This window comes from Limanda limanda, chromosome 8 (genome assembly GCF_963576545.1).
Source record: "Limanda limanda chromosome 8, fLimLim1.1, whole genome shotgun sequence".
Lineage (NCBI taxonomy): Eukaryota > Metazoa > Chordata > Actinopteri > Pleuronectiformes > Pleuronectidae > Limanda > Limanda limanda.
The window spans coordinates 22587035-22731213 of record NC_083643.1 but is presented as its reverse complement, the minus strand read 5'-3'; the positions used below and the strand labels follow the sequence as shown (position 1 = coordinate 22731213).

At 41.4% G+C, this 144179-nt stretch overlaps 1 protein-coding gene across 1 annotated transcript; it reads left to right on the top strand.

Annotated features, from left to right (window-relative positions):
- The first annotated feature begins 32794 nt into the window (after positions 1–32794).
- LOC133009208 (unconventional myosin-IXAa-like) lies at positions 32795–140617 on the top strand. The gene is made up of 43 exons (XM_061076639.1): positions 32795–33685; positions 68683–68777; positions 68872–68934; positions 72634–72733; positions 74570–74623; positions 79848–79948; positions 80849–80975; positions 86079–86168; positions 92675–92791; positions 96381–96515; positions 108178–108299; positions 110576–110717; positions 112470–112665; positions 113801–113920; positions 116357–116432; positions 116859–117002; positions 117779–117818; positions 117935–118057; positions 118434–118514; positions 118613–118723; positions 119163–119285; positions 119384–119533; positions 121022–121323; positions 121900–123066; positions 123546–123630; positions 123851–124054; positions 124889–124986; positions 125376–125479; positions 125686–125903; positions 126375–126491; positions 126815–127003; positions 127256–127303; positions 127405–127516; positions 128926–128987; positions 129612–129804; positions 130420–130548; positions 130656–130761; positions 131569–131700; positions 133165–133288; positions 134415–134468; positions 135725–135933; positions 136210–136352; positions 140226–140617. The coding sequence occupies exons 1-43, from the start codon at positions 32795–32797 to the stop codon at positions 140615–140617; spliced, it is 7389 nt and encodes a 2462-aa protein (XP_060932622.1).
- Positions 140618–144179: the final 3562 nt, after the last annotated feature.

Below are 144179 nucleotides of genomic sequence, written 5' to 3'. Positions count from 1 at the left end.
GATTAAATAAACTGGAAATTCAGCAGGAAGAAGTGATAGAGGTTATGATGGCAGGATTTAAAGAGAAAAATCAGACCAAAACCAGTGACCATAATTGGTTATTTGTTTAAGTGATTATCTAATCAACAGAAAATGAATCGGTTAATTTGATATTAATTTGATTGTTTTATCATTTATTTAAGAAAGGATGGAGGATTATTGGATTCCATCTTCTGTGATGCTTTTTTCCTTCATAAATGGTGTAAAATGTAATATTTTTCGAGTTTTGGATTGCTAGTTTGGTTAAGATTTGTCAAGAAAAACCTATTCGGCATGTAAATTTACAGAATGTGTAGATGATGGACAAGACATGGGGGCTGGAAGCTTTCTGGTTTCCATTTCTAGATAACGTTTAATCAGGCTTTGGTTGCTCTCAGGTAAACAGTCTGTGACCAAAATGCGTCAGCTGTGGGTCAGGGGGTTAGATTAGTCAAAATGTCGTCTGGATCTATAACACCTACAAAAATGATCACTGTTTTTGTTTTGTCTGGAGAAACGGTCGACTTGTGGCACTTATTGGGATAAGACCAGACATTTTCAAAGATGTAATGATTGGTTTTGAGAATATATATACAAACATGTATATCTTTTTTAAAACAATGATCTAATGTTATCGGCAGATGATTTATTGATTTAAATATTTACTCAGCTAAGAGCTAAAAAATATCAGCAGCAAACTAGGTGGGTTTGTTAGGCAGGCTTCAGCTGGAGCCGAAATGAGGCTGTTTTCAGTCCAGCTGACGTGTTAAAACATGACCTCAGTCAGACCAGACCGGACAACCACTGCCCCTAAGGTCTCTGTCCACAAGCCGAGAAGCTTCAGGAGGACACCCACCCTCCTCCTCTTCCTCCTCCTCCTCCTCCTCCTCTTCCTCCTCCTCTGTCTCTGAAGGGCTCGTGTCGAGCAGCAGTCCCTGGCGATCTGGGGCAGAGTCAGTACAGGTGCATTATTTTGAAATGCCAAGACAGTTTCTAGGAGAGTCTTGTTGAGGTGGTCTGCAGTCCACTCATCTGACTCGGCCCCCCTTCCTGCAGCCAGTTCAGTTAGAACAGAATTCCCTTATTGCCATGTCAACTTTGCTGACATTAACATTTCATTCAGCTTATTACGTAAGTGGCAAAGCCCTTGAGAGCATGACTGAAAACATTGCTTTGACAGCTCCAGCCGCCCAGCCAATGTACCCGTGAACGCAGCGGAGCAGCTTAAAAGCCGCTCAGAAATTCCTCGCTTTTAAACATGTGACAGGTAAAGACTTCACGGCAGGAGAAGAGCCTGTGACGGCTTCTGCCCAGTCACAGTCAATACAAACATCACAACAGTGATCAAAGCTCAAAGCAACAGTGGTAGCGTCTTATCCTTTTAGTCTAGACCTCTATAGATACTTAGAGTGGACGTTTTCCTTAGCATCTAGTAGTTGCTCCTTCAACATTATGGGATGTTCATCTCATCATCTAGTTCCCGCTCTCAAGACACTTTGTGACAGGTCTGCTGTCAGCTGTTCATTCAGTATTTATGAACACAGTGAGTCAAGAGGAGAAACAAGGCTGCTTTCATGTATGAAGACTTTCCACAGATATCTGATTGGAAAATACAATTTAAAGACTTGAGAACTGGGTGTGAAAATGATTTAAATGTAATTCACTTTCAAGAAGGTTGTTTCTCGTTGCCTCATGTTGTTTCCATGACTGAGCAGATGACAGGGTGTGATACCTCATTCGTTTAAGCTTTTACCTGCAGTTTGGTGTCCTCAGTCTGGACCAATACAAAATCAACACATAGTCTGTAAATGATGAACCATAGACTGTAAATAAAGATGGACGACACATCTCCACTTCCTCCAACTATCCACAAATGTAGCAACATTTTCCCAAATAAGAATGCTGCCATCTTGTGCATTTTTTGTCTGTGCAGTAGTGATTGGGGGATGGACCCGCGGTAGCATGGTCCCTCCCTCTAATACACACGCTCGACTAGTCAGTCTCAGCTGTCAATCATGACGTTTCACCTTGTTTTAACAGCATCAAACCACTAGTTAAAACCAGACTTACTAGAAAAAAAATAAACAGTGTGAGAAGAACTATCTACAATGATAGAAACCATCTTTGATTAGAATTTATTTGACTTGTCACGATGGTCCATGTCCCATCTACTTACATGGAGGGGGTTAGATTTGTGACCTAAAATGCTGCCAGCCACTAGGTGGCGATTGAGATTGTTTGGCTTCTCTTTTGGGGAAGAGACATGTCGTCCATCTTTATGTGCAGTCTGTGTGATGAGGTGCAAAAGAGTCCTTTTATTACCTCAAAAATCAAACTGTTTCATCCTTGTCCGTTTGTTTGAAGGTTGGTTTGTCAGATTACATATAAACAAGACGATGGATTTCCATGAAACTTGGTGAAAGAATGTGGAATGGGTTAGGGAAGAACCTATTGAAGTTTGGTGGAGATGTGGATCCAGGACATTTCTTTAAAATGTCTTTAACACTGTGAGATATGGTTATTTATTTTTTTATATTTTCACAATTTCCCCAGCGAATAATTAATGGTTCTTTAAGATAACTATGAATTTGTGAAATCTGGTGCAGCTTGATTGTATGTGGGACTGTTTGGCCTAAGCGGAGGTTCACGCTGTTCATAGTGCCATTCCAGTATTGTGATATTATTGGGGTTTAGTTAGGAATAGCTAAGCTTCCTCACTTTTTAAATGATAATCTCCCGCATGTGCTGCTGCTGTTTTAATCTTTGCCCTCACAGTGACAGGCATATGGTTGCTAAGTGATCCTGCATAAATACATAGGCCGCCATAAGATAAGACAGCTCACAATCAACAGACAGATGTTTAGCTTTTGGATTCATGCTAAAATCTGGTTTTACAACATCCTGTGGTTGATCTGCTTTGTTTTCACGCCACAAATGAATGGCAGCAGAGTTCATGTGAAAGCAGAGGGGGCCTCTGCTCTGCAGTTGGGTTGTTTGAACCTCCGCAGACATGTTAGATGTGAACGCACCCTTAGTTGAAAGAGTCAGCCCTGTCTCTGAGTACCAAGTGATTTTCCAAATTACATTGTGCTGACAAATGTAATGGCAGGCTGGGTTATGTTCAGAGGCAAGTTTTTTATTCTTTCAGAGTGGCTGAAGTGCTGGGAGCTGGTTGGACAGGGAGGGATGGGAGGACTTGTACTTTCACAGACACAAGTTTCTATACTAAGAGTTTTGTAGTCTCTGTTTATCAGGTTATCTGCCTTTGTTTGTTGGTTATTTAGCAGGATTAAGCAAAAGGCATTGAATGGATTTCCACAGAACTTGGTGGAAGAACCCACACATTTTGATGTGGATCTGTTTTTTTTTGCTCTTATTGTCTTTTGCATTTTGTGGTAGAACATTTTTTTTGTCCTAGTGAATTTAAATGGCGCTTCCACAGGACACCTTCTGGCAGAGGGAATCTAGTTTAATGTGGCTGTGATGTATTTTCTGTTGCACATTCACATCAACATCATTCCTAGGGGTTGAAACAGCAGTGAATGAAACGTGTCAAGCCTGAATACACAATAATACACCTGAGGATTACTGATTTATCTGTGAATGAGAACATCAAGGACTTGTAAAACTGTACAGTATTAGCCGGCCCATATGTGACCTTGTTTCATATGAACTAGTTCTTGAAGATTTATCATGGTCCGCAGGCTGTGATGATGTTGATGTATTAGATCATGGAGATAAGCTCATCAGAAGGTTTAAGGAGGCGCTAAAGAGCCCGTCTACTGTAAACCACCGAAAATCATTAGAGTCCTCAAACCCACTGACCTGCATTTCTGTTTTGAGCTGATGGGATTTACGCCAAACGGTGTGTTGTAGGAAGCTGATCGCCACTGGAGCCCAATGTCCTTGCTTGAGCAGTCTAATCACGTTCAGACCTGCTGCTGCAGCTGAGCTCAAGGCTTCATGTAAGACAATACCAGGATGAGGTCAATGTTACCATGTCAGTGCGGCTATATGCATCTCCAAGCAGGTGTATTTATAGAGCCTTTTACAATGGTTGGTGGTAATGTGTGTGTGTGTGTGTGTGTGGGTGTCTTTGTCTTGACACAGACTAGAGGAGACTTGAGAAGATACTACAGTAAAAGTAGTCAGGTTTCCATTGTTGTCACTGGTCTTTGTTAGTGAGAAAATCTACACGAGGTTAAAGATTGACAGTAGCCCAGTTTAGCTTTATTATGTTTTATAATTTGGCAGTGCATCATGGCGTTTTGAGGCCTCTGTTAGCAGTGTACATTTCATTTCCTCGTGTGTTTTCAGTTTTAGCGACCACTCTTTGATTTTGATTGACATTAACTAATATTTTTCAGTTACAGAATTCTATTCATTTAAAGGATATGGATGATGATATTCAATATATTATTATCATCAGACAATGCATGAAAAAAGCTAAAAACCAACCTATTCCTTCCACAAACATGTATTGTCTGTTTTCAATGCCTGATCTATTATCTCTCATTCTTCTCTGGCACCTCATTCCTAATACACAAAAAAGTGTCATTTCTGAACTGGCCAACACATCCTTTCTATTCATCCTACTGCAGTAAATACTCACTGTGGAGTATACAGGACGTGTGTGTATCAATCCACAGCTGAAGATCCTCCTATTTGAGATACTCTAAAGAAATACAACAGTATCCAGCTGACTTGAGATGGCATTGAAACTTGACACTGAGAGTTACAGTTAATGAAAGTCAGAAAGAACTGGAGAATGGACTAATGCATTGTTGGTTTTGCATGGAGGGCTTGGTTCCTGCACGGGCGGACTGGATCACAATGCAGATTACGGTGCCTGAGCTACGCACTGAAATAGTTTCCCTGCTGACAGGCAACATAAACATCACCACACGTGCCTTGTTAACATTTCACTTAGCCCTGGTGGCAACAAGTAACGTTAGCCTACAGTCAGCTAGTAGCCATACCTCAAGTCCGCACAACAACAAAATGCCTCACGCTAAATGGTTGAAAGTGTGGCTGAACAGACTGAAAGAGAGGAACACAACAAAACTTAGGCAGTGGAGACGATTGAAGTTTGGAGTATTTTGTTGTATTAAGAATGGAAACTGCTATTTAGTGTTAAATTATTGTGGTTGTGTTAGGTTTGATTTATAAGGGGATTTTTGTTATCCTTAGACTTAACAATAAAAAAAAAAAAGCCTAACGTTTATCGTCAACCACTGACACACTTCTGCTGTTAATGCTGCTAGTTGAGGCCAACAGGTGAGCTGCTGACACTAAAAGTGATTTGTCACGATGTTTATGCTCTGATTGATAGATAGATAGATAGTTGGATAGATAGATAGATAGATAGATAGATAGATAGATAGATAGATAGATAGATAGATAGATAGATAGATAGATAGATAGATAGATAGATAGATAGATAGATAGATAGATAGATAGATAGATAGATAGATAAATGGACGGATAGATAGATGGATAGATTGTTTGGGACATTTTCTCACAAACACATCTCTCTTGTGCCGGTTTACATTTTCTGGAGTTAAAAACAATCGAATGTCCAAAATAAAAAATGACATGCACTGAGATATCCTACCTCTTTTTTTGCAGCTGTCTGGTTATATTTATTAAGTTCATGGTGCCAGTTGAGGCTGCCTGGTGACCCGCTGACCTTTGTGACACTCATGTGACATGACGACTGAAAGTGATTTGTCACAGATGAACAAAGCCTTTAAGTGTTTAAGTGAAGCCAACATCACTGTGGCACCTTTTCTCCTTTTTTTAAGTTGAGGTTAATCCATAAACACAATTGCCTTGTTCGGTTCTACACGCTCTTAAGAAAATGACACTCAAGGAACCTATGTCCAAAAGAAGAAAAAGACAGCCGGCGAGGAATCTTGTGCAGCTGTCTGACGATATCAACATCACGTTTTCCTCACACTTCTTTAAACGAGTCGCTGTAGTACAATATGTGTCAGTCCTGCGGATTGTTAGCGTGATAGCAGAACGTCCTTTTGATTCCAGCATGGCTTGATTCTTAGCAGCCGGCTGCTGATCAAAGCAAAGCCCTCGTTGAATTCTTGCGACCATTATCCCTCCTAACATCTCTTTGTATTATTCATTTAACTTCGTACTTTGGCTGTCACTGCTTTAGGCATTAACACCATTAAAGTTGGCTCTCCTCCTGCAGGTTTTTTTGCTGTAGTTATTTTGACGAAGAGAAATGGAGCGCTTTAGTTGTGTTCCTTGCAACAGGCAGCAGCTAGTGAGGCCCCCCCCCCCTGCCGGGCAAAGAGCAGCCAGCAGCGTCTCCTCGCTCTCCTCCGTCCTGCTCGGCTGGTTACATATTGAGAGCTGGAGAGAGAGAGAGAGTTTGACTGGGAGCAGGGAGGATTAAGAGAAGGAGTTTAGGCATTAATACATGTTGAAGGATTCCCCACAAATAGTCCAGTGTACAGTCAGACCATCTCTCTGCTCATTAGAACAATGCCTCTGGCTGTCATATGACTCTGTTGGCTTCTATGTGTTGTGTGTCCATCCAACTTTGTAGGTTTTCCCCTCCTTTCTATCAATTATGGGAGCATGATGCAGAGCAAAGTTATGATGAATATAATATACTTTTAATAAACAGTGTTTTCACATTTAGGGATGCAAAGTCGTCTCTGGCCTCATATGAATTTGTACTTCTGGGAATGGGATCTGTTGAACTCAACTCTGCTCCAACTGAACAGTTTTCTGACACATCCACTGCTGCCCTACACACAAACAATCACCATTTTGTTTTTCAAATTTTTTATGTCCATTAACTCATTTTAGATAAATTACATTTACTACTATGTAAAAATACAATACATACATAAAGCTGAATATTTGTAATTGTGTCTACAAAAATTATATAATAACTTATAATGTGATTTTATGGTGTTTGGCAGACTTTTTTAAAACTATTTTCTAAACTAATTTTTCTATTTGGTGTTCATCTTTTAAGTTGATGTTGATGCACAAACCTCTTAGCAAACAGTCTCTTCATTACACATCCAGCAGAAACATACTCTTCACTTCAGCACTATCGTGCTGAGCAGGTTGTGTTTTTTTGTCTTTTTTGTGCTTTTTGCTGAAAGCAGCTGGTGCATCTGGCAACAACACTGATTAGAGTGGTGAACCAAAACAATAAAGCTGCGGGTCGGTGAAACCAAAACAATGACCTAATCGACTCTTAAAAAACTCCCCAAAACTGACATTTGATTCCTTTTTCTCACATGACACAGATATTTGATCAATAAAATAATGATTTGAGCTGATTTGAAGTGATACTCCCTCATTGCACAGGTTAACTTTACATACACATCTAATTGAACTATCTTGATGAGTGCAATACTATCATAATGAATATGTATTATGCCCAAAATGGAGTGGAATTTGAATTTTCCTTTACGCCTTCCTGGTTTATCTCTTTTTCTGTCCAATTCTGGGTGGTGAGGTGTTCACAGAGCCCATCCACATGATCCATAATACCTCTGTCCATATTACGCCAGCAGTCAACTCCTTTAAAGGCTCTTTGATCAGTTCTCTGAATCCCTGAAAGCCTCGAGGTCACAGTGTTGCATCTGACCTTGCAGCCAGAGGCCCACACACTGGAGCAAGCCTAAAGAATGTCCCTGCAACGATCAATAAACTATCACATTAATCATTTTGTTTACCAACTCCGGATACTGCTTTTTTGTATTTAGACCATGAGTTGAGCAGCTGAGTGCTGCCAGAAGCCAAGCCGGGAGGGCTGCAGCTGGTCGTCAGTCTGAGAAACCCACAGAAATCTAGCATGAGGCTCTGAGGATGTAGTGCACGAATATTGCAACATATTCAAATTCTATTTAATCCATTGTGAAATGTTGTGTTGCTACAGTCGGTTAAAATGTGTGTTGGTTAGTGAGAAAACATGATGAAAACATTCAGTGACTATTGACAAAATGATTTAAAATCCTACTTAAGCAGTTCCAACTCTGGAGAATTTCATTTCAGGACCTTCTCCAGGGTTTTGCTTTTCACACTTTAACAACGCAGCAGGAGATTGTCTGCTTTCAAAACAACAAAATCTCCGGAGTGTTCAGCGGTGGTGATGCAGCAGGCAGGACGTAACGTTTTAATTCTGCTGCGAGGATCACATGTTTTTATTTGGCCCCTATCACCGAAAGCTTTTTTGTCATCTTAGTCGGTGTCTAAGTGTATGCCATAGCTTTTTCATCCTGAGATATTTGTATTGTTTTTTTAAATTTTTTTGTTTGTTGTGTGTTAGAAACATCATCAACATGCCCACTTGCTCGTGGTGAATTTTCCACCTGTGTTCTCACAGCGGCTCACTCAGTGGGTAGGGTTAGGGTTACTTCCAAAACTACCAAAAATTCTGGAGCCTCTCACTCGATCATTTGCGTTCTCACTTGCAGCCCCTCTGGAGAAGGTCAGGAGAGGATCTGGAGTTCACTGCATGTGTGAAAGCAGCCTGACAGTCTCTCAGTGGGTTCAGGTGCTCAGTGCAAGCTCTCGGCCTGTGTTTCATCTCTGCTGCTCATGCTGACGCTGGCATTGTTTGTCTCACTGTTAGCAGCAGACTGATGGAGCCGTTTTTCAGATTGACAGATCTGAATCAGCCAGCCACACTCGCCTGAAGCCAGCCAGCCGGTGAAAAACGCCTGAGAGTTGATCGGGCGCAAGAAAAACTCTTGCCTCCCTGCAATTAGCACCGTGTCATTTTGAGGTTCGGAGGCAGCCGATAATGTCACATCTCACTAACATCTGCGGTGCAGCTGTTTTTGACAGGGTGCCTGCAGACCCGCGAGACTGCATTATTCAGCGCTCGTGTCACTTCCCTAAGAGCTGAATTACTGTCTTTAATAAGTGCTTGTCTCATATTTGTGCCCTTTGCACTGTCAGTTAGTTTGTGAGCAGCGTCTGGTTTCTGTAAGCGTGGACTGGCTGCGGGTTGGGAGCCGTAGCCAAATGACGGCCTTCTGAGGAGCGCTGGCTGCGGAAACACACACGAGAGGAATTTGAATACCGTACATGCACAATGTGAACAGACAAGACAAGCTTGTGACCTGCTCGCTACCTACTCTTTGTTCCAATATGCTGTTGGCAGTGTTTGTGTGCGTGTGTGTGTGTGTGCGTGTGTGTGTGTACAAGTTTGTGTGTGAGAAAGAGACAGAGAGAGAGGCAGCAGTGGCCATAGCCAGAACAAAGCATGCTGCGACCAGAGGACTTGGGTGTGGCACCAAATGAAGTCTGATCCCTCTCTGTTGTCCTCCACCGCTCTAATACCTCAGCTCATTGGTCAGTGTAGGTGCGCATTAAGCCTCACTACTTTCTCTGCATCAACTAGAATGTGCTCATGGTATTAAAAGTAAGATTAAAACTGCCAAATGCATTTTGAGGTGTGGTTTAAACAAATTGTGAAAAGGGGGGTTGACACATGCAACAAAGCCCCCGGCCACAACTGAACCAAGGATTTAACAGTAATGTGCTTCTTAACCACCTGGCAACCTGACACTCCATGTTATGCAAAGTCAAGGTCAAACTAGTCAGCAACTGGCTTTTGTTTCCATTTTTCAAGCAAAACATTTAAAATGGTTTAAGATCTTGAATGTCAGAGTTTTCAGATTTATTTGGTTTTAAATTTTAGTAAATAGAATATATTTGGATTTTGCACTGCTGGTTCAAAAACCAAAAACAAGACATTTTATGTTTTCTTGTGGGGTGCATCTTTCGCTGTTCCCAGCTGATTTACAGAGCAAAGGATTCATTTAGAAAATATAATGAAAATAAAGCTTTAAGCATCAGTTCAACATATGACATATAGTACTGACATCGGCACTGCAAAATATCAGCAAGTACATTTTCTTTTCTCATTCTCTTCTCTTTGTCCTGGCTGTCCTTAATGACTATCCTGCTCTTCCTCCATGCTTCTCTTTTTTTCCTCTCTGGCCCTAAAAGCTTAGTCATTCTGCCAAGGTTGTCTCAAAGTTGCTCTGTCCTGTCGTCTGGCCTACTTTGGTGCTCAAGTCTAAACTGGGACGCCACAATACGAATATAGCAGGTACGAGACGGTGCTTCAGTGGCTCAAAGGCACATTTTCGGGCTTTGCAGATATCTTCTCTTGTCGTTTCCCTTCACTGTCTTGTGTTGTGTAAAGCACTCAGTTTACTGGTGGTTATGAGGTTGTGTCTGTGCTCCCTCAGAGGAGCCGTGCACACGTGGTTAAAACACTTAGTTTAAAATTGAGTCATGTGGCGTGTCACACAGTCATTGTTCTCTAATGCTTTCATTATCAGCTGTCTTCTCTACCGCTTGTACAGCTTCTAACAATTATGCTCATGACTGATTTCTGCATGTATTTATCTTATCTTAAGACTCACACGTGCTTGTATCTCTGTCTGCTTCTTCCTTCCGGTTATAATGATAATATTATGGAAATAAAAAAAATCTCTTTCCATCCTCTCAAATGTGAAGATTTTCAGTTTTTCTCTGACTTTGGACTGTTCAGAATATATATAAAATATATTTTCTGCGATTTATAGACTAAGGAACAAACTAAATGAATGAGTACATGCTGTAAATAACAGTTAGTATTTACAAAAACACAGAAATCAGTTTTTAAAGAATTTTAGAGCAGAAACAATCAGTTGATTAATCCAATGATTGCCAACGATGTGATATTCAATTTATTATCTAAGATATTTATCAAGCAAACATGATAGTCCTAAACCTAACCCCTTTTCTGCTTCTACAATGTGACAACTATAAATTAAATTGTCTATTTTAGGCTGATGGTCGATCAAAGACATATTAAGACTTATAAATGATTACATAATAAATGAATTTGTAAAATAGTGAAAAGATTAATTAATGTAAACAGTAATCATTAGTGTTAGCCTTAAAGCAGCTCATCAACAGTCAGCATTGTTCTAAATACTTCATTAGGGATTCTCATTAGATGCTTCCTTTGCTCCATAGACACAAACTGTAACATTAAAGATCTGCAGCCGCTGTGTGTTCAGAAAGAACGTTTAAAGCCTGGCCCTTATTACTCTTTCCTCCACTGCAGATCATACAGTCACTCATTCATTCATCCATCCATTCACTCATTCATTCCTCCTCAGCCTTCTCTTACATGCAGCAGTTGCTAGGAGCCACACTCACTCACTCACTGGCTCAGGAATAGGCAGTGAGTTAGTATCAATGAGGGTCACTGTTCCAGAAAGGTCTTTTTCCTCTGTTATTTAACTCAGCAGCAGGTAAGAAAGATTCGTCATATTTTTCTTTGCAGTAAAATGAAAACCCATATGTTTGGCTGCGGCGGTACAGTTTGCTTATAAGTTTCCTTAATAATTCAGATGTTTTTGGTCTTAATGTTTTTGGTTAATGTGGTTTTACTGATCTGTAAAGCCCAGCTGACTTTAAAAAGATGACTCTCTTGTAATATTTCAAGATGCAATATTAGTGGAGACTGTTTTTTAATCAGGTTACAATACATAGATATAATATTTGGATTGTAGTTGTACAAGACATCTTGTAACATTCTAAAGTGTCAAGATTGGGAGATTCTGAATTTATGAGCTGTCTTTACCTTTGCTTTATCAATTTATTGAGAAAATAATTGGTAACTTGTATTGTATATAAAAATGTACAATTTATTAAATAAGGGGCTTCAGTTAATGAACTGTATGTTCTGTTTTCATCATGCATCTTTCCAGCTGTGTTGATAATGAAAAGCTCTTGTTTCCTCTGAGGCAGCAGAAGCTCCTTGCTATTAGAGAGCAGAGCAGCAGCAGCAGCAATTCAGTCTCATCTGGAACAATGATGAAAGCTGCTCATGTAAAACAAGATGCAGACAGAGCACCTTCATTGGACAGAGCTGAACGAAGGGAAGTCGGCAATTGGCTTGTGGTTTCTGAGTAGCTGCGATGTGGTTGGCTGTTGTCACGGCGCTGAAAAGTCTCACCAGAGAGTGTGTACAAACGTGTGTATGTGTGTGTGTGTTTGTAAAATCTTAGGTCAAGGTGAGCACAGTGGGGTTTTAATTTAGTCTGAGCAGGGTGTGAAATGGGTGTGAATGAAGGGTATTTGAATCATCACACACACACTCTCACACACATATGGTTTACGTTTATCTATAAGCTTTAATCTGAGTGGTGATCATCACCATTCAGATATTTGTTTCCAGATCCTCTCAATCCACGTCGTCAATATTAGACAATTTGTGTGTGTGTTTGTTGTATTCAATGCAGTGTCATTACTACGTAGTGTTGACTTGTGGCAATGAGTGTCAGCCCCGGTGCAGACTTTTGTTTGTCAGTTTCTAATATCGTTCCTTTGTTGTTTTTTTTTACTTCAAGCATCATTACTTATCCACATGTGTCACTTCCTGTGAGTACCTGTGGTATTTTTAGGAAACACAAGGTCATATCAGCAAAACTTGCCCATCTTAAGCATCACCTAAACCTCATCAGGTAACATAGAGTTTAGACTAAAAACAAGGCAAACATTTCTAGATCTTTTAATCTGTCTCTGACACACCCACAAACACAAGAGCCCGAAATAAAAAGGTTACTGTTCTTCAACTCCGCTGATTACAGTTATAACCCTGGTCACACTTGAAAACTAACTCTTTAAGTTTGTACAACAAAAATGTCAGACATCAGAAATTAACTTTTGTTATATGTTTGCATAAAACGGGAATGTGATGTCTGCAGTGGAACCTTAAGTGTGATGAGGATCCTGAAATGCTTTGCTTTGATCAAGTCAGGAGACTTGGAGCTTTCAAACAATGTAAGATGTATCAAGGCGACATTTCAAGTACTGGAAAATTAAAAAACTGCTAAATGGCAAAAGACATGTATAAGTCTAGATACAATGGTTTCTAAATTGAAATTATGTCGTCACTACGCTTGTGTTTAAACTGAACGATCCAGAGAACCTGGATCTGTTCATTACTGAGGAAATCTACAACTCAGTCCTCCTCAGTCCATCTCTGCCTGACTGACAGTTGATTAGGTGGTCGAGACAGAGCAGCTGCCGCCCTAGAGAAAACAATCAGTGAGAGACACACACACACACACACGCACACACTCACACACAGACACACACACACAGGCCTCTAAGTGGATTTGGTGGCTGGATGGTGGAAAGAGGGGGGAGGGGAGACGATGTCTGCGCTACATGTCGAGATCGCCTTGTGAACTGTGTGTGTGTGTGTGTGATTAGATGTGCCTTTTGTTTTCAGAATGTGTGTCTCTGCGTGTGTGTGTGTGTGCGCGTGCGTATGTGTATGTTGCCAGTTCTGCGTACTGATCTCTTGCCAGCAATGTGTTGGACGTGTGTGCGTTTTCAGATGAAAATTTAATGATCCTTGTTGGGAAACTGAGTCGTTCAAATTAATAAGACACAGTCAAGAAATTTTAACAGAAAGATTAAACACAACTTACAATAAACAATATTAAACACAAGTGACAACATTAACTGTAGAACCTATAGATGGAACACAGCAGAACGTAGCAGCCATTGACAAGGATGGAAATGTTGGGTCATAACAAAATGATTGAATGCCAAAATAGTCAGGGAACATATTGTAGAAAGCAAAGGCAACAGAATAAAGAAAATACATGTAAAATTAGCCATCTTCTAAATCGTGATATCTGATCGTGACATGTTTAATGTGTTGTTATTGTTTTGTTTTGTTTTAACAGACTTGTTGTTTCATGCATCTTTGCCTCACAGATGTGAAGCATATATTTTTTAAGCAGTGGAAATATTAGGGACTCAATCAGACAATTGAATTATAAGCCAGTCAAAAAAATCAAATAAAAACAATCAAAATGTAATTTATGCTACTTCAACAGTACAGGGTGGATAAAGGGGGATGCACGCGTGGATGCTCATGCCATATTCCCACTAACGCTAACTCTGAACAGGATTAGGGGGGTTGGATGGATGGATGGATAGAGGGAGGGCATGGAGGGTAAAAAGGACCGAACCTTTGCTGATTCAAAGTTTCATCACATGTTTTTCTGCTGCACATTATAATGTAGACGACTCACTGTTTTCGCATGTGTGCAGCATGGTTAGAGTTTGTGGTTGATCTTTACAGGGAGTGGAGAGAGCTCCATCTCTGTTAGTCACTCAGCTCTTGGTTGGTCGAGTAGAGAAGAAATCCACTTAGCTAATGATAACTGACAAGCAGCAAATATGAAAGTTGATGCAGTTACTCGGAGTGATGCAGTAATTCAGTGCAGAAGATGTTCTCCTTCACCTTACTGTTCTATTCTCTCTGTACCTGACTGTGTATGCAGCATGTTGCACAGGAGCAGATCATGCAGTTGACTGTGAAAGCCCTGGTGGTGGCGGCCAAGTCTGCCTCTCCATTACCTTATCCCTTCTATCCATGATTTATTGATGAGGATATGCTCGTCTTTCTTGTTCCCAGCGCTCATGGCCTTTGTATTATTCATTTCTGCATCGTCATGTATGTGGCAATCCATAGAATAAAGATGTGTGTGTGTCTGTGTGAGAGCCTTCCGTAACACCCTGTTTTTTTAAATGTGCCCTGAGGCTCATCCTTGTGGGAGATGTGTTTGGCCTAATGGCTGCATTCTTGGGAGTAAATGGAGTGTACCTAATCCACGTCATTGATATCTCCACACAAGCACACACCCACACACACTCTCTCTCGTATGGAGCTCATGTCTTCCCTCGGGGCCTCTTTGTAAGACTCGGCGTGGTGGCCCATGGTACAGACGGACCCGCCGTCATTTTTGCAACTCTTCTCTCTTTTAAAATGTCACCATGAATGTGAAGCATCTAAATGTTAACGTCCCGGTCAGGAATAGCTGTCGGCCATGGAGCCTCATTACGGCATTAAATATGTATTCGAGCTACTCTGACATCATCTGGTGGGATTTGACAAACACATATGTGGAATTTGACACCACATTTTTCCTTCTCTCCCTCTATTGTTTGGCCTTTGCCAGTCATTTTTATTATTTTTCTTCCCTGACAGAAAGCAGACATTAGTTCTGGCGACAGGGTTTTAAAAACATCCTGTGAGTTGTGCGGAGGGTCAACTTCAGTATATAGAGAGTTTATATGACCATGAGTTTGTCCCTCGTCTCTGTTTCTGTGATTTAATCCTCAGAGGATTCAGCTCCTCTGTATGATGCTCATATCTAATCTGTGCAGGATTGGATTTGGAGGGCAGAGAGAGTGAGTGAGCCAGGGCTGTTGCCATGGTAACCACAGCACCAGGGATAATCATTGGGCCAGGCGTCTGGTTTCAGGAGATGCATAGTGAGATGTTTTTCAAAGGTTTATAACTTCATCCCAGTTGAGTTTCTTTAATGGTCGATCTTCACGGCTGGATATTTTGGGTTGTTTTTTTGTACTAGTGCACATTTGATGGCTACTTCAGCTGCAATTTATTTTATTCATTAATCATAATCATGTATTTCGGAGTGTTTTTCAACTTTACAAAAGAAGTTGTTCTTTTCACATGTTAAAGCAATAACTTGACATTTTGGAAAAGCTTTGGCAAGGATGTTAGATGAGAGGGTTAATTACTTATCTTTATCGAAAAAAAAGAAGCTGAAACAGTAGCCTGCAGTAATGTAAGTACTGGAAATGGTATGAACCATTCAACCCTCTTTATCTAGTAAATAATCACTGTGATTATCTCTTATGAAAAAACAGAGGTGAATTTAAGTGATTTGGAAAAACACAACTTAACCTTATAACACGCGACTGGGCCTTCAAGCATTTTAACGTTCCATTGTACGATTCCAATACACTTTGATGTCTGCCTCCAACAGGACTCCCAACATTCAGTAAATACAGTCCTACAGTAACAGTTCATTTCTGTGCATGAGATTGTTTGGGGTTGGAGTGAGTAACCGTAACCAGTGCTGCTGATCTCGTTGAGGTAAGACCTGGATTTATGACCCTATTTGGACTCATCTTTGCCAAAGAGCCTTTTGTGTTTCCGTCTTAGCCTCCAGGGTGCGAACTGATCACCAGAGCCGTCTCTTAGCGTGTCATCCATTTTTCAATGATGGGGCGCAGTGGAGCCTTCAGTGCCAGTTTAGGTCTTCATTTAATAACACAATGGCTGCAAAGAGAGATGAGAATCACTAGCAGCTCCTCGTTCTGCTGCTAGCTCCCGTGGTGTCCCTGAAATCTATAACATGTAAGTTATAGAATTAACTGGATGAATCGAGTTCAGTCAAAAATGGGAGGACATTATAACTGGGGACATTTTGACTTGTTTGTGGAGTCAGACTGTATTCAGACAGACGATAACACTGAATGAAAAACCCAGCAGGGTGGACCAATATCATTACAGTATCTTTATCCTAATTCCAGCCAAGGACCTCTGTTGCATCTTTGTACACAATGTTCTCCATCAGAATATTTGAACATGGCTTCAGCTTTTGCTGTAAAACAATTCAGCATTATCTGGCATAATGTTGCAGTTGCATTCAAATGCATGCCACCTCACATTCCTTCTTTTTTTTCCTACTGTTCACCTGATAGTCATCACTCTGAAAGATGGAGTTATTGCTGCAGTGATAACTTTCCACAGAAAATGGTTTTAGAATTTTGGGCATAAGCCTTCAAACTGCTGGATCTATTACTCAAAATGATCTTCCTGGATGGTATTTCAGTCCTGGGTCAGAGTTAGGGTCTTACACAATATGATGCACCCAAACAAACCTTTTTGTTTTTCATATAGCTGTTTGTGGTCTGATTTAGAGCTGCAATGATTAGTCAAGGAATCAGTTGGTTTGTCATGATAATTTGCTAAATATTTTGATAATCGATCAATCGTTTAAACTAATTTTGAACCATAAATTGCTGATGTTCTCTTTTTATTTCCTCAGAGAATTGAATTGCTTTGGGTTTTGTGCTGTTGGTTGTACAAAAGAAGGGCTTTGAAAACTTAAGATAGACATTTTTCTCTGTTTTCTGACATTTTGGAGAATACATCAAGTGTTTAATTGAAGAGGTGTTTTTTATCTCCGATCTCCAATCTGGCCGGGTAAACTTAAAAACAAATATAGTGAGCAGGAGTTTATTCAAATTTTGGGTGCTTCGACAGCTATGAGTAAGCTCTGATTTGTGGGCTGACCCTGGCCCATAACACCTCAGCAGACCCTCGTCTCCAACGCCTGAAGTAAAGCCTCATTTTGTCTTTCTTTCCAAAGGTTGTCTCATTTTCGATGTTACTGTAATGAAGGGTTGAACCAGCTGTGCGGCGTACGGAGCCTGGTCATTAGCTGGCGTTGCACCACTCCTCAGCCACTCCACAAATGTCTCCTCTGCTTCTGCTTTTGTCCCCTCCCCAGGCTTTCTGACAGCAATGCAGCCTGTCAACAAAGCTTGTGGGTAATTCAGACTTACAGGTTTCTCATGATTCTCTATCTGCTGTCCTGAAAGCTGAAAGTGCTACTCCTCTGCATGTCCGTGTATTGAAACTGATCTTCTCAGGAAATGATTCACATAAAAGAGGCAAACTCAACACAGAAGCTCTGTGGTTGAGAACTCTTTGGTGGAAGTGAAAGTGCTGTATTTTCCCCAGGCCTCTTTGTCATGTCACGTCACACCCCAAAAAAAGAGGACCTTGAAACATCTTCCTCTTTAGCTAATTGGAGACTCATTTCCTTTTGGATTTGAGGGTGGGATGGAGGTCCACTCATGTGGTTCAATGAAAACTGAGAACTGTGATAAACCTCTACTATCCAGAGCGAGAGAGTGAAAAAACAGGCAGCAAGATGATGTGAGTGGCTGCCAATGTACAGACGCAAAGCCCCTGTATTGTTATTGTGTCCAGCCTGGGTGAATACACACAGTCTGGTACACACAATAGGTGGGGTGAGGCAAACAATACAGGCTTTTCCTCAGAGAATGTCAAACGGACATTTCTGAGAAACTGTACTACCACTTAACCACGTACAGTCATCGCTTTCACTCTTTTTTCTTCTTCTTGCAACTGTGTTGAAAAGAGGTGCTACAGGACCTGGTCGGACAGGTTGTCGCCTTGTGCAAAGAGTCAGAGGTCAAGGCTGGAGATCTTTTCCACCTCTGCGTTGGAGTGAAGTGTTTACGAGCCTGTAAACACAGCTTGTCAGAGCTCAGACATCTGGTTGGGGCAAATTCTTCTTATATTTGGCCAGTGTTCTCCGATTTTAGCATAACCCCCCACCCGCACTCCTTTTTACTAACAGGAACTCTGCCTCAGGTTGGATTAAGGCCCAGACAACAATAATACTAAACATGGGGCTTCAGAAATTCCTATGGTCTCTCAGTGAATGTATTTGAGACAGGTCTTTCACGTAGCTTGTATGTGTTACCCAGTTTACTGTGTGTTGGTAAACAGTCACCACAATATATCTGAGAACTGATTCATAACTCTCTCCTCCCATCTGTAAAATGTATAATATCCATCTTCCATGATAAAATGTTCTTTTTGTACCAGATTTATCTAACTGAAGTCAGGGATTCACTGTGAGTGGGTCGACCTCCGTATTTGCTCTCTCCTCTGTCCGTTTGTGCTGAGGGTGAAGGACATGATGGTTCCTCTTCCTCTCACTTGAATGATGCTACTCCTCAACACCACGTTGCCATGGCTCATGAGTCATACTGACACGAGTCGACCCTGGAGCCTCTGTTCTTCTTCGTCTGTTGTTTTCTATCAAAACTGCCTTGGATTTCATTTCTGCACCTGAGCATGCCTAATCGCTTCATGTACTGTATTTCTTCACTTGTTTTAACAGAATAGATCTTGTAATTATCACTGTGATTCTGAAGGAACTAAAACTAACATTAAATATATCCTAAAAGCAACTGTTTTAAGGTGTGTGTGTAACCAGAGGCACATATAGTCATCTGAGAACTATACAAATACTGTGATCAACACAAGGAGTGTAGTTTACTGGAATGCAACGCAGCAGCGGCAGTTTTCTGATGTCTGAAAGGAGAATGATATTTTCAGGAGATGGATAGTTGACGATTCTACAAAGCCAAGGATTACTTCCAAAGCAAACACAAACATGAATACCTGCACATCGCTTACAGACTTTTTCAGTGTTGGTTTAGTCTGTCATGTTCGAGACTTGTGCCCCAGCAGGCTTCATGTCATTTCAGATTCCAGTAACTGCAGAAACTTCAAGAGCCACTGTCTAAGGCAGTGCCCCAACATTTTGGCCACAGACATGTAATTTGACATTCCCTCTGCTGATTGTCAAATACCATTACTTGTTTTAAAAGACATGGCTCTGGGAATTCTTGTGGCACACGTGTTTTTGCTTGTCTTTGCCTTTTTCTGAGGATGTAGAAGACCTCTTTATCTTAAAACCATCCAGCTCTATCCGCAGAGATGGCAACTGCTTTTAAGTATTTTCACACACACACACAAAGACATTTTGATAATTAAACCTGTCTATACTAAAACCGAAAGTCTGTGTCTCTTTGACAGCACTACTGTCACTTTTACAGTTTCAGAAAGAAAGCCGCACAGGCCAAACAAACAGCCCATTCCAAACATGCAGGTTTAGAACAGCCACTGCACCAGTACACACAAATGCATGCATTAGATGCTGACCTGTTTCGTCCATCCGCATACAAGGCGTGGCATGTTGTTGATGTGAAGCTAACGTGACAGGCCTGCAGAGAGGAAGTGGCCGGGTGTTCTGGGTAAACAGTCACTTTACCTGTCACACTCTGCTGTGTGTTATGGTTTCTCAGTCTGTTCATTACACATGGTGAAAGCCTGTACGGTTTCAGGAGGCCAGATTTAGTATCTGCATCAAAAAGAGCAGTCCCCCTGTTTGCCAGTCAAACACATGCAGGCTTCATGTAGCTTGTGACATGTTTGGTTTTTCATGGTCCAGCACACTGAGGGGCACTATAAGGGCCAGATTTGCTTCTCTTTGATCTTCCCAAAAGCCTTTGCCCTGCCATTCATTACAGTACAGAAATTGTACATGACGATCTGTCAGTCTGCAAGCATTACTCAGGCATCTGGGTAGTGCTGGAGGGTAGCGGAAGGAAACAAATATTAGTTTTAAATCAAAGGTTAAAAGAGAATTGCAACCTGTGTAGTAATTTAATTGGTCGTGACATTTTACATCTCAGACCAGGGCAGCTTATGCATTATTAAGTAAGATCTGTTGTTCTGCGTGTTCAGAAATCCTCTCACATTGTCCTCAAAATGATCTGATGATGATTCAGCCTAACCTGCCCTGTTCGCTAGACATCCAGAGCTCTGCAGTGGAAATAAACATCTGAGTTGATCCGAGCATTGATTATTTGAAAATGAAAAAATGTGGACATCTAATGCACAAAACAGAGAGGCTGATATTGATTTCAGTCCAACAGACACAAATCCCAGCACTGAAATGTGGGGCCTACGGGAAATAGAGTTGGAAACCAGAGGATCAATGAGGTTGATGGAGCTATTAGCGACACGGTGACCCTGGTGAGGTAGATGGGTTTCTGTAGCATTGTTTGGAAAGTGGGTCTGCTAATATTTGGCGTCTGTGCAGCGGCCATAGGCACAGCTGATGGTCTGTGGTTTGTCTGTTGACGTTTCAGACCCAGGTTTCCTCTCTTAAGTTGGGTCCTGTGTGTTTTGAAGCTTGTCTGTTGTTCCTGCTCGCCTTATTAAGTTCTACTCTTTCATTTTCCACAGCTCTGCGGTGTCCAGTAGTACCTCAGCAATAACTCTACTGGAAAGTGCGCAGCTGACTGTACGTCGGGAGCCAAAGCTGTGGGTAGATCCCCTCTTGTTCTGATGCAGAAGTCGAGAGCAAAGCTGTTTTAATGCAAACCCACTCAGGGGGTGTTTCTGTTGGCTTGATTCTGGTTGTGGGAGAGAATAGAGTGCGGAGCCTGTCCATTCCACTTTAATTGTTCATATCAAAAGCAAGAGGAGAGCAGGGAGAGCAGGAGGTTGTGGTATAATTGATACATAAGCTTGGTTTAAGTTTCAGGTTTTGTTGCAAAAGCACATGTTCCATTCATTTTCTGATCAGATTATATAAGGTCATGTTTTTACATTGCCACAATTGTGGTTGTGTCCTTGTCCAGCAGACACACTAATGATATGACTTTAGGAATGGCAGTTTTGTTCAGTCCATTTCTTTGGTTAAATTCTTTGATTGCAATTCTTTACACACATTAATAATGTACAGTGGATGAGGATAATTGCCGTTTGTTGGGTACCTTTAATTGCTATTTGTATGTAAAACACCCACGAATAATCAAGACACCTTATGCCTGGTGCTGCAACATTTTTTTATATTTAATAAAATCTGAAAGTGTTGGAGTGCACATAGAAGCAAACCACCCAGACACAGTATCTGTCGGTCAAACTAAACATCAGTTAAAAGGCCTGCAGTGCATACCCCACCACCCTGCGGGGGGGGTCAACATTTCCTCTCTGCTCACAGGCTTGGATCAATAATGACTCGCTGCTCATCACTTATAGAGTAAATGTGTTTCTCCTGGGGGTTTGTTAGCTGCATCCTGAGAAAGAACGAGCATAGAGCCAGATCAAACTCAGTCATTAGTATGAGTTAATAAGAGCCATTACTCTGGCTTATATTTATTTATTAAAAAAATGCTTAAAAAATGCTTTATGAATAAATACATTAGCAGTGTTTATGTTTAGCTCAACAGGGAAAACATCACTGGCCAGATAGATCTTGTAAACTTCCGCTCCAAATAACATTTTATCATCAACAAAATTACAGTAAATCGCAAAACTATGCAAATTACATTATTATTATAGAAGAATAGTCAGTCAATGAATTAGTTGTTGAATAAAATTATTTTGTTTTTTAAACACAGCAGTTAATTTGGAGAAAGTGTCGCTCAAGTCGCAACTAGCACCCTAGTCTGTTGCCCTTCTTTTCTGTCTCTTCAGCTCATTTATTTTGTTCAGTCCGTCCCCAGACAACGTACTTAAGTAAATTGAAAGAAAAACACAATAATATCACTTTAAGAGGATATGAAATAAATGGCTCAAATCAACTTCAGTCAGTCTGTAACCATGGCAATAGATGCTCAAATTATGTTTGACTGTAGTGAGGAGGGGGTTTCAATCAATACAGTGCCCAGCTGTGACAGTGATGCTCTATTAGTGTGTGTGTCTGTGGCTGTGTGGTTAAAGACATGACGCAGAACCAAATCTCCATTCTCTGTAACCTTCTCCATTTGGGGGATGACATCATCTCAACATGTACTGCTCTCTCTCACACACACACACACACACACACACACACACACACACACACACACACACACACACACACACACACACACACACACACACACACACACACACACACACACACACACACACACACACACACACACACACACACACACACACACACACACACACACTAATAGAGCATCACTGTAATGATGGAGAGATGTGACGTGAGGCCTTCATATAATTTTTACTACTTCCTGTTTTGTTGTGTTGCAGTGTCCAAGTTAAGTTCCAAAGCATGATGGGAAATATCGAAAAAAACAAAACCTGACCGCCCTGAGTGTTTTTTTTGGAGCTAGCATTTTTTCCTTTTCGTTTTCACACACGTGCTTCAGAGAGCTGCACCGAATGACTCGGCACTCTGTCTCTGTGTGCAGGCAAGTTTTTCTGACAGATTTTCTGGCAGATGTTTGTGTCTGTGTGGGCTCAGTTCCTGTGAGCTCTGCTGGCCCGCTGGAATTCAGGAATTCACACACGCACACACGCACACACGCACACACGCACACACGCACACACACACACACAGCATTCATTTTTTATTAACTTTTTTATTTTAACCGTTACGTTTCCAGGGAAAGTTTCCTGAACACATTTTTTGTAAACACTCTGCGTCACATTCACACACAAAGTAAACCTGTGTGTGTTAACTACTCCATAGAGACCTGATAAATAACCATTGACATCTTTAATGCTACTATGAATAGTAAAAGAAACCTAGTAGTTCTAATTCAAATCTGGGACTGACTTTATTTGACTCCCTGGGTGTTTTCTATGTCTTATGGCTCATGAGCTGCTTTTATGTGTTGTTCTGCGTTCTTGTGTGTAATTATTGCTCGTAAATATGGTTTCATTTCAGTGTTCTTGACAACTGGCAGGAGCTCGTTTGTTTCAGCAGCCTCTCTCTATCATCTTATCAACACTCCAATAGTGATTTTTCCAGGTAATGCTAAGTGAACTGTGAAAGAACTTAGTTAGAAAACAGTGAACAGGCCTTCATCTCCCAGTAAGACGTCAGTTTTCTTTATCCTTTCATTCTCTCTCTTGCTCTCCCCACATGGACGTCACAGTGTAATTTGAGTCCTGTATAGTAAACGCTGAAGTAGCAGATCGGTCTTAAACCAACACCTCGTCTGTAGATGGATTTATATTTGATTGAAGGGGTTAACATGACTCGTGCTGCAGTCACTCACAGTAGAGAGCTTGTTGGGGGTTGACCTCTGAAGTTAGCTGTCTCTATCACCTCCATAACATTACACCCATTTGATGTTGATGATTAGCCTGCATTGTTTTTACAAGTTGTCATCTGCTTTGTGGCACATAGCATTATTGAGCTACATGCAAAGATTCATAGAACTGGACATACTGTACGTCCAGGTCACTTACATCGTTATTTTGCAGTGTTATAGGTTTGAATTTTGTTTACCTTCTCACCTCTGCACATCTGGTCAGTTGTTGTGTGAAGTCGTGTTGCTACCACCGCCCCACGAATCGCTATACACCTTAATGAATTTCAATGGGAGCAGTTATAAAGGGCTTGTTAACTTTGCTTATGGGCACATTACTAATACATCCTTCACACACATTTTCCTCAAATTATGTGAGACACATTTCTCCCCCTGAAAATGTCAATATGAAAAGCAGGGACTTTAGCAAGATAAGAATGAAATTTTGTTTTAATTCAGCACATTCACAAATGTTTCATGAACCCAAGAAGGCCAGAAAACAATTACAGTTAAAGTTAGAGATGGACCGTTGTTATTTTTATTTTGAAAATGCAGGCATTTCTCAGTGTCTATTTTGATTATTTATGGGTGTTTTCCTGAAAGGTACCAAGGTTCATGTCTTTGTTACATTGTTTACATTTGATCAGGTTGGTTTGGGTTTCACATTGTAATTTAGAAAGCAGAATAAAAATTTGTACGACATACGTACATCCTGTCGCCATCCCCTTCACGGGCTGTACGTATACTTGACAATGATTGGTTTGTTGGCTGGCGTTAACTGACGTCGGCTTGTTGTCACTGTGGCAGCTCACAGTCTTTTTGTGTAACTGGAGAAAAGTAATGAACCAGTTAATTTCATTAATTTGGCTGCGACTGTAACATTTTTATGTTACTACCAGCATCCTCTTGTTCAAACATTTTATCGTTGAAAGCAAAGACTACAACCAATCCTGTGAGCAGCTTCCGCTTCTTTTTCTTCTAGAGTTTATTGCTGTCTCAACTTCCTGCAGTTGGTGGGTAAACACAATAATAAAATGTTAAAATAAGCTTGTAATCGTGAAATAATCACTCTTTCAACTAAATTAAACAAGCTGTAACTTAACCAGGTAGTTCATATGCTACCAATGGAGTGATCCTGGGTTTTAATTGAAGTACAAGAAGTAGAGAAAACACAACTCTTGTGCTGATGTTAAGTGAACTTGTGTGTGTTTATGTGTGTATGAGCCGTGTTGAGGAATGCTGAGGTTTGGTGTTTATTGCTCTTATACCGGTGAGAAGCGAGTGTGGGAGAGGAGGGGGTGTTGCTGTTCACCAGCCAGACTCTGTAGACCTGCGCGACCAGCTGAGCTTCTCATCTGCTTTTAATATCCTGGACACAGGCCCGTCTCAGGCACCGCTCTGCACTTTGGGATGAACTCAAACAGCTGGAACTCTTCTTCGTCTTCGTTTTTTGAAGAAAAGTAATGTACTGGAGTTTGTTTGCTGCAGTAAAATATCAGCTTTTATTCTATTTCTGTGCCAAAGATGGAGCAGTGCGAAATATGTAAACACCTACATTACGTCTCCACCCAAGTAAATAAAAGAGAAAGGCCCAGTTAAGAGTCTGTCTGTGCATCCATCCATCCTTTATACCGCTTATCCTTTGAGGGGTGTGCAGGGGCTTTAGCCAATGCCAGCTGACATTGGCCGAGGGGCGGGGTACATCCTGGACAGGGCACCAGCTTATTGCAGAGAAACATAACTGTGTTTTGTGTTTCCTTTGTATTTGTAAAGTTCAGCGATAGTTCCTTGGCCATCAACAAGACCAACATCTGGAGCTGCAACATACTTAAGCCAAGAAGGAAGATTTAATTAAAGTTATTGCCATCATTACAACTGAAGTTCTTTTTGAATTTGCCCTTGTGAACTCCTAAAACAACAGGACGGGACAACAGATCACATAAACCATCAATATTTACATGATATGAACATTTAGTGCGATGGCTATTAGGGATGGGGGAAAAAATCGATTCTGTTACAAATCGCGATTCTTGTGAATGACGATTTAAAATCGCCATGCTGCCTCCCAAATCGATTTAAAAAAATATATATATATTATTTTTTTTATTTTTTAAAAACATATTTATTGGTTTATACCGGGGGAATATATGGGGGGAGCAACATCACCCCAGAGCATGTTGACCAGCTCTTGTTTTTGCACAAGAATCCCAAGACATACCCAAGCACTAGCAAGTAAACTTTTATTCATTCTATTTAATTTACCTTTTATTTATTGTTTAAAAGTAGCCTAAGTGGCATATTATTCTTAATCTGTCAGTTTGTGTGCAGTTGACAGGGGTTATACAATAATAGGGCACATCTTATTTATTTTCTTTATTGGCTGCATGGCAGTCATTAAGTTAATGTTAATATTTGAAATAAAACTGGTAAAGCTCTAATTGAATTTGACTGTGTTGTATTTGAAGGTATGATTCAACATTTTTCCATGGTCCAGTATTTAAAAAAAAAAAATAACCAAAAGAAATCCCAGGAAATCGTAATATCGAATCGCAATACTTACAGAATCGCAATACCCACACAAATCGCAATACATATCGTATCGCCAGTATTCTGTAGTATCGTGAGGTCCCTGCTGATTCCTGTCCCTAATGGCTATAATATCTCCATAATTGTGATGAAGTTCCTTCAATAATTATGATAAACACAAAGCAGACCCTACAGCAGATAAAAAGACATCTAAAAGACAGTAAAGGCTCCATTATGCTTCTACGTATCCGTTTCTCGGAGAGGGTTGCACGGAGAGCTGAGAGTCTTTTTGATTTTTACCTCTCCGACGACTGTACGTTGAAAACAATTCACCGCCAAACCCATAGGTGGCGCAACGGAAGACGAGCTCAGAGAAGTCTACCCCATTTGGGAAGAAGAAGTCCACGTGTGTCTGTTTACCTCTGTTAGCTCGCCTCCCACACACTGAACCATGGCAACTAACAGAACTAAATAAAGTGACACCCAGCATGTCAAGATGCTGATGTAATCGTTTCTTAGCGCAGCGGTTCTCCGGTCTTGTTTCTGAACTGTGTTGCTGATTCCACAGCTTGAATCTGCTTGAGGCTACATGTAGCTAGAAGCTACACGGAAATAGCTCCCCCCCAGCTTCCACACACAGTCAGCAGGAACTCCCGACACTAACTAATACCCAGTGTTTGCTTCTAACCTGACGGTATTATAGAAACAGTGTCATGATAGAAGTGGAATTAAAGTCGTGACGGCGGGTTTTTGCACCGTTACCATCGCAGTTAGCATGGTGGCTAGCCTAGCACGCTAGCGCCGTTTTGAAAGCTCGTTATAACCGTATGTGACCGTGCACACATGCCGTCAGTGCTCTAACGAGCCACCGTCAGCCGGACAACTCCGCTGGCTTAACATACACGTCACATTAATCGTAGAATCATAGTTGTGTTTGGGTTTGTTCAGACACAGGGAAGGAAGCAGGAAGTTTGAGGTCCGGAAATGACGTCATACGGAAATGATGTCGTTCGCGGACCAATCACAGCCAAGGTCTGTCCGCTGGGTCTCCAAAATAAACACGGACAGTTAGAAAAATCAGAGGTGCACGAAAAGCTCTCCGAGGCGCTCGGAGAGGGCGTTCCACGACGGATAGGGCGGTCTTATCTATCCGTTTTAGAAAAGACGTAGAAGCATAAATTGGCCTTAAGTTGTTTCATCAGCAGAAGCCAACTTGCATCAGTTGCTTAGGAATGAGGAACATTTTAATACGTGAATATGGGCTTTACAAATACAATTTGACTGATTTGATTTAGCAGAACATAGTTCTTTTAAAATTCTCTTATGAATACTGAAGCTTTAAGGTTCTTGTCTACTTCTATTTCAAAATTTCCACATTTGAACAAATTTATTTTGGAAACGGTTTTCTGTTACTCGTGCTGAGTCACCAGATATATTAGATGCAAGAAAAATCCTAACCTTCACCTCAGTGGAAATGATAAACACATCTTACCAGTATTTGATGGATTGTTATTAACAATCAGCCTGAGTCCAAACTCAGTAAAAACTAATGCCGTTTTTTTCCATGCTTTTCTCTGAACACTCACAAAAGAAGAACGCACTTAATAACATTCCAATAAAGCAGCTAATGGACACATTAAACCTCACTGGAGACGCCATGGAGGAGAGAAGTGTTTTCTCGAGAGCTTTAGTGGATGATTGCTTTTATCTTATTACAGGAGAAAAGGCGGTTTCAAACTAAAGCTTGATGGAAATAGACAGTTTGTCCTTGTGGTCAAGGCTTGATCTTAAAATGTTTAATACATTTATTCGTTTACAATCAGATATTTTTTAATTTATATTTTGTTGTACACAGTAGATACAGTTACCCAGATCCACCCACCTCCTCTTTGTATTCTCCTGCTTAAACTGTTTGCTGGTAAATAAATTAATCAGCTTGATTTAATGTTTTTCATAGGCACCCGCATTGGTAATTTTTGCGATTTAAAAACAACATTAAATCAAATTATAACTGAGTCATATAGGAATACAACAATAAAAACACTAAACTGGTGACAGAAATTTAAGCTAAACCATTACTATTTCAATAATATAAACTAGCATTAGGTCAAATCAGGGAATGCGATGTGCTAAACATTTTTTAAAGTTTTGATTCAAAGAAATACTGTTGTTTATCCTCAGGCAAGATGCAGCCTCAGAGCTCTTATTTCAAAAGCGCTGTCCCCATTAGTCCTGAGCCGAGGATCTGGATCAGTTAAAAGTACAAGAGCGTCTCCATGTGCGAACGTATATTCAGAAAGAGCTCTGTTTTCTAACATCCGCAGTTTCTCCCCCTCCAACTGAGTGGCAGCTCTGAACGGCCATGACCCGGCACTGAACCTGTCCGCCAGTCCGATGACGGGGGAACGCTCTCATTAAGACATCCTCTCCTCTTTCGGCCTCTCTCAGTTTAAAAACACACGCTCGTTTCTCCACGTCATCAGTTTATCTCGACATAATGTCAGCGCTTCACATTCAGCCGTGTCAAAACAAGAGAGTAGAAGACGCTTAGGCTCCTCTGCTTCACCACCACCTCCTCTTAACTCTCTCTTCTTCTATCATCTCCTCTCCTCATCACTGTATCTGACTACCATCACTTTCCAGGTTCATCTGTCTTCATTGAACCTCTGTAGTTTTTTTGCAGTAAATGCTGAACATGGAGTATTAAGGTCACTTCCATCCATTGTGCTCGACATGTCTCATGGCTGCCCACTTACTTCCTGAATGGCTTCACTTCATGCAGCTGTTCAAGGAAATGCCAGATCTCCCAGAAAAGAAAAGAAAATTAGGCCAGCATCATAGCTCCAACTCATGTGATTTGCTACAGCCTCAGCTGGTATGTAACCTTGGCTCCTCACTCTGAACTTTGACCTCTCAGGATGAGCCATCAGTCCTGATCGCCTGGAGGATTCAACACAACCTTTCAGCTCTTCGTGATGCTCACTCTGGTTCTGTTTTATCAACTCTCATCAAAGCAGGCGCAGACGATCACTTTCTCCAAACTACTCTGGTTTTTTGCTGTCAGGGGATATTCTGCTCCTCTTCAAAAGAATTAATTAAAGTAGTGTAATTTAAACTCAGGGTTATAGCTTTCTAGGCAACAATGCAGCCATGGACAAATACAAGTTGCTGTATATCCATTTTGGGTTAAAAAACAAAAAACTCATTAGCAGAAGTAGGGATTTGACTTGCCATGCTATCCTATAAACTGGTAATCCGCAATATCCTTTTATTTTGGTGACATCTGTGGGGTTTTTGGATGGTTTTTACTAGACTGTACTGTATTTGTACTGTGACATCTTTTATGTTTTGCAGATACAATTTTAATAGTGTAGGTGGTGATAGGTTCTACTCAGCAGCTTGATGGATTTGTTGTTACTTTCTGACTAAAATAGATTTTCAGTAACCTTTGAGGCCTGAGCTGCTTAGAAAAGCTGCTGCTCTCGATCAATCAGGGATAAAAGGAGGGCAACAAAGGCATATATTCATAATGTATCATAGACTAGATTGGATTGTTTCCTGCTAATTCAAAACCAGCTTTTGATTTTAAAAGTCAAAGGCAGCAGTTTTGTGAACTCCACCTAGAAGGTTATTTTTTTTGTTTGTTATTTGTTCTGTTAGTTAGCAGGATCATGCAAAAACTACAGGAGGTGTCAGAGTGAAACTTGGTGGCAGGATGCGGTATAGGTCAAGGAAGACATAAAGGACAGATCAAGGGACGGATATAACATATAGATTTTTTCTCTTTCTTTATCATTGTAGGCAGGGGTTTTTTTCTCGCAGAAACAAAAAATCAGGCATGTTAAGTGTATGAGTGTGTGAAATTGGGTGCAGATCCAAATACAGATCTCAATCTAGTGAATTTAATTGTGGTTTCATAAGGGAAGAGATGTATTGTTGATCCTTGGCAGAAGTATAAACTCTGAGTTTTTATTTAATTTCTCCTCTTGAATTCCATCTATATCCTGACTATCTCCTGGTTTAGAGTGCAAATTGAGAATTACAACCAGTATATTATTTTTTATACCTCCGCCAAAGAGAAGTTGGTTTGTAAGTAAGATTACACACAAAAAAAAGAACAGATTTCCATGAAACCTGATAAAAGTATGTGGTACACGTTCTTTGATACTGTAAGATGTACGTTAGTGTTTTGAAATTTTTTTAATTTTCCCAGAGAATAATTTTGGATCTTGATGAGGAAATTCAAGCACATTTATGCAACTGATGTCTTACTGTGAAATTCGGTGCTACTTGATTGAATTAAGGGGAACTGATGGGGCCTTATTGGAGGTATGTGCTCTACTGGGTACCATTTATTCTTATCCTGTTCAGTGTCAAGTTACTTTTCTCACATTCATTCTGTAGATATCTGTATCTGTCACTCCTTCACTGCAGCTTGTCTTCTGCCCCTAGCGGCTAACGTTTGAGCAGTGACACGTCGAGGACATGTCGGTTACTGCTGTAATTCACTACTCTCCAGCCTAGTGACTCAGTGAAGTAGACTGACAGCCGAGAGCAGCAGCTACTGAGACAATCCAAGTTGAGCCTTGTATTCATTTTCTGATAGTGTAACTACATTCTGCACAATTTTCCGCAGTGTATATACATAAAATCTTTTTTTCATTTTCATTCATGCAACAAACGCCTGAAAGGGAAACCACCAGACAGTACCTATCGACCGTGAAACCTGGCTGCATTTACATTTCTACACAACAGACGTGAAACTCTGACCTTCTACTTATTTGAACAGCTCATTAGTTTCCCAATCAGTGACTGCTTCAGTAGCAGGGGAAGCGTTTTTTGGAATCTCATGTACTCTCTGTCATCTCTGTCTGTTTTTGTGCTCTGCCGTCTCTGCTCCATCTTTCATCCGGCACAGTTCACGTCTTTGTTTCTTACACACACACCCAGCTGCCTCTTCCTCTCTCTCTCTCTCTCTCTCTCTCTCTCTCTCTCTCTCTCTCTCTCTCTCTCTCTCTCTCTCTCTCTCTCTCTCTCTCTCTCCTTGGCTCTGTGTGATGCTGGTGTCCTCCTGCAGGCTGATGTGGGCCGACAGGATCGCTGCAGACAGCAGGAGGGAGAGGAGGGTCTGTCTGGGGCGCTCAAAGGACAACTGGCTGCCTCGTCCTTTTCCTTTCTCTCTCTCTTCCTCTGTCTATACAGCACATGCACTTCGGTGATGTAAAATTTGAAGACAAACAGAAAATTAGAGGGAGGCAAGATTCAAGAGCAACATGTGAAGATGTGTGTTTTCTTTAGAATCTTTTATTCTTAATGCCATGGCCTCCCTTAGCTCTATAGCTCCCCATAAACATCCATACAAACAATATTGGAATAGATTTGATCTGATGGAGTAAAAAGGAAATAGTAGAAGTGTAATGATGTGTTTGTTTATGTCTTTGTTGGCAATACATATACAGTAAGAAAGAGACAGAAACATAAAGAAGGCCTGTAAAAACCCAGCAAAAAACCCTAATTAGATGCACTGACTCAGAAGAGAAATATCAGGGAAAAGAAGTCTAGAACAGAAGGTGAAAGGTGCATCTTGCAGTTTATCCTTTATTATCGATTTTAGCTTCTGTGTTTTACATTTTGTGCGTCTTTAGCTTTTCATCCTCTCCTCTTCTGCCCTTCCACATACACACTGATATTGATTAATCTTGATTCATATTGATGCCCAAAATCCACTGTTGGTCATCATCTGGTTATTGCGTTTTGTCTTTTCATGGAGACTGGTCAGCTGCAAAACAAAACTATCAGTCTTTTACATTTTGTTGTATTTATAATTGTGGTTAATAGAGTTAAAATATATTTTTATCATAAAGTTGTAAATACTCATCATGGTTAGGGGGTTTTGTCAGGTAAATGCTGGAGAGAGAAAATTCAATAGATACAGTTTCGACAGCTTGATTTCTGTCTCAGGCATCAACATATTAAACGTTTTTTTACCACTTCACATTTGAAGCTTTGTTGTGTGTGTGTGTGAGAGACAGACAGAAATGGAGTGCTGTGTCCACTATCAACAGGGAAGTGCTGAATTACTCCATTGTACTCTCATTACAGCTACTTTTGTGTGGGAGGTGGCAGCTGTTAATCTTGGCACACTGCTGGAGTCCTTGGATTATCACATGAGTGCGCACACACACACACACACACACACAGAGGGTATGTGGCGCTGATAAGCTGTGGCCGGTAGCCTTTAAATTCATGAAGCAGCTACTGTTCCTCATTGTTTTAAATAGCTATCAGGTCATGTCTCCCTCTTTGACTCCTTCTCATGCTCCTCTATTGTGGCGATTGTGATCGTGTGATAGTGGATCCCTTTACGATCAGAAACAGGAAGACCATTGAGTCGTCCTGCTCTGTCATGGGACAGATGAAAATCGCTGTGACTCTTCTGACCCTGTTCTAACTCGATGTACTGGAAAAGCCCAGGGCTGTGGTGACATGGGCTGATGTTTGAAACCACTAATTCCTCCTTTGAACCCTTGTTGTTCTGTAGTTTTGCTTCAATGTTTAACCATTTTCTATCCTTCTTTTCCCCTTTTTCCCATCTCTCTCTCCATTTCTCTTTCTGTGCTCCTCCAGTTGAGATGTCCTGAGTCACTCCTCCAGGCTGAAAAAGGGGTTTGCTGATGGGACCGGCTGCGCCAACATGAGCTTACAAGATGGCGGCTCCAGCTACGCCATGGCCACCGCTAGTGGCAGCATGCGGCGGCGCCTGGAAGACCAGGAGTTCAGTCTTCGCGTCTACCCAGGCACCCTGGCTGAGGGCACAATCTATTGCCCCGTCAGCGCCCGCAAGAATACCACAGCTGCTGAAGCCATCGAGTGCCTCATCGAGCGGTTGCACCTGGAGCGTACCAAATGCTACGTGTTGGCTGAGGTGAAGGAGTTTGGTGGGGAGGAATGGATCCTGAATCCCTGTGACTGCCCTGTCCAGCGGATGATGTTGTGGCCACGAAGTGCACTGGAGAATCGCAGCGGTCTGGGCAGCGGCGAAGACTACCGCTTCCTCCTGCGGGAGAAGAACCTAGATGGATCTATTCACTATGGGGGCAGCCTGCAGATGTGGCTGAGGGTGACTGAGGAGCGCCGGCGCATGGTAGAAAGGGGTTTCCTCCCCCAGCCTGCAGGGAGCAACCCTCCGTCCGACCTGTGCTCTCTCCCAGAGCTAACTGAGCGCGCCATTTTGGAAAGCCTTCGTGCGCGTTTCCGGCAGGAGAAGATCTACACTTACATTGGGAGTATTCTTATTGTGATTAACCCGTTCCAGTTCCTGCCAATCTACAATCCTAAATATGTCAAATTGTACGACAACCATGCTCTGGGGAAGCTGGAACCCCACATTTACGCTGTAGCGGATGTGGCGTATCATGCAATGCTGCAGCGAAGAAAGAACCAGTGCATTGTCATTTCTGGTGAAAGTGGGTCTGGAAAGACCCAGAGCACTAACTTCCTCATTCATCACCTGACGGCCCTCAGCCAGAAGGGGTTCGCCAGCGGGGTGGAGCAGATCATCCTGGGAGCTGGGCCAGTGTTAGAGGTAACAAACTCACAGCATCTGCAGCTTGGTAAACATAATCCCGCAGTAGTATGCACACTGAGAGCCTCTCTTGTTAACTACCTGAGGTTTGTTCCAGGGAAACTTGTGTATTGATTTAGTTCCTGTTCCATAGTTTCTGCTCTGTCCTCAGTTAGAGCAAACAGAAATGCCTAATTGATAGGCAGGAAGGGAACTTAATGTTTCTGATTTACAGTATGTCCACATTTATTTTGTGAAGTGTTGTAACTTCTAGAGGCCATCTGGTTGAAAAGAGACAAAATTAACCCTCTAAACAGTACATAAACGGATTTCCTTACACAAGTTGGTATGCTTCCCATCTGGATTATTCCATATCATCAGCTACGTGGATTAGTGGTCCCTATTTTTTTTTAGGGGGGGGGGCACCATTAGTGATGTCATTGAGCCCACGGTAGTTGATGCAGCGACTTGTCTAGTCTCAATTTGGCCTTCTCAATATCTATTGGGACTGGATAATGAGACAACCTTACTTTCACACACATAGTGCCGGCCGCCAAGACAATTAATGTCATCCCAGTTGAAAAAACAGTTTTCCACTTCAATGTCCTCGGGTGGTGCAATGCCAACACAGTCTTGTCGTTTTTGTTCGAGGTCCCAAGGGGACATAGTGTTGTTAGGCTCCCCTTCTCTCCAGAAATGACCCACACATAAGTGCTCTCATTTTTCTCGTCTCGCAATCCGATCCAGGCTGCATGGAAAACCTTGCTAGCATTATTCTGTTTATATTGATGTCAGGCTGGTCAAGAATTTCTGGTCCTCCATATCCACAACAACTGCCAGGTCACCCCCCTGCCTTTGGCAATCCTCACAAGCCTTTTCCCAATAACTTGTGATGTTGGATAAAGAAAAGCAGCGTGAGGCATGCTCCTGCCAGCCTGGATTGCAACGTTGAGGAATCACTATTTCCGGTATCTTGGGTGTTAGGGAAACTGGGCTTCTGCGATTTTATCATTGCAATTATTGATTAGAAGTCTGTTCTTCTCTTCCTTTTCATTTCTTCTTCCAGTTCTGCAATTTTTGCAATGAAATTTTTTTTCAGTGAAATGTTTCGGCGTCTCATTTCTTCTTCCAGTTTTGCAGTGAAATTTTGGATTGGAGCGCTGGTCTTCTCTCCATTCGATCTGATCATTATCGACCAGTCTATCAAAGGAGCGTTCGGTTTTTGTAAAGCGGTTTGCTCATTTTTCTTGAAGATCAGAAGCCCCAGCACTATAAGAGAGAACAACCCAAGCCCGATTTGTATCAAATGCCTATGTTTAAGCTGCATCATGCCGATGTATTAGAACCAAACGGCTCAGCTATGTCTGCACAGCCAAGATCATTGGCCTATCATAAATCTTGTCTCTCTGTCTTCCTTTGCTCTTCTTCCTATCAATCAAAGGCAATTAAAAGCGCCAAATATATGCTTAAAATAAGTTTTTCCTGTGACCATTATTTTGCTTGTGAATGGTCATGCAATGATAAACTTCAAAGTAAAAAGCTTCCAGCTTACGTCTTATTACAGTACAGAACAAACGCCATCACCAGTCATTAAATCACCATAATCAATCACTATATGACATGGTCCATTTAATGGTCACTTTAAAAATAGAAGAAATCACCAGAAGAAAATAAGAGCCACCTATTTGCACAAGCACGTGCTGCTGTATATGTTTTAATCATCGGTATCGGCCAAGAATTTCCATATCTGTGCATCCCTATCACAAACTGAATGAGGCTTCCGGAGCATTACATTACATTACATTACATTTCATTTAGCTGATGCTTTTATCCAAAGCAAATTACAATAAGTGCATTCAACCCCGAGGGTACAGACCCAGAACAACAAGAATCAAGAAAGTGCCATTTAAGTGCTAAAAAATTGTACGTATTTTTTTGAATTTTTTTATTCAATCACTTGAATGTCTCTGCATTTGTTATTGCAACAAGCTCAGAGGTCTCATTTATAACCGTTGCGTACTAGTGGTGGGGGAAAAAATCGATTCTGTTCAGTATCGCGATATTTTGCGCCCGCGATACTATCGATACTGTAGCACAAAGTATTGCAATTTTAAAATTTTTTTTTTTTTTTTTTACAATTATATATGTAACAACCCCTGGCTGGCAAAGCATGACGAGGAGAGTTTCAGAGTTTAAAAGACACCTAGTGTGTATGCGGAAAGGATGTTCTCCACTGCAGGAGATATAGTAACAGCCCAGAGGAGCACTTTAACATCTGAGCATGTTGACCAACTCCTTTTTCTGAACAAAAATGACAATATTCCCAAATTAATTTAACATTCAGCCAACTGGACTGGACTCTAGTAGTACACATTTGTTTATTTTTCTCAATTTGATTGAAGCTCTAGGTTACTCTTATTTATATGATTATTCTCAGGTTTATGTTACTCTATTATGTCTGCTTTATGTTACTGTATTGTATTTAAATAATTGTAAGTTATGTGCTGGGAGCTCAGCTGTGAGAGGTCTCCTATTCAGAAAATAATTACAAAGGTCCTGTCTCCTGATGTTCAAGGACAAAGTTTTTGCACTACCCTTTCTTAGTTTTTGCACTTCAGTTAATGTGTAGAAGACAATGTTGTTCACAGAATTAAATGTGACATTTGAAGTGAGGTGAGCAGTCTTATTTTCCTAATTTTTTGTAATGCCTTTGAATAATATGGGGGACATGAATCACAATATATCGCAGAATCGAATCGCAATACTTGCAGTATCGCAACATATCGCAGAATCGAATCGCAATACTTGCAGTATCGCAATATATCGCAGAATCGCAATACTATTGAATCGTAGTCCAAATATCGCAATACTATTGAATCGTCACATTTTTGCCAATTTCCCACCCCTATTGCATACGCACAAAATGGGGCCTGAAACGTGCGTACGCCACTTCTCACGCAAACGTTGGGATTTATAAAAACAAACTTGACGGGAAAATCTGCGTACTTACACGCAAACTCTGACCCATGCGTACAAATGTTTTGGAGACGGGAAAGTGGCGACGCAGTGTTGAACCGAAGCCAGATTATTGATCCAATTCATCATTTACATTAAAACCAACAGCTTAGTTTTGCTCGTGCGACATATCTGCTCCACAGGAGCCTTTTAATTTAAAAATATATAAAACAACTTAAAGCAAATGTCTTTCAGATTCGATTTAATAGCGGAGTTACAGTGCTGAGTCATTAATAGGTTTTATTAATAATATCTTGGATAATATGGAAAGACGAGGAGGAAGCGAGGGTTCAGCAATTTCTGATCTCCTCAGCAGCAGCGGCAGAGTATCAGTGTATTTTCTTTATTAGTGACATCACTGCTGTCCCATAAAGTTGCTCTTCACCTCCACCTCAATAACAAACACCTCAATGTCATTGTCAGAAAGTTTCACTTCCTCTTCACATCGCTTGATGCCTTGACTCCGTCAGGACTCACAGTGGGAAGCCATTGGTCAGCAGCATAATTTGATATTCAAGCCGTGCTTTGCATTGACCATTTATGGTTGAAAGTGGGCGTGTGGAGGGCGGATTTAGAGGCAGATCCACGTACGAACGTTTCCAGGTGGACCGGGGATCTATAAAGTGAACATTGCGTTCAGGTGTGCGTGCGCACGGTTTTATAAATCGGAATTGTCTTTTGCTTATGCGATTTCCGATTTTTGTGCTTGCGTACACTTTTAGTAAGAATCCTACACACTGTTTTATAAATGAGACCCCTGGCCAAGCTGACTGTTATTCATATGTTGTGAATTAGACACGATGATTGTAGAAAGGAAGTGAAAAAAGCCTGATGAAATCTGAGGAGAAGTCTGCAGGTTATTTCTCAGGCGGTGGAATGTCAGTTTATGAGACAAGGCATGAAATGGATTACAGAATGTCCGTCTGAAACTGGAATGCCTCTTCATGCAGGGGAACCTATATTTAGCCCTGGATTTACCACATATGACTCTTATATATATATATTGTGATCTAGAAATGGGATTTATTTCTGTGGTGTCCAAAATCTGCATTGATGGGGGAGGAAAAAAGTAATGGAATGTTGCCTAATCCGTCCTGGATTATAAATCAATAATGGATTATGGAAATTCATTGCGAATTTCACGTCTGGTAAACCATGTCAGATGGATTCAAGGGCACAATGTTTTCCTCAGCCTGATGAATCTGTGAGCCGTATACCAAACGCTTTGTTGTTTCCTGGATGCCATTTTGTTCAGCTTCCTGTCAGGACGTATGGGAATGTCCTGTCAGCATGCAGCTGTGCATGTTGACACCATGTGGGTCTCATGTGGAGCTCTATACAGTGAAATGAGGCTGTTGTACGGACAGTTGAATATATGGTTTGTCATCTGGAAAACGTGAATCACCTTTTAGACCTCCTTGCTGTTCTGGGGATAGAAAGCTACGAGTGCAGCTGCTTTAAGGTTTTCACTCTCGTCACGTAAAGAATAAATTGCTTCGGGCCTTTGTTAAAACCTCATTTTATTCAACATTGTCAGACAAAACCTAAACTTTGGTGTTCTTCTTCTTCATATAGTGAGGAATCTGTTGCATGATAACAAACCATCGATATGTGTGTTGAAAATGACTGGTAGCTTCAGCCCAGCTGTGGTTGACCCTGACTGTCACATGGCCACAGTTGCACTTCTCTGCAGGTGATGATTTAACAGAGGTGACTGAACGAAAACCTGTCGGGACTCAGATGCCTGAGGTGACAGCGGTTTGCGAGAACTGAAAAGGTTTGTTCTTGATAACAGCACAGATAGGGGAACACTGGTCTCTGAGGAACTAGATACTGTACAGTGGTTTGTGTGTGTGTGTGTGTGGGGGGGGGGATTACTGTGTCCTGTGTTATCACTTCCCCATCAGTCACCTGTCTTACCAAGGTGTGACAAACAAACAGACTCTCTCAATTTATAAATAATTATATCCAGGCACCTGCACCTCTCCTGCTCATTAATGATCACTGTGATATTTCTTGCTTGTTTGGTCCGTACAAAAAGTCTTCATTTTTCATTCTGACAACTACAGAAGAGATCTCTCCCCTGTAAAATGGCAAATTTTTTGCATGAACTGTTTTTCTGCATACTATTCCCCGGCTCTCACCGACAGCTGAACATGACGTCCACATTAATGCCCCGTATGAATCATATGAACACCAGCTGTATTACAGGCTGCTGCGAATGCCTGACATGTTTCTGCGGGATGAAAACTCTCTGGGGCATAAAGACGTTTACCGCCGGCCAAGGCACAAGGCTGCAGAGCCGGACAAGTCAAATTCTTTGGCTCTCACAAGTTGTAATGCCAATTACAAAACCATTCCCTCTGGTCAGATGCTGCCGCTGCTGCACAGAGGCTCTGTGGCATTTGAGTGTTGGCCCTGAGGCAGAGTCGGGCTGAAAATATGAGGTCAGTGGGGCTTAGATAGATTACAAATTCATGCCAGACTGGAAGAATCATTACAATTATGGTCAATTTACTGGTTCCCCCGATTTGATTAGAAGCTGCCAGCTCCTTTTTGTCTCCCTGTATAAAACTACTATCTCTATAAGTGACTCCATCTACTCTTGTCTGCCCTCTAAATGGACGTGCTCTTTTTTTAGTTGCAGTCAGAATGTTTCATCTAAATAGTTGGGCAGGCTACTTGGATATTATTCTTTAAATTTTCAACAAATATCGCATTTTCCTTGCTAATTTTTAAAGATGGTTGTATGTCATCTGTACAGATATAAACCCCAAATTTGTGATTTTGGACAACACACTTATCTTCAGCGCCTCCATGCTTACATTAACTGAAAACATATTATGTAGTACTTCCGTTAATTTGGATATGGAAACACAAAATTTTGTTTAGATCTCCTTTTTTTTAGGTTTTTTGAAAGCTATGTGTGAAATTATCGATCCAACACAAGGATCCAAATATTATACAAAACTTTCCTGAAATGAACTGCGAAACTGAAATTCTCAATTATTTTGGTGTGGATAGGCATTAGGGCGCTGATCCAGAATTTTTGTATAACATGTACTTTTATTTTGATGGATAAAATCAAACCCATGGGAACTGATATCTATGTGCAATGTGATGCAGCTTGATTGAGACTGTTGGGCCTTGGCGGAGGTATGCGCACTGAGTGACATTCCCGTTTAATAATTTAATGGTTTCAGTCATTTCTTCATGTAAAAAGCCAAAACATGTACTTGCTCCAGCTCTTTCATTGTGATGTTTCAATCCTAAATTCTCTATTTTACATCACTCTTTATTGATTTAGGATCTGAATCTGAAATAGCGATGGGCACATTTCTTTGATATTTTGTTTATCAAACGATACATTTCTAATATAATCATGAGATCAGTCAATAATAGAAATAATCATTAATTGTTGCCATAATCTATTCTGTTGACTCAAATGGGAAAGAATATGGGCTTTTAAATCCAGATACCACAGCTGAGAAGTAAGAGATGTGAAGGAGTCTAACCTTGAAAAAAAAGTGTAAGAAATGTAAGAAAACTGTGCAAATTAAGGAATTGGGTTACTGTGTACATCAGTTAAAAACACAGACAAAATAATCATTACAATTTCAATAGGGTCTCATCTGACCTTTGAAGTCAGTGCTCGGGCCCTAATGACAAAAATAAATCATCTAGAGTTCGACTATAACTCACACACATTTACCAGCAATAGAAAGTTGGTGTTGATTAAGAGTGACAATTTATGAGCAACGTCTCGGTGGTTGGACCTTATTTTGAGGACATTTGTAAAAGAGCCTGTAGAGGAAGATAAATCATTATTTTCGGATTCACTTAAGAGGCTTACTGCCAACTGGATGAATGGGGGGGGGAGGGGAACCTGCAAGCAAGTGATTTTTTTTTTTTTTAATCTTCATAAATATTTTAAATAAGTTATTTTAAGTCTTGCGGGCACCACGTTTGACTGACAACATTTAAATGTGAACCGAGTCGGCACGCAGTGTGTTCTCTGAGTCACTCAGGCAGAAAGCTTCTCTTTTCTTTGGGGAAACCAAACACGCTCTTTATGAAGGTTTGAAGGTAAAAATAAAATGGTTTGTTTGCAGGCAGTTGGATGCAGATGCTACATGTGTTGCCATGCTCTTCTTTCCCTCCACTTCTTCACCTCTCTCCTGTTCGTGCCTGTGCGATGAATTGACCAGAGCGGTGTGGCCGTCAGCCCTGTGCTTCCAATCGGGTTAACGCCGAGCACAAGGTCAACAGCACCGCAGGCGGAGGTCATTAATTTATCCAGTGCGGACCAGTCTCACTCCTACACTGCAAGAGACATACAAATAATACCACACACATACAAGATAATACATACAACTAGCTCATGGCAGAACATGAACACGACAAACAAGCAGAGATTTACTTGCTTTAGACTATATTTTCTTGTTCTTTTTGCAAAATATCATCCTTAAACTGTCACATAACCCAACACTTGATATCCATATTAATGCTCAGCTATTATTTTCCACTGCTGGAAGCCATCTCTCAAAAATCTTTCTCTAATTGTTTCCGTTTTGCAGTTTCTACTTTGTTGTTTTAATTTTTCCATAAATTTTGAATGCGGCCTGCTCTTCGTCTCACTACATTCTAGAGCTGCACCAATATGCTCAGCTGCTTCTGGCTACAATATCACTTTATTTCTGATTAGATTAAGAGACTATTTTTATCAGCACACTCTGTAAGGGGAAACATCTTTTTTTCAACAGTTCACTGAAAACATGTGAAGAAGTATAAATGCAGGAAAGCTGTTAATAGTTAGGGCTGTTTATTATCTTAGTAACATATTTATCTTACTAAATTTTGTAATTCCAATTAAACTAATTAAAACCTGACTGAAAAAGTTATATCTGGTTTATAGTATTGTAGTATGAAGTATTTTGGGTGTAATCTTGCTGTAATATGATATCAACCAAAATAAATATTATTAGGGCTACAGGCGGTGATTATTCAAATTTTGAAATAAAAAGGCTTGAAAAGAGCACATACCTCTGCCAGAACTTACTTTATTACCATATTGCATTAACATGTATTAAGATCAGATACATAAACCATGTACACAAAACTGTTCTGCACACTGCTCACACTAAACGCGACAAAATATCCATTCTGTATACCTGAAAGGAGTATTTGTTACAGTATAGTAACTCAATAAAGATCACCCCCTAATAAAAATGTTATTCACAAACTCTGGATCATTTTCTGGACCCACAATTATTTTTGGTTGCGATATTCCTTGAGAAATTCACACACACAAAAAAAAAAAAAGGTTTGGATCAGAACCAAAGGTTAATGGGGTTTACCTAACCTAATGCATCCGTCTACCAAGTTTCGTGGTAATCTGATCAGTTGTGTTTGTGTTCTGCTAACAACAAACAAACAAACAATGCATGCAGATGATAAAATTACCTCATTCTTTTCTGTTATTTTTGTGTTGAATTTATTCAGTGTTTCATCGACAAAGTGTGAAAATGTGCAGAATTCTTCCAAGAGTCTCAGCTGATGTCTCCATGTGACTTGTAACCTGCTCAGTTTAAAGCACATTTTGAAGAAAGGAAACAAATCCTAACAACAAAGGAGCTGAAGCATACTCATCTTTAGTGTTTTTACTTGAACATGATTATCAACAATAATAATATTGTCTTCCCTTTCTTCCTGTTTTAACCATACAACCTAGTCCCACTTGCATTTTGTCATAAAGAGCATTTTGTAAATTTGCAAACCCCTTTTGCACGCACATCTACACACATTTACATGTACACAAACTGCCAGCTTATGGTCGTGACCTTTACTGCAGCAGTGGAGAAAGTGATTCTTTGCGACTCGGTGGCTCTTCTTGTAAGGACACAGTAGCGTGTGTGTGCGCATATGTGCGTGAGTACGTGTTTTTGCGTTTGTCAGTTAGCTGACTCACTGGGACTGAGCACACTCAGCTGTATTGTCTTGAGTGACAACCTTTACGGACTCGTCGGTTGCTGTTTCCATGTGACCTATTGGCAACAGTGCTGCATTTGTAGCCACTGGACCACAGTGTGCATCTTGTCAGAAATACAGCAGAACAGACCGTAAAACCTTACATCACGCTCGTATCATCATCACAGTTCTTTATAAGATGGCTCACTAGAATCATTTCTAGTCTTTAATAACGCACCGCAGATGGTCAGTAAGTGCAGCCGTGTGTAATGTGAGCTGCCATTAGAGCCAGGTGACAGGGGAGATCTGACTGTACAGCGGGACATTGCAGACGGGAAGACAGCTGGCACGCTGATGGGAAGGACGTGGCTCCTGTGGCCATTGTGTGTATTCTGGTCAGCAGTCATCGGATCTCAGATGCTTTTTTTGCAGCCAATTAGTCAATCAGTCAATGTTCATCTCTAATCATGTTGCAAATTTCATGCAAACTTGATAGCTCATCTAAATATATTTAGCTTGATCATATATCTTTTACATTTTGTTTAATAAAAGATAAATTGACTCTATAATGGTGAGATCAATCTAATCGGTTGACATAAAGGAAAGAAAGATGGGCTTGCCAGTCCAGATACCATAGCTGAGAATTTGTGAATCTATGTCTGACCACTAAAACAAACACAAATACATTTTTGTCGATTTTGCGTTTTTTTGGAATAATGTTCGATTATTAATAAAAATGAAAAATAGGTATGTTTAGGGAATGTTATGGAGGAGTGTTTACAATTCCATGCAGATCCAAATTTAAAATCGGGATCTAGTGGTCATAAATGTGGTTTCATAGGGGTGTAGGTTTTTTGTTGTTGTTGCTATTTGGTGACAAAAAGAGCTAGAAACCTGTAACTACCAGAGCAATGTTCAGCTGAGAAATGTAATGTGACCTTAGGTACGTTGTACAAGACAACCATAAGGGACATGGCCAGCCTCCTCAAGCCAATCAGAGCACAGGATCAGGTGAAGGGCGTTAAGGTGCGTGTAGCAGTGAGGTCCCCCCACTAATATTTTACACAGCATTTCTATAACCAGGGAAATACAGCAATAGCCATCTGTGTGAGGGACATGTTAACACTGTGTTCATGAATTCACCATGTCCCTACTTGTGTGTGTTAGAGGTTAGATGTAGTTGGAGGACCGGTCGGGGGGATGGTGAAAGATGGTGTATTGTGTAATCCCCCTGTGGTCAGTCAGTCATGTAGTGTGACCTCATAATGAACTTCAAGACTCCCGATCACGGAGGTCACAGTGTGAACAGTTAATCTTATAAAGCACAGCACATAAATGAGAGCAGTAAATTAAGTTATTTTAGGATATTCACAATACATCTTTAAGATCTAAACTTCTTCAGCTGGTTTCTCTTCAAGTCATCGAGGTTCAAACGTCCCTCAGCTCATCGGACTGCATGTATTTGTACAAGCTAAGAAAACACAAGATACCTGACCTGCTGTTGGATCCTCATAAATAGAGGAGGACCACTAAATTGGAATTGAGTGATGAGTCTGGAAGAAAAGAAAAGCATCTTTGACTCTCATGTAAATTGGACAGACTTCTACGCAGACTCATAAATTTGAAAGAAACGCTGGGATTTTCCAGAGAGCTCATAGTCTGCATTGGAAACAGCCGTTATTTATCTCAACATTTTGGATACATTCAGATTCAGTGGATTTAGGGTCTTGTCTCGTTCAAGGTCGTTTTTTCAAAGGTGCTGCAGCTGCTGATGGACGCATGCCAGCGACGAGGGGTCTGCAGTGCTTTCCTGTCAATAAATGTTGAAATAATCTTAAAACTATTTCTATGCTAAAAATGTTGTGTTATTGTGTAATTGATTTGTGTTTAAGTTATTGTCATTTGAAGAGTAAAGGCAGCCCATCCTTGATTTAGACGTGTCGATAGGGGAGCTTGAATCATGTATCCCTGCGTCAAATCCTCCTGAAGGTGCACTCAGGCTTTGAGACTGACCCCAGCTGTGTGGTGCCGTGTCAGGGGACTGAGGGTCCACAGGGGCCGGACTACAGCCTGTCTTTGTTCTGTTGGTGTGGCCAGAAGACCTGCCGGCTTGCCTGCTTGCTGCAGAAGTAGCTGAGAAGACCTCCCCACCCTCACCAGATGGTTCCCATCCAGATGTCCCCCCTCCTCTTAACCGGGTCCTGAGGGAGACGACCTGTCTACAGTAGCTGATAGATGGCTCCAGGTAGTGCCTCAGCCCCCCCTGGATTTAAAAGTCTGTGTGTACAAAAGCCTGGGTAATGTAAATTGTGTGTCTGGGTTTGAGAAGCTGCTCGATACCTTTTATCGGACACAACAGAGCCTGGGACTGAAGAGAGCTACTCGGTAAAGCTTTAAATTCCCTGTAGCCTGGACATACAGACACATTTACTGTACATAAGTGCCACGGCTGCCGTGGGTGAACCCACTGAACCTGACAGACCAATTGAAAAACGTAATGCCTGTGACGAGGCTAGTGGTTTGGCAGAGGAAGTACCTTTTACTTCACCTTCGCTCAAGGAAGGACTGTTTTGAAGGGGAGCTGTTTTTATCCCCACTTGAATGAGGACAACACTGTTCTGCACTACTTCCACTGCTCGATCTCTCTCTCTCTCTCTCTCTCTCTCTCTCTCTCTCTCTCTCTCTCTCTGCGTTTGTGTGTGTGCACGCCTGTCAGAACGTGTTCTCAGCCAGCTCTCCCAGCAGTAGGAGTGTGTCTTGGTGTTTAAATCACAATGAGACGTCCAAAAGCTCTCTGCAGTATTAAGATTGGTCTCTACGGAGGAAGGACACGCTGGTTTTATCACTGTGGTCCTTTGCACGACGGAGTGCCTCCTTCTAGTGAATGGCTACATTAGCTTTCATTCATCATTTGCAGATGCTGGAGTTTTAACATGACTGAGCGAGCAACCCTCTCTTGTTTTAGTAACAGGCTGTGTAGCATGTTGAGCAAAGCCCTCTGTCCTAGTTTTGGACTCTCGTGGCTCTTCTCGTGCAGACTGATTTTGTGCATTGCGTTTCCAGAGCTCGTCTAAATCCCAGCTTTTCTCCAGCAGCAGCAGAATGAGTCTTCATAACAATAGCCGCCGTCTTTACCTCAAAGGGGTCGTCTGTTTCCTAGCTATCGTGGGTGTGTATTTTCTATATCCAAGTAGCCCACCTCAGGGCCCTCCATGTTCCTGTTAGCGCTTGAATCCCTATAATGCGTATCCTCTGGGCAGCGAGCCCTCTTCGAAGCGCTCCCACACATCTGCCTGCTGGATTATCCCCATCTCCTTCTCGCTCTGTCTTTCTCTGCGGCATTCCCTCTTTACTCTGTCAGGAAGCTCAGTACATCTCAGAACAGTGTGTATTTATCCTTGCAGACAGCTGCGCACGGTGCACTCTAATGCTCTGTGGTCATATACTGTTGTTGACCTGGACCAGCTTCAACCCAACATTGGCGGCCAAGTTGTCTTTTCTTGCTCTCTGCAGCCTGGAAAATAAATTTCTGCCGTTTGCTCAGTCTTGTATCTGTGCCTGTCACTTATTTATATCTAATATTTTTACTGTGCCTTGGAGCAATATTTGAATGTCTCATGTAGAAAAATGCAGAGTCGTTACACAAACTGTCCTTGTCTCATGTTCAAGTGTAACATAATTGTTCAAATTTTTTGGTGAGACAGAGTTGAGGATTCTTTTGGATTTCAGATTTACTCAGTAACTTTGGATATGAAACTAATTATTATTTTCACTATTATTCAATCTTTTGATAATTTCTTAGAATAGTCTATAAGTCATTTGAGTTACAAAACATACAAAAATATGAAAAATACCCTTCTGAGTAAGATGTCATCCAAAACATAGATAATCTGCCGTTTACTAAAATATAACAAAATTCTAGCTTAAAGACCTAAAATCCACCACATATTTGTCATTATTTCTCTAAAAGATCACCTAAATGATAAATCAACTATCAAAACAGTAACAGTAATTAAGTGCAGCTTAAATTACTTGAAAAAGTTTCTTAAATTCTAACAAATGTCATTTTGTGTCCCAGACTTTACTGCTTATGCATCCTCTGATTATTATCCAGGTTTCTGTGTAAGTTTTTTGTAATGTCAGATTTCAATGATAGTTACTTTTCCATCTGAAGCTGACACAGTCAGAAGCTCATGTAGTTCATGGTATAATCATGTAGTGGTAGTGCCTCATCTTTTTGTGAATGCACCATGATTGTCAGCCAGTGTGGTGTCTTCCTGATCTACGTGGCAGATGTATTCTACTTTTGTAAAATATTTATTCTTAGGTAGCATAAAGCATGTTAATGTAGACTCTTCTCTTTCAAGGACCCTGACCAATTGTGGTATTATTTAAATATCACAAAAATAAATGAAATATCTCTCACTGTGAAAGAGGAAGCCATGTATCACATCTTCCTCTTGTTGCTCCTTTTTTTCCCTGTCGGACTCAACATGACTCCACCCACCAGATTTTGTGAAAGACTTGCGACAGGAAATTGATTGTCCAAATGGGCCTGATTCAATCAGAGCCTGCTTACGTGGTGTTGCAGCAATCAGAGCCAGATGAGATTACAAACATTAGGAGTCTTAGTTCGACTCGAGGCCATCTGGGCTGATGGCAGCAATTTAGCAAACTGGATCTGCGCAAGTGATCTTTTCTATTTGAATCTGTTAACTACAGTGTCATGAATCAAGCGGGGGATTTAATCTAATTAAGCGTCATTGAACAAAATTAAGGGGTGTTCTATTTTAATTTTGGATATTTCTCCTTTAAGACGATGTGAAGTTTCTGTTGCTCACTATTTCTTTCCTAGAAAGTTTTCGTGTTGTTTAAATTTGCATCTGTCTCATGTTGTGCTCCCCTCTCTAACACAAAATAACCCGTACATTACTGATTGCCTTTCCTCTGTGTATTCTGCGGTGGTGATCCACCCGTTGAGGAGTTATTTTAACTTTGCAGAGAAAACAAATCAAGCTTTTGTTTGTGAGTTTCTGGGGAAGGTTTGCCTCAGACTGTAATTGGAAGCTTTTGTGCATGACTGCAGCGTATGATGATGTACAGAGGACCAAAACTCAGAGAGAGATTTTAGAGTTGGTATAAAATAACATTTTCCACCCTGATGCATCACATGTGGAAATTTGAATCTCTGTCTGTGCTGGAAACACTTTGAAATATACAATGACAGAGTTTATAAAAGTAAGGCCAAAAATGTTTATAACTTAAAACTCAATTATTTAAACCTCTTCTATGGTAAGAGTAGATTTTCTGCTTTAATGCGATTATGTGAATAAAGCTTTACACTTTTTCACTCAGACCATTTTAGATTAACTTGAAGACACTTCAGCTTCAATCTTTAGATTTGAATGTAGTTCTAGATTAAAGTCTATGGTTTGAACATCGTTTTTTCCCCTGTTTTGGCTTCAATTTATTCGTGCTGTAGTGGAGTCCATTACCAAGGATGTTCTTTCTTGTGGCAGCTCCGGCTTTGTGGTGAGACCCCTGTTGTGTTGAACTGTGCCGCTGAAATCCTACTCGTTTATATTCACTTCTCAGCTATAGTGATTACAACTCGGAATCTGTGCACGAGCGTTGAGCTTTTTTATCCTGCCACTCCTGCTTAAGAGATAAATCTGTGTCACTTAGTAGAAGAAGGTTGTATCAACAAGTAATAAGTCATCTGACAGCTGAATTAACTTTTTTTGTGACCACGGGTGTGTTCTGATTCACGTCTGAAATCTCTGATCTGTTCACAGAAAGTTATATGAGGGATGGCGTGGCTGTAGGGTTCATCGCAGGTTCTCAGTTTTCTGATTCCACATTTTGCTATTTTTTACAGGCTACTTGACATGGGTATATGTCTGGAAATGTGTTTTAAAAATGGCAGATTTTTGCTAATTTTCTCCTATGGCAGATTTCTGTTTGTGTGCGTCTTTGTGGGTCTCTATAGCTGCTTCCAGACATGCACTGAGCTTCAGAGATTTGCCGCACTTTTCCCAGAGGAGGTGCATGTGTGAAGGCAATCCATTGAGAGCCTCGAGATTATTATTATTATTATTATTATAATATAGTATTATATATTATTAAATTATTATCTGATGACTTTATTTGCCTGGCCTCCTGGTATAAAGCCTGTAGAAAGTCAGGAGAATCACTGCAAGCGAGCTTGATGAATCTTCAAAAACTCATCAGATACAATATATATATATATGTATATATATATATGCAAAAATATATGCAAAAATATATATATATATATATACAAACATCTCCCAGTAAAAATGAGGAGTCATTCACACCGAAGACACAGATGAAGAGGTCTAGAGATTTTATGGTGAGAAGAGCCGACACTGGTGTCTGTGTGTTATAATCTTATCTGTATAGAAAATCACATGATCTCTGCTGCAGCTTTTATCTGGATTCATTATCTTTGTATCTTTGTGCATGTTAACAAAACACTTGAAGCTTCATCCATCAGGTTTCAACAGGCCTCTGAAGACACACACATATATATACACATATAAACTGGGATCCAAAGATATCTGACGCCACACACACACACACACACACACACACACACACACACACACATACCACGACCACCTCTTCTCTCCAAATATCCCAATGAAGATGAATGAATGAATGAATGATGGGATGAACGGTGCAGATGTGCCTTTTCAGCGTGTAAGTGGGTGGGTGAATGAGACTGCTGGGAGTGGCTCGTTGTAGTTAGAACATGTTCCTATAGTCTTTGTCATTGCACTGTACACTTGTGTGTGCCAGTGCTGTGTTTGATGCTCTTGTGTACAAAGCTGCACTGAACTCACTTGACAAAGCACAGAGTGTTGTATTCATGCTCTTTCTTCCTATGAATTGGTTGTTTACCGTCTCCTTTTACTTTACTTTTCCCGATCCCAGCTCTGTCTCTCTCTTCATTGGGAGGATACACATAGAAGTTAGCTGTCGTATCCACTAGCTGAACTAGTTGTATTCAATTTAATCATTATTTGATCAACCCTAAAATCCATAATAATCTTGCACTAAAATGAATTTAATCCACACTGGTCTGTTTTTTTGTATGTTGTGCTTCTTTGAAAAGTTTGGGAAAAGTTTGATATTTTGATCAGTGCCCTTTATTAATTCTGTACTCATCTATACTCTGTTGCTGCACTTAACTGACACTCCCCCACGGGAGTCATTAAAGTTTCATTTGAATCTAATAGATCATATATTAGTACAGTACATTCATCCCTGTAACTGTGATGACATAGTTTGTTCATAGTGGAGCCACCCAGTTGTGTTTCTCTGTATTTCTGAGGATCACAAGAAGAAATGTATTAAGAATCTGGAACTTTTGAAATTAATGATAGTTTTGAGTTACATTATCACGATAATCTCTATTAGGAATCTTTCTGGTAACAAGCAGAAAGTAAGGAAGCAAAGTTCAATTCAAAACACTGGGCTGAAAATATCCAATCCAATTTCAAGTGTTTTGAGTCACATTATCCAGCCCAAAAAAAAAATGTTTATATATTTTATATCATAGTATAACTGAAAATAATGTGCTTCGTAATATGTTCTAACTTCAGGGAGTGATGGGTGGGGTGCATAGTCCTGGTGTCCTTGCTCTGTTGTATCCCGGCAGATGCTCACTGTGTGTTCTCATTGATGCAACAGCCCTGCAGAGAGAAGATGAAAGCTCTCTGATGCAGCACCCAGCCTCCCAGAGCCTTTATCTTCTCTCCATCCCACCCACTCCACCACAGCCCGTGGGCTCATGGCACATGGGGGTGGGGTACCAGAGGAGGAGGAGAGCGAAGGAAAAGAGGAGATGAGAGGAGGAGGATGAAATCCTCATTTTAATAATGAAGAGTGGGAGAGTCCCTTTCAAGCGAGCAGTGCCCCAGTTTCAGGAGGTTTTACTAAAATCGAGTTGAGGCTGGTAACGCAGATTTGACTGTCCTCGAAAGCCGTTTCTGCTGATGTGTAGCCGTGCAGCACAAACACTTCCTCCAGGGGTTGAAGCAGTTATCATGCCACATCCAGTCGCCTCTCACCTCCTTAGCAGCTTGTTCACCTTGTAAACAAAAGGCATAAAGAAAGTGTGTGAGTGCCCTTGGAGCTGTGAGACCTGCAGAAGTCTTTTTAGGGAGTTAAATAGGTCAGATCTGCTGCTGTCTGGGCTGTTTATCGCTTCCTCCCATTAAACACTGAACGATCACTACCCTGGTTGACGTTGGCGGCAATCACAGGGCAGAGGTCACGGATGATGATTAGTGTAGAGTCACTGGACGTCACTCACTAAGCAGTATGTGTTCAGTGTCTGAAACTTAAACTATTGTTTCTTTTTGTTCTTGGTCTTTTTAACCACTGGGAAGAGTTTACATGTTCAATCTGTGCCTGTGTGATTTTTCCCTGGCTTCCTCCAGCTTCCTCCAAAGACATGAAGATTGGGGTTACATTAACTGGTCACTAAATTGTACGTAGGTGTGTCTGTGATTAGTTCTTTGTTTCTATGTGTCAGCCCCTTGATTCGCTGGGGACCTGTCTAGGGAGTTCCCTGCATCTCGCCCAATGTCCGAGGGGATTGGCTCCAACTCACCGGATGGATGGATGGATGGAATCATGGATGGATTGATGGACAAACTCTATTGCAAGATAGTATGTCATATATATGTCCTCTGTGACTAATTTGACCTAATGTATGTGTTTTACATTACCTGTATGTGTAACAAATAGGAGGATACTCCAGAAGCCTTTAAACAGAAACAGTACAAGGACAAAGTATTTGTATAGTAGTATTAGTACAAAAACGACTTTAAATGTTTTTGACATTTTAGACAATGTGAGCCTTCACACAGGTGTTGGATATTGATAGTGAGCTGGACTGGAACTTGCCATCGGTTCTAATAGGCAAAATGTCCACACATGTCTCCACAGCAGTTAGACAGACAGAGTGGACTGTGTGATTTCATTATGGTACATACATACTGTTCAATTTTAGTTTTAAATTCCTACTTGTTTACTGGGGATAAACATAGATGCGTTGCTGCTCCGTCATGACAGGGCTGTTAGTTTGCAGCAGTTTGGATGATCCTGTGGCAAAGCTGTTCTTTTACAGTTAACTGTGGATTGACCCTAAATGAGCACAGAGTTTGTTGTTATGATACTGAGGGTTTTGTACTCATGACTCAGAGTGTGTGTGTGTGTGTTTTGTTTGTCTGAGCATATATAGTATGTGTGTGTTTGTTTCTCAATCACATGTGGTGAGTGCTCCTGTGGCCTGTTGTAATGTTCACATCGGCACCGTGCATTTCTGCGGCATCGGTGGCTGCAGCCTGATGTAAAAATAGGCCAGGTTGCTGCTGCTGGAGCATCATTCTGAAGTCTGACACACGTCAGACTTGAAAAGGAGACACAAAGAGATGGAGAGACGGAGAGGAGAAGTGGGTGATGAAAAAGATAATAAGGCTTATAAGTAGAGACAGGAGACATGTTGAGGTTTAGGCAAAGGAAAGAAATAAATAGTTCAGCTCAGTTTCCTGAGAATTGTTCCAGCTAATTTGAAATACAAAGAGGAAAGAGCGCTGTCTCCCTCCGATGTTTCCTTCCCCGACAGACATAGATAAGGTGGGAGGAAATGCTATTCTCCTTTATTGAATTAATTTGGCAGATCCACCGGTAGTACAGAGCACTGATCTAACTTCCCCTCTTGTCCTTGCCCTGGCACTTTGGTAACACAATACCCCATCCATGAGCCCAGAGGTCGGACCATAATTCCATGTGTCCTGCCATTTTTGCTCTGGAGCTGCCTGCCGTTCACTGAGTTATGAACCGTAAGGTGACTCTCAGTTAAGGCTGGAGTTATTTCATGTGTTTTTGGACACTGTAGATATGGAAATGTCCAAACTGGAAAATGGATTCATTGGCCACAAAAAGCTGTAAATCCACCATGTTTATCTATTTGAACGCTGTGCGTTTTTTGCCTCGAGAAAGGCTCGATCTTAATATGGCAAGATGCTCAGCTAAACGCTGCCAACACTGGTATTTAGACTTTTAAGATAATGTTCTCTCTGCAGCAGCACCAAGGCAACAGATGCACAAGTTAATACTATTTCTTTATTTTTCTTGAAGTGCAAATCAGACACTGGTAGAAATAGGACAGTATATAGCCTGAAGGTTTACTCTGGTACGTAAAAATCATCCGCCATGAAGGAATTACTGTAATTAAAAGGAACAACTATTAAATTAACAAGGAAACTGCATTTATTGTGTATCGTCACATCTGGCCAATACCCTTAATGACCTGAACCTTCTGTGGATTCTAAGCCTGCATTTTCGGCATGTGATTAAAATGATGAGTTTGACGGCCGTTTGTTGCTTCAGGTTGCCTGCTTGTCAGATATGAAATATAATCAAGAATTGGGAGCCATTTTCAGCTATGAAGTCCAGAAACTGTCCTGAGTGTGCAGCAGGAGATTGTCTGCTCAGAAACGATCACAACAACAGAGAAGTCTGAGCTGTGGCGCCGCATGTAGGAGGCAGAAAGTAACGGATAGATTCCACTGCGGAGATCTCGTGTTTTTGTTTACGTCACATCATTTAAAATCATTCACATATTCTCACAGGTGCTGGCGGGAGAAACTCCACAGAATGTCCACAGCAACTGACTCAGACATTTGCATTCTCGCATACAGCCTGGAGAGTAGTGGAATTTCTGTGCATTTTTCTCCAAAGCTCAGCGAGACCGAATTTTACTTTAATGTTTTTTCTTTCATTGCAGCGATCATGAACTAAAGAGCATAACTATGGCTTTCATGGTACATAGTTCACCAGGAATGTTTACTTGCATGTGTTTGATTGCCGCTACAATGGCTTAATTAATGGATCTCATGTGAAAGGCAAAGTTTATCCTGGTGCAAGTTTTTCGCTGGCATGCTCCTTGAGTTCTCCACATTACTTCACCACTGCATTGCCTGACAGGCTTGATTCAGAGGAACGAGAGAGCTGACAAAGGGCTCAACATGTGGCAGAGGTCGTGAATTAAGATTTGCCAACATACTGTTAATGCAAAGACTGCTCTCTAAATATCAGGCAGAGTTTTCTTAAGGTCACAGTCACCTTATATCAGTCTGGGAAAAACTTGATGTAGACTGAAACTGCACTGGTTGGTGGTGGCATCCAACCACATGGCAGTACTTCTAGTTGACCTTTCAGACAAAACAAACCATGTGTTTCTTTGTACAACTTTGTAAAACAGATTTTAAGGCTGTGTCCCTCGTTTATGTTTCCTATCTTTGTAAAAGTGTTTAATCATACCTTGCATGATTTATCAGTATTTTAACACTTAGCTGAGGTCTTTGGGGCGCAGAGAGCAAGTAATCTAAGGTTTACAGTGAAATGTGATGCTGAGAGGGTCGTGATAACATTTGGAGTGGTTTGGAAAAGTCAAGCAGGGAAAGGGGAAGTAGTTAATCTTCTTTAGCGAGCACTGTTGGAGGAAACTGGGTCCTTTAGATATATATATATATATATATATATATATATATATATATATATATATATATATATATTATATATACTTACTTACAGGGTTAAAAAAGGACTAACAGGCCCATAGTGAATAAAGGTGCACAACAAGAACATTTAGTTCTACTCATGTTTGAAGTGCACGTTTGAATTCATCTTTAACTGTGTTGAATTTGTAACCCTGACAGAGATGTTGCATAAGCGCTTAAATTATCTTGTGTATCTTTTTTAAACGGGAGTATTTTAAAGAGTTTGCTGCTGATGAGGAAAGAAAGAATGGCAATGAGCTCACTGAGGCTTCTTGAAGAGTTAATGACTTTATTGGAGGAGGAAAAGAAGATGAGAGAGAGGAAACGCCTGAGGTTGTAACCAATAACCACCCCCCCCCCTCCCCCGGTAAACAAAGCTCAAGCATGTACGCACTAAAAATAAATTGTAAACATACCACAGAGCAATAGCAGACTACATAATTGGTACCAAAGCAATCCATTAAAACATGGATTTTCTGGAAGCTCCATTTATAATTAAATATATTATTCTTGTGACTCAGTTGCATTTGTTTTAGTTCTTGTTTCTTGTCCAAAAGGATGTGCAATTTACAAAAACACATACATATTTGAAGTCGAAACCAGCAAATAAATTAATCGGCATAATATGAATATATAGCCACTCTTGCATGTACAAATATACTCATGCACTTGCACTACATACTGTGAACAAACACACTTCTGTATCAGACACATACCACTCCCACATAATCCCAAATTAATCGTCTCATACTGCAGTATACACACACACACAGGGGTCCAGCACACTCCCAGTAACACACACATACACAACTTGCTTTAAGCAGGTAATGAGAAACTAGTGCTATTATGAGGTATGGCTGGCACACAAACATACACTCCTCCTGATCCAGTTGTTCAGAGCTGACTTAGTAATTAACATTTCATCTTGTGGAGTTTCAGACCTGTGTTTCTGTCGGGTTTTTATTCCAACATTTTTAAATTCAACAAGAGAAAAAATAGATGTTGCACTGTTGCATCATGCAACCGGCCCCACAAAAGAGCCCCACATAAATATAGTGTATAAAAAGTGTTAATGTACACAACCACAATGTGTTTGTTCGATTCGAGACAATGACCCTTGAGGCTCACCACTCCAGTGACAGCCTAATTGTTTCCCCATGTCTCCAGTCATAATGCTTTGCTACCAGCTGCCTGCAGCTACATATTCAGACATAAACATAGGCGTAAAATGTTCTGTTGCAAGTTGAATGCAAGTGTCTGGAGACAGGATAGTTAAGGTAGGCAGTTTGTTTAGAGTTTAATGCTCCTAGTACAGCACCCTCCCTTTTTATTTTGAAGTCATGTTGGTCCGACCAGATGGCAGTAACGTGGAGGGTGACTTGAGAGGTTGTTATTGTCGTTTGTTAGTGTAGTGTCCATTATAAACCTGTCTGTTTGGAAAGGCCTGTTTTTTTGTCATGTGGTGATGCTGGTTGCAGTTTTCTTTCTGAAACTGTAAAAGTGACCTGAAGATTTTGAGCAACGGCAAATAAAGACTGGTTTCAGGACCCGGTATGCAGAAGCCCTAACTGTACAATCAGTGCTTCAGACAGCTGGTCACTGTTGAATGTATCGCAGATCCAAATTACAACAAATTTGACACTGCCCTTACTTGGGCCCTTAACAATACACCTGTCAAATATGAAGCAGATAAGGTGAACGATTCTCGAAATATGTGTTCCACAGACAGACAGAGACTTCCTGAATTAGTAGATAGCTGAGTGCTAGATGTGTTGATGGCTTTCTTTGTTTGTGTCTATGAGACGATGTTTGTAAAGGATGCAGATGAGTTTGGAGGCCGCATGTGTGATGCTGCATGGGTTAAATTAAGCTTTTTCAGAGCACCAACAGGAGGGGGGGAGACCTACAGTGCTCTTGGTTTCGTTAATGTAGCAGTGACATGTTTATTGTCGACAAGATATTTGACGTTGTTGAGCTATTCTTACCATGAATGGAGGTGGGTCCAGTGTGGGGTTTGTTGATGTGCAAATGACACTTTCCTTATACGGAAATGTCTCTTTCTGCCTTCGCTGTCATTCTCTTCCTCATCCTCCTCCTTTCCCTTGTGTGCCACTTGTCTATCTCCTCCTCCCCTTCCCTTGTCCTCTCCCATTTCTTATACTTCCCTGATGGTACCTGTCACCCCCCCCCCCTCTCTCTCTCTTTCACCTTCCGCCTGGTGGAGGAGTCTGTTGACAGTCCTGTGCAGTGGAAGGAGGCCTTTACTGGGCCTTTGCCTTCAGCCCTGCCAGTGAGATCCAGATGTGGCCCGACACTCCACGTGCTATCTAAACGTTTCCCCAACCTGTGTACAGATGTGTGTTAGGCTGGAGTTTGCACTGTTGTTTTCTCACACAGACAACAACCACATGATCACAGGTCTGAATGCAACCAACTCTTTCCACAATGCTCTTAATCAATTCATTGATTTGCACATTTAATTTTTTTGTTGCCTTCCTTAAAGGAAGAGTTCACTGAGAAATGAAAATTCTCACATTATCTACTCATCACTATACTGATACTGCTGAGCCAGCAGCTTATGAGCTACCACAGGCTAACCACAACAAACAACACTGAAGAAACACTACAGCGTGGAGGGATGCAAGGAAGAGAATGTGTCAGTGCACATTCCTCCTAAGAACGTTACTGTTCGAGACCAGTGGTTACGCTTTATTTCTTCTGACTTGCCTTGACGCTGTGCTCAGTACGGAGTAACGTAGACATTACTCCTTACTCCGTATTGAAACTCTGTACGTTTCTCCTACATTATCCGACTGTTCTGCTCAAACTTGAACAAACATGAGGACGGTGTCACTTACCGTTCAGTCACATCCTGTTGTAACCGACTGTAAATATGTGGCTGGTCTTCTATAGCTGCAAACATAGCAACGTGACTTTCAGCTATGTTTACCAAAGTGAATGCGCCAGAATGAGACTGGTGCTAGGCCTGGTCGCGTGTCACTCAATGTGCAGTCAGCCAATCAGAGGCAGGGTTCAAGAGGCAGGCGAAAACAGCTCCAGAGAGAGGCAGAAGAGAGGACATGGAAATACATATTGCAGCAGGGTTGTTTTTTTTACGTTAAACCACTGATATATAAACAGCTACCAATACCTCAAATTAAATCCTATGAGCCCTTTAAATGTTTTGTTGACTCAAACATGTCACCCACCCTTTCATCAGCACAGTGGTGTGTGGATAAATGAGTGAATGAATTTTAATTTCTGGGTGAACTATCCCTTTAAGCACACCAGGTAAAACCAATTGGATTTTCAACAATATGAGGAAACGGTTGACATTCCTTACATGCGATGTAATACTGGGATGATGATATGACTTGAGCTAAATAAATATAAACAGTCCCTGACTACAGACGCAGAGATCACGGACAGTTCCATAGCCAGGAGAAGGCGCACAGCCTGGCCGCAGTACCACCGATTCTGGGGCAGACACCTGGGAGCCATGCACAGCTCCATTAAGTACACCTGTTACATGTTTGGACCATGAAAAGTTGTTTATTTACAGTTTTTAGCAGCTCTGTCAGTAATTTACTACTCCTCTCTTTGTCTCTATCATGCGCTGCACCAAGCCTTACGGAGCGCGCCGCCATCTCCTCCATTTTTAGACTGGCTCTCTCCATTGTACATTATAGTATCTCGTCATGTATCTCATCAAAATTCATGTTTTTCTGAGGTCACTTGTGGTGAGTCCTCGAGACAACATCCTGCTGTTTTCCCACCTGGACTCACTAGGACACTATCCAGAGTTTCCACTAGAGGGCTGGCAGGAAAAACTTGGAGAATGACCACAGCAACTCACTGCGACATTTGTGTTCTCACATACAGCAACTCCGGATAATTTTAGAATACTTATGGCATACTTTCAACGCTTTTTATCATCTGGTCTTGATACGCTTCTGTACCGAATTACGTGAAGATCGGTTAAACAGGACCATTTCCAATTACTCCAAAATACATAAATTGTTACCAGGCACACCGTGCCTGCAAAATTTGGTGAGTTTTTGTGTATGTTCAAGCCGTCAGAGATTCGATTCATTTGACTTGATAATCAAACAAAGAGCAAAAGGGCCTTGACACTGTCAGTGCTCGGTCTCTAACCAGAAAGAAAACAATTGATGACAATGTCTGCAGACTGTATACTAAAGAAAGAGTGTAAGTGTTTAAGAATGTAGAAGGATGGTGAACAGGATAATGGCTGTTATACATTTATGAAAATACATTTATGTATACACATTAAAAAAAAACTATTAAGGCAATGGTAGCACAGAACAAAATTTCACTTCATATTTGACGAAAGATATACTTTTCCCGAACTTAAGCAAAGTGGTTTTGCTGAACCCAGAACTTGGCTCAGGTATCCCAGTCGTGCCTTTCATCTCCAACACTAAAAACAAAAACTGTCCACGTAGACCAAGGGCTTGGAGCACACATTAGATTGTATGTTTGCAGTGTAGCTTGCATGGTTGCAGTGTGAATATTGAATCTGGCTCGAGACCAGCAAGATGTTTGAAAGCTAGCTTCTCTCTTTTTCCTTGCTTTTTAAATGATGTAAGACAACACCTTGAAGAACGATTATAAGCTGAATAGATCAACAGTTTAAGACAAAGTTTAGGTTTAAGGTATTTGATTAAGGCTGCAACTAGGGATTCATTATTTTCTAAATTATTCATTTGGTCTTTTTACATCAGAAAACAGGGAAATATGTTGATCAAATTTTCCTAATATCTTATTTCATCTGATCAATAAAATAATGGCTGTATTTTTTTTTGGTGAGACACTAAGTTGGGGTCAACCTCTTTTATCCACCATGTCTCAGTGTGTGTGTGTGTATGTGTGTGTGTGTGTTTGTCATGTATTATTCGGTGTCTCTTGCTTCCTGGACCATAGGAACTCGCATGACTTTCTCTTTGTAGAGTTGTGGGGGGCAAGTTCACATTTTTTTCAGCCCTATGCTTTCGTAACCGCTGTTGTGCAAGTAGAGCAGAAATGCTTGAGGATACTGTTCCATGCATTTGTGTCATATACGGCTCAGACATACCAGCTTGGATAAGGATCACTGGATGTTTTCTCATATTTGTTCTTTAACCGATCTTATGTCTTCCCTGATACACACTTACAGTCAGTGCTGTACTTCTCTCTGTAAAGTATATTAACACTTGCTTGGGTGCAACCACATACAGTATATTCATAATAAGCATTTGATATATTAACAGCTGTGTCTGTTCTACCCTTCTGTGGATGCACAGGCCAAAATCAGCTCGTTGCCCATGTTATAAACCTCCTTGTGGTTCAATTCGACAATAAACAGTGGGCATATTTCAACTGGATGATCCTCACCGAGCATGTCAAACACCAATCATTTGGCCGGGACGTTAACTGCCTGTGCTCACCACATGAAACAAACCTCCATCTCAGTGTGTCATCTAATAGCAGGGCAATATTAGCTGATAACTACAACCACATGGAGAGCCATGATGAAGCAAGCTGAAACCGAAGCCAGTCGACTACATGGTGTCTAATGTGTTAAAGTACAGTTTTACCATTGATGCCTTATTTCGAGTCAACTTTAATTGTCAATTAGGGGAAAAATGTAGTTGCATATATTTTTTAGAACAGAGATACTGTCAAAACACAGTACACTCCCTCTGCATTCACCATTATGCGTTAAAGAGCTTAATACTGTGTGAAAAAACGAATTAAGTGAATGTTTTTTAACCATAACTGCAATATGTGATATGGTATTTGTGTGTTTGCTGATTTTCTCTCCCACATAGGGCGGGGCGAAAAAATCTTGTCACCATTATATTTTTCACATCCCTCGACATCGATATATAATGCGATATAAATCATCACTCCTACACTGAGGCGCATTACTTTGCGCATGTAAACAGGTGACTCTGCTCCTCTGCTTTTTTCTAATCACTCACACTTAGAACAGATCTTTGTAAAAACTGCTGAATTCATATTTATGATCCTGTGTAAATGGAGCGTCACTCGGCTTTGAGTCCTAATCTGGAAGTGAAGAGGAACAGAGGCTCATTTAATGATCGTCTGTCCTGGTCTTGAAGCAGCGGTGGTTATAACTATGCGGTGTGGAAACCAGTGAAACGAAGAACGTAGCGGAAAACATGATTATGTTCAGTCCCTGCGTCGTCCACATCGATGCATCAGCCCAAACATCAGCAAATGTGCTGCTACTCCTACACTCGGTGCTGTGTGCGTCAACCTAACCTGACGGGGCTGTAACTCAATTCCAGCCACATGATTGGTTCGGCGATTTTCTAACTATACGTCAGCATGTCTGAGAGCCTAGGGATACCCCTTAGCTGTGATTGGTCCGCTAACGACATCATTTCCGAACAACATCATTTCCAGAATGGCCAGAACGTAGTGCGAGGGAAAAACGGGGATATTGAGAAGTTGCCACAATGCCACCTGGGAAGTTTCACCTCCAGGAAAGACTAATATATGTTACGTGCAGCACAGGTTCGTGAAATCGCAGGGGCAAGAGACGTGTTTAAACTAATATAAAATCACTTTAATATAAATCAATTACATGTAACCAAAAACACAATGAACAACACACAAAACACTAGTTAACACATGAATTAAAGGGGACAGGGCAACATGCGATACCTGGCATCTCATGTACATCAGGACAATGGAGAGAGCACCTTTATAATAAAGAAGTCACTCCCAGCATGAGGTGGTGCCCTGATGCTGACATGCTTCCCATCGAGGCTGCCAACGCAGTTTGGGAAGTTCCAGAGCCGCTAAAAGTCTGCTGCTATCGCTGTCCACTGGCTGGTTGAGGGACAGGGTAGGTAGTCTGGCTGTAGAGCTGTCCACAACGCCTTGCACTACTCGGACACAATGCCGGACACCGTGCAGGATGCCAGTTTGTAGCTCGTTGCTATACAGCCTGTTGGTTTGCACCAGAGGCTTAAAAATTCCTCTGTCAACCAAACACATCCCAACCTTTCTGCGCCTGCTGTTACTAGGAGGCCCCTCCAGTGTGTGACCTGTTAGGATTACGTAACTGCACTCATCCTCCTCTGTTCTCACCTCCTTCCCCCTCCCTTCCGTCCTCTTTTCCTAGAAAGGGGAGCTCATCCTGTGTGTCTGAAGGAAAGGAACTGAGCGAAAACCCATAGTCCGGGGAGTGAGATGTTACAGGGATGCACAGAGAGAAAGATAAATAGATGTGATGCAAAGAAAGGACATTCTGACCGACTTGACCTCATTAGCTGTCTCCACATTATGTAGAGTCCTTTTTAGAGCTTACACTCACTTTCACATGTGCATTTCTCAAATCAACTGATCTTCTCCACACGACATGAGACAAAAAGTTAGATATTTACAAACACCTTTTGAAGTGCAGATTTTCAAAACCTCCTGTTTCTGTGTGGTAAAAGTAAAACAGAGAGTAATGGGAATGATGACGTAACATTTTATTCTATTTCATGCATCCCCACTGTCGCTTTGTGTGATGACCATCTGCCAGAAACAAAAAAACAACGGCGGCTACATACAGGTTTCTCTCCATTTGGTCAGCACTGTCACAGGTTTGCAGTCAAATTAAGCGTGACTGCACCAGCTTATCGGCATTCACAGGCATCTGCCTGACCCCATAGTACTTGGACCACAGCCTTCTTCTCTGATATTTGATTGATCAAATATGTAGACTTTATTGGCGCCTGGCTGGCATGCTTGTTTGAGTGTTTGAGTGTTTGTAGTTTTCGTGTTCAGAGATATTTTGTAAGACAACGGTTGTGTGGATGGAGCTTGTGAATGTCCACCTACATGTGATAGTAGTTTACCAGTTCATTATTGAGTGTGTCTCTAAGGGATTAAGGAGGTAGGGTACCTGACGTGAATACATAAACACAAACACAAACACAAACACACACACACACACAAACACACACACACACACACACACACACACACATACACACATACACAGAGGATGTTGGCATGTCTCATATTTTATGAATGTTAAAACCTGCTGCTGTGAAGGACAGCGCTCTTCACAACCACCTGCTCTCCTGCGAGTTTGTGTTTTCGAGCCTGGCCAAGGACCAGGCAAAGAGCTGGTGTTGAAGCCACACAAACACACCCACAGTCCGCTCTGTTTTCACAGCTTGCCATGTGAGGCTATGCTGCATCTGTTAGCGAAGGAATGCAATGTGATGTCATCTTGGTGAGCTGCGAGCGCCTCTGTGAACATGGAAGTAGTAAAGCCAGACACATCTCTTGGTCTAAAAACAGACTCCGATGACCCCGAGGGAGAATCCACACAGCATGAAATCATTCTGAGAGACTGTTTTTAAGGCAGTTCTGCTGCTCCACATGCAACGAGAAACGTGAATAAAACATAGACAGACAGAGGTGATGAGTTGGACCCAATGGTACAATACAAATGGCCCTGACATCTCTTCACCCACATAGATTTTTAGGCATTCCCTGCCGTTTTTTTAGGTCAACATCATTTGTCCCTGTGATTGTGAGTCCGAGATCAACACACAATGGCTCCATGTTGCATGTTTGATTTATGATATGAACATATCTCTTTATTTTCTTTCATCATAGATCAGTAATAAAAGTTTTTAACTTCTCTGTCCGTGCTAGCTAGCTCAACACGCTGAGAAAGAAAAAGGATTGACCAGAATCAGATGTGCGATTTGGTGTTTGATGTATGTTCTCTCCACAGACTGGCACATTTTTTGTTACTCACCAGGCAGACTAAACTATTAGGTAAAATATATCATCAAATCACCTCACACTCTAGCAAGTACACAAACCCTCAGATCACAGTGCACTCACATAAACACACACACCCAACAGGTGATGCAGCTGTGAATTCGTAAAATGTTTGTGCTATGTGTATGTCACACTGTACAGCCCTGTGAGAGTATATCAGCCATGTGATTTGTATATGTAGTGTACATGCTGTACAAACTGTAATGATGACTTCCTCATCAGGACATCAATCTGTTGGTCCCCAACAACTTGCTGGTTTTGCGTAATTATATACGCTACTGCCTAGAGTGGAGTTCAGGCACCAGTGATGTCAACCAAGAATCAGGGAACAGTAAGACATAAAAAAATAGGTCTCAGTTGCACAGAGCATCTCACTTATGTAGAAAGAACAAGTCTTGAGAGAGCTGTCATCAATTCACCTTAAACTAAGCATACACTGGACCATTTAAAAAAAGGCTGTTGAATTCCAACTGATACTGTACAAGTAAATCGTCTGCGATGTAGACCGAAGTTCATGATTTATGTGCTCACACTGTACGATCTGATTGTCAGCCACAGCCTGACTGCTCACACCGTACATGTAAAATGCCAGTCCTGAAAGCTATGAGGGCCATTCAGATGACATTTGGTTGAAAAACTATTCCGTGGTATTAACGTTCCGAAATATTAACGTGTTGGACCTAGAGAACAGGTCATGCAGCGTTCACTGACTCTGATTGAGGCCACACTGTGGTGGAAACGTTTTCTATTCCTTGTGGGCCATGGCGCACCATACAAAGCATAGTTAAATGTCTAGAGTGTGACTGTGTGAAGAAGTTGAAATGATGTATCTTGAAAAGACCTCTAGTGATGTCACATGAGTCACTGTCATTTGGGGCTTAAAAAGAATCTGCCGGTGTGCAGGCAGACAGAAATGAATTTACCAGATCACTGTAACTACATCAACCACCACTCACATAACAATTTGTTGGTAATCAAGTTGCAGTATGGCTAATGTAGGCCGCAGATTTTGAGAAGGACAAATAATTTGTTGAATAATAATGATATTTCTATTTGTAGTGCATCGATTCTGAGCCGTTTTTTAAGATCTACCTGTTGTAATTGTGATGAAGTTAGAGGACAGAAAGCTAAGTTAGAGGGGTATTTATTCAAATGTCTGCCCCTGCAGCCCTCTGTCACTGAGTGTTTCTGCATTTTCATAAAATGCTTGTCGGGCAGAGAAACACTAAGGAACATACGTCTGCATTAATAATGACCCAGAGGCCTGAAAGGAGCCACCCCCAGAGTTCACTGCTGATAAGCTGTCCAGCTGTGGAGGATGTCTTTGAAAGGGGTTTAAAACCCTTATTATTTTATCTTAAAAACTATAACAAAATGAAAAAGAAGTGATTCAAAGGATTCCCTGTAGTGCTTGCCTCCAATCATATAATGTTTGACAAGGACATTCATTTTGATGGTGATAATACTATAATGCTATTTCAGTGATTGGCAAATTGACAACACACAGATGTCAGACGCACACCCTTCTACAAACCAATCAGCAGCACACGTAGGTTATTTCATGAGCTCAATTTATTACAATGTGAAACTCAAACTAACCCGATCAAATGTATACAATGTGACATAGACATGAACCTTGGCTTGGACTTTCAGGTGTGAAAAACACCTAAGCTGTTACCCAGGTCCCCCACATAATGTCAGCTTCCTCTGACCTGGATATTCAGGCAAGCAAAAATATAATAAAAAAAAATAAAAAACTCCTGAAACAAGCCGTGTCCATCAGCTGGCTATCAGCGCTCTGCAGCCACCATCAATAATTTTAACCACTCAGCAGCCCATGAAACAAAAAAATGAGCTAATGGAAGAGAGCCAAGCAGTCGTTTTGGCACGGCTACACTTGTTTTTTATAAACTAGGTCAACTGACAGTTTCTGAGTGTGTTTAGGGAAATGCTGCAGCTGTACTGGGGAGAAAGTGGAGGAAAGTGAGAGTGAGGAAGAGAGCACCAGGTTATGGGCATTAGTGTTGGAGCTGATTTTAGCCCCTGCCTTTAGTAATGTCTTGACATGCTAACTAACGGCCTGGCTTCGATCTACCTGTCGCCTCAACACTTAACATGCTAAATCCTCTTCTAAAATAGCAGCACCACTGTTTGCTTCCTCTGAGGAGCTGGGGTTTTGTACAGCGGCAGAGGAAATAACTGGCTAACGTAATGTGACAGCGTGGAAGAGCCCACGGGGGCTAACATAGTGCATAAGCATAAATTAGCATACTGTCAGTATCAGGCCTATGCTGCCATTTGGACATAAGGACACACACACACATGGGCACAGCATGATAAAGCCTCAGGGTCATCACATATCATTCAGCATAAAATCTAACATATGGCTGGTTAAGCGCTGTTTCTTTGATTTGTGTAAATGGATTGCAGTAGTGAGCTGTTTTTATCAGACTCAGGCTTGTGATTTCTGGACTCCATATGGCACAACAGGCTATGCACCGAGGGCTGGGGTTAATTCAGTTTGTATTGAGTCATGTAAGATTTCAAATTCCAATGAGAATGTAGTCCTTGAAGTCTGTGGGAACTGCAAATGTGTTAAACCGATATGTTACCTCCATCTAAGTTTGCTTTGTTTCAAGAGTGTTTCAATGATAGTAATTGAATGGTTGCATTCCTGCTTAGAAAAATTACTGTCTTACAGTATAAAATAGGAAATATAAACCATTAGATTTTAAAGTTTTGTTGACTCCGCCCTACCCTGTTTCACTTGAACATAAATATACCCTTCTCTGTTTTGAGGCCCAGATGTGTCAAAAGCAGAGGACAAATTTCCCCCATTTGCATGTGTTTGGGATTAATAACAGATCTTGGGTGAAGTATCTTGAAACGTAACCTTGGCTATTCTAACATAGACCTTATCCACATTGTAACCCTTAACCTAAACCTAACTGTAACATCACCATTACTTTAAGATAACCTTATAATATGTAACAGATTATTAAATAAACACAGATGAAGTACCCAACAACATGAGTAATACCTGGACCACACACGCATGCTGATATGCACATATGGCACACATGCATTCAGAAGTGCATAGATCATCAGCTTAAACACTATGGGGTGTGTACACACACACACACACACACACACACACACACACACACACACACACACACACACACACACACACACACACACACACCTATTCTCTGTGTGTGCCACCAGCAGTGGTTTGATTGTCATTGACAGTTTCCATTAGTCTGACTCATTTTGATGAGTTCAACCATTTCAGGAAGTGGATTTTCCTCCAAAAAGCCAAAGTGGAAATATGGTCCCACTGAATGGCCTATCCTGCATTTATCCAGAATTGAGGATTGAGGATGACAGCTCTGTCATTATCATGTGAATAGCAGTTTCAATTTACATTTTGGATGGAAGGAGTTGAAGGAGAACTTCACAGTTAGTCCTCTCGTTCTCTCTCTGTGGTTGACTTATGTGTCTCCGCCTTTATTTTCAAAACCCCCCCAATAAGGATGTGGAGGAGAGGAAAGAGAGATGGATGGATTTGAAGAATGAGATGATGAAGGGATGGAAAATGGGCAAAGGAAAGACCCAGAAAAAGAGAAAGATCAACCTCTCCTCCCTCTCTTTTCTGTCCTCAGCCTGTTTGCTGATGGGCCTGATGAATTAGTGTCAGGTTGGCCGTGTTGGTAGTGGGAGGATGTTTTTGAATGAATCATCAAAGCTTCGTTCAGGAGCAGGTTCTTGCTTTTATTAAGCGTGTTATTCCAGAGCTGTAGTTTTTACCCAGCAGCCGCAATCAATTACCTGACACCCACTTCATTCTCTCCCTCCCTCTCTCCCTCCTTCGTTTCTCCTTCTCTCTGCTGTTTATTAGTCATTTATCATAACTCCCAGATACTGACTGCATCAGCTTTAAACTTCACGCCTGCTTCTGTGAACTGTAACTGCTGAATTATAAAAATATTTTTTCTCTGCCTCTCTAATGTCTCACATTTCTCGTCTTTCCCTCTTTACGCCTCTTTGCATTTTCCCTTCTTCTTCTTCTTCTTCTTCTTCTTCTTCTTCTTCTTCTTCTTCTTCTTCTTCTTCTTCTTCTTCTTCTTCTTCTTCTTCTTCTTCTTCTTCTTCTTCTTCTTCTTCTTCTTCTTCTTCTTCTTCTTCTTCTTCTTCTTCTCCAATCATCCCCCTCTTCCTAATCTCATGTGGAATTCCTTTTTCCTTTCCTCTCATCTTTTGTCTTGTTTTCTCATCATTGCTTTACTCTTTCCTTTCATCATCTACTCTGTCCTAGATGATCCTCCATCTAGTCTTCAATGACTTTCCTCTCTCTATTTTCTTTCTCTTGCAGCATCTTAGTTCCTCAAAGGTTTGCTTCTCCTCTCCTCTCCTCTCCTCTCCTCTCCTCTCCTCTCCTCTCCTCTCCTCTCCTCTCCTCTCCTCTCCTCTCCTCTCCTCTCCTCTCCTCTCCTCTCCTCTCCTCTCCTCTCCTCTCCTCTCCTCTCCTCTCCTCTCCTCTCCAATGGAGCCTATCAGACTCCTAATAAGAGGTTGAATGAGTCCTCCAGGGGCCTCTAATGATTGACTCCGTGTGTGTGTGTGTGTGTGTGTGTGTGTGTGTGTGTGTGTGTGTGTGTGTGTGTGTGTGTGTGTGTGTGTGTGTGTGTGTGTGTGTGTGTGTGTGTGTGTGTGTGTGTGTGTGTGTGTGTGTGTGTGTGTGTGTGTGTGTGTGTGTGTGTGTGAGAGCTGTGACTGCTTTTAGCTCTGCAGTGTTTGCCGTCATAGGAATTTGGCAGTGTAGTGCATGGTGTGTGTCTGTGTGAGATTGGGAACTTTTCCTTCTTCTCCCAACACATTTTTTCAATTTGGTCCAGAGTTCAGTTCCCATCATTAAATTTGCCCGCACATGTTCAGTATTTTAAAACCCTGTAGACTAAAATGTGTGCCAGAGATACTGCTTGTTGATTGTCCTATTTGGGAAAATCATTTAAAGCTGTTTTCATACAAACTCTGCACCCAATTGTCAATTCACATATGAAGAATGAGGAGATCCTCAGAGTCACACGCAATTATAACAGGAAAATCTCAGGAGCGTTTAGGCCAGAGGTGGCGTCTCAGTGAAGCATGCAGGACTCAGGAGTCAGAAGATAATTTAGAAATTCCACTGAGGAGATCATGTTTTTGTGTACAGCACATTGACACCAACATTGCCTCTCATCACCACAAACTCTCCAATTTTGTTTTTTCAAGTTGATAACTTTTTTCCAGGTCTTCAATGTGTATGACACTTCCTTTTCATCGTGATATATTTGTATTCTTTTAAATTCATTCCTCTGGAGCTTTTCCTCGACAGTTGTGTTCTCACATACCGTCCCTTTTGATCAGTTCAGGGCAATATGCAGCGTTCAGTCCATGTCTGAAAGCAGCTATAGTGTTAGAGAATGGTATGTGAACTTTCCATGCACGTATCAGTGCTACAGACATTTTCACCTTGAGTCTTAGTTCAGTGTCAAGCTGCTGTACCTGCCAATCATCACCTGTGTCTATGCTGACACGTTGACCCAGAGTTGACTCTTTCCATTCTTTCCTCCTCAGGCCTTTGGGAACGCCAAGACGGCCCACAACAACAACTCCAGCCGCTTCGGAAAGTTCATCCAGGTCAACTACCAGGAAAGTGGCACTGTCAGGGGGTGAGAAACATATATGCTTATGATTCACATGTACAGAAATGCGTTAACCTAATCGGGAGCGGAGCTTTTTCTAACTGTGCGTGGTGTTTTTCAGAGCCTATGTGGAGAAGTACCTGCTGGAGAAATCACGCCTTGTGTACCAGGAGCACAATGAGAGGTGAGTGGTGACAACAGTGACTCTAGTACATAGTCGACCATTAATTTGCAGTGTCTGCCTGCTTTTTTACATGTGTTAATCTTAAGAGGATCCAAATTGGGATGTGTTTGGACGTGTATCAACCTGACACCTAAAAAAGTCTGCTACCTCATGAAATTACCTTTTCAATAAAAATTCTCTAAGAAATAAAAAATAATAAACTCTAAGTAACCCTGGCTGATGTGATGATGCCATAAATATTCTCCATCTGAAATTGGAAACACTGACATCCATATTCCCATTAGTTTCAAAGATAAGATGTCAAATCCATATCTCCGGTGTCAAGGTTTTCTATCGAAGAAACTCAATCCTGAAACAGCCTTCACTTCCTCTGCAACATGAAGATATATCAGGTGCCCATCAGAAATAACCTTCTGCCCTTTCCTAAGCCATCAGTCTGTGTTTGGTCATTTATGGAAACTGGACTTGATTATATTTTAATAAATAGCTTTATTGATAATCAGGAATCTCCTGGAACAGAAGAAGACATACACATTGTGAGAAATGCAATAAAGAGATTGGCTATGTTTTTTATTTAATGTTAACAGCAACTCTGTTCTCCACACTTTAACACAGTATATAAACAAGCTACATTTGAGCCACCTCTCCACATGAAGGAGTCTTCACCTGCACACACATTTTTAAAATCATCTTTCTTTTCTCAGACAATACAAACACCTTTTTTGTTTCTCCACCAGCTCACAGTAAAGAAAAAACAGTACAGAAAATATCTTTGTTAGGGAAGAAAAAACAATGTAAACCCCTCCACTGGTCATCTTATCCCTCTCACCCTGATTGGCCTCAGGTTTCCATTTCATCCTGATGACAGGCCCTGGCGGCCATATTGATAGGGTAGAAACTCAAGACTGGACCTCCCAGTCGGCTCAGACCTGGAACAGTGAGATGGTGGGAGGGGGAGGTGGCTGATGATATACTATAAACTATCCTAAATCTTTAAGCCTGTTTGGTGACAGGTTGCCTCTGTATGACCCCAGTCAAGGAAACATAAATAGAAGTGAGGGGAAGACCTGAGCTTTCCATGGTTGCTGTCAGGGTTTATTACTCCACACTTTGATGGAACAGTAGAGAATGTCGGATAATGGGACTTTCATTCCATGAAAATAGTCCACTAGAAAACTAGCGTAGCATTTAGTAGAGTGCAAACCTTCGCCCAGGCCCAAAAGTCCTACATTAAATCCACTAGATCAGGATTTTAATTTGGATCTACTCCACCTGTTCACACATACCGATAGCCTTTCATCAGGATTCAAACATATTTACCTCTGCCAGGAAGGTCCTGTTTTCGACTGTTTGTTTGTTAGCAGGATAACACATAAAAACTACTAATCCAATTTCCATAAAGTTTTGTTGAGGGGTGGGGCATGACCCAAAGAAAACAGCATTACAGTTTGGTGTGGATCTTGATCAGGGCACAGATCGAGAATTTTTTTTCTCACTTTCTTAAACAATGTGAGGTTGGATGCTGTATCTGGATTTTTATGTGGATCTGCACCAGATTATAAACACTCATAAATATCAGACCCCTAAATTTGTCTGATTTCATCAAGAGCCATGCATTGCTCTCAGAGAAATCTGTGAAAATAACACCTAATCTCGCAATGTTAAAAAAATTGATTCTTGTTATTATAAGTATTATTATTATTCTTTTTATTATTCTTTTTTATAATTAATAAATGAAGAAACCCACTAGTTATGGTTAGCTAATATGATCCAGAGTCCAGGGCGAAAGCAGCATTGCTAACACAGCCCACTTTACAAGTAGAAAGAAATGGAAAGTGAGTATTAAAACAAACATCAACCAACAGCACAAAGTAAAAGCACAAATCCTCCTTCATGTTAACGTTACCATTAAAAACACAATGTCCAACTGTCCGCTGGCTGGACGACGTAAGTTCACTGGTTCCCTCTTTTATGCCTCTTCCCCAAATTACAGGCTACCAAGTACTGAATATGTCCCAGATCTTTACAATTATTCAAAAGCTCATATTAGATGACTGCAGTGTAAACAGGAAGAGCTACACTCCTGAAAAACTGTCACTGCAGAACTTAATCAGTATTAATATTACAGACTCATATGCCTGTATGAATTTTTTTTCCTCTGGAAATGTATGAACATAACAACATGACACATTTTCCATCCAGAGCCATCTGCTTCTTTATCAGCTGTCACACACTGCCAAACTGAAATTCCAAACACATGTCAAACACAGCCTGACGAGCGTTGGCAATATACATCGAGCCGCCGTGAACACACTGTATCAATTTAAACTGGTAAAACTGGGGCTTATTCCTGCAGCGTGGGTGCCATAGTCTCGACATCTTTCATATAAGCTGCAGCTTTGACCACATCCCTGCAGCCAAAAGCTAATTCTGCTCTCTGAGCTAACTAACAGGTTTCTCTTTACTCAACAGTAGTCTTTCAGGTTCAGGGCAGAACTTATTGATGTCATGTTGAGATGTGATAGCTTTCCTTCTTCAAGAGTGCCTTACCAGCAGTAATTTAACTGGCTTCATTCACTTATGCCCTCCATGGCTTCAGTGTATGTTATATACTTTTGGCATAAAATGACATTTATTGTATATACTATGAACCAAGTGAAAGTAACCTCACCTACAGGACGATTGAAGAGGTAAAGCTAACACACAGACAAAGAGGATGGGACAGTTCCTCTTTGTCTGGTTTTCTATTGGTTGGTGAATCTTGACACACTTGTGCATTACAGCATTTTTAAGTGAAATCAATAAGTCCTGGTCTCAGACTGGAAGACCACACTCTTGAATAATAAAAGGAGTAAAACAACTAATACATACCTATAGAGATAATGATTTTGTTCCTGTTATTATTCTTCATGCAATTTTTGGCACCAAATCAACGCTTTCATCACCTCATCGAACCGTTATGCACAAAGTCTACTGTTCAAACTAAAGTTGTTATATATATATAATAACAATTCTTTAAAAGAAATAATCTGAGGCATCCATATTTATGTTTTTTTAAGTTTTATGTAAAAAAAAAAAATGTTTGTATCAATATTAAGAAACAGGTTCTTTAGTGTCCTATTAATATTAAAGCATCTCTACTACTACATCTCCTAAGTACAGTATACACGTTTTAGTTAAAACACACATCTCCACACCAGCATATCAGTTACACTCTGGTACTGTTCAATATGCTCCCTGGTCTTTCTAACTTTCCAGCCCTCCATCAAGCACTAAGTGTCCCTGTGCAGAGAAGTGAAGCTGGTTTCCAGCTGTAATAGAATAACATCTCAGTGCGTCGGCCAAAGCCCGAGCCTATTGTCAGGACGAATCAGAGGCCCTCAGCTCCAGCCCACACACCACACTGCTGTTTGTCTGACCTGAAAGGTGAGCCTGCCGGGTCAGAGGTGGGACTTATTAGTTACATGATGCAGCTTTGGTTTGAAAAGAGGGTGCAGGTAGAGAGATTTCAACTTTAAGATACTCTACCTCAAACCTTCCAGCAGAAGGTAGTTAACCTCCTCTGACGTTGTCTCTGAACACTGCTGTCCTCAGTTCACCTCTGAGACAATTTAGGAAATATAAGAAGTCAACGCAGGAAACGTGTTTTTATGGTGTGGAATCATCACCTCTAACTTTGTTGTTTGTGTTTGTCTGAAGGAACTACCATGTGTTCTACTACCTGTTGGCCGGAGCCAGTGAAGATGAGAGGAAGTCTTTTCACCTGCTTAAACCTGAGGAATACCACTACCTCAACCAGGTCCGCGCACACAGACACACACACACACACACACACACACAATGTGGTCAATTAATTAATATTTCAATGCAAATTCCAAATCTAGATATTTTTTTCTCTATTGTGAAACCAGACCGATGATGTCAATCGGTTTCTCAAACAGCAATTGTGTTATTAAGATGAGAATCGTTAACTTTGTGTCCATTCATGTGTAGCACATATTTTAATTGAGTTTTTTTGGTTTCGATTTATTCATTAAATGTGTTTCCTGTGTTTCACGTTGTGCTTTAGTTGACACATCAAACCTTTTTTGTATTGTTTGCTGTTTATTTTATTTTGTACATAAAAACAAGTGGAGAGAAACTCACCCTCAGTCAAAGGTGTTTCATCTTCAAGATGATATTGTGACCAGTACAAAAAAAGAAACAGATTACTAGCTACTATTTGTTTTGAAGATCGACTGCCAAAGGAGAATAAGCTCACTGAGCATGCTCGCAATGTTCTTCTATGGTATTTGACGAATCGTTGATCGTTGAGTTTATAACCAAATACTGGCCCTGGCATGCTTGTTTAAGTATTTTTAGTAGTTTTCTGTCCTCGTCTGGCCGGAGGGGAATATATCAGTTCAAACTAATATCTGCAGTAGTGTAGACAAGGCCTTAATTTGTGATGCATTGAGGTCCAGAATAACAACCATTTTCTTTTCTTAAGAAAATGATGAATTGTTTTTTGAAAAGCCAGGACGCCTTATAGAGAGATGGAGACTCTGAAGATGATGATGGACAGTTTCTCTGTTTCCCCTCATCCTTCTCTGTCTGACGGATCTTATTTATTCACTAATAATAAGTGGAGCACTTCCCAGCACACTGTGAAGTGTTGATTGCATCAGCTCAAATAACTCCAGCCCTTCATCTGTATGTGTCTCATCTGTGTGTGGCTGGGTGTGTTTACATGTTGTGTACATGCCCAAAGCCCCCATGTATCTCTTGCAGTCAGCAGCAGATGTGTTGCAGGATTCATATTCCCAGTTGGCTACGCCAGCACACGAGGGATGCCACAAAAACGAGAAGAAAAAGAAATTGTTCTTTGTTCATCTGTTTTGGTTTCCCCAAAAAAGTAACCGTTTTTTTCTCCGGCGTTCCTTAATCCCCACAACAAACCCCCGCCTCCTTCTCTGTCGACTGCCTGTTACTATGCAGCTCTGTTTCCATGGCAACAGCAAGACTCAGGAGTTAATCTGGCACCAGCTTCTTCTCGCGCAGAGGGCGCTGATGGTCGCGTGTTTTTGTCGAGTGTGTGTGTGTGTTTGTGTATTTGAGTTCCTGACAAACAAAGACACACATGCACACACTCTCTCTCTCTCACTGGCTTGTGTTCCTTTCACAAATGGTGTCAAAATGATAATCCAAATTTAGATCTTCTCCATCACAAAGATGGATTTTGTTTTGTCTGTGTGTTAGTCTGTCGCTGTGTCTGTGCTGGAAATTAGAACAATAACTCTGTGTTGTAGTAAACGTTTTAATCCTTAAATCAACTATGATCAATATTTTTACAATAACATTATATCTAAGGACAAGGGGAAAGCAGCTCAGTTTGGCTTCATCACGCACAACAGTGAGTTTTGTCTCATTGATTTGCACTTTGAACTTTTCTGTTTACGTTAATTCTCCTCGCTCGCTTAGTGTAGCAAGGGGTGAAAAAAGAGCGTAGATGTTTGTGTGTGTTTGCGTGTGTGAGTATTGGCGCTTGTTTTCCTCGCGTTTTACCAGCGTGTGTGATGTTTCTCAGTCACTTGAACATGTGCGTGTTCTTGTGTATAATCACTGCCTCCTTTAACCCGCTCTGCCTTGCTTCCAGATGACAAAGAAATCGCACAAACTCCACTGGGACAATTACTATGACAGCGAGCTGGTCAGTATTATGTCGATGACCCGTTGTTTGTGTGCGTCTGTTTCTCATGGGTGTGCCGTGGTCCTCTGGGTGTTTTGGTGCCAGTCTTGTGCTCGCTTTCTGCTCCACACACTGCTTTCACTGACATGGACTGAAGATGGAGGCGGCCTGGAGTGACCAGCGGCTCGTGCTCCATGAACAAAAAACTGCGTGTCAAGTGTTTAAAGGGATACATTAATGTCATGATTTGAATAATTTAAATATTTTTATATGAATAGATTTTTGTACTAGAGTGTACTCGCTTTTACTAAAGTCATTGACATCTTTTAAAGTGAGCTTTTGGAAGAATTTGACTCTGACAAATGAACAACAGGTAATTTACTATTGTTTAATAACACTGTTACTATCTTTCTAAAGTAATTAGAGTTCTTACATTCCACCTTTCTCTTTGAAACCATGGCAAATGAAAATGGAATCCCTTTAAACTTATTTTTGGCTTTGGATGCTTTGCTGTGGGGAAATGGGTGAATCTGGGAACAACCATTTTTAATGGGAAGGTGCAGGATGTTACCATCAACACTACAAAAACATGTATTATTTGACACATACAGTATGCACCACACAGTGTGGACAATGCAGAGCAGATCAAATAGGTGTTATGAATTTACTTTTATAACTTTTGCAGTCCCAGCATTAATACATTCAAGGTCTGAGGGGAGAAGAAATGCAGAGAGACTGTAAACATATTATTTTTGAAAAATGAGATGGTCTATTTTGAGAATTTCAATCAAATCAGTCCAGTAGTTTTTACGTAATCCTGCTAACAGACAGCAACGAAAACAACCTTCTTTAGCCATAATGATCTGACTTCAAATTGCACTGAATAGAGAGCCATGGCCCAACAGTCCCCTTAACTTAAAGAAAGCCTTATAGCTAAGGCCATATTACATCTCTCAGCTATATGTCGGTAGTAGCTACAGGTTTCTAGCTCTACTTGTTATGATACAGCAGCTGAAGGAAGCTTCCACCCTCCTAAAAACATATTAAAATCCACTAGTTTCAGATTATAATTTGGATCTCCAGGAAATTTCACATACTCATCAATTCCAACCCCTTATATTTTTATTTTATCCATTCACTAGAAATAAAAAGTCCTTTCTCACAATGTAATATAAGGAAAAGAAAAAATCCTGGTTCCGCCCCTGATCCAGATTTGCACAGAAATTGAACAGGGTCTTCTTCCCTGATTGAAAACATATAGGCTGGTTATATCAGAAGTTAACTGTTAACCATAAGCATGTACAGAGGCAGGGCATTTTAACAGTAAACTTTATTATGAACGTCAGTAACAGCCAATTTAGTTTTGAACACATTTTAATATCCTACTTACTATTAATTCAATGGGAACATTTCATTAGTGACCAAAAGGCTTCACATCCTGCAACTTCCCTCTAAGTGTTTGCTCCATGTTGTGTGTGTTTGCCGTGTCATCGCTCTTTGAGCTTGCCACTGTCTTGCCAGCCATCGCCTGAAGTAATGTTTGGTCAGTGGGATTTGTTTTGGGATTAAGCATCTCCTAATAGAAGCTCATGTTTCTTTGACTTTGCCAATGAGCAAACACTTTACATGAGAGTTGATTTGTCTAAATCTAACTCTTTTAGACTCAGCGTATTTCCCTCTTGACTTTGGCTCTTTGCCTCCTACGTTTTGAATCCTCCTCTGATCCAGGAAAGGCTTTCTGAGGACACTAAATCAAGTAAATCCATACCTCAGTATACTCCCTTCTTTCTGAAAGTCTGCCATGGCTTTAATTCACAGTGACATTTCTGCAGAAAAATCTGCATCTCATAGTCCCACTAAAAGTAGCATAGTAAGGAAAATCAGGATTCTTTTGAAAAAAACAAAACGTTTGTCATTCTCTGCTCATAAAGAGTTTAAAACCACAAGCTTCACTGAGAGGTACAAAATAAATCTTAATTTAACAGAAATAAGAATTTTGACATTTATTTTGATAATTTTTTTTAATTTATTTTGATATTATTTTTAATATAATACCATCCAGACAGATGTGAAAGATTTTTATGGATTATTTTAACGCTTTTGATGACTTTTCTCTGAGAATTGGTAACATCAAAACTTTTCAGATTCAGTGGAAATTGAGAAGACAAACATTTTGCTGGCAATTATTGATGTAACATATATCAATGTGTTGATTACTTGGCCTGAGAAGATTGATATCAATGTTTAATGAACTCAGAAACTTAATGAAAAAAAGTCTGCCTTTGACATGAAAGATTACACTGGCTTGCCCCATGATAGCTCCTTTATTCACACAACCTTGTTTGTGTGACTCCTATATACACAGAAACATAACAAAGACTATATAACAAAGCAAAGGTAAAGTGTGGATTCACTTGACCTGCTTCTGAGGAGGTCCAACCTCCAGCAACACTCGAAGTATAAAGAACATATTTATTTTGAAGCATGATCATCCAAATCCAATAATCCATAATGTGAAGTTGGTATTTAAACAGTTGCTTGGTTTGGAAACCAGTGCTTGTTACTACTGGACAGATCCATCCACCAGCGTTTATTCAGAGACAGTTACATCATGTCAATATTGTATGCCTCCAGAACAGCCAGTGGCCAGAGGCATTATGGTCCTGTGTTGTCCGTCCCTTTTTTGTGAATGCGATATCGCAAACAACAAACACAATAAAAGCCTTACCTCCCTGGCAGACGTAATGAATTTCCCAAAATGTTGAACTATTCTTTTAACCGCATGACTTGGAGCGCTCTGCATGTTTCTTTTTCCCCTGACACATCTGTCATATTTTTTCCCTTACACAACTCAACCCCCCACTGTTTGCTGACACACTGTCTCTCTCAAGGGTCAGTCAATGACCTCATCAGTCTGTGACCCCAGCGCCCAAGGATATGATGTCACTGTCTACACACACACACACACACACACACACACACACACACACACACACACACACACACACACACACACACACACACAGAAAGCTCAGCAGCCCTTGACAGCTGTCAGAGCATCTGACCAACCCCTTCGGCCTATTTAACATTTGACCTCTGCCTCTGGTAGATGTGCGTGGGGCACACTGCGGTAAGGAGAGACACTCAGCACTTTGTACAGTGACTGAGTTAAACAGATTCCAGATGCACTGTCTGTAGCTGAAAATAGAAAATAACCAAATGTGAATTTGAAAAGAGATAAAGTATTTGAGTGAAGATCCCAAAGACCAAAAATTTTCTGGATGTTTGCATTTGGTGTGTGCAGTGGGGGGTTTGGTTGTGCGCCTCCTGGTTGTGGGTTTGTGTTTTCTGCCTGTTTGGGTGTCTATGGTTTCTGGTTGTGTGGAATGTCTAGTGACGGGATGGCATGCTGTGTTTGGCAGAGAATAAAGCGGGTGCCATGGCATCATAAATCATGATTAAGTCATTGTAAGTAACAGGAAAGTCTCAACTGGATGCACATAACTTTTAACTGGATCCATGAGGGATGTGTACAAGGGCTCCATGTGTGCAGTCAGCTGGGCTCCTGACTCAATTACTTTTTCAAATTAAGATATCACATTATTTGTTCTATATTAGGAGAGCAGATTGTTTCTTAATCATCCCTCTACTGTTCTCAAGGATCCTTTGTGCGTTTTTTCCTCACTACCATTAGCTAAGATTTTGGTTTTGACCAAACTATTGTCTCACAACTGGCCAAAATTGATCTCTTTATTTTCTCAACTTCCTTCAACGAATCACATTGTGCTGCGTTGGCACAGAGGCCGAACATACCTTGCAATTTGAAAATTGGCTTTTCCCTTGTCCTTCCATCACGCGATGAGCCTCAAAACCCCTTTGTTGCAATTGGAAATGCTTGCTGTAGAAATATACCTCCTGTTGGCCCGGCCCTTACCGACAAGCTCTCAGCCAAAGGAAAACAATGGGGACAGCAGAGAAGAGTGTAGAATGTTCAAGTGTAGAAGTGGCAGATAATGGCAGAGTGTGGATTATGGGTTCCTGTGTCTTCTCTCGCTGGCCGGCCCCTGTGGTATGTGCTAAATACAGCCTGAGAGAGCGGGGGGAGCTGCCGGAGCAGAGACGTGCTGATCTGACCGGAGGGCCTGAGAAAACACACCCACACACACACAAAGAGTTATATCTACACATCCTCGCTCTCTAACTTCTCATATTACTCCTGTGCTTACTCAGTCAGTATCTAAGTCATGGAAGCACTCATCCATTCTTAAAGTCACAATCACTGTATGATATCGGATAGAGGAATGCACATGTGTGCTCACAGCAGGAGATTCTCTGGGAAATTTGTGAAAGCTATGCCCCCAAAACACACTAACTGACCACAGACAGGTCGGTTTGTGACAGTCAGGTCCGGGTAATTACCGTCCTTCAAGTGAGAAAGACACTGGATTTAGTTATTGAAGGCTGACAAGACATGAAGATTATTTCAATAAAAAAGATCAAAGGTTTTTCAGAAACAACTTACCAATCATAAAATTAAATATAGTATGTTTGCATTGAGATGTGGCCACCTGATTTGTTCCTTCTGAACATTATTCCTTATGAGGACTCAAGTGACATATCTTGGACTTTTGACATTTCTGTTGCACACAAGCACTTTCTTCGCAGGATCAAGAGTTTGACATATTATCTCATGAGTTGTTTTGGACCTGACCTAAGACTTGATGGTCATGACCTAGACATATTATAGACTTATTATACTCAACACGTTAAATCAACTATGACCTATATAGAAAAAACGGTGTCCTTCTTGTATTTACTATATATTTTACAAATACATTTCATCATCAGATGTTGTAATCTCCTCTGATGTGCAGCAGCGGTGGTGCAGCTTCAGAGTTCTGTGAACTGAGTCCCGCAGTTGGTCTTTACTTGGTGTGGCTGAACTACTGCAGGTCACTTTAACAGTTTCAGAAAGAAAACTAAAAGCAGCATCAACACAGGCCAAACAGATACTGCACTAGTTTGCAATTATATTTGAATCCCTGTACATTTAATCCCATACACACTCATTTAGCTTGTGCAGGACACTTCACAGTCTTCACCATCTGCAGTGGTCTGTATGGATTCAAACCGAACCGGTTTTAGTCAGGTCAATGTTATACATTCTATCTTCATTACTCTGTGATTCTGATGTCTCTCTCTTCCTCTCCCCCTCTGTGTTTTGTGTGTGTCCACCTGACACCAGCAGGACTGCTTCACCGTGGAAGGAGAGGATCTGAAACACGACTTTGAGCGCCTGCAGCTGGCGATGGAGATGGTCGGCTTCCTCCCCGCCACACGCAAACAGTAAGATGAGCGACGTGATTTTTACAACTTTTAAATGATTCCAGAGCCGTACTCCCACAGCGGGCGAGAGTCAGGCTGAGAAATGTCAAGATGTCTGCACACTCGTCACATGGTGTTCTTACAACACCTCTTCATTTCTTTGATTTCTGCCTCGCACAACTGGTCAACGGCTCAAAGTATTATGAATTTCTAGTTTCCTTTTCTTCTTATTTTCTTGTCTTCTGATTTAGAATTTTGTCATGAGGTTTGTCAGGGATGAACTGCTCTTTCGACGTCATTAAGTTAACAGGCATCAGTCAGGAAGTGTAGCTGTCTCCATACCGGTGACAGACAGTGGCCAGAGTCATTATAGCTCCCTTTCCACTTGTAAAAAAACCCTATCATCTGACTTTTGTCAGCGATGGGAATGGATACAATCAGCATTCATTCCAAAAAGCAAAATATCCCCACTACTGGCAATGGTAAAGGAGTCAATTACCTTATTTAACAAGTGTAGCTACATTTTAAAACCTATGTATACCTGCAAATGTTTGTATAAAAGAGGTGTACTCCTGTTCCTGGGGTCTTATGAACACCCTAAACTTGGAGGAATTTCTTCAAATTTGGTACAAACATTCACATGGACTCAAAAATGACCTGATTACACACCAGATGTCAAAGGAAAATAAGTCTGTATGAATCTACACTGGTCGGCAGAGCAAAACAACCGCAATATTTGTAGTTATCGGATCAGTTCTCTTATGGGAAATACGCAGCTTTCAACCAGATTGTTCCAGTGTGTGTTTGGTGTAACAAAGAAACATCACTGTCTTTTCATCCATTGTAAACAGTGATGGCAGTGGGTTAGTTGCACAAAGTAATGTGAATGTATAACCAATAAATGCCTTTCTTCTTCGTCAGGATTTTCTCACTGCTGTCAGCAATCCTCCATCTGGGCAACATCCGCTACAAGAAGAAGACCTACAGGGACGATTCAATCGACATCTGCAACCCAGAGGTCCTGCCCACCGTCTCAGAGCTGCTAGAGGTGAGCAGGCTTATTACACCTTAAAACCAACAGTGACTCAACAGTATTTAAGATGAAGTTGATCAGGACAATGTCCAAATCTACATCTTTCATATGTTCGTGAAGTAGTCTTTTACTTAGTTGTAATCCAGGTTTCATTGAAAATCCAGTTGAAACAACACATTGACATGTTTGAGTCAGAAAACCCAGAGAGGCTGACTTTATGCTGACATGCAATAATCTAAATACTTTGAAGGATAATAAAAAAACGGGACCAGTAGTTCACCACAGGCCTTTTTTTCTCCCTCAATACTCAGTTTGCTATTTTGTCTTCCAAAGTTGTTCCATTATACATGCCCACTGGAGAGGCTTAAAACTCCACGGACTTGTTGAACTTTAAAAAACAAATCGCATCATTTGAGCAAAGGTTATTTTTCAATGCTTTGTACTCCTTGTAAAAACACTGGGAGAAATTTTGATTCCCATTGCCAAAGTTTGCTTCCAGTGTGTCGATTCGACAAAAAGGCTTTTGGCCAAGCTGTGGGCTCTCAGCACACAAACAGAGCTTGTGGTGACGGCAGAAGGTGAGAGGTGCTTCAGGTCCCAAAGAGCCGTCCAACCATCCCGTACTTCCACAAAGTACTGTTTGTGTAGAAGCTATTTCCAGAGCCCTTGTTTTGGCTTGCATGTTGCGTAGGCTAGGTTTCCCACAAAGGAAAAACTTGTTCTCTTTTTTTATCATACTCAAATTACAACAGAAACAAATCAGATTCATACAATGTCTTTTATTCTATGACTTGTGAACAACTTCTTTTTTCTCCTTGATTTTGAGGTGAAATACTTTTGTAAACCACTTTTTTGTGGATGTGTAGGATGTGTAGTGTGTGCTCGTCCAGTCATGTCCTTGCTCAGACATTACAATCTGAGCTTGACTTTAAAAGGAGATTAGTTTGCTCTTTGGCCGAATTTAGCCTCTCTTCGTCCAATTCAAATCAAATTAGGCAACATCTGATTTCTCCCCGAAAATAATTCATAGATCTTGATTTTAGAAATCAGCCATATTAAGTGCACTGATCCAATAAAAAAATCTGGATCTAGTGAATTAATATGTTGTTTCATAAGTAGACTGTTGGGCCTTGGCAGAGGTATGAATTCTACTACTAATATAAACATATTTTAATATTGTGCTTTAACAACCGGATTTCACTCATGTTAGTGCCTCATTCAGTGTAACTCCAGCAATTTTTTAAAACTATAAAAAGTAAAAAAAATATAGTGTTAAAGGTTGAGTCACTCATTACTTGCAGAATGAACCCAGTAGAATGTTACTTGATAACTATTGCTTAAACATTACTGTGTAGGCAATCATTTTAAGGTTATATTCTTATAAACAGTAGTTTAACTTACAATAAGTTGTGTTGTTTTTATACAATTTCAAAGTAACTAGCAAACGAATGGTATTACGGTTTACAATATTCACCATGAAGTCACAGAAAATGGCAAAACAGTACTGTGAGTAAATGTACTTCATCATATTCCACCAATACTTTTTCTGACCATATTCGAGTCAACAATTATCCTCAGAGTAACCAGGCGGGTCTGAAGTTCTTCACTGTTCTGGACTCTTTATTGTCCACATGACAAATAGAGACTTGGAAAAACATCTCCTTACATGGGTAAATTCACACACAGTCACACACTGGCTGAGGGGGTGTGGAGCGGTCGTCCTCTAACCAGAAGATTGGTGGTTTGACCCAGTCTTTTGCATCTGAACCCCGAATTGTCCGTCATAGAGAATGTCCTTTGATGCATTTGAAAGTGTGTGTATGGGCGAGTGGTAATAAACTGTACTGTAAAGTGCTTTGACTTGTCATCTGGACTAGAGAAGCTCTATATAAATACAGACCATACCCACGAACACTCAATCTGTTCTGATTTACCTTGGGACTGAGGGACGATGTTACTTCCCAGTCCCAGTCCCCTGCTACAAACTGCAACGATTAACCGGATGTGCTTGTTGAGTCACTGACAAAACAATGTCCGACGTGTGCCAGAGACTCCTGTCAACATCACAATGGGGATGTTATGACTGTGAAGCCGGCTGGTAACATCCAGACTGGTGTCGCTCTGACTGTGCAGAGGTCCAGAGTGGCAGTGACGTGCAGCCACATGCTGGCCACATGCTGCGGGGGTTATGTTTTAGTTCAAGTTGTTTGGATATCGGTCATCTGGGGGCAGCGGCCCTTCGTCCAGAGGGACGTATAAAACATTTTTTTAAACGAGGAAGAAGAAAGGGAAGGAAAACAATGCAGCTTCATGTAATAAACACAAAGAAAGAATCGTAATTAAACGGCAGGTCTTGTTACCTCTCTACTGCTGAATCAGATGATACAGAGGTGAGTTAGCAAAGTTTGTTTCAAAAGGTCTATTGAAAAGACAGTAATTATTTTGGTACATAAAATATACAAGCAATTTACAATTAAAATGCCTTTAAATTACTATCATAATTCCTCTATATTCCAAAAATGTAATTGTTTGATGCCAGGATTATACAGACATAAAGACCAGACAAGCGGCCATCGAAATTTCTTACCTTTTTGTTTTATTCATGATGTATGTTTTTATTTTAAGACCTTTTAAATAAACAAGACTACTAAATGGCTTTAATATGCCGTTGAGATTAGCTTAATGCAGTTTTTTGTGGGAAAGCTCAGCCAAAGTTTAATCTGCATGAATATAATTCATGTAATATAACATAATGTAAAATATTTTAGACAGGATGTGATGTGAACCGCTGCTCTCACTACACTAACTGTGGCTTACTCGTGTGACGCGCTGCTAAAGGAGAACTGATCGGCACGAGTGTGGATTGATGCATGAATAGGAATGAAAAGTGGCCTGGACCTCCTGTTTCCTGTGGACGTGAACCTGGAGGAGGAAGTAGGGCTCGCAGGGGCTGATGGACGGCTGACACGCTGGATCCTCTGAGCTGCGGAGCTGAGTGACTAGACCCTAACCAGAAAAATTCCTGAGCATACCGGACACAAGTCCACAGAGAGTAGCTCTCTGTGAACACAAATCCCTCTGAAGTCGGAATTTCTTGAAGGAATATTACCTCTAAAAATACTGAGGCCAGTCCAGTCCAAACGTCTAGTTCATTCATCACAACCTGACATGGGCCAAAAAGATTTGAAATGGGTCCTGTCAGCTTTGTTTAAGTTTTCCTGAACAGTGACCAGGAAAGAATTAGGAAATTATGGCAAAAACAGTACATTTTGTAAGGTCATTAAATGCAGAAATGTAATAGATAGGTGGGCTGTATTCAAAATGCACAGTGTTTGTAACCCTCACATATTCTACATTAAAAACGATATGAGAACATGTTCCAAAGTTTAAGTTAAAATGAGTTAATCAATTCAAGGAGATATCCAGTTTAAAATTCCCCCTTTTTTCCCCCCTGTTAAGGGAAAAGACATTGAGCTGCAGACATATACTTACTGAATTGCCTTGTTTTATCAACTTTATATAACTTTATATAACCTTTGGAAACAGAACAACTGTCACTGATTAGAAGTTTTCGGTTATCTTAAATTCAAAGTGGATGAGTTTCCACTCTGCCAGACTGAGGAAGATGAATCATCATTTCCAGGATACTGTGTCATTAGTCCCCCCTAGTTAAGTTACTGCCCAGTCTGCTGACTAGTTTATGAAAATGAGGAAAAACAAGTTTAGCGAGAAGTAGTCTGAGAGTGACTAGTACTCCTGGAAGGGCTTATGAAGCAAACTGCGCTGGGTCAAAGGTTTATTGGAAAATTGGGACAATGGGGTGTAAGGCAGTGGATCTGATAGTCTGGTCTTAAATGTGATGTCAATCAGTATTAAAAAGGTCATTTAACCTCTTGAATTTATACAGACACCCTAACAAAGAGCTGTATAGGCCATTGCAGTGATCAAAAACGGCACAAAGCTCGACCCAGGAGGCAGAATCAAGCACTGGAGAATCAGTTGTTGTTGCTGTTGTTGTGACAGTGAGTGTTGTTGTGAGTCACACCGGCTGTTGCTACAGCGCGCTGGTCACAGGTGTATTCAAATGTTATTGATATGTCCAATTCACATCAAATTCGACAGTGCTTCCCTTAACAACACACTAGTCAAGTGTGAAGGTGATGCGAATCATGCGATGAATGGCTGTTGAGATTCTAATCACATAAACAAATGATTTATTTTCAACTTGATTTGTTACAGGATTTGAAATCAGCTCTCTTAACACTAACACTGTACTTGCTAATAAAGATTAAGACTTCTACACGAAAAAAACAAAAAGTTGATTTATGAGCAGAATGACTGATCCCAAACCAGAGCTTAACAACATGTGTGTATTATGGTATTAGTGCTTTGATCATAGACGGAGTGGAAAGCCTGTTACCAAGCGACTAATACATAAAAATGTAGCGGCTAAAGACCAATCACCAGGCTGCAGAATAGGCTTTGCTCTTGGTGGACAGATTACCAGAAAGTGTGAAATGAAGTCTGATTATGCCACCCCCCCCCCACCATTCCACTAAGTACACACACACACACACACACAAAGAAAGAGAGCATTCTTTCTGTCGCCTCGATCTGTGTTTATGTCAAAACCTTGACAAAGTAGGCAACTGACAAACACAGATTCATAATGGCATTAACTGTAACATTAACATCCTCACCTTTATGAAGACCTCAGGCAGTGCAGGAAGAGATTACATGCACTCTCACACACACACACACAAACACACACTCACACACACACACACTTAACACGTGGTCTCAGCAGCAGCTGTTCGGCCCACTCCCATAATCCCTGTAGCTGGAGGAGACGTGTGCAGTGACATCTGCTTCTCACAGTGTGGCCCTCTCATCAATGGTTGTACCAGACTGCTGCATGTTATATCATCAAACTGTCAAAATAAAGGTACAAGATATAATTTATAAATGCAGCAGCATGGTTCTCACATATTAGTATGTATCCATCCAATAGCGTGATAAGCTCCTGGTGACTCTCTAACACGGGTGGGTCTCTGCTTCCAGTGACCCTGATCCCTCTCATCTCTGACCTTGTCTCGATTTATTTATTTTTTTCTTAAGGTAAAGGAGGAGATGCTGCTCGAAGCGCTGACGACCAGGAAAACTGTCACTGTCGGAGAAAGGCTCATCGTGCCCTACAAACTTGCTGAGGTGACCATTTTGTAAACACACCATCCACACACAGCAACAAGATATGACACCCATCTGAATCCCATACACTTACAATTCCAAGGAGGCACTTCTCATTGACATTTGCCACACCCCTTTCAGTGACATCACAACAGCAAGACATGATGTCCTTGCTAATTTAAAGTAAAACTCCTGTTGGCTATATTTTGTGAGCACGTAAATTGTTTGGCTTCACATCTCAGACGGTTTACTCGCACACAGTTAGATAGAATGTAACAACATTACTGTAGTTGCACAGCTTAACACTGAAGGTCATTTAACAAAAAAATAGTATAATTGTCTTCCTTGCTAACAATGGTGTGTGTTGTGGAGGTGGGGCTGGAGTAAATTCCAAGCTGTCTTTGGAAAGCATTGTGGAGCTGAACGTTTTGTTGTGAAGTGCGTCAGCTGCAGGGGAGATTCTGTGAGTGTTTGTGTGTGTATACAAGCGTTGGAGCCTGTCTGGGGAGTTTGTTGTGGCACTCCCCCGGCCTCCACCTCGTCTGTCTGAGGCTCTTTTGATAGGGGTCTCTTCCTCTGCAGCTTCCTGTTTCCTGTCGAGTCGAGCAGCAGCCACACGACTTAACCCTGTCCACTCAGCCCTGTTGAATTACAGTCTGCTGAAATGTTTCCTCCAGGATGCCTCAGCAGAGGCTCCTGTGATGTGTATCATAATATCTGTCCTTAATATTCAGTGGGCTCTGTTTATCCCTCCGTCTCTCTGCTTGTTGCTGCAGGGTCTTGTGTCTGAGGAAGGAAACGCTACATCTAGATAGTCTGTTACTCTACTCGGCTCCACCCTCCCCATCTGATCTATGGGTTGGTTTAGCCCAACAATGGTAGCTCCTGCTCCCCCACACCCCCATCCCTGTAGTCATGTGGTCTTGTCTCAGGAATGTGCAACCTCCACTGGAATATGCAGGACATAGGCCAGAAACCAGATCCTACATCTCTCTTTCTCTCTCTAACACATACAGTACATCAACTTTTTTTCTGCATGAGCTCTATAAGTCAGGCTGATTAGGTGTCATGTTATGAAAGTTCTCTTCTCTCCTTCTCGAGCTGGCCTTATCTTTAGAGTGAAACAGAGACAGAGCCAAATAAAAAACAACTTTCAAATCCCAGAAAGAGTGACATTCAGCAGAGGAGACAAGTTAAAAAATGAATCAATAGCACTAAAAGAAAACTAACAATAGTGAAAACACAAGGAAGAAGAGGACTGTTAAAAAGCAACTACGGATATTACAAAAAATATATATTTTGTCATTATTTTTGACAAATGTCCTCATTGAAATTGGTCCCCACAAAGACAGAAGTACAACAGCACACACACACTCACCACAAGATTAGCAATAGTTAAGCCCTGGCCTGATCTGACCGAGGGCAATGGGAGCGAGTTGAGGCCTCCTGTGGAATCCATAACATGCCTGTTTTCATATAAACGTGGAGAAAAACAATAGAACCTGATGAATGTACCCTCAACCTCCAACCACAGTGGAGATGGAGATGGGGAGAGCTGGTTGAATTCGGGTCGCCTGAATTAACTGAATGGTGCCTGGTTGATTGGTTTCAGCATGATTGTGAGAGTAAAAGTAATTATTTGCTCGTGAAGGGAAACTGTGTTCATTGGGCTAATGTATTTACCCTGCCTCTAAATATACGTTTTATTAGATAGTTTAAAGTACCATTAAAATGTTTCATTTAGTTTTCGGGACATTTAAAGGTCTGGTATGTAGAATTAGTGAATTCTAGTGGTGGAATTGCATGTTGCAGCTGAATACCCCTCAGCTCACCCTCCCCTTCCAAACATGAGAGAGAACCTGTGGTAGCCTTCAGTTGTCATAAAAACTCAGAGGGTTTAGTTTGTCCAGTCTGGTTGACTGTAGGAGCATGGCAGCGTCCGTAGAGAGGAATCACTCCTGATCTAAAAATAAAAAATATAAGGGGCTCATTCTAGGGTAAAGAAAACAACAATTTGTAAAATTCAGATGAAACACATTAGTGAAAACATGACTGGGATTAATGTATATTCAATTTCTGCCAATAGATCCCTTTCACCTCAATCTTACACCCTGGACCTTTAGATTTGAATCTGGCTGGATCTATGATATTTTTAAAACGTAGGCCTTTGCTTCACTATTTCAGATGTTTTTGGAACAGATATTTTCCCCTCTGTTAAAAAAACAAATCCATCCACATTCATTTTTCAAAATATCGGCATGTAAGAACGCAAAATCCAATACAAAAGCAAAATAAAGGATGCCAGCCCAGTAGGTGGCAAACATCAGAGAAGAAAGCTGTGGTCCAGGTACTATTGGGTGAGGCAGACGGCTGTGGTGCAATGATGTTACATTGAGCTGCAAGTGTGTGATTAGATCTCCCAGTGTTAGAATGACGCTAGAGTTTTTGAGAATCTACAATTTGGAAGGCGCTTTTAAAAATCGTTTTTTCGTGGCTTAAAGGGACTCTTACCTTTGTTGCATTTGAGAATTACAGCACATTCAAATCATCCCGCCTTCCTCCAATGCCCCACCCCCTCGTTCCCATCCGCGGTGTTTTTTTGAAGAAACTTTATTTACAAGCAGACTGCCTCCGCGCACGCACGTGAGTTTTTGTTTACCAAAGCAATGGATTCGGTAAGTTATATACATTTACATTCACATGCCTTGATGACGCGGGCCTGAATGCGCCACAAGAAGCAGACGGAAAACCTGCATGTCCATGCAGCAAACAGACAGGTCTGTCGGCCAATAAGGTCCTTCGGTCCGAAGAATTTTATTGGTTGAAGTTTTCACTAAATATTATGAGAGTGAAATAATTGTTTGTTTTTACTCCTGGTGGGTCTGTCTTGCATTTTAGAGTGTCATTACCTTATTAATACCAATTTAACCTTATCCACAAAAAGTGTAAAAATGCAACAAAGGTAAGAGTCCCTTTAAACTGTGTTTGCGTGTGGACGAGAGGCCCAAACACAGAGAAACAGTTTGTTTTGCAGTTATCTGCATTACTGTGGACAGGGCGTTAATGTTGTCCTTCTGCTTCTCACAAGCTCAGCGAGTCAATACATCAAACTTCAAACAGGTTCACAGACATTTCCATAGAGTAACGCAGTTAACTGCATCTGTTTTGAAGATTGTGTTTTGGCACTGTTCAACTCAGAAGTTGAACCATGCTCATGTTCCTCGATATCCACACCAAAATGTAAATGTTTGTGACAGGTTTTCTCTCTTTTCTCCACTCCCTCAGCAAAACAGGCCTTACATCACACATTCAGCACAGAAAGGATTTCAAAAACAAAATATGCGAACATTTTCAACGGCAGCCTTGCCACAGAATGTGTATTTAGGAAGGTCAGTGTTCTAGGACTGAAAGAAATAAGTCTCATTCTGGGATCGATAAAGAAAAAACTTTTTATTTCCCACTAAATTTGAAGAAAGTGATAAAGACAATAACAGTGCATAAACTTCAAGACCATAATTATTTACCTGCCTACTAATTCCCCAAACAACTGTCTATATGTGGAACCCCTATCTGACGAATATAGTAGCTTCACACAGGGCACAGTGGCCTAGGGAAGTGCAGTGCAGAATTTGGTTGGATTTTGACCCACGATTAATAAACAGTCAGACGGGACGGTGCAGTTCCATCCTTCAGCCGGCCATGGTGCAAACAATCTCAAACATTTTGGTTGAGCTCTGGTTTGGACTCTCAGTGTATTTGAGTTCTGGGCTGGAAGTCGGTGACAGGCACATATAGGTTAACCTATGTCTTTTAAGATCAGGTGTCCTATTTTTGATGTGGCTCCAGATAATCTGACACCATCATTTCCTCCATCCTGTGTGAGAGACAGACATGAATCAGGTGAAGTGATGGGGGGGCGGGAGCTGCTTCATATAGCAACTGTTTCAATGCGGTAGAAGCGTCACACGGAGAGAGCAGAGGTACTTACCCAGGACAGGGGGATTGTAAAATGTATCAGTTAACATACACTATATAAATACACACACACACACACACATACACTAATTAAAAACATATGCAGATAGGCATATTGTGGTGAAACACACAAAACATCCTGCAGCGAGGAAGCCAGCCGGCCACGTGCTGTGTGCGCTCACGCTGATGTCTCACACCTCCTGTGGTTTTTCAGTAGAAAGAAAGAGAGAAAGAGATGGAAAGAGAAAAACAACTTCACCTCAGCAGAACCTTATAATCACAAACACCAGCACAGACCTGCTTTAACAACCCACACACCGTTACACTTTACAAAAGTCTCTGATGAAGTCCTGCTAATCATTTTGTCAGATTCTTGGGTGGCCCTCCAGAAAAACATTTTTCGACCCATTTGCTCCCAGCCACGCTCTCTCCTTCCCTCCCGGTCCCATTGTGGTGAATAATTGAATTACATGGCAAACACAGCGACAATAAGTGCTCAGTGGGCACGTCAAGTGTTTGTATAAGGATCTGCAAGCCACCCCCACCCATGCCTCCCCCCAGGATCCTGGAGAAGCATTTAAATCGTGGTTCTTTTTTTAACCTTGTCTTTTTCATTTTTACATAACTTTGTGGGAAGACAGACGTCACAGGCCTGCTTGCTAAAAATATCATACACAATCAATAATGCAAGAGCAGAGAGGCAGCTTTTAAAATGCTTCATCACGGCTCTTGGCTGCATGTGGCCTCAGCAGGCGGTGTTTGGAACAGTCCTTCGCAGAGAGTGCATCCGCAGTGGGGCTTGATCAAGTTCACAGTGTCCCACAAAGAGTTTTTTTTATCATTATATAACTGATTTAGGACATTTTGTTGTTCTTGTAGGCTGGGTCTGTGCCTGCTTTTATTTATTGCTTCAGGATTGGTCAGACTGACTTCCTCTGGTTGCTTTCCTTATGGCGATAAAACGGTGTATGTTGTTCAATTTTTCTTTAACCAGGAAAACCACAAACACAGAACATGCTTTAACTGCAATAACAGAGTAGAACTGTATTGGTCCCCTACACATGTGACAGCCCTCTATGTTTCATATCTCCACTGACAAATATCATAATTACACTGGATTTTATAATGACCAGGTAATAACCAGGTCCTGACCTTTGACTCCATCCTCATGATCAGACTGACTGACTGCTTTATTTAGTTTTTTCATTACCCCTGACCTCTATTTTATATACATTTTTACAATGCATGTTGTCACTTCTGATCTTGAATCACATTGAGTCAATGCTTGTCATATTTAATAAGCTATATAAATAACTTGACTTGACCATATATATTTTATAAATATTACCGAGCTGTCCGTATAGAAAGATGTCACCTCTATGTTTAATTTGGCCTTTTAAGTACTGATTGGTAGGGGATTGCTTTCAATGGACACAACAATGTCAGACACCAAACAAATTGAACTGTAGCGGTCCAATGTGTCTGCTACACTTGTCTTCATGTCGTTCACCATGGAGAAATGTTAAGAAGTTAATTTTGTATTATTGTATTAAATGGTTGAATTTGTGAAGAAGTGCGATGCAATGTTACAGCTGCAGCTTGTCTTCAGTGGGAGTTTAGGTATTTATCTTTAGCGTGAGGATCCTAATGCTCTATTTAAAAATGTTCATGACAACCAGCAGAACTTAACTGGCTGTTGTTGTATACATAACCTGTGATTTACCATTCATGTGTTTGGCTTGTTGTGGTTTCATTCGGTTAGTAGTATTTATGAAGAAGGGTGTGATTTGTGTTGTCACCAGAGGTGGACAAAGGTTGACATCCTCTGCTGTATTACATCTTCTCTGATTGGATTAAACTATTTGGGGTTCTTGCTATTAAAATGATTGGACAACATGTTGAACAAGACTAAAGAAACCACCCAGTCATAATGGGGGCCAATTCAATCATAACACCTCCAGCTGCCAAAGAACGTGCTCTTGTGTCCAAGTCTCTGTTTAACCCCTCAACTCTTATATCAGCCTAGCAAAGCTTTCATTGTGTGACCACATTCGCTCTTGGGCTTGTTGAGACATAATAGCCTGTCTTGGCAGTGTTGTTTTTTTATGGATCCAAAAGTGATCCATGAAAAAGTTGTCCAAGTTGTGATCTGCAAGTCTGGAAGCAAACAGGGCTCTGACTTGAGCTCAAACTTTTACATTCGCCAAAGAGCTTTAGTTTTTCGTCTGGGTTTGTATAGCCATTTTCAGGCAGAAACTCGGGAGAATGCCCACAAAATTGGGTCTGGATTTCTCTGCCTTTCACACATGAACAATGCAGCAGGAGATTCTCCGCTCAGACGCAACAACGCAGAAATCTGGTGGATTCAGGTGAGGGGTGGAGCATCAGGCAGAGGCAGGACACGTTCATTCATTCTGCTGCGGAGAACCCTTTTCCCTCTGAGATATTAAAATGTATCAGCCGGTGGTTTTGACAAAGGAAACCCCAATGCTAATGATCAGAAATAAGCTGACATGCTCTGTCTGTCTGTCTGTCTGTGTGTGTGTGTGCAGGTGGGCACTGTGAGGGACTCCATGGCCAAGTCACTGTACAGTGCGCTGTTCGACTGGATTGTGTTCAGGACCAACCACGCCCTGCTCAACAACAAGGACCTGGAGGACAGTTCAAAGGTGGGAGGTCTCTCATGTTTTAACAAGCGTCGTTGTAACATACTGGGAAAAACCTTCTTTCATCACATTTTGAAAACTTCATAAGTTTTAGGATTCTTTTTTCATGTAAATGTTGGAATGACCTCGCACTCATAGTAACAGTGCTCTTCATATCCCACTTAGTGTTTGTTAATTGTACTGTGCCAGTCTCACGTTCTATTTATGTATTTATTTATCTTTTCGTCTATTTATTTAACTATTTATTTATTTTATTGATTAAGTGCCTCGGTACGACAAATGTGAATTAAGTGTGTTAAGTGAATTGCCATGGTAACATACAGTGTACGAGTTCAATAGTTATATTGTATTATAGTATATGATTTATAGTGACAGTGTTATGTCTTGTGCTATGTTTGTTAAAATGAACTTTCAGTTGGACCAAACACAATACTCTCGGATGGCAGTCTCTTCAATTCTCTTCAAAAGTGTAGCTATATCATAAAAGGAAAATTTAACCAATTGCAATGATTGATTTATACCTTACATCAGTGACCTTAACTCTAGACATAATAACAATCATCTCCAGTTTCGTGTCTTCTCTCACTTACATAACTTTCAAACATTTGAACATTTTCTGTGCATGAGCTGATGAGAGCAACACTCAAGCTCAGGGGCCCCTAAATTTTATATCCTAGTTTTTTTCCAAAACATCTGATATATGAAATATGAATTTTCCAGTGTTTTAATATAAATCTCACAGAATTTATACAGGTTTCTGTCCATATTGAATTGTTTTCCCACAAATTAATTATATTTGTAAATATGATTTAAAATTCAGAAACTAGTTAAAACGGATAGGATATTAAAAAGGTGTATGGGCATTGAGTTTTATTTGTTTGACATTCGACTGTAAGCTGGTACAATCAATAACATCATCAATAACGTTGTGCTTTTGAAACATGTCCGCTGTAAAAAAAAAAAATAGAAAAGTCTGTTATACTAAAAAACATTTTTTAGCTCCTGATGGATAAACAGACGTTTTCCATTCATCCTCACTCATGTCGTCCCTTTGTTCTTTCTACCCTTCTTAGTGTTTATTTGTACAAACTGGGCTCCCTATCCTGCTCTCTGTCTGAATGTCTGTCTGAATATCTGCCTGTCTGTCTGCCTGTCTGTCTGCCTGTCTGTCTGTCTGTCTGTCTGTCTGTCTGTCTGTCTGTCTGTCTGTCTGTCTGTCTGTCTGTCTGTCTGTCTGTCTGTCTGTCTGTCTGTCTGTCTGTCTGTCTGTCCGCATGTCTGTCTGTCTGTCTGTCTGTCTGTCTGTCTGTCTGTCTGCCTGCCTGCCTGCCTGCCTGCCTGCCTGCCTGCCTGCCTGCCTGCCTGCCTGTCTGTCTGTCTGTCTGTCTGTCTGTCTGTCTGTCTGTCTGTCTGTCTGTCTGTCTGTCTGTCTGTCTGTCTGTCTGTCTGTCTGTCTGTCTGTCTGTCTGTCTGTCTGTCTGTCTGTCTGTCTGTCTGTCTGTCTGTCTGTCTGTCTGTCTGTCTGTCTGTCTGTCTGTCTGTCTGTCTGTCTGTCTGTCTGTCTGTCTGTCTGTCTGTCTGTCTGTCTGTCTGTCTGTCTGTCTGTCTGTCTGTCTGTCTGTCTGTCTGTCTGTCTGTCTGTCTGTCTGTCTGTCTGTCTGTCTGTCTGTCTGTCTGTCTGTCTGTCTGTCTGTCTGTCTGTCTGTCTGTCTGTCTGTCTGTCTGTCTGTCTGTCTGTCTGTCTGTCTGTCTGTCTGTCTGTCTGTCTGTCTGTCTGTCTGTCTGTCTGTCTGTCTGTCTGTCTGTCTGTCTGTCTGTCTGTCTGTCTGTCTGTCTGTCTGTCTGTCTGTCTGTCTGTCTGTCTGTCTGTCTGTCTGTCTGTCTGTCTGTCTGTCTGTCTGTCTGTCTGTCTGTCTGTCTGTCTGTCTGTCTGTCTGTCTGTCTGTCTGTCTGTCTGTCTGTCTGTCTGTCTGTCTGTCTGTCTGTCTGTCTGTCTGTCTGTCTGTCTGTCTGTCTGTCTGTCTGTCTGTCTGTCTGTCTGTCTGTCTGTCTGTCTGTCTGTCTGTCTGTCTGTCTGTCTGTCTGTCTGTCTGTCTGTCTGTCTGTCTGTCTGTCTGTCTGTCTGTCTGTCTGTCTGTCTGTCTGTCTGTCTGTCTGTCTGTCTGTCTGTCTGTCTGTCTGTCTGTCTGTCTGTCTGTCTGTCTGTCTGTCTGTCTGTCTGTCTGTCTGTCTGTCTGTCTGTCTGTCTGTCTGTCTGTCTGTCTGTCTGTCTGTCTGTCTGTCTGTCTGTCTGTCTGTCTGTCTGTCTGTCTGTCTGTCTGTCTGTCTGTCTGTCTGTCTGTCTGTCTGTCTGTCTGTCTGTCTGTCTGTCTGTCTGTCTGTCTGTCTGTCTGTCTGTCTGTCTGTCTGTCTGTCTGTCTGTCTGTCTGTCTGTCTGTCTGTCTGTCTGTCTGTCTGTCTGTCTGTCTGTCTGTCTGTCTGTCTGTCTGTCTGTCTGTCTGTCTGTCTGTCTGTCTGTCTGTCTGTCTGTCTGTCTGTCTGTCTGTCTGTCTGTCTGTCTGTCTGTCTGTCTGAATATCTGTCTGAATATCTGTCTGAATATCTGTCTGTCTGTCTCTCTGTCCGCCTGTCTGTCTGTCTCTCTGTCCGCCTGTCTATCTGTCTGTCAGTCTGTATATCTGTCCGCATGTCTGTCTGTCCGTCCGTCTGTCTGCCTCTCTGTCTCTCTGGCTGGCTGGTTTGCTTCCTTTACTCCCAGAGGCTGAGAGGCTGGAAGTGTTGTGATATGGAATACCACTGTGTGCGTGTGTGTGTGTGTGTGTGCGTGCGCCTGTGCATATTGGGAGTGGCAGCTGGCAAGTCATACCCAGTGGAGGCATCGTAAGGATTAGAAAACTGATCATTCAGTGTGTGTTTGTGCCCGTCTGCGTGTGTGTATGCAGAGTGTGGTGTTAGTGTTTGTGCGCGTTTGTGTGTGTGTGCAGAGTGTGTGCGCATGACAGGAATATTGGGCAGATGGCATCAAGTTCCCCTTTGCTCAGTTTACTCCCTGTGGCCCTTTTCTGTCCCTCTGCAGTGTGTGTCTGTGCGTGTGCCTGGACACACGTGCATGTGTGTTGATGTCATCTGTGTGTGCTTTTCAGGGGGTGGATGAGGTTTTACTTTCTGTCAAGGTCATTGTTCTTATGTGCACATCACAGTGGATGCATGCAGTGTGTGTTCATGTTTTGTATGTTTTAATGCCTGAATAAAAAATAGCCCTTGAGAGAGAAATAAAACACTGCTGAATAAATGTAAATGAAATTGGACAGCACTTGAACAGTCCATTTCATAATTAAAGGCTGTCTTTGCCTCCTTTTAGATGGTGCATGTTAAAAAGATTTATGATGACATGAATCTTACTGACACCCAGAGGTCACCTGTGTCACTGGAGCTCTAAAGGATGAGATTTTATAAGAAACAAAATAGAATTAATGATGATAAAGGATCACAGATGTTTACAGTGTAAAACTTACCATAATTCTTATGATGAATAACAACACACATATTTCAAATATGGACAAAAGAATGAGCTCTGTGGTTTTCTTTATAGATCCTGTCCATAGGAGTCCTCGACATCTTTGGTTTTGAGGATTATGAGAGCAACAGCTTTGAACAGTTCTGCATCAACTTTGCCAACGAGCGACTCCAGCACTACTTCAACCAGCACATCTTCAAATTAGAACAGGTAGAGTGATATTTCTATATCCACTTTCCTTTCATCCCTTTCCTTTCCTTTCCTTTCCTTTCCTTTCCTTTCCTTTCCTTTCCTTTCCTTTGGTATCTTCTCCTTCTAGACAATGATTATTGTGCACTAGCTGATAACACATCATTGCTTTTTGTGTTTCGCTGCCAGTATGACAATGTTATCAACACGCAGACATTCATACATGAAGTGCTGCCCTGTGCCTCGGTGTGTGATGACGTCAGTTGATGCACTGGCGTCACATTATTTTGGCAGCCACATGTTCTTAAAAATGCCTCGATGCTTCTGTTTGGTTTCCTTGATGGAGTAAAGAATTGGTGCTGAGAGCTTCCTTTACAAATGGAAGACACAATAACTCCCCAGTTGGTTTGGGTAGAAGAAGATTTACATGGTGCGCAAGTGTGCACAGCAACAGTTCATACTCACACACAAGTGAACTGATGTGGGGTGAGCAGGCATGGATGGTCTTTTTTACACTCTTGCAGTCTTAAAACCATAGGGTTGGAAGATATGCAGGGGCACAAGTCAGTATCAGCGAATGCATGGAAGAGCTCCTCGTAACGCAGAATGCAAAATCACCTATTTGGGTTATTTTAGGTTTAAATCTGGAAGCTGAAGGACCTGAATGTGGTAGTTTGTCATCTTTGTACTGAATTTTAAATCATATTCACAACCTTCTAGCACCACAAATAATTCCCTGTGCTACATGCAAATAATTAAGACGATGATGTTGTTTTTACCCAGGCTGAGCTTACAGAAGCATCCGATGTGTTTGTGTATCGCTGTGCGTGTTTTGGTGTTTTTCTGCATGACAGAGCGAGAGAGAGAAAGGGAGGGAGCAGAGTCAGGATGGGATGAATGAATGAGTACTGATATTGTGGCGGTGGCAACAATCAACGTGTGGACATTCAGAAGCGTATGGACCTTAGATCCGTGTCGGCGAGCGGAGTCCAGCTGGACTGACTGAATTCATTCTCAAGGAGGTAGACCATTACATTAGCAAAATAAAACTAAATATTGTCGCAAAAAACAGCCTAAAAAACAATCAACTATGGGCCCTGCCAATCGCTGATAGAAGATTTATTCTTCCATTTGCCCAACCTTATCAGAACAAAGCTTGCAGAAAGCTTTAGTCTTGTTCGAGCAGTAGTCTTGCTGTTAACAACACAGGCCATGACTAGCAACATAAGGTTAAATTGGCCATCGCTTTGTGTGATGATCTGCATCTCCACAGTCCTTTCCCTTGTCATCACTTTATCCTCTCTGAAGCACAACCGCCTGCTTTCACCTTGAAACGCTCCATTTTACAAAGAGTCTTGCTCTCCCTCCCCGACTCTGCTCCTTCCTCTTTTATCCTGCTAGTTTGATGTTTTCTTTCCAACGTTCATTCAATGCTAAAGTTTTATCTTAATCAGGTATTATCCGAAGAATTGGCTACAGAGTTTACCCACAGTTTGCCTCTCACAACTCAGCAGGAGGTTTTCTGCAAAGATGCGTTCACGACAGCATCAATCCTCCGCATTATTTGGGTGAGAGGTGGAGCAGCCGTGTGCAGCAGGCCGAGGCAGGAAGTGATACATTAATTCCACTGCAGAGATCACGTTTCTTGGGGAAAAAACACCTGCATCAGCTCGTCTCCATAAACTCTCTTGACATCTTTGCCGGTGTCTTCTACGTGTATGGCTGCGCTTTTCACCTGGATAAATGAGTTTTCTTTGTTTTTGCTCTCAGTGAATACAGTGGGAGATACCCCTCTGTCATTTCACATCAAATTCTCCTGAATTTCTTTGGACTTTATAATAGGAGGTATAGCTGCACGATATTTGGAAAATGCCATAACGTTGTTGAATGTTGCCATGCTGTATGACTAGCGATAAATATACAGATGCTTAAGTATACGGTGTAAAAGTCTTCCTGCTTTGGGTCTGCTGCTTACATAGACCCTAAATAGTGAGTAGCCGATGCAGACACTGAAAAAAATGAAATTCATTATTTCCATTCCAACAAAATGGTTTTATTGTAAAGATTCCCCCTGGCTATGGACGCTCCACAGCCCGGCCAGCGCCACCAAGTTCGGGGGTAAACACCCAGGGAGTCATGCACAGCTCCACTAAGTTCGTTTATCACACTGCCATCTCCTCTGGATCTCCATACATTGTCTACAAAATTCTGTTGTTGTTACCTTTCTCTCAGGATCTTGGAATATAATAAAGAAGCAATTATTTTATAGTAATCAACCGTTTATAGACATCAATTTGGCCCGGGACAAATGTGATCACCAGCAGTTTCCACTGTACTTAATTCTCATGTTATTAAACAAATTAACTTCAAATAAGTGTGTGACTTTTGACAGCATGTCAGCATTCTGGAATCGATAGTCAATTTTAATTAGCCTTATTATGCAACACAAAATTGAACACTAAATATAACAAAAATATACTAATGACTGGTAATGACCTGCATGTAGAGGAATGTGAACAGCAGTAACAAACACACTTTGATTTCTCTTGGCAGATAATATGGTCAACATCTCAACATTGAAGATATGCTTCCCACTTGCATTACAGTTCTGAGCTGTAAACTAAATTACATTTCTGCTCTTGAAATTTGCTAACACTGGTTTTAATATCAAATTTAACACCAAATTTATGAAAACAAATCGACATTTATAAGTTGAAAATAACTCACGTCCCTAACCCGTCAAACTGCCGAAATACCAACATCCTCTTATCAAAGGTTGCCTTCCCCTGACACCAGCGATACTTTTTAAATGTGAATCTGGATAGCTGCACACATTTTCAAATCTATGCTGCAACTAAACCTCTAAACCAGCACTTCGTCTACCATTCAGAGACGTCCACATCCTTCCTGCTGCTTCAGCCCTGGCTGTACACACTTTTGGGACAGAAGTCAAGTTAAGTGGAAGGCTTCTGGACACCAGAGTTTCCTGGCAGCCAAGACCTCGGCCGTGACCACGTGCCAGTGGTCCGAACGGCTCGGAACAACAATGGTTTAACCCTGGCTGTCTAAGCACTGGCCTTCTGTGTTGGCAGTTTAAACCGTTGAGGATGGTTTGGGCCATCAGGAAACTGTGTGGGCGACATTCTTGTTTCAAAAGTCTGTTTACTGCTACTGGTGCCTGCGTGCGTGCGTGCGTGTTGGGGGAAGGCCCGCCTCTCAATTTGTAATTTAAACATTTAACTAATCATCTCTCCATCCACCTCCGCTGCATAAAGCCTTGTATTCCTCATCCCAATAGAGTCTAAGCTCTGTCCCCACTGTACATTGCTCAACCTTCCTTATTTACAGAAGCTAATTTGTTGTAATCTCTAATTTTAGCATAATGTTGTCTGCCACTCATCTGTGGATAAGTAGCCTCACCGAGCCTCAATAACTTCATTCTAGGAGGCCAACCCTATAGTTGTTGATTATGGAAACTGTGGATATAAGAAACCTACACATCACTTCAGTGCTTGCTGTAAGCTCCACACACCATGGCGAAGAGAAGCATATTATGACTGACAACACTTTATTCTTTACTTCAGTAGTACCAGACTTCAGACCATTTGCAAGCAACCAATCTGCAGGTTGATCATTCCTTTGATTACTTTGTGCCGGATCGCCACGTCCCCCTGACATCATAGTGCAAACAGCTTTAATTATGTAGCTTGGTTAAGTTAGCACACGCACTTATCGAAGTGAGAGGCCTCTGAATGGCCTTGCTCTGTCTTCTTTTCATTAAATTTCTTCACCATTGCTCTCACAACCACATGTGCTGATAAGAGAGACGTCAGCTCCTGCATCATAACCATCACCACCACCCCCTTCCACTCAAAAGGCCTATTACTGAACCACTAATCCCTGACCAGCCATATTATGTATTCATTATGCTCATTTATTCAGATACCAACTGCCAAACCACTTAATATTCTGCATGCATGTTTTATTTTTTTCTCATAATCCATAGAGCAAGCGAGGGAGCTTGGAAAGGGAGAGAGAGAGCAGAGAGCGATGGAGGCATTTTTGGGGGGAGATAATGAATCTCTCTCAGTTGGACTGTGTCACAGTAACTGTCACCTCTCGTCTCCCTCTAACGGACCCCTGATAGGTCGTGGCAACCCAGCAAGGCGGGCCTGTAGCTGATAGCTAACCAGTATGAAAAAAAGGTTTCAGTAAACGAGTGCAGCGATGGGCCTTAAACCCTCAATGGGGATCACAAACTGCCGATCTGCCCAAGCTAATGGTTTTGTTATCTATTTCTGACAGTCAGCCCTCAGGCCTTATACACACACACACATACACACACACACACACACACACACACACACACACACACACACACACACACACACACACACACACACACACACACACACACACACACACACTGCACATTGTAACATGTACTCCTGCAGGTTGTGACTGTAAAAATTTACGTTCAAACACTCTGCGGCCAATTCTTTTGTTTTTGTTGTACACTGTTATTGGACTCTGATATGAAAAGACAAATATTAGACGAGAGCTCAGAATATCATCTTTTATTTTCTGATATTTAGATCAAGATGGCATAGCACCTACTGTTTGAGCACACCCATTATTCAAGTCAGCAAAAATATTAAAATCTGTGACTGATGGTTGTTGCTTGTCTGTTTTTTAAACATTAAATAGCTCTGAATGTCTACTCCTGGTTAAAGCCTTGAGATTCACCTGTGAAGACTACACTGGTTGTCAGGATAAACAAACATGTAGACCAGTGAATTGTCTAACGGAGCATGGAAAGCCATTTGGAATAGAGAAAATATGGAAGATGAATTAAAGCCATTGTACAATATCCTGACAAAGGAGGAAACTACTGGTGAACTGAGCAACAGACATGGAACCGGTCGGGCAGAGACAACAGCAGCAGTTGATAGCAGAAACATTGTGACATCACCAGCAACCTCCACAGGGGATTGGTCTTCTCAGGAACCTGTCTCAAGATTGTTTGGAAGAGCTGGACCTGTTAACCCCTTAGCAATTTGTCTCCCAAGTAAAAGCACATGTTAATTTTGTTTACAACAATACTTAAAATCGAGCTGAATTTCAGAGCTTTTATTTGTATTTTACTTTATATTAACGTCCAGCACACAGACAATAAAAAGTGACAGTACATTGTAGAACAGTTTGAGGAGGACTCACTAATGGCATGACATAACACAGGCCAGGCAAACAGGCCATGCATTCCAAACAGGCAGGTTTATAAACAGTTTTAGTTTAGCGTTGTCTGTCATTTTGCGTCAGCAGGTGCTCCTTGATGGATAACTCTGTTTTGATCAGACCTCTTAAAGGTTTGCTCCAATGTTTTGTTCAGCCCTCACAGGGCCATGCCCAATAATGTATCAGGGGAGTTCACGTTTATTATCCTTAAGTCACTGGGGTCGTCCAAATCTTTGGCTCTCTGCCGCTGGTGAGTTTGTTTGACAAGACAACAGTTGAGATGGAGTTGAGCTCTAGGAGCCCCTCTGAGTCAGGTCGCTGGAGCCTCCTAATCGAGGACTGCCAGATCTCTGCTGATTTGTATTTGTTTGAATAAAGTTGTCGGTTCATGCTACAGGCCCCCTGTCCCCTCACTTTGACGTCAGAAGGAGAGAAAGCTCTCCCCACCTTGTCTGTTGCATTGTGTTGAGTCTTCAACTGCTGACCTCAGATCAGCCAGCGTTCAGTTACCTTCAAAATGTTCCCAATCTGCGTAAGATTATCAAATCAAATGGTAATTACGACGCAGTAAGTTTGAGCTTATAGTTGATCTCAGAATTGTTGCTGTTTAAAAAATGCAAGATCAACGTATTTAATCTGGAGCTCTTGACCATGTTGGGTAAATGAGAAACACTTAAACACCATACAGTTATTTATAGGAATCGACATACATAGTTTCTACTATCCTGTTAATGTACTGGTAGCTGTTAAACCTGCTGGGCTCCTCCAGTGCTCATGTGTAATATAAAAATATGACATGCAAATATGTACATGTAAACGATGTTGAGTTTCATTTTAGAATGTCTGGTTTTAATATTCAGTTCACTTTACACACAAGATTTTCTAGCTTGAGGTCTTTTGACTCTAAATTGTTTGAATGAAGGAACTGTTGAAGCTTTATATTTAAAAATAATAATTAACTGTATTTTTTTCTTTTTTCTTTAACAACCTGCACAAGTGGTATCCTTTTCATTTGCCATAAACTGTTCTCGTACATTTATAGTGAAAAAAAAGTTATAATTTGCTGTAGCAACATTAAGGTTCGTGTTTCTGATAAGTTTCATTTTACGAATATGACTCGTTACCGCTGCTCCATCCCCACAGACTCTGGTACACTCCCACACATGGCTACCAAAGACGAACAGAGATGCTCAGATGTGATATTCTCTGCACAGTACACTATTACTCCACTGTATCTTTACATAGAAAATAGTTGTCTGCTATATTGTTGTTTAAGCTCTTGTGCGTATATAATCTTTAAGTATTTTTTTTTGAGCTGTTAAAGAAGTTGTGTGGTCTCCAGGACTCAAAGCAGAAATCAAACTCAATGAACATTAATTAAGCCAGTTTAACTTAGAACCCCTCACCGATGCCTCCAGCAAACCAGGTGGTCTTATCAGCAGTGTGTGTTTACCTTCAGAGCAGCAGCCAAAGCTAACAGGATCACTACAGGATCAATGCAGCTCCAGCCCTCATCTGGATGGAGGAGTCTGTGTGAGGACTGTTTACACTGTACTTGTCCAATGGTGCTGGATATCTCTCCTGTGTGAGTGTGGTTTATGAAAGGGAGACAATGCACGGCAGCCACCACCTTAGGCAAAGACTGTATCATATTCAACTCAGGAGATGTCATCAAAACATGCGGCCAGGTTTATCCTCATAAGATAGAAGTGGGAGATTCCTGTTGCCTAATGGGACTGAGTTTATCCCAGCAGTAGATAAAAAGAAAGAAGGAATACAGAGATAGCAAGAGAGACAGAGAACTACACAAACCTCCCTTACCCCTCCACAACCGGGCGTCGAGCCAAACACAGCTCAGGCCAGTTAAATGCTGCACTGCATTACGCAGCAGAGAACAGACGCAGAATTGACTAATGGACAGAGCGATGGCCGCAAATCCTGACCAACCTCATCGACTATAACAGAACTCCAGGCTTTCCTCAGAGCAGAAGGAAGTTTCAAGGCTGTTATTGCTCACAGATTGGATTTAGACCGTGGCTTTGTACATCTGTCTATTATATGCCCCAATATCTGTTAAATATATGGATCTTAATGTTCTCTTTGCTAACTTTAAAAGGTAAATTCACCCAAGTTACTTCTTAGTGATATCTAGCCATGCAGATAGTTTGGGATTTATTTGCCAAGGCCTCAACCTTCTGCCTCCACACAGAAGACATCAGCCGTATTCAGGCATGACCTCCGCAGAAATTACAGAGAATTGGTTCCGGACTTGTTCCTCAGTTTGCCTGTAGACGGCGCAACAGAGCTTTGATTTAATGTTTATGATATTGAGTTGAAACAAAACCAAACAACTAACCAGCTCATGATTCCCTGTTGAATCCTGACATCCAGTCCCACCTCATTCCAAAGGTTCCAAACATCTGAGCTCCAAATTGAGCTATAAAGGCCGGCGCATGCCTCTGCAACTGCGGCTGCGGCTTTTCACGCAGCTGTGTCGACGGACTCGTTTTAATATATGGTTTCCCAAGGGTTGCAAAGCAATTCACCGCCAGACCACTAGGGGGAGTAACGTTTTTTGTCAAAGACGGCCTTAGAGACACCTTCTTTGTGTATGGCAGTCGTCGTGACTGTTTATTTACATCGCCACGGCGGCTCCTCATAGCCTTTTTCTGGCGAACAAATCCACAAGCCCTCCTCAGATTGACCTGTTTTGAGTGCTAATGCTAGGTCCACCCGCCCCGGAGCCGGTGAGATTATGGTGGGGGCGGTCCAAGGCCATGTAGCGAGAGTCCCTATATGGGCATGGCTCGACAATGACGTACTTATCGGTCGTAATCCCATTGCACGCACTCAAGCGTATCGTTTCTGACATAGAGGAACCCTAACAAATCGCTGGAGTTGTTTTTTTCCAGAGGTTTGGGGACTGTAGACATGCCAGATACCCATAATAACGTGTAGAAGCCCTACAAAAGTGGAATTTTCATACGATGGGTCCTTTAAATAATTTGTTCAGCTCAGTCACAGCAGCAAGTGTGATCAGGGGTTAAATTAAAATAACGTGAATCAGCTGTTTCTTAATGGGTGGACGGTCTCACAGTTATTGTGCTGTTTGACTGGAGAGTAACTGAACCAGCATCTGTGAATGCTTCACATACTGAGTCACAGTTTTGTAGCGGCTCTGTCTGCTGGGTCGACCTGTTTCCATAAACATGCATGTGTGTGCAGTAAAATCGCTGATGTGTTTGTGCGCCTCTCTCTTTAACCTTGTGCCTTCATCTTATTGTCTTTCTCCGACTCAAACACGTTGTCAAAAACTCTCTCTCAGACACAACAAAGTGAGCAAGATGAGCTGAGTCAGTCATCCGTCTGTGGGGAGTTAGACAAAAGCACACGTATCAAACTTTTTCACAGCCCGGTTCTTGGTTCTGCCTCATCATCTCCGAGCTCTGATTGAAACCAAACATGCCACATGTTCTGAACGCCTTGTCACTTTTTCTGCTGAGTCACATATAAAACAGTGCTCTAGTTGTTGCTTTGAATTCTTTACCCCTGTCCCATAGTAGTAATTTCATGCATTTATAGACGGCATGCACACATGCACAGTCCTATCTACATCTGGGTCAGTTCCAGTCATTAGACACATTCCTGTTCATGGAGATTGTTTTGTGACTTATACTTGAAGAAGTGTCTTACCCTCTCACCTCTGAAAACCTGGCCTCTGCATGGCATGATGGGAGCTCCTGTCGGAGTGTTTGTTTTGAACGGTCACAGAAATTGTGAGATGCAGTTTCTAGGGAAGGTGTGGAGGAGAACTGGTTTCAGACTCTGGCAAGACGTTTGAGACACACTAACATCTTAAGGGTGGATATGTGGTCTGCACTGAAATTGGGAACGAGTATTTACGGTTCCCATAGAAGGATCCCGTAGAGGTCTTTAAAAAAAAATTCTAAAAGCTTTCGGAGCCCACTTGTTTTTTTTTTGTTTGTAATGTAATATGTTTGTGATTTGAACAATTCTGTGTTAGAATATGTCTCTTCCGCTCCCTCTTTCTTTCTCCTGTAAACCTCTTTGTGACTTCTTGTTTGCAAAGTACTAAATAAATAAAGTTTGCTCACTTTTGACTAGCACCAATGTCAGGTCAACGTTAACCTTCAGAGACAGTTTGCTATGAAACATTTGGTATGGAATATAGGGAATCTGAATCCTTCGTGTACCTCTGTCTGTAGGGGTCGCTTTATAACTATTTAAATAGCAACAATTTGTACCGCCCAACTCAATAAACACATTCATAGGCTAATATGGAAGAAAGATTCAATTTAAATGTTGTAAGGCGCATGGCACAATGTTGTTCATGGTGTGTCCAAGTGTCCCAATCCACTTAAGCTACATTAGCAGCAAAATAGAAGGTGGTTGCACCAGAGGCATCAGTTTGTCCTTGGTCTCCTGCACTCAGGAGGGCAGTCTCTTCAAATTCAATCGAGCCGCACTTTTGCACCAAGTCGCATAATTGCAAACATGTTGAAAAGCACCCTGTCTTATAATGTTAAAGTAAGTGGAGGGGGAAAATAAAATCCTGGCTCCGCCCCTGATCCGGCTCCACCCCAAGATGCAATGGGTTCTTCCCTGACCCATACCACATCCTTCCACCAAGTTCCCTGGAAACCAGGTAGTATTACAGAGAACACTTCTCGGTTTCACTCAACATGTGAGCAAAGCCTCGGTGTTTGTGTACGAGTGCATAGTGTTTTGCACCCGCCTATTAGCAAATTTGCACTTACAAATGCACCTGACCGCCCCTCATTGTAAGATCAACAAACCCGTGGGTGCAAGTGCGTTGGCTATTTAAACAATGTGGACGGGAAAATGACAACTGTGTCTGAAGCTGTCAGAGACACTTGTGTTGCACTCTGCCTCCCTTTTGCCTTGGTGTAAGATAGTGAGTAAAGTACTCAACCCTGCAGCAGCCAAAGATGTGGGGAGATATGACGTCGGCAGAAACTTTGGTTTAATTCAACCTTTCAAGCTCAATGGAAACATACGATTTGGCTGGATACACCAGAACCAGAAATATTTCAGTTACAGAAGATTACACATTAGATCCTCTCTCTCTTTATCTGATTGTGAAATGTATTGATATAAATCGTGACCTCATGTGCTAATGTGCCTATGTTGCTATTGTAAATGCAGTTGATGCTGTTTAAAACAAAGGCAATATGAATTCTGTAGACAGCTATTACCCCCAGTGGTTTGGCCTTATGGTTTTTTTTGTAATCCCTCTTTGCTTCAGCGTGAGCAACAGCATAACATATTAATTTCTATCAAAGGCAATGAAAGTGTTTATGTTCCTCAGCGGAGCATTTTGACAGCGTTGCACACAAGATATGACATCATCTGAGAGGCAGATTGCGATCACAAAAAAAAGTGCACACTGAAGCTTCTCAGAGAGATAAATGCTTTTGTTTCCAATTACTCTCAGTACTTTTGCTCTACTGGAAACTACTAGAAAGGCTCTCATTATAAAACAATGAGCAGTATCTTATTCTAAAGCATTATTATTATTATTTAATCAGTTTTGTTATGTATTGGCCTGATGCACCTCCCTCCTTGTGTTCAGCTCGGCTCACTGGATTGCTGGTGCTGACCCTCAGAGGGAGCTTTGCTGGTTGTGCATGCTCATTTTTAACCGTCCACCAGTAAGACACACTGTGACCTGCAAAGCTCCTGGAGCAGGAACTGCTTACATACCTTTTTCAAACAGTAGTTTTCCAGGGAGAGGAGAACGTTAAACATGTACCACACCTTCCACATTATTTACTTTACTTTCCATCCCAGCCGGCATGGTATTACAACTAGTGTCTCTCACTGGTTTCTCCCTAAGGGGTCGTGGGGTCCTTGTGATCATTGGCCCCCAGGGGCACATAGACACTACCATCTGTCAATGTTTTAACTGACAACAGCCAGGTGTTTTCAAAGAGGGTATCAGGTATTCAATCCTGGGAAAAGGTTGCCTTAAAGAATAAATCCTCTTCACATGGCTCATGATGCATTGTTGTCCAGTTAACAGGAGGTTCTCACTTGAACGTTGTTGAAATCTGTAATGTCTGGGCCGCACTGGATGTGTGAGCAGTGTGTGTAAATACACCAGAATCCTCATTTAGCAGCCCAGGCATCAGTCCCGTCTGTCTCTTCCCACTGTAACTTAGAACTTGCTCTTGACTCCCTGTGTGTCCCTGTGTTACTGCTTGGTGACAAACAATAGACTGTTGTGCTCCAGTTGTATGTGTGTTTGTGAAAATCATCTGTTGTTGAGTCAATCTTATTTAGGGAAAGATTAAAAATAGTCAATAGGTTAAAATGTGTCTTTTTCCTTCTGTTAGAGCTTCCACAGCAGCTCTGATTCATTCGTGTTTGGTGTCTTTACTGACCCCTCTCTGTGTTCCCCCTGCAGGAGGAGTACAGGTCAGAGGGCATCACCTGGCACAACATCGACTACATCGACAACAGTGGCTGCATCAATCTCATCAGCAAGAAACCGACCGCTCTGTTCCACCTGCTGGATGAGGAGTGCAAGTACGCCATCTACTGCAGCTGATGCTTTAAGAAGCACCAGTTCACCACACACACTTGGTCTGAATGGGAGTTGTATATTTCTCATTAGGATAATATACACCTAATACACATTTTGGCTTAGAAATTAACATTAAAGTTGTAGTTTTGTATGAAATTACGTTGTAATTTTACACAAAAAAACGCAGTCATTTTAGGGAAGAATATCAGGAAATGTTGGGTATAGGTCGACTGAAAGGCTCTCATTGGTTATATCTGTGTGATATTCAAGGGGGATTTTTTAATTCTATTTAATATTTAATATTACAACTTTCTTCTCAATAACGGCTATATTCTCCTAATATCACATCATTATTCTCTAAATCTCAGGAATTTGTATTATTATGGCCACGGTTGGGCTGAGGGTAAATCTATCGCAAGACGATTCGCTGACCTGGTTACTTAACTTAAACAGAATTCATAAATCAAATGAAATTATATAAGATCACAGATCAGATCCTCATCATGGTTTGCCAAGGGAACATTATCTTTGCATCAGATCCCATCCAAGGACACCTGACTAATAGGATTTGTAAACTTCAACTTGACACCAACTTAGTCTGACCTTGAGAAACCTTGAGTGTAGCAATTTATTTTTTATTCCTACACGTCAGCACTTCTGAATGACGACTAAAAACACAGTTTCATTTGACATTTTACTGTAAGAAAGCAAACTTTTAGCAAACTTTGTTTCAATTTATTCACCAATGCACAAATAGCATTTTTACACCTCACTGGTGAATCTAAGAGACAAACTGTTACCTCTGCATTCCTTATGATCATTTGTATGGTTGAAACCAAAGCTCGGATTTCTACCAGGACTAAACTTAAACATAAAGAACATGCCTATTCCTCCACCAGCATCTCTGAAACCTGTGTATATCGGCACGCTGCTTCTTTGTATCTCTCCTCCATGAATCCATTCCAGTGCTCTCCCACTCCCCTTTGTGTAAAGACACATCAAGCCGTTCACACGCAGCCATATTTATTTGTGTTAGCTGTCATCATACTTGCAGCTTAGCATAACTGGTTCATCTGGATCTAATAACGCCTCGAATGGAAGAAATGGTGTGTACAGTATATGTTTGTGTGTGTGTGTGTGTGTGTGTGTGGAGGGGGAAACCACTTTTGAAGAATTAGGGTCAAAGGAGATCTCGTAAGAAATAAAATGAGAGGGAGCAGGAACTCTCTTGGGGTTTATGCTGCCAAAGATGACACAAGAAAAGAAAGAAAGACGCTTGGAGATCTCATCATTCACAGTTAGAAGAGCTCACTGTGCTCCAAGGCCTCTGGAGAAGTGGATTAAGTTACTGCAGAATAGGGGGCGAGTGTGGGGTGTTCATTTGTACAGTAACAGCACCTAACTATGACCCCCCTCCCCCCTGTGGATACACTTGAGGCAGAAATGTATTTCAGTAGTTGTAGGGAGGAGAGGTTTAGATGATATGAAACAGACACTTAGGAATGTTCTATGCAGCCGAGGTCAACGGTGAATAGGTGAAATAACCATGCACCAAAGGTGGAAACAACAAAATGAATGTACAAGTGTAGAGGGTTAAAGCTGAGCTTTTACACTAAGTTTGTGACAGGGCTTGAAACTAAATGAGGATTTGTGAAACAGGGCTTGTGAATTGGACCTGTAATTCACACAAGGTGAAAATCTCATTAACATAAGAGACAGCTCCCCCATTTTAAATAATTATTGGGGACACACTGTAGAGAAAGTGTTTTGTATAAGTTATATTTATTAGGATCCCCAACAATTGAACAATACAATAAAATAGGACCCACCAAGAAATATAAAAAAAAAAAAACTAGTAAAAACACAAAAATAACACCAAAACAATCATATCAGTGATGAGTTTCACAGCTATTCTTTAATTGGTGTCTTGAAGGAGACTCTATTAATCTATTCTTGATTTGTTATTAATTGGTGACACAATCAAGGCAGAATCAAGGCTCTACACAGAACAGTTTCATTAGTTTATTGGTAATTACAGCTGCTGACAGGTACTGACTTGTGTCACAGGTCCATAACAAAAAACACTTCATTAAAAAAAACATCTGACATATGTTCTATACAACAGTTTGCATCAATATCAAAAGACTTGACTTTAATTTATATTAGGCGTTGTTGTGCATAACATCTAATGTCCTAAATACATTGTTTGCATCTTTTTAATGTCATTCAGATTCTTTGTGGTTTGAACCTGAGCCTAAAAAAATCCCTGTTGGTCCAGTTTCCCTCAGGCTTCCAATCAGACCTTGCTGGACAAGTTCAAGCGTCAGCATGAAGGAAACAGCTACATCGAGTTCCCTGCTGTCATGGAGCCTGCCTTCATCATCAGACACTACGCTGGTAAAGTCAAGTACAGAGTCAAGGTGAGGCACAAGTTCTGGTGAGAATGTCCATCGGTTAAATGTGTGTGTTGCACTTACAGATTCACCAAGGGATACTGCAAACAACCTCGTAGTGGACACTTTGGTGGACATCCTATTTCTATATAGAGACATGTATTAATGTGGACACACAACTGAAACCACAACTCTTTCATTTACCACTGGTGTTATTCGGCAAAAAAATCCCAAAGAGACGGTTTGAGCACACAGCCCTTGGACTCTGCAGCAGACCTACCTGTTGTTCTGTCGACCTATTTTTCCAGCCAAATCTAATTCTCTGTTCACCCCCCAGCTGCGTTTTGACAAGAAGCACATGTGCGGGAATGGGCCGAGCGTATTGTTGTTTGACTCTATAATGTAAATCTGTAACAGTCAGTGGTTGTGGATGTGGATAGGCTCTGTATCCCATATCGACTGAGAGCCAAGGAGTCGTTTGGTTTGAAAAGTGTAGCGAGAGGCGCAGTCGTGAAATGTGTTAGACGTGGGCTCGGTGGTGAGCACACAGCTGACTGGCATCACATGGAGAAAGAAGACGTTCTAGGGTTTAGAGTTTGTTATCATAGCACAGCTTCGGTCAGAAGATCCAGTTACTGGGGAAGAAGAAGAGGGGATGGTTTCCGCAGTCATATGTGTGGGAGAGAAACATTTCTTCACCTGATATTTAATGTAAAGAAATGAAAGACTCGTCTCTTGTGCCAATCATAGATATCAAAGGATCAGTTCAACATTTTGGGAATTAGAGTTAGTGCGGTGCCTGTTGTTGTCTTGCTCGATAATATCACTTACACTGATGAGTCCCAGCTGTTGCTGCTACAGAGCACTGGTTGCCTGTTTATTCAAATGTTATTAATACTGAACGAATTGCACCAAATTCAATACTGCACTTTCTTTGGCTGCTAACGACACACATGCCAAGTGTGAAGCCAATATGATTAACGGTTCTCGAGATAAGTGAACCAGATACACACAGAGTATGTCGGTGTTATAAAATAGTGTGGAAAACTTGCACAGCTTTAATTAAAAGTTGTGGTTTTATAGGGGCATTGGGGTTATAGTCTGGGCTACATTGAAGAAATTGGTGAGCTTTAAGGTGGATTTTATATTCCCTCTGAGCTGTACGTTGAATAGTATCAGAAACCTCCCTCCTTCGTCACCTCTCTGATGAAAGAGGTCTTGGTCCTGCTTCTTTTTTATTTATTTATTTTGCACGACGCAGTTATCCAACAGTCAGCACAGACACATTCGGGAAAACATGGATGTTGAGTTGAAGGGATATGCCCTCGTCCGACCATTTGTGTAACTTCCTAATGATCTGACGTTCACTTCCATCTGTGATTGGTCATCGTGGAGGAGAGAGAGCGGTCGGGGTGTTTACCCTCTTCTTCTCTCGTTCTGTTTGTTGCTTTTTGCATCACAACACTAGGGGGAAAAGAGAAAAAGCTCCTATTCCTTGTGAAATGTTTGCCCGTAAAGAGTTGTTATAGTTGGAAATTCTGCTGCCAAATGGTTTTCCACTGTTTAACTCAAAATGAAAAGGCTCAGCAACAACAGTAAGTTTTGTTTGTTATGATACGTGAATTACATGAATTTAGTTGATTTGAGTAACTAATTAGTGAAACAAGTCTGTCCGTGGATGATGTTGTGATACACACGATATCAGTGGACGAAGAAACATCTTTACTTCATTATGATGATACAAACATTACAGGATGCACGTGTCTCTCCTCTACTCAGGACTTCAGGGAGAAGAACACCGACCACATGCGACCCGATGTCGTGGCCTTGCTAAAGAGTAGCAAGAACGCCTTCATCTGTGGTCTGATGGGAATCGACCCCGTGGCGACTTTCCGCTGGGCCGTTCTGCGAGCTTACTTCAGAGCCCTGGTGGGTTTCAGGGAGGCCGGCCGCAGACACACCCACAAAAAAACTGGTGAGCAAAGGTCGATAAACCCAGAATGTGGCAGCAGCCTACTGGAGAAATCCTCAGTCAACTAAGGGAAAAGGGCTCCTACATTATAACACTATTTTTTTATTAACTTTAAATAATTCACTCTTAGGCAAAAAATGTCAAATATGCATTATTATTATTATTATTATTATTATTATTATTATTATTATTATTATTATTATTATTATACAGCTTTGTGTCATATTTGGTGCTTAAACAATTAGTCCATTAATTAGTAAACTAAAAAGGCTCAACACCGGTTCATCATGACTTTTAATGTGAGTTGATTTACTTTTTCTCTATGTTTTATATCATGGTTGGTGCAATAGTTTTGTGTTTTCAATAAAAACAAATTAAATTTGAGACTGCTTTTCGCTCCAGAAACTTGCAAAGGCACCCTTCTTTTTTTTCTTTTTTTTTTTAAAATTCCACAGTCAATTTATATTTAAAAGAGTTCATAATTCATGAAATCTGGCCCTATTTAATGTTCCATGATTTTAAACCCAAAATACACACATTATCCTTCCTGTATTTTGTTAATAATATTAATGACATATCAAATTTTTTAGTGTGACTGTTTCCCAATAGACGATCTGAACTGAACCATTAAACACCCTCTTGCTGTACACTAACTGAGATACAATTCATTACTGTAGAGAAAGCTACGCTCTATACTGTGAGGTCCAAATTCCTGTTTTTACAGGGCCAAGAACAACAGGGTGTGTTTAGGGAGGTGTTTAGAGTTGTGCTACTATTGTTAATGATGATGATGGGGAGGAGGAAGAGGGGTTTCATCTTCTTCTCATGTTTATTTCATTAAATGGGAAAAACGTTGCAGTGCAGTGTTTGAAAATGTCACCACTGACTTATCTCAGAGGGCTTTGTGTCAGCTTCATCCCTATTTTTGTTTCTGCTCATCTGCTGCTTTTCTTCCCCCATCACCTTCATTTGCCTTATGTCTCCTCATTCTGTTTCCCTTTTTTAATATTTAGAGAATTTAAATCCATTTGTCTTACATGAAAAATGCAGATGCTTCATTTGAAACATTAAGTCTCCTTGTCTCTTTCTTTTTCTCTCTCTCTCTCTGTCTTTCTCTGTCCCTCTCTCTTTATTTTAGCAAACGATGCAGCAGTTCCCTGTACAGTTGTTAAAACTGTCGACAGCTTCAGTTTCCTCCACCACCCGGTTCACCAGAGGAGCCTTGAGATCCTTCAAAGATGCAAAGATGAGAAATACAGTAAGTTCTTCCAAAAATCACAAGCCCCTTGGCCCCATGTTATGCTTGAATAGTAAAACTCATTATTATTTGGACTTTTTATTTGGACCCACGTATTATGGTAGGAAAATGTTTTCACCTTCTAGTTAACAGGGTCTACTCAAGGTGAGAGCACCTCAGAAAATGTTTCTGCAGAGGACAAAACTGAGAGAAAAGCAAAATGTGCTTCTGCTTAATCACTTTTCAGTCACAACCCTTCAAAGTAAGAACACAAATAGTGAAACCATTCAAATTTTTAAAAACACATGACTGAAAACATTTTTTTGCATTCATCTTTATCTTAAATGCCGAGACATTTCCCTCAAAGTTTTGAGTGAGCACGGATAAATACATTTTCCTTGATAATTCTATGTTTTATTTAAAATAAATAAACCACAATGGTTATTGTTTTATATTTTTAACATCTCCATCACCTTGAATATTTTCTTTTTCAATATCGAGTCGGTGTGTTTTTTTGAATGATGAAATTATCGCGATATGTTTTTAGGACCAAGAAAGCTACGTATTAATTATCCTTCAAGTAGAATCTGATAACTGAATTTATTTGTATTTGCTGGTAGAAACAAATACTTTCCTGGTGTTTTTCACCTGCTCTTAGAAAAATGTAACACTTTTTCAAGATTAGTTTATCTGTGTTTTTGACCGAGCTCATAAGTCCATTATGAGTAATTTTCTAGAGTGAAAATCCTCATACATGGGCTTTAAAATGGATTTGTTGCCTGTTGATATATATCTGTTGAATTGAGCTGTAGTACAATTTTTTTTTAAATGCTCCCATTCCCCATTCCTAAAATCCCAATCAGAAGCTTTTCACAGAGCTCAATCCAATCAGAGAAATGAATTCCACTTTGTGTCGGAAAAAGCTAATTGTGGTCAAGTTTTGAATAATAGATCCCTTCTGATGTTCAGCCTCAGTGCGCTGGATTTATCACAGCTGTTAAAATAGGACAGTGGTAATCAGACATCTTGGCCTTTCTGTGCGCTGCTCAGACTGAGGAGCAAAGCTTCTAAGCAGACTTATCAGCACGGATGAGCGATCAGACAAATGAACCAGCCCCATGTGGACCAGCAGGGTTTAATGAAGCCCCTGGATTATCTCGATTTTATGCTCATTCTCGATCATGTGTTACTGATAACCATGTGGTTATGTGCTTGAGTTTGTCATCATGTGCCTACACTTCTGAGTATGTGTATACATGTTGTGCGTGATTGTGTTTTGTAAAGCAGCCGTTTGCTTTCACGCACATAACTCCACTGAATTATAACAGCTGTCGCCATTGAAACTGATTTTCAAGGAAATTCTCTGGAGACTTAGTGTTAAAGGGAGACTTCACTGATTTCACACACTGGCGTCAGAGTTTTAGTCATGGTTAGTTCGACTCAGCCTGTTAAAACAGCTGTAGTATGATGTGTGTTGTGGCTCTGGAGGAGCAGTTTTGAGATGCAAATGGAATCCTTACAAATTGATGACATAGGGCTAGAAAGATATGGTTATTCACCAGACTTGTAGATTCTGATAAAAAGACACCCTGCTATTATTATTCTAGGGACTACACACGCATCAATATCAATCATCCAGGGTTTTTTGTAAATTAAAACCTCCAACATCATGGAAATGTAACACAGCACTGATTAATCACTCAGTCAGTAGACAAAGCAACAACCACTAACTTGCCTTGTTAGATCAATACATTGGATTGGTTTAAAAGAGTCCTGTTGTAGATTTTGGAATTATTTCCTGCATTAAGTATGACAAGGTGATTGATACCACCAAAGTTGCCAGACTCCAGGAAGTAGCTGTTCCCAGCCAAGACCGAGTCTGGCACATATCCCCTCATAAAACAGCATTAACTGTTTTAATCTAACAAGACATAAGGTATAGTATTTAGTGTGATTCAGAGGTGGTAGTATGTAGGTTCTGCTATATTTATAGTCTTCCAGTTTCTATGCTAAGCTAAGATTGTGTGTGTGAGCGTGTGTTTGTGTTCTAGCAAAAAGTTATTACATAGAAAAAGCTGTGAGTTTAAACTTTAACAAGAGAACACTCGGCTCATTAGCTACTTGTTTTTATACGTAATGTCTGCATGTGAATTAATGTTCCCCTGCAAAACCACTGAGGTAAAGAACACACAAACAGAACCTTCTATCTTTGTAAGGGCGTTCATTAGCATACTGCATACCCTCACCTTACCCTCGCAACCAAATGCCTAACCCTAATCGTAACCATCTCGACCTTAAACCAACAAACAAAAAACTTACTTGAGTTGTCAGAGTTTAAGACCCTTTGGACTTCCTAGCTTCTCCAGGACACAATGCTTTGACCAATCCATCATGCAGTGATCGTTTCTCTTCCTTTATTTATATATTTTTTCTCTCTCCTTGTCTCCTTCCATCCAGGTATCACAAGAAAGAATCCCCGCACTCCTCTGTCAGATCTTCAAGGCACCAACGCCCTGAATGAGAAAGCCAGCTGGTGAGTCAAAGACAATACAAACGATTTTCAGACAAGACTGATATTAACATTAGAGTTTAAAAGATCCGAAACTGATTATATTACCGAGTTTGTTTTTTCTTTTACATACACACATAACATCAAGAAGAATGACAACATTCATTCACTTGAGCTTTAAACAGGGACCTGCTTAACATGCACTGCAACATTTCTATAACTCTGCTTCATTCTTTAAATGGCAAAGACTACAACCTCCGATTTTTTAATATTGTGGAAAGTTTCAAGACATCCAACAGTTACTATCTCTGATGCATAAAAGAGACTGCCTGGACAGACTAGACTGTCTTGCTCCCTGCTTGAGGTCGTGGACGTGGACAACCTGGATTTTGATGTGAACATTGAATCAAGTGACCTTGTGAGACAAATAGCGGTTTCTCCCTCCTGCAGGGATGGCTATGGCGTTGGCTGCAACGGTCGCAGCTCCAGATCGAGTCGTCTCTCCTCAACAGGAAGTCCCGCCCTGGAGGAGGATGGGATCTTCCTCAACTCGACCAACAGCAAGCTCCTGGAGAGAGCTCAGGGTATACTGATGTGAGTGAGACACACACACACACACACACACGTTGCACCAGTGTTTTACTGTTAATATTGATTCCAATTAGAGCTGCAGCTATTGATTATTTTATCAACTTTTCCACTGATTAATTGAGTAATTGGATGTAAAATTACCTTTGCCTTGTATCCGGCAACTTTGTAGGAAAAATAGTTTTGTCAATGTGGACATGCTCTACCTTGTTAGGTCGGGTAGAGGCTCGAATGCCCATGACCTCCATTCTCACCTAAACCAAACACTAAGCTACTAAATCAGCATGCTAAAAAACACACAAAGAGTTCATGTCTACAAAGCTGGTACCAAGACACAGTGACCACTTAGCAGTACATGGTTATATGAAATTAACAGAGTATTTGTATCGAGGATTTTTTGTAATTGAATTATTCGAGTAACTTGAGTAATCGTTGCAGCCCTAATTCCAACACAGGTACAGGATGTATGGCAGATAATTAAAATACCCTGGGCCTGCGCTAATGGACACGTGGACTCTCGGCTGCAGTGTCTTATATTTGTGCTGATATCTTTCATACGAGCCGGGAGCTTTTATAACATGAACTTAGCTGACAGAGAAAGAGGGAGTGTGTTTAAGGGGGAATTCATAGGAGAAAATCCCATGGATACCCTGAGTCTGTCAAATGTAAGAATGTCACATTGTAATTATCTTTTAAATTGGACAGCTATGTGCAGACTGTTCACTTTTCCATGAAGTTTATATTTACTATCTGCTAATGAAGAAAACTTGTCTCACCTTTAGGAGAAACAAAAACTGCAAAAGCAAGCCTGCCCTTCCCAAGGTAAGGAACAAACCTGGCAAAACAATGCAGCATTTCGAAACTATCTAAAAACTATCTATACAAAAATCCATACATCAATAAACTGATCCATTGAATATGTCGCTTTCCATGTGCAGCACTTGTTGGACGTCAAGTCCCTGCGCTACCTGAGCAGCGTGACGCTGCACGACCGCATCACCAAGTCTCTGCTTCACCTGCACAAGAAGAAGAAGCCGCCAAGCATCAGTGCACAGTTCCAGGTCAGTGCTGCTGTCGCCCTCTGCTGGAGAATCAGAGCATTACAACAACATCTGTGACGCAAATGCAGTATTTGCAAGAATACAACATTTTTCATAAATATGGTACACATAGAAGTTATTTTACACACTCCTAAAATAAGGAGATTTATTTAAAATAGAAGCTGCTGACTCTATGTTGGTGCTTTGTTTTTATGCGTCCGGCACTTTTTGTTTTGCCATCTATGATGATAAGGTAACTTAGGGTTTAATCTTTATTTGTAAAGTAAGCTTTTCATTTTTTACAAGACAAACTTTTGATCATATTAACCTATAAAATCAATTAACTTCCTTGTTGTCATTTGGTTGAGGATGTGACATCAGTTGTTTGTGTTTGCAGGCTTCCCTCAATAAGCTGATGGAGACGCTCGATCAGTCGGAGCCGTATTTCGTGAAGTGTATTCGATCCAACGCTGAGAAGGTAACTTCTGCTGCAGAGGAACAGAGCTTCTGGTTATGAGTAACGGTTGATTCTTCTTCTTCCTCCTCAAATTGACTCTCTCTCTGTCTCTCTCTCAGCTGCCGTTGCGTTTCAATGACACTCTGGTGCTCAGACAACTCAGATACACAGGGATGCTGGAAACTGTCCGCATCCGCCAATCAGGATACAGCATCAAGTACACCTTCCAGGTAACCCTGTCCTTCTGCACTGTACCATAATGCAGATCTGCAGTCAGTGTTGCTGTTTTATTTAATAGTACCATTGTGTCATTATGCAGTGATGAGGATGGCTATTGAATGAAGATACAGTACTCTGCAATTTCTCGTGCTGATATTTTTGTGTTTGCTTATCGTTGTGCAGCTTTCTTGTGCTTTGGATTTTGTACAGTTATTTGGTCTTAGCACTGTGTGTAAGGGCTCTTAGTGGCACTGAAAACATGAGTCAAACTCTTACTATGCCTTAACTTACTTTGGGGAAAATTATTAATCTTATTAATTTTACAAGATGTTGAGATTCACAGTTAATAAATCTACTGAGAATAGGATATTTCATTTTAGAAACATTTATTTATTCATGATTTATGTATAAAATGGAATGTGGCCTCACTGTATCTAAACCACGTTGCAGGACTTTGTGCGTCACTTCCGCGTGCTGCTGCCTCGAGGCACGAACCCAACCAAGTCAGGTATCAGGGAGTTTTTCAGACAGATCCACCTGCTGCCCTCTGGGTATCAAGTGGGCAACACAATGGTATGAATCACTTTTCTTTGCTTTACTGCCTTAAAATTTGGAGTGAAACACTATGTGTTTGAGACTTTGAAAAATTCAAATGTTCCTTCATGATGCAGGTGTTCCTGCGGGAGGTGGAGCGACAGCGACTTCAAACCCTCCTCCATCAGGAGGTGCTGCGGCGAATCGTCATGCTGCAGCGCCGCTTCAGGGGCGTGCTGGAGCGGAAGCACTTTGTTGACATGAGACGAGCAGCTTGTGCCATCCAGGTGAGCTTGTGTTTACTACTGTCACTGCTCCATGAATCAACTTTTCCTCTAAGTTTCCTCTTAGAGTTTCCTCTACTCAACATGTCAGGAGTCCATAAGGAAGACTAAGCCATCAGCATCCAGTGATTAATAGGTCTTCACTCTCTTTAAATGTGGTGATTAGATACGACTTAGTTTCTTCTCTGTAGCAGTTTAACTTCTCACCTTGCTGCAGTGAAGGTAGAAGGTAGAAAGGAGTGGGCAGCAAAAACCTGAAAAAGAAAACTTGCCCTTGATTTACGGCTCCAGCAAATTATCTTTTCTTCCCCAGGAAAGGTCAATTATATTGATACTAAATATATACTAGTTATAATAATTATATCATAAAAACTTATATCATTCAGGTTTCTAAAAAGATCAATATAACTTCTTCATGACTTTTACCTGCAACTCATTTTAGATCTGACTGGTGATCAGTAGCAAATTGGTTGAAATTCTGTAGTTTCTGTGCCTGCAGTTTTCAGCTGCACAGGAAATGTATGTTTCAAAGTGATGCAAAGATCAACAGCTAAATATCAGCTAACTTGAGGAATAATAATAATAATATTTGAGGAAAGTTTCACGTAAATTAGCTGGAAAATATGGGACCCATAAAATATGGTATTACCAAAATGTATTCTTCAGGCATGAATGAACATATTTGTCGGCAATTATATTTTCTGTATCTGGATATACAGAATTCAGAATAAAGATATTTAATTTAAGTCAAGGCAAGCTAGTTGAGAAGACACAGGGAGAGAAATGAAATGGTTCCAGGGATGACAGGGGAAAATAAATCACTGCTGGTATGTTTTTTCTGGACGAGCACTCGGAGGGGAGCTGTCCAAATCTTTGTCAAAGAAAACAAACCCAGTCTGTCCAGAAACAGTAAAACGCTGAGCAGGAGCCAGTGCACAGATAGCATTTAACAGCAGGATAATTTAGTGAAGCACATATAAACTGTCAACAAGGGCGTAAATATCTAATATTTTACCAAAAAAAGCTTTTATTTTGGTTTGATTATGAAGAAAAGTTTTTGAATTGAAGAAACAAATTAAGCTTTTTTAAAGGTCAAATTAAAATCGCACGTGGTCTCCCAACCTTGTTTCAATTTCTTTAAAACCGTCCTGTGAGGTGAACCAGATGCAGGTGCCAGATAAGGCAGTCGTACTGCGTCACAATGTCCTGACAAACACTTTCCACGAATAACAAAAATATCAAATTTCACTTCAACTTTTTTGGGTCTTCCCTAAAGTTGGAGACGTGTCCCCCAGCAGGAGGTGAGATCTTTGTAGGAGAGTTGGAAATTGCACATTTTCTTTCAAACAACATTTATATTTTCTACCGAAAATCCATAAATCATTTCTATGAGCGGGTGAAAGTTGTAAAACTGGGATTTCTGTCTAAAGGCAGCTTGTATTTCCACTCACAGTAACAAAAAACATTCTCTCCTCTTCTTTTATTCTGCAGCGATGGTGGCGACGCTGCCTCCTCAACCAATCCACCATGGACTTCACGATTGAGGAGGGGGCGGCGGTTTGTCTGCAGGCTGCCTGGAGGAGCTACACGCAGCACCGGAAGTTCCTGCAGTGGCGAGAGGCCGCCGTCATCATTCAGAGGAGCTGGAGAAACTGCCGCCACCGCAGAACTTTGGCAGCTGTAATGGTTCAAACAGCCTGGAGGGGATTCAGAGAGAGGAGCCGCTACTGTCGGACGTACAGGGCCGTGACGCAGCTGCAGACGACGGGCAGAGGATACCTGGCTCGTCTCAGGTGATTGGCAGAGCTTTTCTTATGCAGAAAGATCACACATGCAAACAAACGTCTAAAGAAAAAAGCATAGAAGCATGGAAAGATCTGGATCGCCCTGTTTAAACAGAATCTATACGTTCCAGTGGCATATTCATTAATTCCCTCTCTTATCTAGTTGTCGATATGTAGAACTGGATCAAATGTTGAAAGAATCAAACCTGAAGCTCCAACAAATTAAACTACATGTATGTATCTACCATGTACGGAGCTATTGGGCTTTGACACAAGCCCCCAGCTGTGACAAATGACAAAAACTTGAATTTGTAGTCATGAAAAACTTTTAAAAACCAGAATGTCACTCAGCTGATCACATACCTCATACTGTAGATACTGGATCAGCCCCCAGATCCGGATCCACATCAAATGTAAAGGGTTGTTCCCTTACCCATAATGCATCCATCTACCAAGTTACCTAATCTCCTTGGCAGATGTAATAAAATCTGTGGGTGTTGTTTTCAGAATAAATTATAAAACCCTGTTGGTGTATGAAATGTTCTGTGTTTCCTGTTTATTTTAATGACACGCTTCTGTCTTCAGGTTCCGAGAATTGAAGAAGCAGCATGAAAGACAGCGACTCAGTGGCCGTTCATCTGCAGAGATGGATGCAGGAACCACGGAGGAGCTTACAACATCAGGACAGGAGAGTAATGTCCAGGACGTCTCTGCAGAGCTCTCTGAAGACCACAAGGCTGTTCTGTTCGGTGTGGGAGAGACAGAAAGAGGAGAGCACTCGGAGCGAAGCAGGAGCATGGATGAGATGAGCCACAAGAACCGGTCGAAACGAGAGAGCAGACGGATGAGAGAGTTGGAGCAGGCTCAGTTCAGCCTGAAGCTTCTGAAGGTCCGCACCACTAGTGTAGGAGGTCCTGCTCAGGAGGACCTGGTCCCTGAGAGCGGCACCTCACAGCTGGAGGAGCATCACAGACATTCTCCCCGAGGATCCCCAGCTAGTCAAGGAAGCTTTGAATTCCTCAGTGTAGAAGACATGGAGTCTGAAGGCTCTGCACCCCAAGACCAACCCCAAGCTCGAGATATACAACTACAAGAGGAGCAAAGAGATCCAAACTATAATGAAAAACTTCTGTCCGAGGTTACCAGGGCAACATTTTATATCGCTTCTGACCAAAGTCCAGTTCATGAACCAAAATTCGAAAGTCCCAGCAAATCTTACAAAGAGAGAAGGGAGTCTACGTCTCGAAGGCCAGTTGTGGTTTTAATCAGTATGCAGAAGGAAAGCCCTGTGGATGAGGAGGAGCTGCTGGCAGCCCAAATCCCAGAAAGAGCTCCTCAAACAGGAGCAACATCATCCACTTGTCAAATGACTCCCATTGTAGGCCTGGAGGTGGGATCAGAAATCGAGCCGGCTCCTGTGACTGCTCCCCTGGCCACAAGAGATGTAAACGGGGTGGATAAGTCCTTTAATGTCCCCTCTTCAACTGCTCTTGGGTCAAGTCCAGACGTAGCAGGGCTTTGCTCCTCAGAGGTGGACATCCAGATCGTCTTGGAGCCCAAGCCCACCGTTCTCCATGGTCAGCAGGAAAGGAGTGTGGTACAGCCGACGCAGGAGGCTCCCAGCACGATCCTGGACACCAAACCTCCCAAAGCCCAGAAGAAGAGCTCAGCCCAGACTGTGATTGTGAACATGCTGGAGAAACCGTCTGCCACAGTGTTCTCTCCACCCAGACGCAAACTACCATTCTCCAAGTAAGTCCACCATCATCCTGAAGGATGTAAGTCATTTATTTATCAAAGTGCATTGTGGCTGTTTAAAGTGTAACTTCACCCATCACTTTTGACTGGAAATTCAAAAAAGGCCTTTAGAACCCAGTTGACTCTGCTTAAGCATTGGCCCTTCAAAGTTTAAAACAGTAGTTTTTTTATGAATCTGTCAAGAAAAGAAAAGTCATATTAAAATCAGCATTTATGTATGTAATTAATTTTAAGAAATGGTTACAGCTAAACACATTAATCCAAGGAATTTTTAAACAGATATTTTGCTCAGAAAATCCAAGAAAATTGTTCTTATGTAAAGTATATCCTACTGTGTGTATATGAATGTTCTGCTTACTCTCCCAAGATAAAGCTTTAAATTAGGCCGTTCTTTTACAGCTACTGCTCCGTGTAAAAATAGATTTGAGACTTTATGTATTGTAAACAAATTAACATCAAGTCCTACGTTGCAGGTCAGATAAGGACTTGGTGAACCAGGAAAGATCTCTTGCCATGTTCAGAGACGACTCCAAATCTGCTGGGTCCAGAAACAGAGAGGTAGGACGCACAAGTGTGTTAGAGCACGCCCATGAATACACACATATTTATACATGCGCGCACACACACACACACACACACACACACACACACGCGCACACACACACACACACACACACACACACACACACACACACACACACACACACACACACACACACACACACACACACACAAACAAAGTGGCAGCTGACCTGATGTTCCTGTGGTTGCCTGGAAGCAGGTTGGCCGTCCAGTTCCCAAAAAGAAAGCTAGAATGTCCCGGACACGCTCCGACTTCCTCACCCGCTGTAACTCTGAGGGGGCAACCCAGTCGGACGACGACGACGAGTACTACACCCCCGCCCTCTCCCACACGCTGCCCCCCTCCCTGTCCCTCCCACACGCCCACCCTGAGACGGACTGTCACAGTGACTCAGAGATGGTAAAACACCAGTTTCCAGAGGTCCCATGACCTCCGAACAAGTTTCCTGTCCACTCCGCCGTGCACCCGCCCCCCTCCCACCTTCTTCTCAGGTGGACCTGGCCGGGCAGCTGAGGAGGAGCTTCTTAACACTGCTAACTCCACTTTTACTGGATTGTTTCACTGCTGATGAGCAGAGCCATGTTTCTTCGCTTCACTCCAACAGGCCGTCACCGTTCTCGGTCCATAGTGAAAACTTTAGCACGTCACTCTGAAAGCTGTTGTTTTTCAAATCAGCCCAAACAGGGCTGTCAACTCTCGGCTTCATTTCCCTCTCTGTCTCAAGAATGCATCTGTTTTTAAAGGGATACAATATTTTGCAGTTTAATTCCATATTTTCCTTCAGTAACAACACAAACCAAACAAGCATTTTCACTATGCATTTGCATGCTGGGGTCGTTCAAACCTCTCACTAACGATGCCATTTCCTAACAGGATCCTAGAGCATGACTTCTGTTCGTCTCGCTCACTCACTCAGCATCATTCTCTGTGATGTCGCTGATTTCTTCAATCTCTTCAGATTACGTAGAAATATTAGGACCAGAATATTAAGTGTAGTGATGGGGGATACTGCATTTTAGTAACACATTAGTCTCTAAAGTCACTGTTCATAATGTATTGTATCAATGTGGTGCACATAGTCTAACCGGGCGTGTTAAACAGCTTAATGTCACGCTAAACCTATCATCAAAACTGCAGCATCCTGGACAAGTTTGAAACCTGCCTGAGCCTCCTCAGCTAAATGAAATGATTTGTTATTTGTATTTCACTCAGTTGTTGTTCTCTGCTCTCCAGTCTTCTCATAAAGACCAGAAGAAGATCCATAAGACCATGTCATCAGGAGACCTGGGCAAGGTTGAGGTCCTGAGGAAAACCTCCAGTCACGAAGGAAGGTAGATAATAAATAGATTAAGAAAAAATTGACACTGAAAACCTCAAACTTCAGTCCTCTCCAATATGGTAGCAAAAGAAACTTGAACATACAGTACATTTGTCTCACACAGTTCACGGAACACTATTTTTCCAGACTCAACATGACATTTAACCTTTGAACACTGAAGTCTAACCAGTTCATCTACAATTCCAAGTAATTATTTGTATCAAATGTAAAAAACCTCAGGCTGTTCTTGAGATATTGTGTTAAAAAGAAAGGAACAGACCAAAAAAACATAATGTCTCTGGCTACGGTCTGTAACTTCCTTGGAGGAATTATGTGACACGATATGTTTGAATTGCACAGGTTTTTTTATATTGGTGAACATCATCTGTGTTTGTCCTTCAGCAGGATGAGAGGGAAGATGCGATTCTGGAGTAAGACGAAGCATGGAGAGAAAAAACTGTCAAGGGAGAAGCAGGCTAGCAGGAGCGAAGCAGGAGAGACACATGGTAAAAAACAACTGCTGTCTATAGTTTGAGATCCAGAGACACACATACACAGTACACTAAAATACACAAACACAAATTGTTCCAGAGCGACAAGAATGAGTTTGCCCTGTAGATAAGCTTTGGCCCTTCTCCACAAGTCATGAGGAGAGACAGAAAGACGACATACATTTTCGTCAAATAATTGTTCCTCCATCTTTGTCCCCCAGAAGGTCCCTCTCTCCTGCACAGTCTGGACCTTGATGCGGCTTCTGCAACGGGGGTCAGGGACAGTAAGGAGAGCAAGGAGCTGTCTCCTAAAATAAGACGTCGCAGTGTGAAGATCAGCAGCATCACCCTGGAGCCCGCCCAGTGGCAGAACGACGCCCTGCACATCCTCACGTCGGCCCACGACTACCGCAGCATGAACGACTTTCTAATGAAGAAGGTGAGAGACTAAACATTCAAGCATTGAGCCAAATTCAAGCAATTTCTCAGTGCAGCGAGAAAAAATCAAGAACCATGAATTATTCTCTGGGAAATCAAGGACATCACAATTTTAAAGGAAGATCTGGATCCACATCAAATTAATTTGGATCTTCCTTGGGTCATGTCCCACCCCTCCACAGAAGTTCATGGAAATTGGTTGAGTAGTTTAGTAGTAAGTTAACTTTTCCAGCTAAAAAACAAACAAATGGACAGGGGTGAAAGCATATCTTCCTTGGCGGATGTTATTATCTCAAGACGTATGTCAGAACAGGAAATGTGTGGGTTTGTAGATGCCATCAGGCACCATGATCCAATCAGGGAGCTTATCAAGTCCTAGATGTTGTTTCCAAAGTTTGAGAATTGAAGCAGCTTGTTATTGTGATGAAAATGTGAAATCATCAGTTTACCTGGAATGTATTTGTCTCTCCAGATCGCTGACCTAGATTCTGAGGATGGTAAGAAGGACACCATGGTGGATGTCGTGTTCAAGAAGGCGCTGAAGGAGTTCAGGATCAACATCTTCAACTCGTACTCCACTGCTCTGGCTGTAGGTCCTCACTGCTCTTTTTCCTTTGTCTGTTCTCACCTGCTTCAAACCCAACAGGATCAGTGAGATAAGGAAGCTTTCAATCACAGAAAAGTGTACTGACTCATATTTTGATACTTCGCTGTGGTTGTCTAATCCATCTAAGATGTTTTGTACCACATGGTCCACACCAACCTGACATATCACATGGCTGAAATAAACTAAAAAAAAATTGAATCATAAAAGAAAACTCTTGGATGGCAAATGTAACTGATGCTTTGCTGACTTTCATGCAAACTATAAGTTCTGTCTTCTTCTTTCCTTTCCTTTTCCCTCCCACCCAGATGGATGATGGGAAGAGCATCCGTTACAAGGATCTTTACGCCTTGTTCGAGCACATCCTGGAGAAGACCATGCGTCTGGAGCAGAGAGACTGGAGCGAGTCACCGGTGAAGGTGTGGGTCAACACCTTTAAGGTCTTCCTGGATGAATTCATGACTGAGTACAAGCCCATGGAGGGAACCATCGGCAGGGTAAGATGCAAAAAAACAACAGATGGATGGATGAAAAGGAAACTGGGAAATACTTTTTATTGATGCACAAATACAGGGCTACATCTTCATCTGGTGGGATTTGAACAGGTTTATCTATCTCTTAGAATTTTAGAGTTATCATTTACCATTTTTCCTAAAATCTTCAATGTAAATTCAAAAAATATAGGGCTCTTTATTTATTTTTAAATATTTATATGAAACAAATCCAAATTAACAAATGTATCTTTCCAGGCTCCTAAACGTGAGCGCAAGAAGTCGAGGAAGAAGGAAACTGACATTGTGAGTTTAGCAACACTTTGCTTAATTAAATTGTTGGTAATAAATACAATTCATTTCTTAAATCCAACTGATCTGACTAGTGACTCTACTGCCCCCTGCAGGTGGAAGAACACAATGGCCACATCTTCAAGTCCACCCAGTACAGCATCCCCACCTACTGCGAGTACTGCTCCTCCCTCATCTGGATGATGGACCGAGCCTGCGTCTGCAAACGTGAGGATTGGAAAAACACACACACAAACTTAGAAATATATATATACATAAAAATATTCTGGTCACTTCAGGATCTGTATACTTTGCACACTACTTAAAAGCATTAATGATATCCGCTAATGATGCGTATACAGATATGCATGTTTTCAAAACTTTCTATATAAAGCTGAGAAAAACATGACAAAAAGCTCAAAAAACCTACTTGACAGTTCCTGCAACCAGCACATGGATCATTTTATTTGTGCATTGTTACATTTATAACACAGCCCATTGATTGATCCTCAAAGTAAGGTCAGATGAGATAAAAAAAAATATTTGCAATATCTTGGTTAAGTGCAATATACTGTTCAACTTCCTCATTTATGTATGTCTGTATTTATTAGTAGTCCCACAATGGAGAGATATTTTAATTGGCAGTTTACCTTGAAAGGGTCCAGGTTTTCTTCTGTGTGGTAGAGTTGGACTGAACAAATTAGAGTCAAGCCAATAAATTCAACATTGTCCATTTTATCCCCATCAAACTATTTATGGTGTTAAACATCCTTCTGAACACACTGAAAATAATTGTTACTTCAACAAGTCAATATTTGTAGAAGGTTTTTAGCTGAAATTGTGTTTTACTTTGTTTGATGTAGTAATGGAATATAGAACGTAATGAGGTTGAAATACTATTCTATAAAAGAGTTCTGATATAAATGATGTTTCACTTTAAAATATTACATTGTGTCAGACATTGTTTGAAGATGTGTAGATTTACATGTTGTGGAAGCCAAATTCTCCACAATGCTATTGCAACAACAACAAAATCATGATGATGTCATATTCTTTGGTAAAGACATTTATGGACACAAAGTATTTGTGTAAAGGATTTATATATTGTATGATTTTATCTTTACTTTATTATTATTATTCATTATTAGTTTTGATTTATTTTGATTTGCACATTAGGTATTTAGCGTAAAAGCAGATCAAGAAGTCTGCCCAATGAAACACACGCACGCACACATACACGCACACCACCAGCACTTAACACATAACTCACTTACCCACAGGCACTCACGCCCTTGTGTGTCGTGACTCGTGTGTGTATTTTTTTTTTTCACTTACACAGCATAAAACAGTCCCTCCTAGTCTTGTCTCTCACACACACACACACACACACTGCACATTCATACTCACAGAACTCACACACAAAATTTGATTAAGCCTCCTGCTCCTTTCATGAATCGTTACTCTGTCTAGTTCCAAAGCTCCGTCTGCACATTGAGAGGTCGGACATCACGTCCAAACTCTCTCTCTCTCTCTTACGTTCACCTGACCACCTGACTGCTGCTGTTGTTGCAGTGGTTGTTGTGTGACGAGGCTGGACTAATGTCATCAGTCTGATTGCGTTGTCTTGTTGTCTGCAGTGTGTCGTTACGCCTGCCACAGGAAGTGCTGCACGAGAATGACGACCAAGTGCAGTAAAAAGGTAGGTGGAGGTCTTTTTGTTCACTATCTTCATGGTGTTGAAATATACAGACACCGCAGAACATAACTAAATCTATCAGTTTTAATGACTTCTTAATTAACTTTGTGATGCAATATTGTCAAACCGAATGAAAAATTATTATGATATTATTTAAATGTGAAATTGCCACACAAGAAAAACCCATAATGACAAAGTGAAAGAAAATCTTTGAAAATTAATTAAAAAAAGATCCAGGTATGCAAAGTGTATAAAAACTTAAAGCTGTAACTTCCACCAAGTACTGAATTAGGTGTCTGAATATTTCTGTAAATGAGATTTGAGGTGTAGTAGGTTTTCAGTGTAAGATAAATTGGACAATAAAACTCAAACAACGCAACTTCAAGAAAAAAAAGTGCAATATTGGCTGATCAATCAAGACCACCTACATCAAAATGTATTTAATTTCAGTAATTGCAAGATGTTCTATTATTCTGGCTCTATTCTGGGTCTTGCCTACTCTGCAATGAGCCTTCATGGGCACTGAGCAGCATCAATGAGAACACATGACGATCATTAGGTCACATTCAGTATGAAAAGGAGGTGTAGGGGGGGACTGACATGCTCCTGTGCTCACCTACGATCCAGTACGATCCAGAGTTGTCCTCGCGGCAGTTTGGCGTGGAGTTGTCTCGTCTGACCAGCGAGGAGCGGACGGTGCCGCAGCTGGTGGAGAAGCTCATCAACTACATCGAGATGCACGGCCTCTACACAGAGGGGATCTACAGGAAGTCGGGCTCCACCAATAAGATCAAAGAACTCCGTCTGGGGCTGGACACAGGTGAGAGTCACTGTGCATTCACATGCTCCTCGAAAGGTCCTACTCTCACAACGAACAACTTCAGTGTGTTCATGTGCTTCGAAGTTGGAATGTGGACAAAATCATGAATGCTGTAAACAAAATGTGTTGTTTATTTAGACAACCCCTTACTATGTCTTTCAAATTTTTGCGGGGATGGGGTTATTGTGAGTTTTCCTAGTAGGGAACTTATTTTTCAGATTATTGGACACCACATGAACACACAATGATACCATCTCTGTAGAAGTATGACATGCAGCTGCTTGTAGTTCATATTTACCTGGAGTCTGTTCAGGCTAATCAAACAATAAATTACAGTTACTACTGCTACTACTACTACCTGGACTACTACCATGTTTACTTCTGCTTCAATCTCTACCACTATCATTCAGCTACTCCTACTTCTAGAGCCAGTTGCAGATCTACTGTTACCACTACTAAAACTGCAATTTCTACTCCTACTGTTCCTGCTGCTGCTTGCATTTCTTTGACCTCTACTAGTACTGCTTTTACGCCACATCAATTATTTAGAACATACTGTAAAACTACAAGAAAGAACCACCATTGAGTGTTGATTTTCTTGTGTCTCTGTTCCAGATGTGAACAGTGTGAACCTGGATGACTACAACATCCACGTCATTGCCAGTGTTCTCAAACAGTGGCTGCGTGACCTGCCCAGCCCTCTCATGACCTTTGAACTGTACGAAGAGTTCCTCAGGGCCATGGGTGAGTTCTTTTTCAGTCCCCTCGGAGGCAGTCTAAAAAAAATTGTATTATGTTTCTCCAAAGGCTCCTCCAGCTCATGATTTGTGCATGTTTTTTTTCCTGCTCAGGTCAGCCTGACAAGCGGGAGGTAATCCAAGGGGCGTATTCGGTGATCGACCAGCTCAGCAGGACACACCTGAGCACACTGGAGCGTCTCATCTTCCATCTGGTTAGGTGAGATGTGAGAAAAGAGTCAACATCAGCAGTGGCGCCTCAGACGAGACAGCCAGAGTCAGACAATTTGGTTTTGAAACAATATCTATTCGAGGGGATGATTTGCCCAGTGAGCCAAATATCTGTGCACTCAGCTTTTTTACTCTTGGCTGCAGAGGTATCAAGTTCCCTCTGTCTTTTTCTCACTCAGTATCAAACACTATAGAGCTAAACGTCACATGCCATCCTCTCATTATTTTTGGGGAAGATACAAGATACAAGATACATTTATTTATCCCAAACACATGCACAGACACACTCATGCAATTGAGGGAAATGTGTCCTCTGCTTTTAACCCATCTGGTGCAGGACACACAGAGCAGTGGACAGCCATGTATGGGCGTCATATTGATTGAGCAGGGACCCCCTACTATATATCGTATACAATTGTGTTTTATATTAAACTGGGCCTAGTGCATGTATGTTATTTTGCATTAAAAACTAAGCTATTCAAATAATACACAGGTTCATATATTCATATTTTTATTTTAGACATGTACAGAGTGGACGTGCCACTTCCATTTATAAACATACATCTTGCATACAACACTGAGCTATTAAAGTAATTCAAAGATTCATGTTAATGTCTATTTAAAGACATTAACTGTGAAAAAATTGGTTGGGATTTTTTTTTCTTTATTAGAAATAAATCAACAAGAAATTTCACAACCACCCCCCCTGCAGTACCTCTGCGGACCCCCTGTTGAAGACCTCTGCTCTAAGGATCAACATCAGGATTGACTGATGTTATATTGTGGTGTGTTACAGGATCGCCCTGCAGGAGGAGACGAACAGGATGTCAGCCAACGCCCTCGCTATCGTGTTTGCTCCCTGCATCCTGCGCTGCCCCGACTCCATTGATCCTCTGCAGAGCGTCCAGGACATCAGCAAAACCACTGCGTACGTCCACTGACCTCAGACTAACAGTCCCAACCATCACACAGGGCTTTTAATAAGAACAACTGCCAGTTTTATTGATCAAATGAGTGTGGATAGCAAACATTTTATAGAGATTTCCTATTTAACCCTTTTTTACCCATTTGGATTATTTTAGTCCATATTATTTTGTATTGGTGGTCTCACTCAACAGTGTGATGCTACCAATAAAACAACTAAGTTAATCAAAGTTAATCATCCAGACCCTTGAAATATAAACGTTTTGATGCTCTATAGTTACTAATGTGTGCTAGGTGCGGTCCTTTTTTGATTGGCTCAAAGAGACTTGTATACCAATATTTGCAAACCTGCAAAGATCTTAACTCCATTATTGGGGCTCATAAGCCCATACCGCAGGTGACACTTCAGCGTAGCCCAGTGACCCAACCGAATGCCAATACATGAAAAGACTAAAATCTGTCCTGCAACCTGATTCAAATGCTGTCTAATAAATGTAATTTAAAAAATGACTAACATTTCACAAAAAATAACTCAACTTAAGTCAAATTACAGAGCATTATGACAATAGTGGCTGAATGACCAGTTACAATTGGTGTCATTAGAACAGAATACAAACTCACATACTTCCTAATGTATGCATAATAACTAAACAAAGAAGGATTTTTACAAATCATTGTCCTAAATGGATTTCCTCCCTTTTGGAAGCTCTTCTAAAGCTTCTGATGCCACAGGGAATTTATAATTGCATTATTTGCAGTTTCAGCCAATTCATCCCCACAAGCAAAGACATTACCTTTATTTCAGCCAATTTGTTTATTGATATTTTCAAATAACTTCCAATAATAAAAAGGCATTCATGGAAAACTCCGTTCTTTCATTGAGTCTTACCTTAGATGTCAGATAATCGAAACACAAACAACTAAATGGCCCTGAGTAGAGTACATACCCCGCCAACACCGAACAGTCCCCTTTCAGACCACATTTAAAAACACTTGCAAGTGATTGATCCTGGTTTTTATTTGGAGCTGCACTACAGTGCACACATTCATAAACACCAGTCCCTAAAACTTGTCTGATTGTTTTTGTGAAGATCTAATTCCCTGATCCAGATCTGCGTCAGAATTGATTTGTTTCTTCTCTGACCCAAACCCCATCCTTCCACCAAGTCAGTTAGTTATTGAGAAATTTTGCTTACAGACAAACGCTCAAACGAATGAACAGGGGAAAACATAACCTTGATGGTGGAGGTGAAAAATATAATGGAGTTGTGTTTAAATATGAGCACCACTCATTCACTCATTTACCAAAGCCATTAAGACACTGTTTATGTGTTTACTCAATTAAAAAGTGATTTAGTAAATCACTAGTGTACAACTGAGAACTGGGGAGATAATTAATGATGTATTTACTAATAACTTGTGCAGCCCACCCTTCTATTCTCTACTTAATACATCTCTCCCCCCTCAGATGTGTGGAGCTCATCATCAACGAGCAGATGAGAAAGTACAGAGCTCGACTGAAGGACATCAGCAGTCTGGAATTTGCAGAAAGCAAAGCCAAGAGCAGACTGACCCACATCAGGAAATCCATGGTGAGACCAGACCCCAGCTGCCGTCAGTCGCCATGACAACAAGCTTCTATGATAGCATGCATAATCCTTATCGCCTGTAACTGAGGTGGTTCTTTTCCCACTTGATCCTCTCACTCATCACTGAAACAGTGACAGTGCTCAGCTCTACGAGCAGCTGCCATGGATTTCACAGTCACCGCCATGGCAGGAGTTCATTCCTTTGTGTCGATTTACATCTTTCATCAACAGATCCTCGTGTTACACAAGCAAAAAAGCCCAAAAAAATTACACAATCAAAGGGGGACATAGATCGGAAATGTAATCAATAGGTCACAGTTGCGTTGTATTGAAAATATACTGCTCTTGGAATGTAAAATACAGTTGTTAAATTCCTCACAATTTGCCTAAACATGTGCAACAACCCTCTCTTTCATCTAACTTGGCTGAATAAAACCTCGTCATCATTTATACACGTTCGTCCTCTCACTCACTTAAAGTTACAGCAGAATCTCAGGAGCATCTAAAAATGCATTGACAAAAAGCAATGTCCATAAACAAAAGAAAAACTAACGTCAGGCAACTCAGTAATCTGCCAACTGCGAGCATAAACCATAAGTTGATGGCAGTGCTGCACATATTGGACATTTAAATCTATACATTAGAAATAAAGATAAGAGGAAATAATATACGAGTTAAGACAAGACAAGTTGACACTGAGTTAGGAATAGAGTAATTAAAAGGAAACAAATATATGCAAATAATGCAACACAGCAGCAGCAGAAACACTGTCATCACAGTGCAATAACACAATGTACAATGTGAACTATAACTTACATGACTTCCTCAGGAAACTATTTTATGTTAGGAAAATATTTGAAAGCAGATCAAACTAGGGACAAACGGTAGCTCCACGTGTACATGGAGAGAGCAGAGAACATCCCTCTGGGGTTGACTATACTTTAGACCATTACTTCATATTAATCCCATTATTTGGGATATGGAGACTGATCTGGAGGGAACCAACCAAATGCAGCTCAGTTTTACCTGAACATCAGGAAATCGAATTTAATTAAATTACCTTCACCGCTCCACAAACCCTAATCTGTCCTTCCTTCCTTCCTTCCTCCACCCCCTGCCCTCCCTCCAGAAACCAGTACTAATTGCTGTTAGGTTTATGAGCATTACCCGCACTGCCACCCCGGTATGTATGCCCCCCCTCTCACTCCATGTGGCCGCCCACTGTCCGTCCCGTCCTATCTGTCAGTCTATCTACCTCGTCCACTCATCTACCGTCTGTAGCGTCCAGTCAACGTACTCATCACTCCTGTCTGTCAACTGGTTCGCTTTTAGCTGTCTGACTCTGTCTCTGTACTCCACTCTTGAGCTGTCCGAGTGTTTAGTGAGGATAATGTGGATATTTACCCCCCTAATATTTCACCTATTATGGCAATGTCTGTTTTTTATGACCGACCTGACGCAAATCTGTCAGTTGAATTTTTGCTTGCTTAGCAAAAAAATACTTTGGGCTTTCATTGTAAAGTATTTAGTGAAAAAACGTTGCTAGTTTATTAATAACTTACAAATAGCAACACAATAGAGTATCAATTGATTTAAGTGATTCTTAAGAATCCAGAATATTTTGTCCGACAGAAATACTACCGCTAGCTTGATAGCATAAGCATTTCTCGTGTAAACAGCTGGATGTTAGCTTGATTTGCCTTAGTTCTTCACTTGGAAGTGAAACAGTGAAAGTGTAGATGAGTACGTGCCATACTATAAAAATTAGCTGTAGTGAGTCTTAATTACTTCATTATATCCATTAATTAATTATAATAAAGATGCAATAGAGTAGAAACTCATGATAATACAAGAATAATCACGCTTTAATGAGAAAGAAGTCTTATTTAGATTGTTAGGAGATAACCAGCAAGGCAAACCCATGCTCACTAGAGTTAGATAATTACAATACCCCTTTAAATATCACACAGATGTAACATGTGAAACTCACAGTCGACCACTACCAATCATTTCCTCCTCTTCAAAAGAGGCAGTTTCTTTTGAACAGACACAGTTTCTTAAACAATCTTTATAAAGTCCTGATACTTGTGGTGCTGATGAGCCAAACGATAGAGTATTTTGTTATTTGTGAAACCTGGACTAAAGTATAACTTAGCAAGATGCTTTAAATTCCTCATTTAAATGCAGACAACAGCTGATCCTCCAATATTCCCACCTGTGTGTGTGTGTGTGTGTGTGTGTGTGTGTGTGTGTGTGTGTGTGTGTGTGTGTGTGTGTGTGTGTGCGTGTGCGTGTAGTTAGTATTTGGTCAAAACATCCAGCGAGTCCACCATCTGTGCTTCATCACTGTCACTGTCAACAGCCGACTGATTATTGTTGTTGGTCACCCTGGGCGAATACATTCTCATGCTTTGTAACTCTTTGTGTGTGAATCTGCAGAGCATAGGCCGCGTTCGCCCGAGCAGCACCCACACGCCCTCGCCTCCCCTCAGCCCCCGAGCGTCTTCTGAGCTGGATGGAGACAGTGCAGGAGGAGGAGAAGGAGGAGAGGATGCAGCGGAGGCTGGGCTGAACGAGCCACAGCAGCTGGCGATGCAGCAGGAGGAGCGGATCCTCACTGAGCAGATTGAGAGTCTGCAGAAAGAGAAGTATGACGTCTCTCTGCTCGGATTATTCACATCATATGACGCTGAAAGTGCTTTTTCTTGAAAGTCTTAAGTGGGATACATCTTTTGCACAGGTTGACCAAGCAACAACAAGATATGACAAGCATAACCAAAAGCTTAGTTGAAAGAACATGATATTTGATCAAACAAATCTCAATCGATAATTCTGCCAGCCGGATAATAATTACAATATCACACACACACACACACTTACCATGATAAACGCCCTAAAGTTCCGGTTTGTGTGTGTCTCTGCAGGGAGGAGCTGACGTATGAGATGTTGATCTTGGAGCCGCGGGTGTCTGACGATGAGACTCCTGAGTCTGAAGCCTCCATCGGCACAGCAGACAGCTCTGAAAATATCACCATGGAGACCAAAGGAGCTACGTCCGACCCCTCGGGTAATTGTGTGTGCTTTTCGATGTTTGTGTGCATGCGTGTGTGTGTATTTTTGAACGTATGGGCATTTTTCCTTCTATACTTTGTATTAAGGCTCTTATATACTTCTACGTTCTACGTTTCTCGGAGAGGGCTCTACGGGGGGCGAAGAGTCTTTTTGATTTTTACTTCTCCGACCACTGTACGTCGAGAAAAATTCACCGCCAAACCCATAGGTGGCGCAACGGAAGACGAGCTCAGAGAAGCCTACCCCATTTGGGAAGAAGAAGTCCACGTGTCTCTGTTTACCTCTGTTAGCTCGCCTCCCACACACTGAACCATGGCAACTAACAGAACTAAATAAAGTGACACCCAGCGGGTCAAGATGCTGATGTTATCGTTTCTTAGCGCAGCAGTTCCCCGGTCTTGTTTCCTAACTGTGTTGCTGATTCCACAGCTTGAATCTGTTTGAGGCTACATGTAGCTAGAGGCTACCCGGAGCTAGCTCCCCTCCCAGCTTCCACACACAGTCAGCAGGGATTCCCGACACTAACTACTATCCAGTGTTTGCTTCTAACCTGACGGTATTATAGAAACAGTGTCATGATAGAAGTGGAATTAAAGTCGTGACGGCGGGTTCTTGCACTGTTACCACCGCAGTTAGCATGGTGGCTAGCCCGCTAGCCTAGCCCACTAGCGCCGTTTTGAAAGCTTGTTATAACCGTAAGTGACCGTGCACACATGCCCTCAGTGCTCTAACGAGCCACCGTCAGCCGGACAACTCCGCTGGCTTAACACACACGTCACATTAATCGTACAATCGTATTTGTGTATGGGTTTGATGCTACAGGGAAGTAAACAGAAAAGTTTGAGGTCCGGAAATGACGTCGTAGGGAAATGACGTCGTAGGGAAATGATGTCGTTCGCGGACCAATCACAGCCAAGAGCTGTCAGTGGGCTCTCTGACATCCGACGGACAGTTAGAAAAATCAGACGTGTACGAAAAGCTCTCCGAGGCGCTCGGAGAGGGCGTTCCACGACGGATAGGGCGGCCTTATCTGTCCGTTTTACAAAATACGTGAAAGCATAAATTGGCCTTAAGACAGTGTTTCCACTCGTCACTTTGAATTAATCCCAAAAACCAACATTACATTGTATTGTCTATGCTTAGGGACTCCAACTCCAACTCAGATGCCCCAGAAAGAGAGGCACCAACTCTGACTCTTTTCTAAATGTCACCAGTGGCAAGACATAAGGACACAATATGATTTAGGAATGCATACCTTAGGCGTAGCTACCAATACGATTTAAACACCTACATGGGATTGCCATACTGTCATAGCTGGACTGCAAACTGAACACCCGAATGCCCTCATCAGGATCAGAATCAGGTTTTATTGGCCGGGTAAGTTTACACAAACAAGGAATTTGACATGGTGAAGTGGCTCTCAGTGTGCTTGCACAGAATATACATTACAAAAACAAACAAAAAATATAGGTGTAAATATTAAACAGTAATAAGCACAGGTTATAAGCACAGGTCACTTCAATTCTGTTTGCATGGATAAAACACAAAATTCACCCAGTATGTCACCTGCTAAACCCAGAGGGGAAGGACTCTGGACCTGCTGTATGCTGACGTTACGGATGCATATGGCTCTTCTCCCCTCCCTCCTCTGGGGTGATCCGATCACAACTTGGTTCATCTCACCCCCTGCTATGTGCCTCTGTTGAAAAGGCGACCTTTGATCATAAAGACAGTGAGGAGATGTTCAGAGGAGGCCGATGAGACACTGCAGGCCTGGTGTGAGGTGACTGACTGGGGATGCACTCTGTGAGCGGCATGGACAGGACATCGATGGGCTTACAGAGTGCATCACAGATAACATCAATGTCTGTGTGGACCGTACTGCCCCAACAAGAAGTGTCTGCTGTGAAGGCCGATGCTACTCCGTTTTGACGGACACGGACATGGGAACGACATCGCTGCCGTGGAACACCCTGACATCAAAGCCACCCTTAATGAGAAGAAGAGGGCTTTCAGAGGTGACAACAGGGATGAGCCGAGGACTATTCAGAGGGACCTTAACATCCAGATCAAGGAGACAAAGAGAGCTACAGGAGGAAGCTGGAAGCAAACTCCAGCAGAACAACATGAGGGGGGTCTGGTGTGGAATGAAGACCATCACCGGCTTCAGAGCAGCAAGCGGCAGAGGAGCTGAGGGCAGCTTGGTCATCTATTTTTTAACAGATTTGATACAGCAGCCCCCGCCCCCCCCCCTAACTCTTCTGCGGTCTGTCTTTAAACACCACTCCTCCCCTCTCCCCCTGACTGTCCCTCAAATTGCTGTGAGGATTCCCCTCCCCCTCCTCCTTTCACCTCCTGTGGCGAACAAGCTACCTGTCTTCCTCCTGACGACTCTAACCCCCCTCCTCCCCAGCCGGCATCCTCTCAAGTGTCCTTCACACCTCACCATGTTAGAAGACAGCTGAGGAAACTCCCAATCCCAACCAGCCCCAATCAGAATCAGAATCAGAAGGTATTTATTGCCAAGTAGGTTTACACCTACCTGGAATTTGCTCTAGTTATTAGTGCATACAATGAACATAGAAACATAAAAACACAATAAATACAACACACATAAGAAAAACAATAAAAAACAAAATAAATATAAGATAAAAGATTTAAAAAGTGAAGTAAAAAGTGAAATGCAAAATGCTAAGCTGTAGAACAGTGTCAAATTGCAATATGCAATGTAATTCAGTATAATATAATATAATATAATATGTGTTAATTTGACACATCCTTGAGGTGTGGGGGCTGAATAAAAGTCCAAGTCAGGTGGGGGTCCCGGGCCCTGTCGATAAGGCCACCTGCAGTCGGGAAGAAGCTGGTCTTGTGGCGGGCGGTTTTAGTCCTGTTGGGCCGCAGCCTCCTGCCGGAGGGAAGAACCTCAAAGAGTTTGTGACCCGAGTGAGAAGGATCGGCCACAATCTTGTCTGCAGGCCTCAGAGTCCTCGAGGCAAACAGGTCCTTCAGAGATGGCAGATTGCAGCCAATCACCTCCTCAGCAGAACGGATCATACGCTGCAGCCTGCCTTTGTTGTTGGCAGTGGCAGCAGCGAACCAGATGGAGATGGAGGAGGTGAGGATGGACACGATGATGAAGGTGTAGAAGTGCACCATCATTGTCTTTGGAAGGTTGAACTTCTTCAGCTGCCGCAGGAAGTACATCCTCTGTCTCAAAGGGGCTCAAAGCCTGTGCCCCCCAGCTCTGTGGAGTGCTTCACCGTGTCTTCAACATGAGCTTGAGTCTTCAGAGGGTCCCTTAGCTGTGGAGGACGTCCTGCCTCGTTTCTGTGCCGAAGACGCCGCGTCCTAATCATGAAGACCCCGGAGAGACTCGTCCTGGATGAGCTCAGGCCCATGGACAGCCAAGACTTTGGATCCCATCCTGTTATCCCCCCAGGCCCGCCATCATCTACCTGCTGAATCACGTCTACGCACACATGGACAAGCCGGCTTGCACTGTGAGCGTCGTTTTCCTTACCTGTCCAGTGCTTTCAACGCCATCAGGCCAGCAATACTGGGCGAGAAATTCACAGCGATGCAGGTGGATGCCCGGGTTGTGTGTCCTGGATTGTGAACTACCTGACTGGCAGACCACAGTATGTGCGCTTGCAGGACTGTGTGTCTGCAGCATTGTCCTCTCTCCCTCTCTCTTCCCCTCTACACCACGCACTAGCTGTTTAATGTAAATGCACAGTTTTGTTCTTTTCTCGCTTTTGTTACATTTGCTCTTTTGCTGATACCTCCTCAGTTTTAATTGAATATCTGTGTCTAAACAGTGTTTTCTCATCCCTCTCTCCCTCTCTTGTTTTGCCTCTCGACACAGAGCCCTGCACTTATCGCTCCAGAAAGTCGGAGGCAAAGAGCAGACGAGCTCTGCATCGCCAGCCGGATTCCCAGGACTCAGCAGACTCCATCTCCACGATCTCCTCATCCTACCACCCCTCCTCTTCTCTCTCCTCAAACGCCTCCGGCTCTCCGTCCCCTCACTATCGGTTTCGCTCTTCCTCTTCCGGGCCACTGCTCACCTCCTGCAGTTTGGGGACCACCCCGTTGGGCGAGGCAGAGGCAGGTCACAGAGGTGGCAAGTCCCAGCACAGGCTCCGGCTGAGCCGCAGCTCCCCACGCGAGCCCTCGGGAACCCACCGGAGGGAGTCCGAATTCAGCTCGGGGCCACAGCAGCTGGTTCTGTATGGCAGCAACGAGTTCATGGTGTGAAGCCAAGGAGGGAAGGAACGCCTGCCACCGCCTGTTGGAGCACAGGAGGGTGTGCGAGAAATGGGTGGAGGGAGAGTCCAGGGATGGATGAGGCTGGTCATGGGGCAAGGTTCATGCCAAATGTTGACTGCTGCCCCTCCTCTGTTCTCACCCCCCTCCTCCCCTGGTCCAGTCAAAGCAGAAAGCTGTGAGAATTACAGAATCAGAATCAGAAGACTGGACGTACTACACAGAGGGACAAGACAACTAAGATGGTCAAAGACTGACGACTAATGTGATTAGAGGGAGTGAAGTGAAACGGTTTTTGACCCTCTGATCTCAGTGCTGTTTGACCCCTGCTGGAGCACCAGGGGTCAGTTAAGGGAGAGAAGAAGAAGAAGCAGAAGAAGGGAAGGACGGGTTGAGAGACACAAAAAAAAAACACTCCTGCAAAGCCAAATCTGATAGTGCCCTGTCTTCATTTTTTAGCATGTGGTCATGTGGTACAGCCAACCCCGAAGAAATGTAGCCATACTGACTGAACTGGCGGACATTTTGTCTGTAACCAGCACCAAGCTTTTCACGTTTACACAGGACATACCAGCCAAGGGGCTGCATGCTTCTCCATCACACTTTTTCCTATGTCAATCTGAAGAAACTGTACAGAAATATGTCACAGCTCTATGTTATATATTATTATTATTATTATTATTATTATTATTATTATTATTATTGTTATTGTTACTATTATTATTATTTTACAGAGGAAAAAGGTGAACATAGAAAGAAACTCCAATGCTGCTCCTGGGCCGTTCATTGTTGATTTGCCTGATTTCCTCTTTTCTCGTTTTGCAAAGGGAATTGTCTGGAATTCAGGTTCCACTTTTTGTTTCTGTGCTGGTTTCATCCAGTTTCCTTCCCTTTGCCTTTTTTCTCTTTCCCTATATCACAATGATCAGAGCCAGTTTTGGGTGACCTCGGGTTGTACTCTTCAGAAATAACAGAAGGAAAAGCCGTCAGTCTGTGCTACGTGTTGGGTGTTTTGTATCTGCCTGTTCCTGCAAGCTCTCTGTTTTCTGTCTGTTTCATTCAGAAGCATCAGTGTTACTTTTGTCAGGACTTGAATATTTTTTTAATATATACTATTGCTGTATTATACATTGGTGTTGTTACTGATATTAAGAAGATGTCATGTTTTTTGCTGTCAATATTGTTTCATGGTTTATTTTTGTTCAGATGAACGCCTGACTGTGTGTGTGTGTGCCTGAATGAATGAATAATTCATGCCACTGTATCAGCTCCCTCTCAGTGCATGTATAGTCATCTCTATACACATTACGTTTCCCCTATTATTCCTATAAGGGTGAGAAATCTCTCCAACCATCATGTCACACTAAAACTAACCCAGACTTACCAAATAATGCTTCTGTATTCACTGCACCTCGGGGGGAAACTTCTGCACTCACATACTCTCTCCGTCCATGTCGTCCTCTGAGCCGTCCGCCATACATTCTTCTTCTTCTCAAACACAAGCGTAGCTCTTCCATCCTCCTGTCTCCCGGTTCTGGCTGTGAAAAGTAGCATTTAACCTGCAGACAAAGAAGTAGCATCTAACTCAGACTGTCCTTGTGTTTCTGCATAATCCTAATCTCTCTCTCTCTGTCCATGTAGTGTCAGTGTAATCTTCAGTTTAAAGGACATACTCAATATCTTAACAGCGATGATGTCTCTGTACTAAAGCTGCAATATCCCTCCTCGCTTGCTGCGTCTGTGATCAGATCCCCGTGGGCGACTCTCGTTCCGATCTCACCAACACAATCAGTGTTAATCGACTTTTCCTTGAAGCTGGAAGTCTCCGTGAAGACTGTGCTGATCTCAGGTGTGAGATGCAGGTGTGGAGACTTGCAATGAGTTGTCTTTTTATAATATTAGCTCTAGACCTGTTTGAAAGAAGAAAAAAAAGTGTGTTTCGAAGGTGAGATGAGAAGACAAAACTGATTCCTGTTCAAATATCGAAGCTGGTATTTGGACATGTCCATGCTGTCTATATGGCATTCTGCAAAAAAAAAAAAAAAGAAAAGAAAAAAAAGTGAATGTACCTGTCACTGGAAGGCATGCTGTGCTTTCTCTGGTTGTTTTTGTTCCTCTTTTATACACAGTGTATGTACTATTTATGATCATGCTTTTGGGGTGTACATTGATTTAAAAGAATCTGTTATATAAGGTGTTATAAAAGGATATATTATCCTATGTACGGTTCATTATCTACTATTAATCATGGCAACATTTTATCAGGCCACGATGGGTCTGTCATGTTTGTGCTATAAGAAGCAGAAAAAAAAGAAAAGCGTTGTGTCTCATTGTCTGCGCCACTCTGGACACGGTTATGTATAAGGTGCAATTTGTGTTATATTTCATTTTTTAATTATACAAACATGTCTATGGTTGTAAGAAAAAAAAGACTTTATGGGGGAAATTTCATCTGCTTATTAAAAAAGCAAAACTGCTGCCAAACACACTTGAGTTGTGTAATATTTGCATAAATTAATAATACTTTTTGTTTATTTTTTTCCGTATAACAAAGTTATATTTGCATTCCCTGCTACTTACTGAAATACATTGTATGCATCCTTGAGAGCTTAAAAAACATATTGGGTGCAACATCCATCTCGATCAAACATTTACACGGATGATTTTTAAGTGATGTATTGTTATTCTTATTATCACTTTTATTACATACAGACTCATAGATCTGTTCAACTTGGGGCTCTTATGTAGCGGCAATTCTGCGTCAATTGGACAAGGTTATAACAACTTCATTTTCACACTTATCAGTAGGGGGCGCTATTACCTGCACTAATATTAATCCTTTGATGCTGAGCGACAGCATCAAAGGATTCACTGTCCATTTATGTCCGAGATCCATAACCTCGTGTTTTGATGGCATTTAATCAAACTTTGACGCCACGCCACGTTCACATCCTGTGAAAAAAAATGGATCTTTGAGGTAATTTTTACCTCCATCTTCTTTAGATGACACACTGATCTGATGAAGGCCCTGAGACAAAATTGTCAAAGGAAAAATGTGAAATATGGCTAAAATGGCCTCTAATTGTAAAATGGCTGATCCTGTTGCGTTTTTCAAAATGCTCCTTGACGCTTGTTTGTCTGGTCATGATACATCTGGGCTGCGATTTTTGTGAAGATCGGTCGAAGGGAATCCTAGGGGCTGCGTTCCAGGGGGCGCTGTGGAGCCATTTTGCCACGCCTATTTCAAATTACTCCAGACAACAAAAATATCCTTGGGGCTTGAATTTCCTGCAAACTTTCATGATCTTTTGAGCATGTCTAGGTGCTGAAAAAAGCCCCCCAAAGGTAAATATGAATAAAAAAAAACCTTACAATTTCAATAGGGCCTCCCATTATACATCCTGGATCCTGCCCCTTGATCCCATTCACACCCAAATTGAATGGGTTCATTTGTGGAAATTGGTTAAGTAGTTTTTTTCTTATCCTGAAAGCAAACAAACAAACAAACAAAAAAAACTCTGTGGTGGAGCTCATAAAGTTGGACTGAGTGAAG

What these genes read in the sequence shown, in the direction of transcription:
- LOC133009208 (XM_061076639.1), top strand. Translation starts at nt 32,795, where the DNA reads ATGAGCTTACAAGATGGCGGCTCCAGCTACGCCATGGCCACCGCTAGT. An exon ending in GCATCAGTGCACAGTTCCAG is followed by an intron (nt 118,058 to 118,433) that starts GTCAGTGCTGCT and finishes TTGTGTTTGCAG; the next exon opens with GCTTCCCTCAATAAGCTGAT. An exon ending in TTACCCGCACTGCCACCCCG is followed by an intron (nt 134,469 to 135,724) that starts GTATGTATGCCC and finishes GTGAATCTGCAG; the next exon opens with AGCATAGGCCGCGTTCGCCC.